Source organism: Leopardus geoffroyi, chromosome A1 (genome assembly GCF_018350155.1).
Source record: "Leopardus geoffroyi isolate Oge1 chromosome A1, O.geoffroyi_Oge1_pat1.0, whole genome shotgun sequence".
Taxonomy (NCBI): Eukaryota; Metazoa; Chordata; class Mammalia; order Carnivora; family Felidae; genus Leopardus; species Leopardus geoffroyi.
Genome location: NC_059326.1, coordinates 184,941,809 through 185,085,987, shown reverse-complemented (window position 1 = coordinate 185,085,987; position 144,179 = coordinate 184,941,809). Strand labels below are relative to the sequence as shown.

At 39.1% G+C, this 144,179-nt stretch overlaps 2 long non-coding RNA genes across 2 annotated transcripts; both read left to right on the top strand.

Annotated features, from left to right (window-relative positions):
• Nucleotides 1–45,820: 45,820 nt before the first annotated feature.
• On the top strand, nt 45,821–90,097 carry LOC123611062. The gene is made up of 5 exons (XR_006718403.1): nt 45,821–45,859; nt 47,389–47,473; nt 78,984–79,028; nt 79,867–79,919; nt 89,950–90,097. It is a non-coding gene; the product is annotated as an uncharacterized LOC123611062 (long non-coding RNA).
• A 15,432-nt stretch (nt 90,098–105,529) lies between these two features.
• On the top strand, nt 105,530–133,158 carry LOC123611065. The gene is made up of 2 exons (XR_006718405.1): nt 105,530–105,941; nt 131,760–133,158. It is a non-coding gene; the product is annotated as an uncharacterized LOC123611065 (long non-coding RNA).
• Nucleotides 133,159–144,179: the final 11,021 nt, after the last annotated feature.

Genomic DNA, 144,179 nt, shown 5'->3' with positions numbered 1-144,179 from the left:
TTATATCTCTGGAAATTGGATAAGTTAAAATTCCTGTATTTGCAGTTGATTTATTTTGAAGTTTTTTACTTAAAGTAGGCTCCATACCCAACGTGAGGCTTGCATACATGACCCTGAGATGAAGAGTTCATGTTCTACCAACTGAGCCAGCCAGGTGCTCCCCCTGTCCCACTTTTTAAAAATTGTTGTGGGGTGGGCTTTTTTTTTTTTTTTTTTTTTTTTTTTTTTGCAATTGGCTTAATATCAAAAGATGGCCATGACATTGCTCAGCTCATTGCCACAATTGTTTTGCTTTCCATGGATCCCATCTTCATTCTGATTTTTGACAAACATAACAACATATTGAATAATTTTAATTTTCCCCCAGTTAACTCAAAGAAAGCAGCCTTTGAAATGTAAATTTGGTATAGAGGTTTCAAAATGTTTTTTGTTTTTTTTTTTTAAGTAAGTTTGTTAAGTAATCTCTGTACCCAATATGGGACTTGAATTCACAACTCCAAGATTAAGAGTCATATGCTCTTGTGACTGAGCCAGCCAGGCGTCCTGGTTATAGAATGTTTTAATGTGAGATGCTAAAACTTACCCAGGATAAGTTAAACACTTGGGCATGTTGACGGTCTGGGAATAATTTTTTATTCTCTCCATCAGGCTTTATGTGCTTAGTACATACTAAGTTATTGGATAGTTGAAAGGGTGATGAGGGTTCTGGCCTTTGGAAGTATTCTAGAGGAACTGGAGGACAAGGATGGATGATGGAAAAAGTCTGAAATGGCACCGTTGTCTGTCTAGTTTGATTACATCTCTCAGCAGCATGAGGGATAATCATCTTTAAAAATGTCAAACTCAAAGCATTCTTCATTACTGTTAGTGATTCATTATAGATCCATCACACATGATCCACTTAAGTCAGCTAAACCAATTTAAGTTAAGATCATCTCCAGGTACAGATGGGCTTAGCAGGCCCAGGTTATTTATTTAAAAATTTGAAGGGTTAAGAAACCTAGATATGAACTTTGGTAAATAGATTGGTTTCATCCCAATCTTAGAATTTAAGTTAAATTGTTCTAAATTGTGATAAGACATACATACAAAAGTGCTTAAAATGTGTATGCAGTTTAAAGAATAATGATAAATACCATATACAACAACCCAGGTTAAGAAATAGAACATTACGGATCCCTTAGCAAGTCTCTTATACAGTAGTCCCCCCTTATCTGCGGTTTCGCTTTCTGTGGTTTCAGTTACCTGCAGTCAACCGCGATCCAGAAGCAGATGATCCTCCTTCTGACGTATGGTCAGAAGGACAGTAGTAGCTTAATGTTACGTCCCAATGCCTACGTCATTCACCTCACTTCATCTCATCACATAGGCATTTTCTCATCTATCATCACAAGAAGAAGGGTGAGTACCGTACAACATTTTGAGAGAGAAACCACATTCACATAACTGGTTTCACAGTATATTATAGTTCTGTTATTAGCTATTGTTAATCTTTTACGTTGCTTATTTATAAATGAAACTTTATCATAAGTATGTATGTATAGGAAAAACTATATAGGATTCAGTACTGTCCACTGTTTCAGACATCCACTGGAAGGTCTTGGAACATATCCCATGTGGATAAGGGATACTACTGTATGCCTTTCTCCTATTCTGCGTGTATTAGGTTTCTCCAGAGAAACAGAAACAATAAGGTGTGTACATATGTTGAGAGAATTTATGATAATGAATGGACTCTACGATTATGAAGGCTGGCAAATTCAAAATTGGTAGGGTGGACTGGCAGGCTGGAATCCAGAAGAGTCAATCTTTCAGTTTGAGTCCAAAGGCAGTCTGTTGTAGTACCAGGAAGAGCTGATATTGCAGATAGAGTGTGAAGGCTGTCTGCTGGTCACTTGAATTGAGGCCCACACACATGATGGAGGGCAGTCTGCTTTACTCACTGTCCACTGATTTAAATATTAATCTCTAAAACACCCTCATAGGCAGCTCTTTCTGCCCATGGGTCTTGTCCCCCTGCTTTAATAAAATCACCTTTTTGCACCAAATAAATAAATAAAATAAAACACCCTCCCAGAAACACCTAGAATAACGTTTGCTCTGGGCACTTTGTGGCCTAGACAAATTGTCACAGAATTAACCAGTACAGTGCCACCTCTCCCTCCAGAGTTAACCATTATACTCACTTAAAAAAACTTTTTTTTAATTGTGGTAAAAATACACATAACACAAAATTTGCCATCTTAACCATTCTGAAGTGTATAGTTCAGTAATGAAGTATATTCACCAACAAAGTTATAGAACTTTTCCATCTTGTAAAACTGAAATTATGTCCATTAAACAACTTCCTCTTTCCTTTTCCCCGTGGCCCTGGCAACCACCATTCTACTTTCTGTCTTTATGAACTAGACTATTCTAGGTACTTCATATAAGTGGAACCATGCAGTATTTGTCTTTTTGTGACCAACTTCTTTCACTTGGCCTAATGTCCTCAAGGTTCATCTGTCATAGACTCTAAGTCTAAGTTCTCTTTTGGCCAGCAGAAGAGTGGACTCAGGATTAAAGCGAGAGATGGCTAATGTCCAGGAAAAGACAAGAGCCCTGAATAAGGGTCCTTGCCCCATTTTTATTAGGATCAGAAGGCTTACAAACATGGCGATGGACGTGTACAAAGGGACAATGAATCTGTGAATATTAACTTGTGGATGTGAGGGAAAGGGGATCTTAAGGATATTTGTGGTTAGGGGTTTGGGTTAATACAAAACAAAATCTGGGCGCCGGGCAGTCGGGAGGAAGGTTGTTCACAGCGGACATGAGGTAGTACCTCTGTTTATCTTAGCTAGCTGGGGATGAGACAGATAGGGGATATAACCTCAGGGTTGACAAAGCACTTTTTCTTTTGTTAACCATCTCCACTCTGGGCTGCTTTGCCTGCAGCGCAGCGGTCCGGTCCGTAGTTTAATTCACCAATTTACCTAACCTGCCCCTATGCTACTGTGAAAGGAACTTTTCTGTTATAGTACTAAATTGGGGGTGCTTCCACCCTGAACATCTAATCTTGTTTATTTCCTATACCTGTGTAATGGGCACCTTTGTACCATTTCTATTTCAGGCCTTTGCCTCTCCCTCTGTCTTTTGGGGGCTCTGCACCCCCTCCCTATTTTGGGTGCTTTGTACCTCCCTAATCCTGGCACCTTTGCACCTCCCTATTCTTGGGATGCCAATCTGGTTTACCCAAACTCGGGTGTGAGCATTTTATGACTTTGTATTTCTTTATGCCTTGTCAACCCATTGGTGTAAGCCCAGGGGATTCCTAAGCTTATCCCCCACATTCAGCCATGTTGTAATGTGTCAGAATTTCTTTTATTTTTAAGGTTGAATAATACCCCAATGTAATGTATATGCCACATTTTGTTTATTTATCCATGGATGCTTCCAACTCTTGGCTGTTACGAATAATGCTGCAGTGAATGTGGATGTCCTGTGTTGTTTCAAGACCACGCTTTCACTTCTTTTGAGTACATACTGAGAAGTGGAATTGCTAGATCATATGGTAATTCTGTTTTTCAGTTTTTTGAGGAGCTGTCATACTGTTTTCCATGGTGGCTGTGTCATTTTACATTCCCATCAATAGTGCACAAGACTTCCAATTTCTGTCTTTTTTTTTTTTCCCAAAACTTATTTTCTGTTTTTTTTTTTGTTTTTGTTTTTTGTTTTTTTTAACGTTTATTTATTGAGAGAGCAAGAGCAAGAAAGAGAGTCCCAAGTAGGCTCTGCACTGCCAGTGCAGAGCCCCTTTCGGGGCTTGATCTCAACTGAGATCATGACCTGAGCCAAAATCAAGAATTAGGCACTTAACCAACTAAGCCACCCAGATGTCCCTAGAAGCCTTATTGATTACACAGCCGATTAATATGTATTTTGTATGTTACAAATAGAAACATGTATGTTACAAACATGTATGTTACATGTTTTGTATACTGGATTCTTAAAATGCAGTAAACTAGAGTGAACAAAATGTTTTGTAAATAATGAGGAAAATATATTTATAGCACTGTACTTTAAAAGCTATAAGGGAAGCTAGCCTTGGGGGCTGGTGTTGGCACTCGTAACTACCCAGGAGTTCACTCACACCATCCTGTTCTACGTTAATTAGATCTTAGAGATTCCATAATTAGTAATTGTTGAGGGCCTTTGATAGAACCAAGTTTACCTTACATATAACAGGCTTTCTTAAGATTGTGCAATTCATCCAGTAGAGATCTAGTCTCAAGATACAGGTTAAGCAGTTTTGGGTTCCTTGCTAGATGATGTGAGTTCCCTCACAGTTCAGAGTTCCTGTGATTAGCATTGAGCCTTCATAAATTCACTTAATCCTCCCCTTTTCAGTGCAGTTCCTCCATCCTCACCCTGCCCATCTCACACCCTTCCAGTCCAGTCTCTCTAGAATAGAAGTCCATTAATCTGGGGGTGTTGGGGAGGGGATCAGGGAATCTAATTTAACCCACTTCTCTTTACTCTTCCCCTTCCCTCTCACCTAGAATTCAGAGTTATCTATCTGGTCCTGAGACTTTGAGGATTTTTAGAGTAAATTATGTTGGTTCTTAGCTCTCCCAGCCATTGGCTATAATTCAGTTTTGGGGGGTTGGTTAAATTGTTAGCTATTAGTCCTCTTTGCCTTCTAGCTTCCAAAATTTTTTTACTGTTGTCTGCTTCCTTGTTCTCTCCGTCCTTGCTATCTTGACTTTTGTTCAAAAATGTCTTTCACTGGGATTTTGGGAGGAAACAAAATTTGATACGTGTCTTCCATCCACTATCTTAAAATGGAACACCTCACTTGTATTGATTTTTATAGGCTTGGATCATGAATCTCTTCCTGACCCACTTTATGAACTGAACACTCTGTTTTCTTTAGCTTAATGCCTCCATAACAGATTTTGTGATGTCCTGGCTCACTTGAATGGCTATTCTTTGCCATATGTATTTGGGAAAGTTGATTAGCTTCAACAGGAACAAAAGTATCTTAGATGAATTTATCCATCATTTAATATAAATGAAGCACCAAACTAACCATTTTATTTTTGGTTATTAATATTGCCTGCATTCACCTAGAAAGGGTGATGCTGTTGTTAGTCATGATTCCTATTGTATTTGGACTGTTTTTTAGTTGAAAAGACCTAGAATTCTTTGAAGTCCTGTGGACCTCTTATTACAGAATGCCAAGGCTAAGCTTTAAAATTGAGAAACAAAAGTTCTATTCCTTCCAAGAGCAGTTCTTAGGAGATGATTAAGAGTCAGCAGGGCATCTTAACAGTGTTGATCTAAAAACAAAGCCAATAATTTTCATCCTTTACCCAATGTCCCAATCAGTGTCCTTAAGTTAATAATGCCAGCTTCCTGAAAGGACACTAGATTCTTTGTTTTCCATTTGTGAGATTATAATTTTTTTTTTATTTTTTTTTAACGTTTATTTATTTTTGAGACAGAGAGACAGCATGAACGGGGGAGGGTCAGAGAGAGAGGGAGACACAGAATCTGAAACACGCTCCAGGCTCTGAGCAGTCAGCACAGAGCCCGACGCGGGGCTCGAACTCACGGACCGCAAGATCATGACCTGAGCCAAAGTCAGCCGCCTAACCGACTGAGCCACCCAGGCGCCCCTGTGAGATTATAATTTAATTTGATTTTACCAAATAGTATTTGAATTTCCATTGCACAGGGCTAAATGCTGTATGATAATACAATTAATATTAAATCTGTTGTTGGATACTTCAAGGATGATCTGGATATATAAAAAGGATGTTACAGGGGTACCTGTCTGGCTCAGTCAGTAGAGTATATGACTCTTGGTCTTGGAATCGTGAGTTTAGGCTCCACGTTGCACAAAGAGTTTACTTTAAAAAAAAAAGTAGGATCTTATACTATGTAGACTATGTGTTGATTTTTCTATGCAGCTTTAACAAATTACCACCTATCTAGTAGCTTAAACAACTCAAATGTATTATCTCACAGTTCTGTAGGTCAGAAGTCTGACAAAACTCTCCCTGGGCTAAAATCAAAGTGTTTTCAGGCCATATTCCCTTCTGAAGGCTCTAGGGAAGAATAAGTTTCCTGCCAATTTGGGTTGTTGATAGAATTTAGTCCCTTCTTAATAGTTGTAAACTGATGGCTGTTCCCAACTTCTAGTGGCCACCACACTCCTTGGCTTGTGGCCCCCTTCCTCCATCTTTAAAGCCTGTCACAGTGGATTGAGTCTTCATGTTGAATTTTTCCAACCCTCTGTCTCCTCTTTGACTGGGAAAGGTTCTCCAAATTTAAGGAGGCATATGATTAGATTGTATATCCCCTAATATCCAGTAATATCTCCCCATCTCAAGGTCAGTGGCCTTAATCACATCTACAAAGTCCATTTTGCCATATAAGTTTCTGGGGATTAGGGTGTAGACATCTGTGGGTGACCATAATCCTGCCTGTCATTAAACCACAGTTTTGTTCTGTAACTAAAAAATGAAATTATTTAGAATTGGCAAGTTGAAAATGCAAGTAAAAATGTTCCCGTAATGTAAATAAGTGTTCCATCATTTACTTACATATGTTAAAGGAGGGTAGCAGAAACAACCACCTTTTGGGACACCTGTATGGCTCATTCAGTTGAGCGTCTGACTTCGGCTCGGGTCATGATCTCTTGGTTCATGGGTTTGAGTCCTGTGTAGGGCTCTGAGCTGACAGCTAGGAGTCTGGAGCCTGCTTCAGACTCTGTGTCTCCCTCTCGCTCTGCCCCTCCCCTGCTCATACTCTGTCTCTTTCTCCTTCAAAAAAAAAAAAAAAAAAAAAAAAAAAAATTAACATAAAAAAAAAAAAAAGGAACCACCTTTTGACAGTATTTCTTCTCCTCCCCATATTTGGTTATTTTATTTTTGCTTTAATCTTTATTTAATCTTTGGTTAAGATTCTTGAGAATAACAAAGACTATCCTTTTGTCCTTTCATAAATATTGACTGCATCTACTCCCAAAGTGACAGCCATTGCAATGGGGCAGATAAAAATGGTGGGGACATTTTCTTTTTTCTATTCTTAGCCGCTGCATGTAAGGGAAGTTAGATTAAAATGGAGATACTGAATGGTTTAGGAGGCAAATGTTGCCTTTCTTTGCTCTTACCCAAAAACTTCAGCATGTGATCCTAAGACAGACTGGCAATATTGTCTACTGTCTTTTATCATGCTCCAAAAAGCAGTTGATTATCTTGGAAGGGCTTCAAAAGCAATTAAGAAAATCCCTTATGTCAAGTTACATTTCAGACAGGACAAATTAGATGTATGGGGAAATGTCCTGATAAAGTACTTGAGAAATAATGAATCCGTGTACAATTTGTAATTGCTCCTGAAAAAAATTTACAACATAAAAGAGGCTGTTAACCTGAGACTGGAAGCTCAGAGATGTATTTTTTTTTTTTTCATTACAAATGCAAATGCCTTATGAAACTGAGCCCAGAGCATTTTAAAATGTCCAAAATGTAATTCAAAACATTGTTTATTACATCTCTTTTTGGGCTCTTCACTGCATCACAAGCTCCTTTGTAAATGCTGATTTTTAAGCCAGCAGGTCTGCAATGAAAAAATGACCGATTTGACTTCCTAATGTGGAACAGGCCCTACAAAGCAGCTCGTGCCAGAATAAAGGGTCAGGGTCAACCGCAGTGCCACAAAAGGGTGGTGATGGATGGTGACTGAAAAGACATTCAGTTATGTGTTTGCAAGATTGTTGTCTTTGGTTTTTACATTATGTATTAAAGATAAATGATCTTCAATCTACATAACCCTATCCCCGTGACTACAGACCAGCTCCATGGATGGCCAGTAATGAATTAATAGGGTCAGAGGTTGGTGGATTGGGTGCTGGAGGCTAGGGATACTCAGTGAGAAATAGGTATCATCTAGATAGAGTGCTTTTATCACAGCGCTGAGAAATTCAAACGCAATTTCCTTCCCTTATGAACTGCTATTCCCTTGTGAATAAAATGATTTCAACTCTTCAAACTACTTGGATTTTATCCTCAATTTCCTAACTTTTGAAGTATGAGTGTGCCCATTGCTAATTTTCCCCCAGTGATAAACATTAGCAAGTGGGAAGTTATCTAGGGTTATTATACAATATTTATAGACCACTTTTTATTTGTGAAGTGTTTGAAGGTCTCTTAAATATGAACTGTTTCCAAATAACCTTGGGCTCATTTTTCATCTTGATCCAAATCCCTTGGAAGCAAACCAATCATGAAGCTCTGTAAAAAGTCATTGGGAGCCCCAGGCTCAGAACCCAGCTGTGGAGCACGAACTATTAGGTTCTGTGCTGCTGGAAGCTTTGAGTAACTGAGCCACAGGGACTGATGCTCATTTAGGAATCAAAGTTGGTGCTTTGTTTCTGGAAGCCTTTGCCTGAGCTGAGGAAGGTGGACTAAATCCCTCATAGGAGTTCACATTGTGTAGACTTTACTTTTTACACAATTGCTTTTGAGATCATTCAACAAAGTGATGTCTTTTCTGTTTAAAGAACAGGGAACAGGAACAACAAACCAATGGAAAACAAACTTCAGGGTATTCCTATCTGCAGGACGACTCTGATTTCTAAGTTTGTTTTCATTAATGTTCTCATCCACTTTCATCGGTTCATGTTTTCTCTTGGTAAGCTTTTCCCCGCTCCCATCCTCAAATCCCATCACAGGTACATACCTCATTATTTCTAACTCTGATGTGCCTTCTTCTGATTTATAGCTTGATCATGTTAATTTTCATCTGTCACCAAAGTATGATTGTCCTGACTCTCTCCAGAGTCAGCATTTGACATAATAATAGTAAAAATACTTGCTAAGTACATTTCTAACTGTTTTGCTTGTATAAGTCCATTTAGGCTCAAAATAACCCTCTCGGGTATTTACTGTTCTTGTGCTCATTTTACACATGGAGAAATGGGAGACACAGTGATGATAAGCATGTTGTTTAAGCCTTGCAGCCAGCAGTTGGTAGAGTCAGGGTTCCTGCCCAGGTGATCTGGCCCCAGAGCCCACACTGTTCACTTTTCTTTTCACTGGCTCTCATAGTGGGGAGAACATCAGCTTTAGGTAAGATAGACCTGCGCTTACAGGCAGATCCTGATACCTATATTGGTTGTTTTGCCTTGGGAAAATTAAGTAACATCTCCGTGCTTTAGTTTCCTCAGCAACGTATAACTATTTGTGTGTAGAAAACAGATAATCCTCATAAGCTTTCATGGCCATAGTAGGTGCTTGAGAATGTTAACATGCAGCTAACCCTTTCTCACCCTCAATGTTCTCTCCACTATGTAATTTGCAAGTGACATCGGTTGATTTCTGTATGTTACTGGGAAAAATGGTTCAATACGATTCCTCTCTCTGAGGTAACTTCAGGCATCATGAACTTTTCAGACTGGCACTTTTCACCCCTTCAGTCCATATAGGCAAGGACTACATCTCTGAAGTTGTACCAAGTTACATGTTCTTACATGTACGGGTTTTTGATCTGAAACTTTAATATTTCACTTTACGTGTGCTCTTTGATATGATCTTCAGAAAATATTTTGAATGAAGAAATGAAGTGGAGTAGCAACCACCTGCTTGTGGGTTTCTATCATATCACGAAGAGCTGGTGGGCTGGTCCAGCGCTCCAAGAATGGCAATGACCCATGGCAAATGCTCTGGCAGGAGTCAGCATATTCCCTGGCCATGGGGCCAGCTGTTTCTAACTGTACACTATGTGGTGGGAAGTTCCCTCTCCAAGCTGGCCCGTTCCTGGGAACCACACGGGCTATTAATTTTACGGTGGCGGATATAACTGCAGATGTCTGTGTGTGAGACTGGGTTGCAAAATAAACCTGATGAGTTATCCACATTCTGGGGACAAAATAAAGAGTTTTATCTTTTCTGTGACTTATCACAATAGCAAGTAGAATGCATAAACTCTTGCCAAATCAGTTATACTTTTTTATACGTGATAAGAATATGAGAAGAATATGGTTGAATTGTATTTAAGTACTTCCTCAAATAAGCCCTCACAATGCTTTTATTAATCGTTTGGACAAATTTCTCTCTCTGCACCCCTTTCTTTACATGGCTTTATTGTATGTAAATCTGATCCTGTTCATCCACAGATGGATGTGGGTACTATGTAATTTCCTGGGTATGTGGCAATATCACAAAAAAGGAAGCATAACTCTTGTCCTAAAGGATCTTGAAATCTAATAAGAGCCAAGAATCAAACATGTAAAGATGCTACACAGTAAACATTAATGTTTTTGGAATAACAGCTATTTGTAAACTACCAATTATTTATGTATCCTTCCAGAGATAGCTTGTGCTATGAGCATATGTTTATATACATTGTCCTTTTTAAAAAATATGGTTAAGAGCATGCCGTAATCCTTAGGTTCCTGGCTGTTTTGTCACTGGACAATATATTTTGTAGGTCATTTCATAGATGCACACATATATATGCTTCATTGTCTTTAATAGCTTTGTAGTATCCCATTATATGGAAACCAGTTCTTTTCTTTTATTATTACATAAGTGTTTTAACTCCAAACATGTACATCAAACTTAATCACTTACCTGAGCCTTGGAGTCTTAAGGGAAAAAAATTTAAACACAGAAATTTGGAACTTTATTGAAACAAGTTTATATCTTTTCTTTATTTTGAAGGTTATGACTTTTATTTGGATATATATTCTGGCTTATTTGTTTAAAAAAAGCAGCCTCATTAAACCGTAGTCATATCAACATACCACACAACTGTTAAGGGGTTCTGTGTGTGGAGAATTTGTTGGAGTAATTTTTTGTGTGTGTGCCCTCCCTGGAGTAAGTTTTAGTAAAGTGGTGCCCTCATGTATCATGGCCACCAGTAATAGTAGATGTAATTCCTACCCTACTGCTTTACCCACGTTTGAAAGGAAGGCTTTGGTTTCCTCACTCACTGTAGGTTTAAAAATTTATTCTATTGTGGTAGGAACACTTAGCCTGAAATCTACCTTCTTAATAAATTTTTAGTTGTACAGTATGTTATTGTTAATGTTGCACACTGTATAGCAGATCTCTAGAACGTATCGATTTTGCATAATTGAGACTTTATGTCTATTGATTAGCAGTTCCCCATTCTGCTGCACCCTCTCATCCCCAGACCCCGGCACCTACCATTTTACTCTGCTTCTGGGAGTTTGACTATTTTAGGTATCTCATACAAGTGGAATCATGCAGTATTTGTCCTGTAACTGGCTTATTTTACTCAGCATTATGTCTTCAAGGTTCATCTGCTTCATATTGCAGGATTTCCTTTCCTACTTATTTATTTATTTAGGAGATAGGCTGCTGAAGGGTCAAAAGAGAAAGGAGAAGGAAGGAAGGATCCCTCTGAAGGGCAAAAGTAGAAATTCCTCACCCTTCTGGGCAAGAGTAGTTCAGTGGGTTTGCCCTGGGGCTTTGGATCTGCATGGAGGAGTAAACTTGGCTGGAGGTTGTCAGTTTCCCAAGGAGTACTAGAGTTAGTCCACTGAGGGAAAGTCCCAAGAAATTCTCGGAGAATCTGGGGGACATCCCCGGGCTGGCAAAGGCTCCCTGTACAGGCCACTAAATGTGGGGCAACCAGTTGGGTGGAAGCCTGCAGTGTAAGAATTTACCCAAGGCAGAACAAAAGAGATAGAAGTTTATTGAATACACAGCAAGGAAGTGGGGGGCAGGACAGCAAAGGAGAGACTGTCTGTCCCTTCTTTTTTAAACCTAAATACAATTCTATTGCATATATATATGACATCTTCTTTATTCATCCATTGATGGAAGCTTAGGATGTTTCCATATGTTGCCTATTGTGAATGGTGCTTCATTGAACATAAGAGAGCAGATGTCTTTTTGAGATCCTCGTTTCAGTTCTTATAGATAAATACTCAGAAGTGTGATTGCTGGATCACAAAGTAGTTCTATTAATTTTTTGAGGAATCTCCATACTGTTTTTCATAGTGGCTGCCTCATTTTATGTTCCAACAACAATGTTCTAATTTCTCCACATCCTTGCCAACACTTACTTTTGTTAGTCTGATAGTCATTCTAACAGGTGGGAGGTGATCTCATTATGGTTTTGATTTGCATTTTCTGATTATATTTTTCATATATCTGTTAGCTATTTGTGTATCTTTGGAGAAATGACTATATAAGTCTTTAGCCTATTTTGAAGTTGGGTTATTCATTTTGTTGTTGTTGTTGAGTTGTATGAGCTCCCTATATATTTTGGAAATGAAACCCTTGTCTGGTATATGGTTTACAAGTATTTTCTCCCATTCTACAGGTTGCCTTTTCACTCTGTTGTTTCCTTTTCCTCACTCTAGTTTTTGCTGTTGTTATTTTTTGTTTGTTTGTTTGTTTTAGGGCAACATAAAAGAAGATATGCTTAGCAAACTTTAAGTAGTAATTTTCACATTTTTATTCAATAATAACTGATACTTATAATTATGTTTTAGGGGTGCCTCGGTGGCTCAGTCGGTTGAGCTTCCAACTTCGGCTCAGGTCATGACCTGATGGTCTGTGAGTTTGAGCCCCGCATCAGACTCTGTGCTGACAGCTCAGAGCCTGGAGCCTGCTTCAGATTCTGTGTCTCCCTCTTTCTCTGACACTCCCCCATCCATGCTCTGTCTCTCTCTGTTTCAAAAATAAAATAAAACATTAAAAAAAAATTTATAATTTTGTTTTAGAAATTCCAAGATGCCAGTATTACTGTTGAGGAAAGATGAAATTCATGCTAGTTTTTTTTCATATATATATTTTCTATATGTTTCCTTTATTTTTACCTATATATTTTTTAAAAATTTTTTAATGTTTATTTATTTTTTGAGAGAGAGAGAGAGAGACGGAGTGCAAGTGGTGGAGGGGCAGAGAGAGAGGGAGAAACAGAATCTGAAGCAAGCTCCAGGCTCCAAGCTGTCAGCACAGAGCCTGACGCAGGGCTTGAACTCATGAACTGTGAGATCATGACCTGAGCTGGAGTCGGACACTTAACTGACTGAGCCATCCTTGGGCCCCTACCTATATTTTATTCTAAATTTTTCTTATGCACTTAGTGTTGTACTAGGTGCTTTACATGCATTATGTCATTGAATTCTCACAACACATGAAGTACATACCATTTTACAGATGAAAAAAGCTCAGAGAGACTAAGTAACTCACCCAAGATTATAGAGCAAATGGCAGAGTTGGAACTGAGTTCTGTTTGTATCCAAAGTCCTGTTATTTCTGTCCTAATCTTTGAAAACTGTGGGTCTGAATAGCATACCCATGAATGCAATTGTTTATGTGCACACGAGAAGAGTGCTTATCCATTCTGGGTGGACTTTTCTTGTAGATAGAGGGTTTAGACCCCCACGGTGTAACATTCTGCTCATTTTTTCACCTTGAAAATCTTTGGCTGGCACTACCAACAGGTAATCAACTTGATTTATATGAATTTTATTTTATTTATTTATTTTTTTTTTAATTTTTTTTTTCAACGTTTATTTATTTTTGGGACAGAGAGAGACAGAGCATGAACGGGGGAGGGGCAGAGAGAGAGGGAGACACAGAATCGGAAACAGGCTCCAGGCTCTGAGCCATCAGCCCAGAGCCTGACGCGGGGCTCGAACTCACGGACCGCGAGATCGTGACCTGGCTGAAGCCGGACGCTTAACCGACTGCGCCACCCAGGCGCCCCTATATGAATTTTATCTCATCTCAGATTTGCCTGTTTGGGGATGGAAGTGATGAAATGATACAGAAGAGTGAGTTGATGGAAAAGTCACTGTATAATATTCACTATGTGCCACACTAAGCAAAGAACTTTGTAGATGTAGCATGTGGTAGAACCCTATCTGTATCATACTAAAGCCCACTTTTCTTGGGGAAAACCCATTCCATGTGGTTCTTAGAGACTGAACTCCTCCTCCCTGCCTGTCAAGGAGTGGTCATTTGATCAGTACTTGGGCAGAGTACCCCATTTCCGTGGCCGAAGGGATTGGATTAGAAATGGGCATATGATCCAGTCTGTGTTAAGTTAACCTCTTCATGGGATTTTTGCTGTGACTATCAAGAGTTTTCTCTTTTCTCTTAGGAAAAATAGTTGTAAGGGTAAGCATTAGTGGCCATCTTGGCCACCATGTGTAGGCTAGAATGTAGTCTAGGAATGAAAGCTGAGAAAAGCAGAGCCAAAAGTTTGAGAGAAATATTTGAATTCCAAATGACATCAGTTGAAACCTTTGATTCAGCTATGCCTGAAGCCAGTCTCATTGCCTGGAACTTGCCAATGACATGGGACTCCTTGGAGCAATGGCATATTCCAGGGCTGGAATTATGAGATGCACATAGGTGCCAGAAAATAAGAAAGTGATCAAAAAATAACAGGGGCATGTCAAAAAGACATAGGAACCAACGTGAAGACTATCCCAATAGCCACATCTAGGACAATTTTAGCATAATAATAATAATAATAATAATAAATTATATCCCATAGAATAAATATTTGTGAATATGGACTTACAAATATTTCAATAAACTATTTAAATTATTTAAGTAAATAATGGAATAAACAAATAAATCAGGGAAATCGGTCAACTCTTTCTTCATAGTAGAATTCCAGTTAATAAATATAGGATGCATAGTGGAAACAGAAGTTTACCATTTGCCAAACACCACGCTAATAATTGTTGCAGGCAATAATCATTGTGGAGACTAAAATGAGTGAAAGTGTGATGAGAAAAAAACATATTTATACTTTCCCAAGGTATCACCTTGCAAAATACTTACTTACGAAGGAAAAAACTCTACAATAGAAAAATTTTGTAGGCACTACCCTGACCAAATGATCAAAGTTAATATCACAGCAATGAGACATTGACATGTGGCTTCTGATATGATGCCCTAAGAAGGGCACAATGTCACTTCTATGGCATTCTTATAAAAAATGTGTAATCTGAATCTAAATCATGAGAAAATATCAAACTCAAGTTGAGGGACTTATTTAAAATACTAGCTAGTATGCTCGCTTCGGCAGCACATATACTAAAATAGCTAGCTAATATTCTTCAAACTTGAGGACACAGTGTCACTTCTGTGGTATTCTTATAAAAAATGCATAAGTGATTGCCTGGGCGGCTCGGTCGGTTGAGCATTCAACTCTTGATTTCAGCTCAGGTCATGATCTCATGGTAAAGCCCCTGAGTCCCTAGTCGGGTGCTGTGCTGACAGTGTGAAGCCTGCTTGGGATTCTCTCTCTCCCTCTCTCTGTCTGCCCCTCCCCCATTCATGCTCTCTTTCCCTCCCCCCTCCCAAATAAATAAATAAACATTTTTTTTAATGTATAATTTAAGGGGTGCTTGGGTGGCTCAGGTCATGATCTCAGGGTTCGTGGGTTCCAGCCCTGCATTGGGCTGTGCACTGACAGCTTGGAGCCTGGAGTCTGCTTTGGATTGTGTATCTTCCTCTTTTTCCCCAACCCCCCCTCTTCCCCCCCCACCCCCACCCAGCTTGTGCTGTCTCTTTCTTTTAAAAATAAATAAACTCCTCAAAAAACTAAAAATACAACTACCCTACGACCCAGCAATTGCACTACTAGGCATTTATCCAAGGGATACAGGTGTGCTGTTTCGAAGGGACACATGTACCCCCATGTGTATAGCAGCACTATCAACAATGGCCAAAGTATGGAAAGAGCCCAAATGTCCATCGAAGGATGAATGGATAAAGAACATGCGGTATATATACACAATGGGGTATTACTCAGCAATCAAAAAGAATGAAATCTTGCCATTTGCAACTACGTGGATGGAACTGGAGGGTATTATGCTAAGTGAAATTAGAGAAAGACAAAAAATATATGAGGACTTTAAGAGACAAAACAGATGAACATAAGGGAAGGGAAACAAAAATAATATAAAAACAGGGAGGCGGACAAAACAAAAGATTCGTAAATATGGAGAACAAACTAAGGGTTACTGGAGGGGTTGTGGGAGGGGGGGATGGGCTAAATGGGTAAGGGGTACTAAGGAATCTACTCCTGAAGTCATTGTTGCACTATATGCTAACTAATTTGGATGCAAATTTAAAAAATAAAAATAAAATCAAAAATAAATATGTAGGGGCGCCTGGGTGGCTCAGTCGGTTGAGTGGCCGACTTCAGCTCAGGTCATGATCTTGCGGTCCGTGAGTTCGAGCCCCACGTCGGGCTCTGTGCTGACAGCTCAGAGCCTGGAGCCTGTTTCAGATTCTGTGTCTCCCTCTCTCTGACCCTCCCCTGTTCACGCTCTGTCTCTCCCTGTCTCAAAAATAAATAAAAACGTTAAAAAAAATTAAAAAAAATAATAAATAAATATGTAAATAAATAAATAAACAAACATTTTTCTTAACGTGTAATTTGAATCTAACTCATGAGAAAATAATCAGACAAACTCAAGTTGAGGGACTTATTTAAAATAATTAGCTGGTATTCTTGAAACTTGTCAAAGTCAAGAAGGATAAAGACAGACTGAGGAACTTTCCCAGATGGGTGGAGACCAAGGAGATATGAAGCCTCAAAGCAACATAGGATCCTGGACCACAAAAAGACAATTGTCAAAATTTGAATTTGAAACTGGTTTTCATAGTTTATGACAGTAATTTGTTTATATTTGGGGAAGCTGGGTGAAGGGTGTATGGAAACTGAGTAACATTTCTGTAATTCTTTTGGAAATATAAAATTATTCTAAATAAAAGCTATTTCCCTCTTTTGTTATTTTATGTTAGGTTTCTCTCTGAAACTGAAAATTGCATAATTGAATAAAATATACTTATTTTGTTGAATTTTCACAACAGCCCTCTATAAAAAAGCTTTAGGTGGTTTAAATAATTTTCCGAAGATCACATAGTGAATGACAAAGCCAGGATTTGAATCTACATCTGCTTGACTTCAAAATTTTATACATGTTATAAAAATAACCAACTGAGTAAGCAATCCAGCTTATTTTAAAATTTACTGGCTTTTCAAAAATGCTGCCTTGTTCCAGAGAAGACTTGAGGCAGAAGACTTGTGATTTGAGTGCAGGTTAGGAGAAATATTGGCAAAATATTAGAAAATGTTTTGGTGTTTATGTTTTATAAGCATACAGCAGAACTCTGTAATTATGTGGTGCAGGAGGGCATACCAATTAGCCTCAATATGGACTTCCTCTGAAAATAATTAACATTTGACAGACAGTATGATCTAATAAACCAGATGACTGAGGCATTTTCCAATGGGATACATACTTAGTTTAAGCCTTCGATGAGTTGTTTTTTTATATGGGAGTCGTTTAAATTTAAGAAAAAGCAAACAGTAGGGCATGTTAAAATATCTATTAACTAAACACCCTGAAAGGGTATAAAATGCCTCCAGCTGCCAAAAAACAATTAGGCTGCAAATATGCCTTTGGTTACCTAACTACACATTCCCTAAACATTTAGTTCTAATTAATTTTCTTCATTACACAACAATGCCTCTCCTAATTACACTAGAGAAATTCTATAAACCTACCAGCTATTCGAAGTCTTTATTGCACAAATTATTCTGGTAGGCCCCTATTAGAAGCAAATCCTCACTCTCTAATTTATACATACCTCATCTCAGCGGACATGGGCTACTTAGTAAACCCTTGACAGCCAGGCAAGCTAATCCTGTATGTGACCATTTTCCAAATTAGTAATTTCAGCGTGATGGAACATCAAGGCTGAATAATTTAAAACATACCAAGGTAAAGGTGAAAAGCACAAGCACAAGAACCGTGTAGCATCTGAATTTGTACACATGGTGCCAAAGCTTGTGATCCCTGGATCAGCAGTAGAGGCTGACTCAGAGGAACAGAATGCCTGTGCTCTCAGTTGAGTACAAAGGGTAAGCTAAGTACAAAGGGAAGGCGGTGGCAGTCTGCAGGCACCAGAAACAATACAGCAAGTACAGTAAGAAAAAAGGACTGAAGGGGCCATAGAACCATAGATTTTTAAGGGTAGGCAAAGACCCCAGACCCATCACTCAATAAGTGAGGAAATTAAGGCCCATTGAAGTGATGTGGGCTGATAGCAGGACTCTTCGAGGTCCTGACAGAGCCAGCTACACAGCACACTGTCACTCTAGAGAGGGTTAGTACACTTTATTGGAACCTATTAGCTGTTTGAAAGTTGGGCAAAGGCAGAGTTTGATTCCTGCAAAGCCATTTTGGCTCCCTTTCCTGGAAGATGGCATGTAGACCAATCAGTACAAATGCATGCTTAGTATTCAAAACTCAAAACCAACTGATGGTGTTTTGGTAGCTTCACTTTCTACGCCTGGGGTATGCTGATTAGCCAACCATTTCAGCCCGGGCCTGGGGACCTGCTTCTGACTTCTTTTTTTTTGTACATATGAATTTTCTCTCATGACATTAGATAAAAAGTAACCTAGAGTTTTGCTACTCAAAATGTGGTCTGTGAATCAGCAGCATCAACGGCACTGGGGAGATTATTAGTTCCCAAACCTACTGAAACAGAATTTGCATTTTAACAAGATCCCCAGGTAATTCATATGCTTACTGAAGTTTGAGCAGCACGGGTCTACAGCAGTAATCCTCAAATTTTAGCACGCTTCCACTCATCCGGAGGGTACCCCATCCCCAGAGGTTCTTATTCACTAGGTCTTGGCCAAGGCCTAGCACTCTCATCTCCTAACAAGTGTCTCAGGAGACTTCTGAGACAAAACCTTGGATTCTGGCATAGACTCTGCTTTGTCAGATCTTTGCAGGGGTTGGATATTCAATTGCTGGAGGTTTTGGTAGACAAGTGCTCTTCATTGTTCACAAAGTGCCGATTTGTGCAGTCTTTTAGGTGATTCTGGAAATTCTACACATTTGAGGATAGCAATAAGTCAGGTAAATTGTCAACAATGCAGATTCCTGATCCCCACCACCAACCCTCCCACCTGTTTTAGTGGGTCCTGGATGAGATCCAGAAATCTGCATTTTCAATAAACATCCACATGATTCTGACAAGGGTAGTCAAACAACACACTCAGAGAAACGTTGATTTAAATGCGGAGCATCTTAGGGAAGAAGCAGGATTTGTGCCCTCTCAGCAGCAGGATTTCAACGTTCTCCCAGTGCGGCAGCAAGCCCTTCTCATAATTTAGCATTTGAAGCAGTTCCAGGAAATCAGTCCATTGAGCCTTTCCCTCACCGAAGCCCCAGTAGAACTTGCTCACTCCTCCTTTCTTAATTATGTCTGGCCAGCAGTGAGCACTCCAGCCGCTGTGTTCTTTAATCTACTTATCCATCTTACAACTGCAATTAATCAGGTGCATCCATCCATCTGGTTAATATGAGGACAAGCTGTTAATTTGTGAATGAAGATAAAGGTCTATAGACAACAAACAAACTAGCAAGAAGCTCTGGAAGGTGACATTTACCCCAATCCTTGCAAAGCAGGGTGAAGGAACAGGGGAATTCATTTGTTATAATAAAAGAAGGAAATGCTTTTTGGTGGAGGGAAGTGAATATAGAATTTTGGCACCCCTGGGTACCCATGTGGCTTGCCCTAGGCCATCTCTGAGTGGAGAATCTTTAGCTGTAAAATAGGAAAATAATAGGACTTAATCTTCATCTCAGGGAAGTGAGGAGACTCCACTGAGATTAGGTGAAACAAAACACTTTGTAAAATGCAGCAGAAATATTTTTGGTCATTTCTGTGTATTTCTTTTACTCATTTAATACATATACATAGGGGAATCTCTTTTCATGCACATCTAACACTGAGATTTCTAGCAAGTGGATTGTGCACTTTGATCACATGGTAGCTTTACTGTTTTATAGTCTTCCAAGTTTTTTTGCTTTGTTTTGTTTTCTTTTTTGGTTTCTAAAATCCACAGGACAGATTCCCCCATCCTTTCCAACCCCAGTATTAAACTTAAGTGCACATTTCAGTGTATTATGGACTGAATGTGTCTCCTTCAAATTCACTTGTTGAAACCCTTACCCCCCAATGTGATGCTATTTGGAGTTGGTGCCTTTGAGGGGTAATTAGATTAAAGGTGGGACCCTGGTAGTGGGGTTAGTGCCTTCATAAGAAGAGAAAGAGAGCACCTAGGAAAGGCCCTGTGAGCACACAGCAGGAAGGCACTCTTCATCAAACTTGGAAGAGAGCCCTCACCGAGAACTGAATCTGTCAGCACCTTGATGTTGGACATCACAGCCTCCAGAAGTATGAGAAATAAGTATTTGTTAAGCATCCTGCATGCCACCGCCCCCCCCCCCCCGACTTCAGCTTATGCTATTTTGTTATAGCAGCCTGAGCTGACTCAGATGGTCCGCTTGCTGCCATAGTTTCTGATTCAGTAGGTCTGGGAGGGGCCTGATAATTTGCATTTTTTGACAAGATAACTTTCTTTTTTAATTCTGCTAGTTGTGGACTTCATTTTGAGGACCACTGCATTAAAACAAAATTTCCCCTGGTTATGAAATGTAAGCTTTCTTTACTTTAAAAAGTTTATGTTCTCTACCTCATATTTCTGCTCCTCGTCTCCAATTTAAAAGGAAGCATACCCCAGATTTAGAGCTAAATGAGGTGTAGTAGAAAATATACACCTAATGACCTTGGATGCACTTTTGTCAACAACACTGCGCTAAGCACAATTTCTTTCTTTCCATGTCATTAAGAAATATTTTGAAAGCCTTTCAGCTACCCCAGGAGTTTATGATCAAGCTGGGGAGACTGAATATATCCTGTAAAACACTTGGCGAATAATTACTGAGCAAAATAAACTATAAATGCAAAACAGCCTTGCCTAAAGTCCCCAGGTGAGAACACTGTCACATTCCTAAAAGGAGAAATTGATATTTAAATCCCAAATGCTCAGAAAATCTACTTTATCACTTCAGCATTTTTTACAGCTAGCTAGAGGCAAACCTCTTGACTTCAGTTCAGTCACAGATGGGGTAAAACTTTGAGGCACTTCCATTGGCCTAACAGCCTGTCCTGTGTCATTAGATAAAGTCTGAAACCACTATTTCTCAGAATGTGATCCATGGACCATCTGCAGCAGAATTGCCTTAGAAACATATTCACTGTACACATTAAAAATGACCTACCCAAAAACAACAACAACAACCACCACCCTTGGAAGCCAGGTCATGGAAACTTGTCATTTACCTAGCTCCTCAGATTAATCTTATGTTTAGTTTGAGGGGACATCCTCCAGGAACTTCTCCGTATCCCCACCCAGTACATCTGACTTTGGGATGACCACTTTGTTCTTAAGACAACGCCATGCAGTAGGCATCAGTAAGCCTGCAGCTGTAAGGAGATGTTTAGTTTTCAGTTTGAGTCTTAGTTTTTGGGTAGATACAGATAGGATAGGAACCTTCTGTTTGCACCTGCAAGAAACACAAAGATCTGTGATGGACAAATGGGAGGCAAGACTCTGGTACATAGATAAGAAAAGGAATCCAAAGTAAGAGAAAGGATCAGAGGATACTTGGAAGAGCCATGTTGCTGTTGGGTGAGTCCCAGGGAGTTTAACAGATTAGGTTGAGATTATAGTGTAAGCCCTGACAGGTGTTGTATGTTTGTTTGTTTGTTTGTTTGTGATGCAAATACCTGATTTAAGCTTTGATGGCCCAGGCATCCATTTCAAAGAGGTATCCATTTCAAAGATGACTATTTCTCATAAACACATGCCAGCCAGTGAATAGGTATAGAGCCAGGCCACCTCCCCTTTATAGTCACCTTTTTTCCCCTTTAAAATATATTCTGTAATCTGATTTTTAAAATGGCTACATAGTTTCCCATCATATTGAAATTATGTTTTTTATAAATAGTCATTGATTATGGGGGGCAGTGTCCTTTGATAGTTCCCAACAAGATCTCTCTATTTTATACCAGATGGCTTTTCCTAGCTCTTGCTTAATGATCAAGGGGTAATGTTCTGATTACAGTAGTTGTTCCATTTCCCTCCCTCTAGATCACTTAAGTTCTCATATCATCCTTAGGGGCTTTCTAAAAGCAACTGCAGCATTCTCAACCCCTTGTATTTCATCCATTAATTTATTTATTCATCAAATACTGAGGAAATGGAGGTGACAGATACAAACCCTGCCTTTTGTGGGTTTGATTCTGGTTTGAGCTCAGGAGCAATATACAAGTAAAAATAAATATAATACCAGGTAGTGAGAAGAATAACTTAAATAGGTCTAGACTTAATTGCTCTTAATTGGAAGGACATCTGTTATACTACAAACATCACCTTGAGCAAAATCCGGGTAGCAGGCTTAGGTCATTATAGGTCAAGAGAAGGAGGTTAGAGACACTTCTCTGATATATATACACTTCTTGCTCTGTCACTGATGGTATCCCCTTTTATGGTACTGATGGAGCCATATAAAGAGATGATCCAATTAATAGCTCACTGGATGACAATATTCAAATTAGATGGAGAATACCAAGCCTCCTTGCTGAAGCAGATCATTTTATTTATAATGGTCTTGCCTTTGGCTTGCTGCCTGCTATTTGTGTGGTCTTTCTCTCTCCTTTTTTTCTTTCTTTCATCAGTGAAGGATTTAGACTGGATGGGTAATGTTGGGAGTCTGGTTGGTATTTTAAAGTTGGAGGGCTGCCTGGGTGGCTCAGTTGGTTGAGCATCCCAGTCTTGATTTCAGCTCAGGTCATGATCCTAGGATTGTGGGATTGTAGGTAAGCATGGAGGCTATCTGAGATTCTCTCTCTTTCTCCCTCTGCCCCTCTCCCACTTGCTTGCATGTGTTCTCTCTCTCTCTGTCTTTAAAACAAAATAAAATAAAATAAAATAATAAATAGTTGAACATAATGTTATTTATTGTGTATTTCTGGGGTCAAGCAAATCAATAAAGGAGGCCAACAAAAGTTTGTCCTTCAGAAGTCACCAGCTCACTGAATGTGTGTTGTGGCAAAAGCAGAACTATCATAAGAAAGAGGGATGGATCCCAATATTATCTGACTTCTCCGCCTAGACCACAAATGAAGAAAAACCTGTCTAAAAATTGTTATGGTTCCTCACTGAACTTTCAAACGCCTGTTCATAAATGAGCTTCTAATTAACCAAAATCTGGCTTCCATGAGGTCACTAAAAATCTGACACTTTTTCAGAAGTAAATTTTAGAGCGACTTTCTGGTCATTTTACAGAGTACTGAAGCATACAAGCATTTTGCTTTCCAACGGAAGTTCTTTTCTGTCAGTGTCAAACATAAAATCTCCATGATCCCTTCTGTTTTTCTAAACATCATAGCTAAACAATGAAAGGAACTTTTCCATCATTTTTCTATAATTTAAACCTAAGCAGGCTTGAAGGGAGCAGTAATGATATCTAGGATGGCTTTGTGTAGACCCCATGGCTTTTGCATATTTTCATTATGCATTTATTTGGTAATTAGTGGAAGTTATTTGCTTCTTATGTATCCAGTTCCTCAGACAAACAGAAGTTATTTGCTTCTTATGTATCCAATTCCTCAGACAAACAGAGTAACGTCAGAATAAAGTGAACCATCAAGTGTTATAAAATATCCATATTAGAGGAAATATCCTTTTAGTTTTATTTTTATGAAAAGGTAATTAGGGAGTGCAAGTTCAAAATCTGGTAAGTCTGACTATTGTAGAATCTATTTCCTTAGTATGGCATGAGTCAATTTTTGTGGGTTAAAAAGCAAGGGTGAGGGGCGCCTGGGTGGCGCAGTCGGTTAAGCGTCCGACTTCACCCAGGTCACGATCTCGCGGTCCGTGAGTTTGAGCCCCGCGTCAGGCTCTGGGCTGATAGCTCCGAGCCTGGAGCCTGTTTCCGATTCTGTGTCTCCCACTCTCTCTCTGTCCCTCCCCCGTTCATGCTCTGTCTCTCTCTGTCCCAAAAATAAATAAACGTTAAAAAAAAAAAAAAAAGCAAGGGTGATGTATTAATTGACTTGGGCTGCGATAATAAGATATCATTGGCTGAGTAGCTTAAACAATAGACATTCATTTTCTCACAGTTCTGGAGGCTGGAAATCCCAAATCAAGGTGCTGTTAGGGTGGGTTTCTGGTAAGAGCTCTCCTTTTGGCTAGCAAACAGAGAAGGCGCCTTCTCACCTTCTCACTGAGTGTTTACATGCCCTTTTCTCAGTACGTGCGCAGAGTGCTCTAGTTTCTTTCCCTCTTTTTGTAAGGACCAGTCCATTTGGATTAGGACTCCACCCTTGTGACCCTATTAACTTTAATTATCTTGAAAGCCTTATTTTCAAATATAGTCACATTATGGGTTAGGGTTTCACCATATGAATTTTGGGGGACACAATTCCGTCCATAACAGATGGATCAATTCTGAGGGACTTTTGTGTGAGATCTTTCTGAAAGAGTTCTTCTCAAGTGTGAAAACCCTGTAACCTCTATCATTGAAGTGGGTAGGGAGGGGAATGATAATTTGAAGTGGAACCTTTCCTACGTGCTGACAGAGCCTCAGACCCGAGCATTAATGTTGATCTGGGACCCATAGTCCCTGTTCAGGAGCTTTTTGAAACCTTTGAATCTACCTATGTGAGGGTCCCCTAATTCAAGCCTGGAGAATTTCCACAGGGTAGTGTGATACTTTAGTCTCCCAAAAGCTTTCTCAGCTTTCTTTCTTAAGTAAGAAATATATTTATTAATAACAAAGTCACCTTTTCCTTTACCTTTGGTGCCAATCTCCAGCCAAGCTAAACACATGTTTCTGAACTGGATTTAATGCATATCTAATGGCCACTTTTGTCAAGGATTTATGCAGTCTTCCTTGTACTCTTTGAAAAACTTCAAGTTCACATAATTTTTTTTAACCTGCCTCATTCTACTCTATACATGTCCAGCCTCTCAGTCTTTGTAAGGGAACAATTGTGCTCTCTTTGGAAATAAATGCTCTTGCTGCCAGTGAAATCAGGTCTGTTTGTTCAATTATAGGACTCTCTCTGGATGCCTATAATGGAACATTGTGTCTGGTCAGCTAGTGGTCCGTTTACTTCCAGGTAAAATCTGCATGGCCAGGAGAATAAAATTTATTTGTTTCTCCTGATTAAAAAAAAAAAGGTCATGAATGATCGTTATAGAAAACAGGAAGAAGAAGAAAAAGAGCAAACCACACATACAAGAAAGCAAGCTCACAATCTTACGATGCATAAATAGTCATTGTTAACATTTTGGCTTATTTTCACCCAGTGTTTGTTTTAATAGTATTGACAGAGTATTTGTCACCTGCTAAATACTTTGCATCCATTGAGAGATAGATCTTGTTAAGTTCTTAGAAACTGCTGTGCCACACACAGACTAAAGGGAAATGTACACACTCCCTTGGATGGAGTCCTCTGTATGTGTTTCTTGCTATCTTATTTTCCTCAATATGCTATTATAGACATTTAACCATGAAAATAAATAATCTTTAAAAATATCTCTTTCACCTTTGACCCAGCAATAGGTATTTATCCAAAGAATACAAAAATGCTGATTCAAAGGGGCACATGCACCCAAATGTTTATAGCAGCACTATCGACAATAGCCAAAGTGTAGAGAGCCCAAATGTCCATCAACTGATGAATGGATAAAGAAGATGTGATATATATATATATATATATATATATATATATATATATGTGTGTGTGTGTGTGTGTGTGTATTTATATATGTATATATATGTATATTGCTCCTGAGCTCAAACCATATATATATATATATATATACACACACACACAATGGAATATTACTCGGTGATCAAAAAGAATGAAATCTTGCCATTGACAAAAACCTGGATGGAACTAGAGTGTATTATGCTAAGCGAAATAACTCAGAGAAAGACAGATATCATGTGATTTCACTCATATGCGGAATTTAAGAAACAAAACAGATGAACATAGGGGAAGGGAAGCAAAAATAAGATTTAAAAAAAAGAGGGAAACTAACCATAAGAGACTCTTAAATACAGAGAACAAACTGAGGGTTGCTGGAGGAGAACTGGGTGGGGGGATGGGCTAAATGGGCGATGGGCATTAAGGAGGGCACTTATTGGGATGAACCCTAGGTGTATATATAAGTGATGAACCACTAAATTCTATTCCTGAAATCATTATTACACTATAAGTTAGCTAACTTGGATTTAAATTAAAAAAAAATCCATTTCATACTATTACAGGCTGTAGATGGAACACGATGTATTTAATCACTTACCTACTATTGGCTTTTGAAGTTGTTGTTCCTCTTTTTATGCTGTTGCTTTCAGCATACTTGTATATTCTGCCAAATCAGAACTGAATTGTCTATATTCTGAACCTTGGTTTTACAATAGGTATCAGGGCATTTTTTTTAACTACCTGGAAATTCTCTCTTATCCAGGGTTATAGACAAGCAGATTTTGAATATGAGCATTTCCAGAAAGGGGGAGGGGCATTAAAACTACTCTAAAGATTTGAAAGCAAGATCTCAAGTCCTCTTAGACCACAACTCTGTCTATCTCTTGACCCCTTCCATCAATTCTATACACATCTGTTTGGACACCACTGGATAGGTAACTTTTTATTTTGATAAAATTATAACATTTCAAAATATTTGTTAAGAGTAATAATACAAAGAAATCCCCTTTAAAAAGGCAATTTTTAAAGAGAAGTTTTAGGTTCACAGCAAAATTGAAGGGAAGGTATAGAGATTTCCCATATACTGCCTGCCCGACACATTCACAGCTTCCCACATTATCAACATCTCCCGCCAGAGAGGTCCATTTGTTGCAATGGATGAACCTACATTGGCACATCATAGTCACCCAAAGACGTTGGTTTAATTAGGGTTCACTCTTGGTGTTGTACATTCCACAGGTGTGGACAAATCTGTAATGACATGTATCCATCATTACAGTACCATACAGAGTAGTTTTACTGCCCTAAAAATCCCCTATGCACTGCCTGTTCATCCCTCCCTTTCTCAGACCCATAGCAACCACTGATCTTTTTACTGTCTCCATGGATTTTGCCTTTTCCAAAATTTCATATAATTGGAATCATACAAGTCTGATCATTTAAAAAAAATTTTTTTTTTTCAACATTTATTTATTTTTGGGACAGAGAGAGACAGAGCATGAACAGGGGAGGGGCAGAGAGAGAGGGAGACACAGAATCGGAAACAGGCTCCAGGCTCTGAGCCATCAGCCCAGAGCCTGACGCGGGGCTCGAACTCACGGACCGCGAGATCGTGACCTGGCTGAAGTCGGACGCTTAACCGACTGCACCACCCAGACGCCCCAGTCTGATCATTTTTAAGAATAAGGCACAAAAAGCTGCAGTGAGTGTGGGGGTTGTCAACTGTGAGCTTCACTGTAAGGTGACTTCACTGGCTATTTCATTAGGATAACCCAGTATCAGTATTGTTAGGTATTTCCTCTTTGGCTGGTCAGATTCCCTAGAGAAGTCTTTTATTATATCATGCCTAGAGGGTATAATTTGGGTGTCAACATTCTGGGCTCAAGTAGGGGAGGAAGGCTGGCTTCTCAGGTTCTGGTATGTAAATTTTCTCTTAATTCTCCGGCTTTTGGTAGACAGTCCCTACCTCGGCCTCTGTATTACCCTCACTGGCCCTCTGCCTGCAGAGTAGGGGAGGAAATCTGTGCTCCTAACTGCTTATGAAACAGATAACACCAGTTTTGAGGTTTTTAGTCCCATCCTTACTCCATAGTCCCAGAAGTATCTAATGTGACAAACTGCTGTGCCTTTTAGGTTCTGATGTCAACTGGGTTGCTTCTTGGATCTCTCTACTGTCAGCTGACGATTCTGTTTCCCAGGTCAGCTAGCTAAATCAATGAACACTTTGTCTGTTTTCCAAATCCCCAAATTTTATTTTCACGTTCACTTCTCTTCTTATTCTTTGGCCTTATGAGTTTATGCCTTTTTTCCTTTAAAATCCCTTTAGTATTGATATAGTGAGGTTTTGGGAGGCAGGGGAGATAATGTGTGTGTTCTGTTTCCTGAATTTTATTGAAAGCCTCCTAACACTTTCTTTAGATGATGATAAGACACTTTTGGTGTGTGTTATATTTTTATTCCTATGTACGTGAAGCATACTATTGATTACGAAGCCCTCCTAGTTTATCTTACTGCACCATTCTTAACAATCACAAGTGCTAGAGGAAGACAGAATTCTGTTCAAACAATGGCTCTGCCGTTTGTGACCCAGGGAAAGTCACTTCATCTCACCAAACCTCCATTTCCTTACTTGTAAAATGAAGATGAAAATGGTACTTGCCTCATCTGAGTGTTTTAGGGTATAATTGAGACAATAGATTTAATGTGTTATCACAGTGCCTGCCGCATAGTAGGTGCTCAGGAAATGGCTGCCTTTAGCCTTGTGCTCATCCTTAAGTCAGTGTAAGCTTCAGGAAAAGTTCGAAGGAGCTAAGACATTTTCAGGAATTGAGCCTGCTCCTGAAATGCTGGTTTCAGTAAAAAGTAATCTTTAGATCTCACTTGGATGGGCAACTCTTGGCATTTGAAGCAGTGAGACCTAATCCACAGGTGAATGTCATAGCAATCCTCATTCATTCATTCAACAAGGAGTGCTAGCTGTGTGGAACATTTTAAGGTAAATATTATATAGCTTGTGAGTGAATCACTGAATACTTCAGAATGCCTCTTATAAAGGGAGGTTGTTTCATATTAAGACTTAATGGAATTAACAAAGCATGCTTAATATTATCTAATATTCAGTACATTTTTTTTCGGTACATATGAAAACTACTTTGATTATCATAATTTTCATTTTCTAAATATTTACTGTTTGTCGATTTGGTTTCCAAATGTCTTTTTGTTGTTTTTTCCTTTTTTTTTTTTCTCAAGTTTATTTATTTATTTGGAGAAAGAGAGAGAGCATGAGCACGCATGAGCGGGAGAAGGGCAGAGAGAGAGGGAGAGAGAGAATCCCAAGGAGGCGCTGTGCTGTCAGCACAGAGCCCGCTGTGGGGCTCGATTTCATGAACTTATGAGACTGTGACATGAACTGAACCCAAGAGTTGGAGCCACCCACGGTCCCTGTTTTTTCATTCTTAAATCTCCATTTTCTTTCATCTCTATCTCTCCTGCCCCAGAACACTCCCCTTTCATTTTTTTCCCCATGTTTTTGTTTGTTGAAGAAACAAGGCAGTCGTTCCATAGAAAGTCCTATATTCTGGATTTGGCCAACACATCCTCCTGGTACAGTTTAACTTGTTTCTCTGTCTCTAGTACCCTGTATGTTGGGGGAGATAGGACAAAAGGCAAATTAATTTCCGCAACAATTTATTTTTTATTTGTTTTGGAAGAATATACTATAGTGGTGCCATGCAGTTTTTATTTTATCATTTCATGTGATACATAATGTTTTGTTATTTAGCTATTAGTGATACTAATAGATCCGTGGTTTCAGGTGGTGATATTCTCACTCTTTCAGTGTAAAATTTCCCACCAACATTTTATTTAATCTTTCTGTCATCTATTATTGACTGTTATACACTGAATTGTGTCCTCCCAAGAGATGTATTGAAATTCTAACCTCTGGTACCTATGAATGTAGTCTTGTTTGTGACAGGGTCTTTACAGATATAATCCAGTTAAGATGAGGTCCTTAGGGTGGACTTAAATCCAATATGACTGGTGTCTTCACAAGCAGAAGAAAATGTCATGTAAAATCAGAGACACACAAGGAGAATGCCATGCCTCAAAGAGTGGGGAGACCTTCCAGTTGCCCTCACTCAGATGAAACATGGGCTGATCTGGCCCCCAGTGATCCAGCTGGTGGGTGAGAATGCTCCAGGCCAGATTCTGGACAATGTACACAGGGAGCCAGCAAGGATGCTTTCTCCTCCCACTATGCTCTCCTGAGCATAATAGGCAAATCTTTTTATAACCCAGTTTCTTAGATATAAGGGGTATGTATTTTTATTTCATTTTCTGAGTCCTGGCACTCAACAGAAAAGCCTTTTAAATATTCTTTTCTATTAGTTTTTAAAATGTACTTTATTTTAAATGTATTTTAATGCACTTTACATGTATTTTAAATATACTTAAAAAAATGTGTATCTATTTTGGGAGAAAGTGAGAGAGCACACACGTGTGAGCAAGTAAGCCAGGGAGGGTCAGAGAGAGGGGGAGAGAGAGAATGCCAAGCAGGCCCAGCGCTTTCAGCACAGAGACGGATGTGGTGCTTGTGTGGGGCTTGATCTCACAAACTGTGAGCCAAATCAAGAGTTGGACATTTAACCAACTGAGCCATCCAGGCAAACCTAGTTTTATACTTTATATATATTTTAAATACAACCAACCAGTCTTTTTCCTAGCTGATCATCTCCAAAGCATTGCTGTTTTTTACTAATAATGAAAATGGTTTCAAGGCTCCAGTTAAAAAAAAAAAAGAAAAAGAAAAAGGCAAAGACTGAAATACTACAGCTGCAAGCCAAGGAGTGTGCAAGGATTGATGGAGCTGCCACCAGAAATGAGGACGAGGCAAAGTAGGATTCTGTCCAGAGTCTCAAAGGGAGCATTTCCCTGCTGTCATTTCAGACCACCAGCCTTCAGAACTGAGAGAGTAGATTTCTGTGGTTTTAAGCCACCAGTTCTGTGGTACTTGGTTACAACATCCCTAGGAAACTAACATAGTGACCATTTTCCAGATTTGGTTATTTCATTGAATGTTGTGAAGTGGTAATATTTGAATTCTATCATTTCTTCTGTATTTATTAGCTGGAATTATTTTAGTAGAAACTTTTTTTCCTTCACTAAGGCTATTTTCATTGTCTTGAAAAATATTTACTCTAGAAAGGTATAGTATATGCTGATGTTTGTTTGTTTGTTTGTTTGTTTAAACTAAGCTCCATGCCCAATGTGGGGCTTGAATTCAGAACACTGAGATCAAGAGTCACACACTCTACTGACTGAGCCAGCCAGGCAGACTTGTTCTCTCTGTTTTAATTATCAAATTTCAAAGTAATGACTTGGCAACACTTAGTGATGTCCAGTGAGCTTATTTTGTTCCCCATTTTTTGTTTTGAATATATTATGGACTTATGAAGAGAGCTTATTTAAAAAAGAATGTCATTAATAAATTATTCTGGGCCTCTGGGCTTCTCCCAGTTGTAAATGAAATGTAGGATTGATATCTTGCCCTTGAGTAAAATGTATACTAAGAAAAATGACCTTGTTAGGATGTGTAAGAAAATACCTTTTGGTGACCCAGGGGAGTCTATTTAAATTCGAGTAGGGTCAAAGTTGAGTTTGGTTCAGATAATTCTCTGAATACCAGTATAATATATTAAGTGTAATTATATTGCTATTTGTTTTCCAGCTAGATAAATCTTGTACCTCCTTAGAATGGCCACCGTTTTATCTGGGGAGGAATTAAATTAAATACTCTCAGAATTTCTTCCCTTCTTAAAACCATTACAAGCTATGAATAGAATCCTTCTTTTTATGGGGCGGATGGATAAAGAGTTGCATAGTAGCAACTGAATGGAGATTTGTGTTTGTTTTTGAAAATAAAAACTTGGGTTTGGGAGAATTAGTGTATTTGAGGGAAAAGCACAGATTAATTAAAATTAGAAATGTCCTGAAAAATTATATTTTATAGTGTTAGCTATAGTTCCTACCTCCCCACAAAATTCAAACTCCGTCAGTGCAACACCATGTCTAACTTATTAATATATCCTCAAATCCTCAGTATCAAGATTTCACAGAGTAGGTGCTTCATAAATAAATGAATATAATTAGAATTCAGTGTAGGTAAGCCTCTTTAAAAGATCAATATATGTCAGACAAATTTGGAGCATGATGTGAGGATAATGAATTGGATCCAATTACCATAAAATGATGTATTAATTGTATTCAAAGTGGTGTGGCAGTACACTGGTAAAGATGCCCACGACATAAAACAGGTTACAGCATAGCATACTAGTCCATCATGTAAAGAAAAATGGTAGGTAATATTTCAATATGAATTAAAAGAAACTTATGGGGCACCTGGGTAGCTCAGTCAGTTAAGCGTCCAACTTCGGCTCAGGTCATGATCTCATGGCTTGTGAGTTCAAGCCCTGCGTAGGGCTTTGTGCTGACAGCTCAGAGCCTGGAGACCACTTCAGATTCTGTGCCTCCCTCTCTCTCTGCCCCCCAGCCCCCTCCCCAGCTCATGCCCTGTCTCTCTCTCAAAAATAAATAAACATTAAAAAATTAAAAAAAAAACTTAGAGGAATATATTATATCTATAATGGGCTTAGTCGGCATGCAGGTAAGCAAAAAGAAACCACACAAAATATTTCAACATAAGAGATTTCATATAGGTTGGAGGTGCTCAAAGAGCAGGCAGGGTTATTGAGGTGTCACAAGGACAGTGCTGTGGGGAAACAGCTGCCATCTAGGAGTGAGAAACAGAGGTTGAGGTCATATGTGATTAGAATCTCAGAGGAGGGCTGTGATCTCTGGGAAGGGAGCAATGCTTCCCTTCTGCTGGGGCTTCTCTGCTGGGATGTTGTGGCAAAGGTGCTAGGTGAGCTGGAAGATGCTGGAGGCTGGGTCTGGAACTCAGTGCACTCCTGGGGATGAGTGGGGTTGCTGGAGTGACACTGATAGGGGCAGCAAGCAAATCAGAAGTGGAACTTTCCTTGCTCATCCTGCCTCCTGCTCTCCCTCTTGTGAGAAATGGGAAGTGCAGAGTCTCAAGCAAAGCATCACAAAGCAGATTATAGGAAAGTAGGTGTGGAGCCCAGAGACAAGAACTTAATAAATCATGTGGGGGTAAGGGAACGCAGACACTCACGTTTATGTACTTCAGCATTGTTGAATTGGGTTACAGCGATCAAACCTTTCTCTTTTTTTGTTTTATTTATTTATCTTGAGAGAGAGAAAATAAGAGGGCAGGGGCTAGAGAGAGAGAGGGAGAGAGAGAATCCCTAGTAGACTCTGTGCTGTCAGCACAGAGCCCAACACGGGGCTTAATCCCATGAACCGTGAGATCATGATCTGAGTGGAAATCAAGAATCAAATGCTGAACCAGCTGAGCCACCCAGGTGCCCCAAACCTTAATTTTCTTTAAGCTCATTTTTTTTATTTTTTATTTTTAAGTAATCTCTACACCCACTATGCAGCTCAAACTCACGACCCTGTGATGAAAACTCACATGCTCTTCTGACTGAACCAGCCAGGCCTTATTTTTCACTGAGATATATTTCACATACCCGTTTCAGTATACAGTTAAAATATACAACACAGTGTTTTTTAGTGTATTTACAACGTTATGCAGTTATCACCACTAACTGCACAATAGTTTAATGAGCCCAAAAAGAAACTTTGTGCCCTTTAACTATCACCTCCTATCCCACTACATCCCCCACCCTCCCCTTAACCCTAAGGCAACCATAAACCTGCTTTTCGTTACTACGGAATTGCCTATTCTGGACATTTAATATAAATGGAATCATACATTATGTGAGCTTCTTTCTTTTTGTTTGGCTTCTTTTACTTGGCAAAATGTTTTCAAGATTCATCCATGTTGGAGCATGTATCAGTACGTCATTAGTTTTTATAGCTAAACTATAGCTTTATATAGTTTTTATATAATATTCCATTATATAAGTATACAGCCTTTTATTTACCCACCCATCAGTTGATGGATATTTGGGTTGTTGCTGCTTTGGGACTATTATGAATATTGCTGTTTGTGAACATTTTTGCACAAGTTTTGTGTGGCTGTATTTTTTTCAGTTCTATTTGGTATAGTTCTATTTGCTGGGTCATATGGAAACTCTATGTCTAACATTTTGAGGAACCATTTAACTGTTTCCCATAGCAGCTGCACCGTTTTATATTCCGACCAGCAATGTATGAAGGTTCCAAGTCTATACATCCTTACTAAGACTTGTTATTGTCTGTCTTTTTGATCATAGCCATCCTAATGGGCATGAAGTGATATCTTACTGTGATTTTTTTTGTATAAAATGAAATTATATTTTATTAATCATCCTAGCATCTTTTCATGTGCTTATTACCATTTGTATATATTCTTTGGAGAAATGTCTATTCAAGTCCTTTACCTATCTTTAATTGGATTGTTTGTTTTTTGTTGTTGGGTTGTAAGAGTTCTTTATATAGGACATTTGACTCCTATCAGAAATATGATTTGCAAATATTCTCTCCCTTCTGTAGGTTGTCTTTTCAGTCTCTTAATAATGTCCTTTGATGCAGAAATTTTGCAATTCTGATGAAGTCTAATTTATTTCTTTTTACTCATATTTTTGGTGTCATATCTCAGAATCCATTGCATAATCCAAGGTCACAAAGATTTACATATGTTTTCCTGTAAGAATTTTATGCTTTTAACACTTATGTTTAGTTTTTTTTTTAATCTGAGTTAATTTTTGCACGTGGATATCCAGTTATTCCAGCGTCATTTGTTGAAAAGACTGTTCTTTCCCCCAATGCATTATTTCAGCGCGCATGTTGAAAATCACGTTTTTTTTTCCAGATTCTCAATTCTATTCTGATGATGTATATGTCTATTCTTATGCTAGTACCACACAGTCTTAATTACTGTAGCTTTGTAGTAAGTTTTGAAATTGGGACTAACATTGGTTTTCTTTTCTAAGATGGTTGGCTATTTGAGGTATTTTGCATTTCCATATGGATTCTAGGTTCAGCTTGTCAATTCATGCGAAAAAGGCAGCTGGGATTTTGATAGGGATTACATTGAATACCATGCTTACTTTTAGCAAAAACATTTCCACTGTGACCAGAAAGTCTGTTTTTCAAGATGCTAACTCTCTTGGTAATAGGCGGTAAGTGTAAACTGCATTAAGTTAGCTCAGATTAAAATCAAGATTTTTGTCACTCTTTTGTAGAACACATCACATTGATAACTTTAAATATATTTGGGTGAAATGCATATCTGTGTGGTTTGGTGAGGGCAAGGACTGTATCTAGTTTTGCTGACCACTGTATCCCCAGGCTAAGCCCAGAGCCTTATATGTAGAAAGTGCTCAGGCTTGTTAAGAAATGCAAGCATCTTCCCTAACAGGTGAGGGAACAAGAGCAGAAGGATATATGGACTTAGGCTGCCCAACGTGATGCCCAAGGGCACGGGGATGTGTAAAAAGAACCCAGCTCACCCAGACACAAAAGTGCACACATTGTCTTTTTTATATGAAATGTTCAAATGTCTAGGGGGTGGGAATATGGACTGACTGTAAAACAGGTTTCTTTTTAGGTTGATGGGCATATTCTAAAATTAGATTATGGTGATGACTGTACAACTCCGTAATTTTACTGTAATTTATTCAATTATATACCTAAAGGTGGTACATTTTATGATATGTAAATATCACAATAAAATTAAAAAAAAAGGAAGAAGAAGAAGAAGAAGAAAGAAAAAGAAAAAAAAAAAAAAAACCCTAACATAGAACTCCAGCTTGAGACTGGGGCTTCAGTCAGTTTCAATTTTTACTGGGGAAAGTGATACAGACGAGATAGGTCAAAGGGGGCTATATTTCACTGGCAAAGGAACAAAAAAGGAAAAGAAAAGAAAAAATGGAGGTGGAGTGATTGAAAGGAATAGTGGATCTGCAAAGAGCAGTTGGGACTGAGGCTCACAGAAAAGGTAATGAGGGATCAGGGGCCAAGATTCCTGTCGGGAGTTGGTCTATAAAAGGGCCTGGAATACAAAGTAGAGAACGGACACTAGGTTGAAGGGAGACAAGGGACTGGAAGGCTAACCCATCTGCCCAGTTTTTGACAGTGAGGAAACAAAGAAGGTCGTGGGCTTGCCTTTCAGCGGCACTAGGGGGACCACATTTGAAACACTCCGGGGCAGGGCTGGTCACCCTGGTGTGAAAAGACTGTAGCGGCAGCCGGAGAAATGTGGCGGTGGGAAAACCTTCTAGTTAGGAGCCATCACTTCGCCATTCACCCTTGTCAGCCCAGCTGCTGGGATGGCTCAGCAGGGAAGGGAAATGATCGATAGTGGCTCCTGACAGGTTACAAGGGAAGAAGTAAATGTTCTACAAATGGCTGTGGGTCATGTTGGCCAGGCTGTCTGACTCCCAATCCTGCCCTTGGTCTTGATGCTGGAGCGTCTGCATCCCTCACAGCCACTAAGTCTAAATCACATCCGGAGGCTTTCTGGCTTCTATACTTTTGCTCACCCCAAGCTAAAATTCACCTGGCCTTCAAAGCCTGCTTCATTTATTTACAGTGCTAGCTTTCTTATCATTCTTTAACATGTGTGATGTGCCAGGGACTATGCTAAGATCTTTCTAGGCATGCATACATTCTCACACAAACCCGAGAGTTAGAAACCGTTGTCCTCATTTTTTAGATTAGAATATAAACAAAGATGAGAATTAATTTGCTGAGATCACACAGCTGTTAAGTAGCAGAGGTGGGCCTTGATCTTGGGTGTGTCTGATGCCAAAGCCCATTTTTCTCATAGAGTACTGTCTTGTCTTTTCAAAGTGAATCTTCAATGGGCCACTCTAATTGCAGGTCTGATTAAACACTAATTTCTTACTTCTAAAGGTGGAGTAAATAAACAGCTAATTATTTCCCTTTAACTGAATTGGGCATTCACAGAGAGCAGCAGACATGCCTGATATAAATAAAACAAACACCAGCTATTTTGCCCCCTGGTCACTAGTCGGGGAGTAAGGTTCTCAATCTTGAGGCATGGTTTCCGGCATTGGGAGTTGGGACTGGGGATTCGTCACAGCCTGCAGCCCTCAGAAGTGCTCTGGTTTCAGTTTGTTAGGACCCAGCTGTTCAGTCAGCAACTCCCAACACTGACTCTGGGAGCATGGACGGGACAGCTATTGTTGGGCTCCCCTGGGGAGGAGCTTGAGGGCTCTTCCCTTTTTGCAGCAAATTGGCTTGATTTCAACCCTTACTGGGAAGAACCAGGCATGCATGTGTTACTAAGTCACAAAGCTCAAGTAACCTACTCAGTTTTCAGATTAATACCTAAAAAATCACATTCACAAAATTTAAATCTAATACTTGCACCCAAATTTAAACTAGAATATCATGGTAAAAGCCTGCAGCCTTCAACTAATCTTGAGGAAGAAAGCCTTATCTTATCCCTCCATAGAGTGATGGTAAGGATTAGATAGAAAGCATTATCCTCATTTTACAGGTAAGAAAGTTGGCTCAGAGAAGTTTCTATCCTGAGTGCGCCTGACACCTTGTTTTATGTCTATAGATACTCCATTTTAAATATCTGTTCATTAACTGACCCCACCTCCCTGTAGTCAGTGGAGGAGAGAAGAAAATACAGGTATTATTTATGTAGTTTCAGGTATAATGTTTTCTCCTTTCTGTCCAGTTCACCAAGCTGGAGAGTTTGCCTTTCTCCTCTTCGTCTGGGCACTGAATTCCTGCCATTCCCCCAGGAGATACTTACCCAGGAACAGCTTCTGGGATTATCTCGCCACGATGGATCTGCCATGCCAGAGTGTGGCGGCACAAAACTAATGGTGGAGCCAATAAATGAGTGGAAAGTAAAAGGTCTTTTTTCCACCTTCGCAGGATCCATGCAGCAAGGCGGTGAGGTGCGAAGCCAGGTATGGGCATGGTAGCAGGGAAATGACTGATGTCATCATTAGGTCTGAGAGTTGTGCGTCCTTGGTACTCAGCTGCTTCCTAATGACATTTCCCCCCTCTTGATTTCTTCTCCCTTTCATAAGAAAACTCAGTGCAGAATGAAACCCTGAGTCCAGGGTCTGATTTGAATGGAGGTTTTAATATAAGTGATATTTGTGTTCTTTAAAATGAAAGTTTTTTTCATATATTGTTCCATGTTATAAATGATTTATGTTTATGAGAAGTACAGTGTTTAGTCATAACCTTTCAAGCCTCCTTGGCATTATGTTTTTAAACCACACGAGGGCAGTGGTGTCACATGTAAAAGATGCCTGCCTTCTGCTTTCTGAACAGATGGCACATTTGTTAGACTTCATTGGATGTATTTTTCCTTTATCGAAGCACAGGGGAATTTCACATTTGCAGGTAGAATGGGGGAAGATAGTTAAAATTTTATGCCGTATTTTTATCTCTTTGTTTATGCTGATAAAGGCTGCAAAAGCAGTTGATTTATCCTCCTTTTTGCTGTTTTGAGAGATTGTTGTGCTAACAAGCTGGGGTGGGTGCTCATTACCACCGTGACCCTGGCAGAAGATGTTCTGTTGATTTTGCATTTAATTGGAAATGTCACAATGATAATACATAAGCCCATCCTTCTTCCAACCCTCCACACCCTTAGATATGACTTAAATTCCTGCTGTTGCTTTCAGGAAAATTTTGCATTTAGTCTTTCTCCATACCTATTAGGTAGGCAGAATCTAGCCAGCTTTCTCTGAAGTTGGGACCCTGTGACCTTCCTTACCCCACGATCACAGAAACTCTGAAGTAGCTCTTTCACAGATAGGTCTAGTCCTGCTGGGTTCCAAATGTCCCCTGGCCCTTGTGGATGCAGAGGGTCTTAAGTCAGAGCTAATCCGTTGCATCTTCTTAACGTGGGATAATGCAAAGGTTGCTGCAGAACTGTGGACAGTTCTAGCATGTGTCCTTTGAGCATAGTTGGTTTGTTATGCTGTATTGGCTCATGCAGTATTTAATTTTTAAAAATTGCTAACACTTAAATGCAAAGAGTTCTATTAAAGATCCAGTTTCTTGCTTTTCTTGAAACATTGGGCAATCGGAATGACTACCCTGCACAGTCTCTGGGTGACAATTGGCCCACAGCCACCTTCTTTGTGGCTATATGTAGTCATTACATACCCAGGTCTCCCCTTTTGTTTCCCTGGCACTAGAGAAGTGCTCATTAGAACCGTGTTTGCACTGTTTTTGTTACAATAAAAAGGAAAATGAGAATTTAATACCCATGTCAGTCTCAGAATAGAAAAATGGAAGGTATAGTCAGGGAGCCACATGTCTCAAGGAAAATGAGCCTGAATGTAGCCTTCCCTGCTGCAGCATTTAGGGAAACTACCTGCTCTGCTAGCACCTTGAATTTCCCACGTGGGAGAGCTGTGCCTTTGAAGGTGGGCTGACCTTGGGTAAAGTACCAGCAGCACTCGGTGATCTTTTTATCCCCTTGGTTGAATGGGGATAATCTCATTTAACTCCCACAGCAGCCCTGGAAGGTAATCACTGAGTTATCTGGGCACACCGCTTAGCGCGGTATGGTCGGCCAGCTCCTGGCTTTGTCTTACCTTCCTCTCGGGGGCGGTGGGTTTTCAGGCTGGTGTGCCACGGAGCCTCCTGAACGGGCACGCTTTGGTAAGTTGCAGATTCACTGCCTGACCCGGCTGGGGGAAGAAAAGGTTAAGGGAGAAGTGGGGTGGGCGAGGAAAGCCCTTTGGACGGGGTCTCAGACCCGGATGTGGCTAGATGCCAGTCCTGGCGCCTCGAGGTGGCAGCTGAGCTCCTCAGGGCTCCAGGAGGATTGGAGGAACAGACAGGAAATCCATTCTTGCTCTGCAGATTCATCGGCAAAACGCCCAAAGCAAACAGCAGAGGAAGTTTGCTTTAGTGGAGACAAACTCACAACTTTGCTCTTTCAAAGCCTCTGTTTACAAGTCAAAGCCGAGGCTCAGGCGGGCTTTCTATGCACACTCACCTGCAGGGGTGCTGTCTGCAGCGCGTTTTGCTAACTCTGGGCGCCTCCGCAGCAGGGCTCCGGATAACCAGGTGGGGCAGCTCGGGTGGAGCTCTACCCCTTGGAGATTCAGGGCTGTTCACCCCAGGCCTCCCAGGGTCAAATTTGGGAAGAGGGATGAGGAAGAAGAGGAAGAAGAAAAAAAAGCCCTTAGCACTGGTGAATTTTCCAATGGAGCATCACCTGTGGGTTATGGAATGAGGTGAGCAGCAGGAAAATAGGAAAATTGACAGATGCTGGCTTTAGGGAATTGCAGCTTGAACAAAGGTGCTAAATAAAGCATGCTGCTCACAGAATAGAAGCCACAGAAGATATCTTTAAGGAGGGGTGTTGGTTCTGTTACCTGAATGGTGTCTACTGTTGTAACTGGATTGGGTATGTCTGTTACCTTGAAATAAAATAAACTGTACTAGTGTCTGGAAGAAAAATATGTTGGCTAAAGGGGCACCTGGGTGGCTTTTCAGCTCAGGTCATTGATGAGGTTTTTTGGGGGTGATAGTGGAGTTTACGGGGTCTGGAGCTGACGGCCAGCAAAGAATTCTTGAAGATGTCTTTGATGCAAAAAGGTGATTTTATTAAAACACAGGAACAGGACCCGGGGACAGAAGGAGATGCCCCAGGACCAGGAGGAGAGACTGCATACACTGTGGAGTTGGAGGAGGTAAAGTCCAGGGGAAGTTTCCAGTGAGGTTTTCATATGCTAAAGAAGAGTCACAGGATCCTGGAGGCCTGGCTATTGTCAAGCTAAGGTTGTTTTTCCCCCAGCAAAGCATTAGCATTAAGACAGTAGAGAGTTCCTGGAGACACATTTTACTCTGCCCTCCTCAAGTCTTTGCCAATGGGCTGCAGGTTATAAGGAAATTTAACTTTATGTGTCATTTTCTTCTGCCTTTGTCTGCCACGTCAGTCATGATCTCACCGGTCATGGGATTGGGCTTCATGCTGAGAGTGCAGAGCCTTCTTGGGACTCTCTCTCTCTCTCCCTCCCTCTCTCACACTGCCCTTCCCCCACAGGTGCTCCCTCTCTCTGTCTCTCTCAAATTAAATAAATAAGGTTTAAAAATATATCTGCGAGAGGTGGAGTTTGGTAAATTTATAAAAAAACAGTATCACAGATCTTATGTAACTTTGTATTCCAGTGAAAGATTTCCTGTGAGAAGGGAGGCCAAGAGGGTGCTCTCTGCTTCCTAGTGGGAAAATGGAGACCTAAGGAACCAGGGGAGCTATGAGATTGGTGAATCACTGAATTTCTCGCCTTGAGGGGCTGCTGATGAAAATGTCTTAGAGATGGTCTGATATCATGGTTCAGCCCTAGGGTTCTGGAGGCAGCTACCTGTGTTTTGAATCCCGGCTGTGATGCTTTTTAGCTGTGGAATGTTGGGCAAGTCACATTCCTTCTTTAAACCTTCATTTCCCTGGCTAGAGAGGGGCGGAGAGAGACTGAGCATCTAAGTCACAGTGATGTAGGGCTGGAGGACAGTGCTGATATTCGCACTGAAGTGTCTGATTTCGAAGCCCTGGCCGTCTACTGTATGTACTGCCCCTCGAGTTAAAAACATGTCCCACCTCCCCACCCCACTCCATCCTCACCAACATTTCCTCCCAATTTAGATTTTGAACTCTTAGATTCAGTGCATTCGGTCTTTGCTGCTTTTGTGATTCCTCGGTGCAGGAACCTCCCACCTTCTGTCCCTCACTTTCTGGATCCTTTGTCATCTGTCCCTAATTTTTTTCAAACTGAATCTCTGACCCTTCCCGGCCATAATTTCTAGTTAATGTTTGCCCCTTTTCATGCCTTTTTTCTCAGGCCATCCTCACTTTGTGTAATACTCTTCCTTCTCCTGAGAAGGCCTGTGTGGGTGTGGTTCTCTGCCCCTGCATTTCTTTAAACTATTCCCTCCTAGAGTGCACCCTCTGAGGGTCAGTGGCTAAATAAGTTAAGAAAATGGTTGCTTGTTTAAATGGAGTTTTATATGCTAGTATGCGTTATAAATCCTTCAAAAGATGCTATTGCACGTAGGGTTTCTCACACTGTTTGGACCTAAGGAATTTAAAACACTTCCTCCTTTCTTTCTTCCCTCCCTCCCTCCCTCCCTCCCTCCTTTCTTTTCTTCTTCTTCCTTTTAATATTTCATGGGGCTAGAATGTCATGGTACATGTTTTGGAGGCTATAGCACTGACCATTATAGTTGAGGTTATTGAATTCCTACGTAGGGGAGCCCAAGGCCAAACCCTGGGACCAATTGTGTTTCCAAGTGGGGTATAACAAGGGCATCAATCAGCCCTGCTGTTGCTCTTCTGGGAAGTCATATTTTGCATCTAGTACTGTGCTCTTACCATCTTACCTGGTAACCAAGTCCCTATCTCATAAAGCATTCCAGTGAGTGCATCCCTGCTCTTGGTCTCCTGTCTGTTATCCCAATTCCTGTGGCTTTATTTGTGATTCCAAAGTCTGGCATCCTACTCTGTCCCCAAACTTGATTCTATGTTGCTTGTCTCCCCACACAATGCCAACCTCTATCTTTCAATTTGGCTTGCCCTCTGGGCCTCTTAGGATACCTTGGTCTTCATTCTTGGTCCCATGCCCCTGTAGTCTTACTTACTCTCTTCAGAGTTGATGTGATTTAGTTGCTGAGGGATTCAGGCTCTGGGATCTGATAAACTGAGTTCTAATAATAATTGTAAACTCTTGAGGGAGTTATTTAACTTTGGGCCTCAATATTTCTCATCAGTAAAGCAAGCATAACTCCCTTATACAGTCCTGATGAAGATTAAATGAGATAGTCCATATGAAGTGCTTCTTGTACCACCTGTTACAGAGTAAGAGATCAATAATTATTAGCTATTATATTATTCAAGTCCCAAGGGCTTCTTTGATCAATTTAGCCCATACTGAGCTCTCTCATCTCTAAATATTATAATTAGTGTCACAGACTTAACACTTGATTTTGTTTGTGACTTAGTTACAGCTCCCCACACTAGATTTGCACTTATTTTTTTTAAAAAATGGATGATTTCAGGAGAACTTGGGTGGCTCAGTTGGTTAAACATCTGACTCTTGATTTCAGCTCAGGTTATGATCTTACAATTCATGAGTTGGTGCCCTGCATCAGTCTCTGCGCTCGCAGTGTGGAGCCTGCTTGGAATTCTCTCTCTCCCTTTCTCTTTGCCCCTCCCCAACTCATGCTTGTGCTTGCGCTCTCTCAAAATAAGTAAAATCAACTTAATTTTAATTAAGTTTAATTTTATTAATTTTTACTTAAAAAGTTTAATTTTACTAATTTTTATTTAAAAAAATTAAAAATGGATAATTTCAAACGTACCATAAGTAGAGAGATGAATGGCATCCTTTTGTAGGATCCTATTTTTTTAATGTTTATTTTTCAGAGAGACATAGCACGAGCAGGGGAGGGGCAGAGAGAGAGAGGGACACAGAGAATCCAAAATAGGCCCTAGGCTCTGAGCTGTCAGCACAGAGCCCAATGTAGGGCTTGAACTAGTGAACTGTGAGATCATGACCTGAGCTGAAGTTGGACGCTTAACTGACTCAGTCACCCAGGTGGCTGTAGGGTCCCTTTGTACTTGTCACTGGATTGGGTCTTTTGTGATAGTCCTTTTTCATTCTGTTCTGACATTAAATCTAACGTTGCTCCATACACAGGAGATGTTGACATAGACTGTAACGGAGAACAAGCCACCCACTGTGTGTGAGGCTGTGCCTAGGAAGTCTCTCTGCTCAGACTTTCCTGGAGGATGAGATCACCAAAATGGCTCTCTTTTCTCTTTCTCTTAGATGTAGAGATGGAAAAATAGCAGCCTACTTCCTAGACGATATTTCATTCTCCAAAGCAAAAGCATTCCATCTCCCCTTTTCAGTTCTTTAGCTGAGTCTGGGGCAAAATAATTTTTGAATCTGTGATTTCCCATTTTCCCCTAAAGTTTTATCAGAACTGCTTTCTGGTATCAGGTTTGAATCCCAGTTCTCGACCTTTGTGGCTTAAAGCGGCAGACTTGAGAAGACAGATCTCAGAGCTAAATCTCCACCCTCCCCCCCCCCCTTTTTTTTTTGCACTGGGTGATTGACATCCAGGGACACACATATTGACTTCTCTCAAGATGTTGAACAAAATAAAAACTATGTGCAAGAGGAAACATGATCCTACATTTATTAATGCGGCATCAGTGTCTCTGGAAGCATGTTTTATGCCACAATTCCTCTTGATGGCACTGGAGCCTTAAATATCATAACCAGTCTGGTCTTTCTCATTCTAAATCCTATTATCTAGGTTAGCTCATCTGTATTCAAAAGATCAATGTTGCATTATTACAAAGATCCTTTCAAGTGTAAAAAGGATGGCACTTCATTACAGAAAGTAAAAGAAACTAATCAAACTTTCTTGGTGAAATCATTGACTTTTTTAAGTAAAGGGCAAATTTAAGAATTCGAAAGTCCGAGATGCGAGAGAACTCTGTGGTTTGGGCTCACTCCGGCATGAATGCGTCTGGTTGTAGCGTGTGGGTCTTGGATAACCTAAAGAAGTAAGAGGCTTTCTCGAAAGAGTCTCAGTGCTTGCAGCTATTCTCGTTTCTTCTGTCATTGCCTGGTTATGTGTCTTGGAAAAAATGAGCTGCTGGTGGGAAGACTCCGAGTTATAATCCATGGTGTGTCCTATACAGGCAACATGTCAAGTGACTTGGTTAATAGAAATTGTTAGGAAAACACTGGTAAATGTTATTTATTCATTGTCTTAGTTCTTCTGTTAACAGACAGCTCTTGTTTCTTATTATCACCACTTGTGTTCTGTGGCTTGTGTATTAACAGGGAGGATGTTTGTTAGGGATGCTTTGGGGGTCAACACCTGTGGAATGGAGGGGAAAGAAGTGGGATGGGGTAGGGGGAGATCCACAATGCATGCCCAAGGATACATACATAAGAAAGAGCGCCTCTGGAGCAAGAATGGCTTTTTGGTGCTGTCTTTCCTAAGGAGGAAGAAGCCTGCCCTGTCATATAAACAAACAACCTTGGAAAAGGTGCTTGCTTTTTAGCCAGCCTTTCGTTTTTAGTTTGAGCAGTCCCCAAAGGGAGATGATAGTTGAGGGCTATTTGCTGGCAGCACTCCCAGTAGCCTGGGCAAAATTCCTTTTATTTCTGAAAGTTGGATCTGGGCAGCACATCACACTCTTTTTATTATTATTTGTTAATGTTTATTTATTTTTGAGAGGGTGGGAAGGCAGAGAGAGAGGGAGACAGAGGATCTGAAGCATGCTCTGTCTGCGCTGACAGCAGAGAGCCCGATGCAGGGCTCGAACTCAAGAACTGTGAGCTCATGACCTGAGTCAAAGTCAGGTGCTTGACCCACTGAGCCACCCAGGTGCCCCCTACCACCCTTTACAACTTAAAGGAGAATGTTCATTGACCACCTTCCAGGTACCAGAACTATTCTAGGTCCTGGAACTTACAGTGATGAATAAGGAATAGTCCGTGCCTTAAGGTATTTCTAATCAGCCTCTTCTGACTTGTTGATTAGTATGACATGCCAGATGTAATTCCAAGTACTCTGTATTCACTAATTTTTTTTTTAATGTTTATTTATTTTTTAGAGAGAGAGACAGACAGAATGCAAGCAGGGGAGGAGCAGAGAGAGAGAGAGGGAGACACAGAATCTGAAGCAGGCTCCAGGCTCTGAGCTGTTAGCATAGAGCCCAATGTGGGGCTCGGACCCGCAAACGGTGAGATCATGACCTGAGCCTAAGTCAGATCCTTCACCGACTGAGCCACCCAGGTGAAAGGGCGGGCCTACGCCAGCCGACTCCATCTTGTTCTGTGTCCTCCACCTTGAGTGACTACGTCCCCGACATGACCCCTTTTCCGGGAAAATCGCAGAAACCTCAGACCTCGCCTCCTCCCCTTGAGTAACCTCCTGCTCACCCGTTCAAACTTCCCGATCAAAACACGCCCAGCGACCTGCGTAACAGTACTCCGACCCTTCCCCAGCAAATCGGCCGAGGCCACGACCCTTCCCCAGCCAATCGGATGAGGCCACAGCCATTACCTCACCAACTGCCCCTAGGCCCCAATAAAACCTTTGTGCTTTTGAAACTCGCTCTCTCTGTCCGGTATCTCACCGCTGCGTCGGTGCAGGTAGGGGATTGAGCTCGTGCAAGCTCGAATAAAGGCCCTTTTGCTTTTACATCGGACTCGGCTCCCTGGCGGTATTTGGGGATCACGAATTCTGGGCATAACACAGGCGCCCCTCACCTGTTCTTTTTTTTTTTTTTTTTTAATGTGACTAGTATAAATTTTAAAAATAACTTAGTAGCTTGAATTTGTGGCTTGCGTTTTGTTTTTACTGGACAGAGTTGCCTTGCAGTATCTGAGATTCTTCCTATGGGGAAGTATTTTGCTCTTAAATTCAAAGAAAATCCTATTTGGTCTGGTAGTAGGATCAGGTTCTTTTGATATGCTTCATTTAATTTTTATTTATTAATAGGGATTCTATCCACCAACAGCCACTACTTGCTGGTTGTTTCATGATTGTTGAAAACTAGTTAGAGGCAGCCTGAGTGAGATGAATTAAAGTTCTATTGTTGTAGGGGAACAAGGTCATCAACTTGGAATTAATCAACGGATTTCAAATCACCAGGAAGGGATATTTTACCCTCAGCTTTACAGTTTCAGCATGTAAATTGCTGTTTAGAGGAGAGTCTGTAAAATCAATCCAGCCTTTTTCCCTTCAGAAATTAAAAGCAATTTATTTCTATTTTTGGCGAATCCTGGGAAACACTTGTACATCCAACTCCTTCACCCTGATGCCACCTGTATTGCATGTTGTTTTGGACCTTTGAGTAGGGAGGTGGGAAATTCGGTTGTCTTGGTGTCCCACAGGATTTGGAGGAGACCCCTCTGATCCCTGTTGGGGAGCCCATCTGTCTCCACCTGATACGTTTTATTTCAAATGAGTCAGAAACTCTAAAGCTCAACTTGGCCAAAGTAGCGCATATCATGTGGACTCCAACCAAAGCCATATAAATCATCCCCAGATCATACCAAACTTGGCCCCCAAACTGGGCACAGATTTTCCAATCTGGTCCTGGAGTTTGCCAGAAGGCAGGAGGACCGCAGGGATATGTGGGTTGCAACTGGCTTTTGTCCCAAACTTCTGTGGTTAGTGAAGCTTGTCTGATCTGGGATTGGATATAAACACAGCTTGTGTACTCGAAAGACACCAAACCACCTTGAAGGGTCATTTGGTCCACGCCTCTGCAGAAATCATCCTCACAAATAACTGTGTATCCAACCACCCGCTACCCCTGCCCACTGTGCCCTCACAAATCAAGAAAGATCCAGAGATGGTTTGTAAATACATTAAGTATTCCAATTTATTGTTCTCTTAGTACTTTTTAATATCAGTACATTGCTGATAAACCTAAACTGGAGACCCAAGTGAATGAATTTTTATATCTTTCTGAACAGATATGCAGAGGCTGCCTTATTTGGTAAAGTGACTCTAGAATATAGCAGCAGTGTATTTTGTTTATCTGATTTCTAGGGCAGGTTCTTTCTTAAAGTTTTTACTGTTGTTATTGTTTGTTTGTTTAATGGAGAGGAACAATAATGATTAACTTTAATAATTCTTTGTTTTCCTTGGGCCAATACAATTTACTTTCTAGATTTCACTGAGGTGGCCCTGTGCTATATCGTATTTGTCTGATTTGTGAAGTAACCTGTTTTTGGGGAAAGAAGATGTGGGAAGTTGTATTTTTTGTCTTAAAGTTTACCCAGGAGTCCCCAGATAATTGCATCTCTCCATAGACAAGAGAGGTACTTTATCCTCAGTTTGTTTTCTTTTTTGTAACACAACAAATTGACATCCCCTTTGATAGTTAAATAAGGGCATTCCTGGAAACAAAGGAATAGGTCTGGTTGGAGCTTCCAAGGAACTTCTCAGTTAAAAGGAAGTCACTGCTTTCTGTGTGAAGGATTCCTCAGTCTACCTGAACAACTGGCCAGCTGGGTAAGAGTGTAGGATTTATTGGCTGTGTGTTTGGGCAATGTACTTAACCTTTCTGTGCCTCAGTTTCTTCATCAGTAAAACAATGATAAGACCTTTTAGAGTTTTATGTGGTACAAAAAATACTGTAAAATTAATGCAGAGTCTGGATTATCAAGTGTAGGAAAGAGATTATCAAATGCAGGTGGCAGACATGGCAGTGGAGGATGATCCTTTTCAGTCCGAAAGCGTTTCCACAAAGTTGTTTTTGTTTTTAAATACCGGAAGACGTTTCTAGTAGCGTTTGTGCAATGAACATCCTACAAATAGAATACGTGTAAAATTTCTAAGGAATTAGTTTTGTATAAGCATAGTGTAAATTGGAGTCAGGGCTATGATTTTGATTGCCTCCTGAGTTAGTACTTTAGGAATAGAAATGAGCATAGCTAGGCTACCTTTAGTTCAGACACATGCCTATGAAGTCAGTTGTTACCTTTCTGAATCACACAGTAGGATCGCAGCAACCTGGCCATACCTCTAGTTTTTTATCTTACTTTAGGCTCATTTTCAACACCCAGCCTGACCGGACATCACATGTGCCCATTTGAACATGTCCAGAGACATTGTTTTTGATATCACAATGATGCTGTTTTCATTCTTGTACCACAGTGATAACTGGCACATTCTTCTTTCTAGGAACTGTGATGTTTGCCACTTCCTGTAACATCTGGTCTTGGTCTTAGATCTGTCCTTTGGAGAATAAAGCTGTTCTTGAGCTCACATGCCAGAGTTTCAAATATTTGTGGATGGTTGTTATACTTTTCTGAACTATTCCATTGTCCAGGCGAAATTTAGTTTGTTCCTTTAATCATAACTCAAGTGTCAGGAAATGGCTGGTAAGAAAGGAACCTCATGTTTTAGTTCTTTATTGTGTAACACACTGAATGAATAAAACCACTTTCTATTACATTAATACTTATATACGATATAATAATATATAAAATGATGATTATATCATTATCATATCTCAATCAGCTGGTTCTTGCTTGAGTCTCTCAAGTGGTTGCAATCAAATTGTAAGTGGGGTTGGCTTGACTTGGGCTGGCTGTCCAAAATGGTTTCACCACCCACATGTCTGACTCTGGTCTCAGATGATTTGAATGTCTGGGGCCTGAAATGGCTTGAGATTGGTTGGGCTTCTTTTTCTCCAGAAAGCCATTCCCTTGTCTAGCTTGGGCTTCCTCACAGCATGGTGGCCTCAGGGCAAGATGGACACGTTACATGGTAGTTCAGTGCACAGAGACGGAAGAAGTAGAGGCTGCCAGGTGCCTTAAAGTCTGAGCCTAACAACTGTTAGAGTCAGTTATGTTCTATCGATCAAAGAAGTCTTAGAGCTCACTCAGATGCAAGGAAAAGGAACATAGATTTTGCCTCTCAATGGGAAATCAAAAAATTTATGGCTGTCTGCCCCTCCACTCCCAGCTCTCTTGGTACTAATGGCTAATGTCACCTCTTAAAACAGCTACAGTGTTCAAAACAGGACAAAATAATCTAGCATGCTGTCAGAGAGGCCACAAGATTTTCTTTTTTTCTTTCATCTGTTTTTTTTTTTCAATTTATAATCTCCTAATAGCTTTCTACTAGCTATCGCCCACTATGGGCTCCTAATAAATTCATCATTCACTAGATCCTTTAAATCCTTATTTCACAAACTGTTATCATGTTTCCTATTTGCATAACTTCCTTTTTTCACAAAAGGCAGAATATGATTTTTGCTAATTAAACTTGTTGATTTGCGCTTGTTATTGTTCTGGTAGTAGCTACCTTTAAGATGTTTGAAGAGTGTATTCACAGTTTGGACAGAGTTTGTGGCCTTGCTTACTCTTGCCAATCCTCGGCAGCCAGAGTGAACTTGCCACAACACAAATCTAGTTGTGGTTCCCCCTGCATAAAACTCTTCACAGCCCCAAGATGTCCTCAGGAAAAAGTCTGAATTTTATGTATGAAAACCTTGTAAGGTTTTTCATACCTGTCTCCTGACTATACTCTGATTCTCATTTCTTCTTTTCCTTCCACTTCCCCTTCCCCTCCTTCCCCTCCTCCTCCTCCTTCTCCTTCCCCTCCTCCTCCTCCTCTTCTTCCTCCTCTCCTTTCTCTTTCTACTTAGGAATATCCATGTGTAGATCTTTGTATGGATATATGTTTTTATTTTTCTTGAGTGAACACGTAGGAATAGAATGGCTGTGTCATATTATAGGTGAATGTGTAATTAAAGAAAAAACTGCCAAGCTGTTTTCTAAACTGGATGTCCTGTTTTCTGTTCCCATCTGCAATCCATGTGGAGTTGCATTTGCCCCACATCCTTGGCTCTACTTGGTATGATCATCTTTGAAATTTTAACCATTCTACTCTGTGTATAGTGATAACTCATTATGGTTTTAATTTGCATTTTCCTGATGACTAATGATGTGTTCCATCTTTCCTCTGCTTCTCAGCTATTTGTACTTCTTCATGAAGTGTATGCACAAAGTTTTGGCCTATTTTAAAAATTGGATTATTTTCTTATGCTTGAGTTGTGGTGTTCTTTATGTATATTCTGGCTACAAGTCCTTTATCTGGTATATGTTTGGGAAATATTCTCTCCCAGCCTGTGACTTGCTTTTTTGTTTTTAAAAATGTCTTCAAAAAGCAGAATTGTTTAATTCTGACATCCAATTTATTATGTTTTTTTCTTCTAACGACGGGTGTCTTATATGTTCTATCTATCTAAACACTTCTGTCCACCTTGAGGTTGTAAAGATTTTCTCCTGTTTTCTTCTAGAAGCTTGATAATTTTAAGATTTATATGTAGGTCTGTGATCTATTTTTGAATTACTATTTTTGTATGATGTGAAGTAGGGAACTGATGTTATTGGATTTAGTTTGCAAACCCTTTATTTTTATTTATTTTATTTTATTAAATTTTTTTTTTTTTAATTTTTGAGGCAGGGGCAGGGGCAGATAGAGAGGGGGACAAAGGATCTGAAGTGGACTCTATCCTGACAGCAGAGAGCCTGATGTGAGGCTTGAACTCACAAACTGTGAGATCATGTCCTGAGCCAAAGTTGGAAGCTTAACTGACTGAGCTACCCAGGCACCCCTATTTTTTTTAATTAAAAAAAATGTTTTTATTCTAGAGAGAGAGAGAGAGTGGATGAGTGGGGGAGAGGGGCAGAGGGAGAGAGAGAGAGAGAGAGAGAGAGAGAGAGAGAGAGAAAATCTTAAGCACTGGGATCATGACCTGAGCCAAAATCAAGAGTTGGATGCTCAACAAACTGAGCCATCCAGGCACCTCTTGATGCCTTTTTTAGTCATATTTAGTCATAAGTTATATATTTTCATAAGGAAATTATGTTTATCTTCTATTTTTTTAATTTTTTAATGTTATTTTTGAGAGAGAGAGAGAGAGAACAAGGGAGGGGCAGAGAGAGAGGGAGATACAGAATCTGAAGCAGGCTCCATACTCTAAGCTGTCAGCACAGAGCCCAACATGGGCCTTGAACTCACGAACTGTGAGATCATGACCTGAACTGAAGTCACACGCTTAACTGACTGAGCCACCCAAGCAAGGTGCCCCTATTGTTTTTATGTTTTAAAAATTACTAACCTAAAGGTATTATGTTTTTGTTTGTTTGTTTTTACTGCCTGTCTTATTGTTATCAGTTGAGAGCTCACTGAGAGCTGTGACCAAATGGTAATTCCTCTTCCTCCTTATGAAGTGTATTGAATGATACCGTAACATCCTAAAGCAAATGAATAGCATTCCCTTCTGGTGGCATTCCTTGATGACAGCTACTCAAATAAGTTCATGTGTAATCCAGACAAATGTTGCTTTCTGACGGTCCTGCTTAACTCCAAGGTATAATTCAGAACATGTAGCCTAAACATTGATTCTCAGAAGGATTACCAGGTTCTTTGCAAAAAACTGTGAATTCCTAAACACTGTCACACATCTAGTGCTTTTGAATCTCTAAGGATGGGACCCAGGAGTTGAATTTTCATTTTTTTTTTCATTTTAACCTACTTATTGAAGTGCAATTTATATACTACTCAATTAATGCAGTGAAAGTGTACATTTCAATGATTTTTCAGTTATTCATGCAGTTGTCCTATTATCACCACAATCCAAAGGATGCTGCATTTTTAACAAGGGACTTCCCATGAAATGGTTGGGGCTCTCAAGTTGAGAAACCCTGTTTGACAGGATCAAATGGATAAGCTTCACCCAATTTGCTTTGAGCTTTAGAGTTGTTACATAGGTCTCTGGGCAGAAGGGAGTTCACCATTGTTTCACAGAAATCTGGCAATGAGAGATTTAACAGTTTTGCTTTCAGTATCCTCAGGTGATTGTATGAGCCCATTAATGCACTAAAATTTACTTTGGCTAAAGTACAGATCTGAATTCTATTCACTGGGTCATCAGCTAGAAGACTGAGTCCCTCAGCTAATGTGTGATTCTAGTCAACTCTCCAGCATCCATATCTCAAAACAGTTTGTATGTGTTGTACTCGTAGGCACGATAGCTAGTTGTCTTGGAACTGGTAAATTGGGCTCCAAATCAAAGCTCTGATTGTCAATACTGGAAATGCAAGGCCTTAGATGTCTTTCATTCCCAGACAGAAAATAAAAATTTTGGATGCATTTAAAAAGTATGCATGTTGGGGAGGGATGGAATGAGTAATGAAATGTTAAGTTACCTGCATTAGCAATATAGGGATTCAGGAAGTTTGTGGCATTAGAAATGACAAGGTACCTTATGAAGGGTATTCTCCAGCATTTCTCAAAATGTAAATCAGCATGTTCCTTGATATAATGTAAAGAATGAGATTTGTGGTTTAAATAACTCACAATCCCCTGAAAGGTTAATCCAACTAATTTCTGCAAGCTGTTTCACGTCCACTGTATATTGTAAATCTCTACTGGGGTCATGTGTTTTATGGTGGAATTTAAATTTTTCCATAGAGCGTCTTTGCAGCAGTGTTGGCCAGTATTATTTTTCCAGTCTCAGTGTCTAATTTATCTTATTTTGATTGCACAATATTGAGAAAATTATAACTCACAAAGATAAGTAGTTGCAAACGGTAGCAGTTTTTGAAATAGATTGCTTTGCTGTGTCAAGATGCTTGTCAATTAAACTAGGCAAAAAGTGTAAAAGAGGAGCAATAGGACATTTTTGCCTCGATTGTCTATGTTTTATCTTCTGTGCATAAATTGTTTATGTTTTTTGTTTAAATACATCTATTTTGGGGGGCGCCTGGGTGGCTCAGTCAGTTAAGTGTCCAACTTGATTTCAGCTTAGGTCACAATCTCACGGTTCATGGGTTCAAGCCCCTCATTGGGCTCTGTGCTGACAGTGCGGGGTTCTCTCTCTCCTGCTCTCCCTGACCCTCCCCTGTTAGCTCTCTCTCTCTCTCAAATATAAATAAAAACATTAAACATTTTTGAAAAGTCTCTTTTTTGATCAGTGCCTGATTTGAAGCTGTTTTGTACTACTGACTGAGATAGGATCTATATCCTTTTTACTAGTGTTACTTAAGTTGTAGTATGTAGACCAGTACTGTTTGTTACTGGTCTAGGACAAGAAAAGAATAGAAATTGGGAATTAGCATTTAGAAATTTTTACAGCAATTTGTCACTGCCCTGACATCCAATCAGGTGGTCAGTGGATTCTTTTTGTTAATCAGGGTCTCATCTATCCAGGTGTTGTCACACTCACATGATGAATCATGTATAGTTCAAGCTACTTATCATCATCAACCTCTAATGGAATGGCAGTTAATAAACAAAGAAATAAAACCAGACTTGTCCTTTACCACAGACAGGTTGAGAAGTACTGCAGTAGAGGACAATTAAGCTGTTGGTCATGTGTAATTAGATACGATTTATATATACTTTTGAAAGGAAGGAATCAGGTTGTTGCTATATCCATGGCATTATAGATGTTATGCCACTAAAAATGCTTCCATACACATTTTGAAACCTTCTGAGGTTTCTAGAATTTTCTACCAGATAAAATCCAATTTTCTCTCTCAGAGCCAGACCCAGAGGTAGTTTCTTTTCCATTGGGAATTTTCCTATCACAGGACATCGGAAGCACCAAGGGGGTTGGTCTACCCCCATTCAATTAGTTATTCACCCTCTTACCATTTTTAAAATATGGTCCATTGGAATTTTCTCAATTTATAAATTCTCTGAAAGTAGAGCTCAAGCCCAACCTTCTTTCAGATTGCTTCCTTTAGTCTCTGCCTGTATAGAAATTCTGGAGCAGCTATGACCTATAGATATTGGACTTTAGTGCTCTTCTGTTTCTTTTCCTTTTTGGCTAACACTTTTACAACTACCACTGTGACTGGATCCTTGTAAGAGCTCAACACACGTTAACAATTATTAAAATTATTCTTTGATTTCCATATGTGAAAAAAGACAAAGGATTTTTACAAGGAGAAGTGTGGAATTGTCTCCTTATCTGATAATTTTAGAAGACAATCACAATGATAATCACGTAGGGAGTATTTGATGGCTTAGTTATAATTGTTAAAAATATTATGCCTGAATGCCTTCACATATTTCTTCTTCAGTAATGTATTCTTGAATTTTTTAAAAATGAGAGCTTCTTGCCTTCTTGATTTTCCTTTTCCTTTCTCAATATTGACCTTTTTCTAACATTTATATGGATGGGATGAAACCTTATGGCTTGTTTTCTAATTTAATTTTTCTCACTTAATGATATAACTTGAGCTTTCCATGTTGGTATAGTCAATATAAGTTCACCTAATTTTTTTAGATGGTACTTGAGTTTTCTGTTGAATAGATGTACACTTGTGGGTTCTCTTACCCTCTCACTAATAGATACTTAGGCTTACTGGCTAACCCAATTGTCTTCCTGACTATATAGACTAGTCATGTTCTAGAATTTTAATGCAGATAAAATATTTTCTCATCATGTAAATTACCATGTGCTGAAGGGACTAAAGGAAATCAACTTGGCCCTAAAGGGAAAAAGGCAGCAATTTCAAAGACATTTGAACAACAACTCTAAAATAAAATTAATTAACTTCCCTTTAAACAAATTCTTTTAAGTTTTCATGGCAATTTGTGCTTCTGAAAAAATTCTTGGCATGTCTTCTATAGGGATGACATTTATTCTCTGTAAGCCCTAAAGATAGGAGGAAAGGAGGATAACTCCAAGTAGAAAGGGAAGACTCTGTTAACACTGGACAGAGCCGAAAAATATTTTAGTTGGATGATTGTTTGCTTAAAAGGCCCTTTGAAGCAATTTTGAATTGCAGTGTTAATTCCATAGTAAAATTTCCCCATGGAATATTACAATACAGGCTGGCTATGAGACAGTCTCTAGTTTGTTTTCAGGCACATTGTAGGTGCTCAATTGTTTGTGGAATTAATGTGGTTGTGAGAGAAATGACCCAGAAACAGTGATATGACTGAGGTCTCCTTGTGAGCCCACAACTGCATGGACCACAAGCCCTGAAGAATGGTTGGCTGCCCACTGACTCTCAGATGGCCTGAAAATTGATCCTAATATTCAAATAATCCCTATGATCTGGAGTGTAGGGAATAGGATAAATATTTCAACCAGGGTCTTCAACTCCTCAGGAGGCAGTAAAAGATAGGAGAGGTTCCCGCTGCAGAAGAGCCCTTGTAGGGACCATGCATTGACCCAGCAACATAAGTTTCTTACAAAGTTGAAGGATGATTATTAAAATTAATGGGTGCTCTCCTTTTGGGATGAACACTGGGTGTTGTATGGAAACCAATTTGACAATAAATTTCATATATTGAAAAAAAAATTAATGGGTGCTCTTATAAGTAATGTAAATTTACTATAGAGATCATTTAAAAAGTAATTGCTAAGGGTGCCTGGGTGGCTCAGTCAGTTAAGCATCCAGCTTTAGCTCAGGTTATGATCTCACGGTTTGTGAATTCCAGCCCCGCGTTGGGCTCTCTGTTGTCAGTGCAGAGCCTGCTTCAGATCCTCTGCCCCCTGTCTCTCAGCCCCTCTCTCCCTCACTTGCTTGTGCATGCTCTCTCTCTCTCAAAAATAAGTAAACATTAAAAAAAGTTATTGCCATACATTTTATTTTTGTTTTTAATTTATTTTTAAAATTTATTCTTGGCATATAATTGACATACAATGTTATATTAGTTTCAGGTACCATATGTTTTTTAAAAGAAATTACATTTTTATTTTAAGTTTTTATTTTTATTTTATTTTATTTTTTAATGTTTATTTATTTTTGAGAGAGAGAGACACACAGAGTGTGAGCAGGAGAAGAGCAGAGAGAGAGGGGGACACAGAATCCAAACCAGGCTCCAGGCTCTGAGCTGTCAGCACAGAGCCCGACGCGGGGCACGAACCCACCAGCCGTGAGATCATGACCTGAGCCGAAGTGGGACACCCAACCAACTAAGCCACTCAGGCACCCCAAGTTTTTATTTTTAGTTTAGAGGGAGAGAGAGAGTGTGTGAGCAAGAAAGAGGGGCAGAGGAAGAGAGAGAGAGAATCTTAAGCAGGTTCCAGATTTAGTGTGGAGCCTAACGTGGGGTTCGAGTCCATGACCCTGGGATCATCACCTGAGCCAAAATCAAGAGTTGGATGCTCAACTGACTGAGCCACCCAGGAGCCCCTATTCCAGGTGCCATATGTTTTTAATTGGCGTCTGTTAACCATAGAGTAGATCTGCAGTGTTTGACATACACAGAGAAGGAAAACACAGACTGAGAGACTCCAAAGAATATTTGACCCTTCTGCCTTCTAATTGATGTGGAAAGATATTGTTTGCATCATGTGATAGATAATGATCTCTTTAAATTATCACCTTGGCAACAATGTAGCATGATGTAATAGGTCAAGTAGAATATCTGGGGTCTAGTCCTCATTTTTGCTCTTTAACTACTTTTATATCTTTGGGCAAGAAACTTAGCCTGATTAGGCTTTATCATCAGGAAGCTGAGAATAAAAATACCAGTCCCGCTTATTTTGCAAGGTTGTTGCAAGGATGAAATGAAATAAATAAATAAATATGAAAACATTTTATAAACTGCTGTTATACAACTATAAAGTCTCATTACTTGCTGAGATTACAATATCCTCAAATTTTAGTGTGTAGATAAGAGTCATTTGTGGTGCTTGCTAAGAATGCAGTTTCCAGAACTTCTATTTCCAGCAATACATAAGGCAACAGAGCCCGAAAAACCCTCCCGCTACACAACTCCTAGAAATGTTGGATAAAGTATATCCAACGTCATTATAAATGCATAACTGAGCTTGTGATCAAGAAATGAAAATTTCTAGGGCTAGAAACGGGAAGAGGAAGAAGTGACTCAGAGAGGTAATTGGGTGCTAAAGACACAGCTGCCTTGAGGGACAATAATATATAGTAGAATGTTTTAGGCTGGAAGCAGACAGAAGACAATGTCTGTGGCTCACCCAAGGTGTAGAATCAGACCCGCGACCTCCTGTATATCCACTTCTCATAAAGGGCATTTTTCCTCATTAAAAAGGCAGACTAAAAGACAAATCTACCATTGACCAAGGGAAGGGACAAGGAGCCTAACCCTCCTAGTGGTTTACAAAGACCCCAGCTGTGAAATTAACTCTAAGTTCCCGAGATTGTGGAACTGAAGCACCAAGGGCAGAAGCCAAAGGATTTTTTCTTGTAGTTATGTCCCCTCTGCCCAAGGGTCTGTGGATTCTAGAAATAAAGCCCCGTCTAACATTAACTCCAGTTCCCAAATCCATTTGTAATTAAGACCTAGCAGAAATACAGACTCGCAAGGACTTTAGACATTGGGTATAAGGTACAGAATGTAAGTATGTATAAAATGTTTGAAAAGGGCAGATACCTGGGTGCAAACGAATCAATAGTTGGGGTGGGCCCGAGAATCTGCACTTTAAGAAAGCATCCTAAAAGAGTTAAGATGCAGATGGCCTTCAGAAGACCCACTGGGAAATGTAGCTTTGCCAGTTTTCCAAAATGGATTACACCGGCCACTTTAAATACTAAAAGGTATTCATATTTGGCTCTACCTCCATGTTAGTGGGTTAAAAAGAGTACCTCTTAGTTTTTTTTTTTCTTCAAATATTTATTTATTTTGAGAGACAGAGACAGAGAGCACAGGGGAGGGGTAGAGATAGAGGGATCCCAGGCAGGCATGCTCCCAGCTGTTAGCATGGAGCCCAATCCCACGAAGCCATGAAATCAGGACCTGAGCTGAAATCGAGTCAGACACTTAACCGACTAAGCAACCTAGATGCCCCTAAAAGGAATACCTTTTAATGAGGAATTTTCTTTTCTGCTCTGTGGCTAATCAGGCTTTATCAGTTTTCTGACTTAAGTGGATAATTAGGTAGGCAGAATTTTTTTCCTTTGGCCCAAAAAACAAGCAAAGAACAACAACAACAACAAACAATGATACTCAATGAGTGTGCCTGGGTGGCTCAGTCCGTTAAGGATCTGATTCTTGATTTCAGCGCAGGTCTTGATCTCAGGGTCATAAGTTCAAGTCCCATGTTGGGCTCCATGCTAGATGTGGAGCCTACTTTAAAAAAAAAATAGCTAAATAAATAAAAATAATGATACTGAAACAACATGGAGAGTAAATGGAAGTGCCATTCTCTTCCCCTCTTTTGCCATCTGCTTCCCTAGTGGCCTCCCTTTATTGCTGCTGAGCCTACTCAGGCTGAAAATGCCCCTCATCTTGTTATAACTTATGGAGGTTAAAATGGTGCATAATGGACGATTGAGGCAGATGGTGACTTTCTTTACTGTTTATGTTCCTCCCATATTGAAAACTTGTAGCTGCTCCAGGTGCATTTTGGCCTTTGGTGAAGGGTTGGGGAAGGGATTGAGAAAGGGTTAGAGGAAGGTCTCAAGAGAACAGCCACCAGAAAAATTTTAGTCCTGGCTTCCCATCTTCCTATTCTCCATCACCTTTTTATCTATTGAACTCAACATGAGTCAGGTTTTGCTTTTGAAAGCCCTGTGCAGGGAAGAGTTGTTTTTCCTATCTTTGAGCTGTTCAGCCATCTGTCCCAGTTTCTTCCTGGTTTCCTGTTATTTTCATTCTGCCTTTATAAAGATTAACATGCGGTGCAACCACATATTCTATTAAGCTTGTCTCCTCACTACTTTATCTCATTAACTGCTTGATCACTATGAATAAAAATAATCTTCCATTAAGTCACAACTTCAAACGTCTCTGAGACTTTAGATCAAGCAAACCTTCAACAGCTTAAAAAAATCTCTTTAAATCCTAGAGGTTCACTTCAAAGGAAAACCTATGGGTGTTCTCAACCCAACTGACAGGTAAATAGTCATTTGTAACTAAAGATATGCAAGTAAGGAAACACAGCTTACTCTGGAGTTTATACCTTCTCTTAACTTTTTCTCTACTTAAAAGGGCAACTTAAGACCTGGCTGGAGATAGGATTGGCTTGGATAACACAACGTTGTACGCATGGAAATAGGGTAGTATTGGAAGCAACCATACAGCTTTCTGTCCTATTTCATACTTTTTTTTTCGTATTTACAAAATCAATACACAAAGAAATAAAAGAGAAAATGGGGACAAAAGGAGGCAGTGTTGGTAGGGACAAACATCACCCAACCAGAGATAACTACTATTAATAATTTGATAGTCCTTGTAGTTTGTGTGTGTGTGTGTGTGTGTGTGTGTGTGTGTGTGTAGATAAAGAAGGATAAAATGCATATTCTTTCGTAGATATTCTTTTTTTTTTTTTTCATCCATATACTTTCTTCATGTGAAGGATAACTTTGTGTGTGCTGTTTTCTTTGCCTGGACTGTCCTTCTTTTACCCAAAGAATGCCTTTCTTCTTCAGAACTCTACTCTGAATCTCCTTGCCTTTGGGAACCATTTTTGATCTGCTGACTTTTTTATTCCCCACTGGATGTTTCCTTTGCTTAGTGGTCTCCTTCTGGGCACTGGTCATAGTTGTAGTTTTTTATTCCTGTGTGCTTTTTTTATTGTTTTGTCTCTTCCACTAGACTTTAAGCCTCATAAGGGTACAGGTTGGGTATTCTCAGGGCCCAGCACAGTGCCTGACACAAAGTAGGTGCTTCAAGAACTTTGGTTTGGATGAAAGAATGGTAAGTTTTCATATATTCTATGCTTGTCCAGCTATCATTTAACTTTGAGGCTGCTTATTGGCTAATATAAACACGATAATGGGCATCACTGTATGAAACAGCCTTGCCCACAACCTTAGTTATTTCTTTAGAAAGATTCCTAGAAGTAGAATTACTAGACTAGAGAGTATGGGGCACTTTAGTGCCTTAGATACATACTTCCAGAAACATGTCAATTATTACAGTCTTTAATAGTAGAAAAGAATGCCTATTTCCCCATATTGTCATACTTAATTCTAATTTGTAATTTTTTTTTCCTGCAAATTGACTATTCCTAATCTTTGTCTTTTTTTTTCCTACTTGGATATCTATCTTTCTGTATTTATGACAATCCTGCGAATTAAGATTTTTGGCCATGTATCACAGTCTGTCTTTTGACTTAAACCTTTTCTTTTTTAAATCTATCATTTGATGTATGTGTATTTATTTGCACAGATGCAAAACTCTCCATCTTTTTTCCCTTGTTTTGTTTGTTTGTTTTTATCTTTATAAAGCTTTTCCCACATTAAGATTATAGAAATAATAGCTGGGGGAAAAAACAAACAAACTAAGGGTATATATATGAGTATATACAGGGAGAAGACTGGATTAATCTATAAATGAAGGTGGTGAATTGATCAATTATATGGAAGGGAAAAAGTTCGTCTCATCTAACATCTTACATGAAAGTATGCTTCAGATGGATTCAGATCAAATTTTTAAAAGTATGAAAGAATTGGAAGAAAGTATTGGTGAGTACCACTTATCTGTCTTAATTGAGTACTCAAATAAGAGTTAAGAATCTAAGAATTACTTTGGATGAAAAAATAATTTCCCATTGTTAAAAGTTTTGGTTAGAGATTTTGATCAGAGATTTCCCAAGTAGTTCAGTGTTGAGAGGGAGAGATTCTAACCTTGCTCTCTAAATACAACTACTTTTTTCTGAGCTCCACAACAACACTTCTGGTTAAAGTAAGCCAGGGAAGTAAATAGTGTGGTAGAGAAAGGCCCTGTACTTGCAATTAGAAGACACAGTGTCCGGTCCTGGCTGTATCTCATTGCTCATCACATAGTTAGATCATCTGGGGAGAACTTTTTCTTAGACATTTTTTTTTTTAATCTGTAAAATGTATAACAAAAATCTCTGTGCCATCCACTTCACAGAGTTGTTGGGAAGTTCAAATCAGGTACTACAAATGGGCAGTATTATTACTGAAGAGTGCTGTACATAATAATAGCTCAATGTGTTTTATATTGTTGCTCTTTATGTCCCAATCTATCTTTCCTGCAAAACTATTTCTTTAAGAGCAAGTTTGTTCCTCCCTGCATTCTGAAGCTGTCTGGCATGATGGCTTTCCTTAAAGATTATACTCTGCAGTAATGAAGAGCCCTGACTGGAGTCCTGCTGAGTTTGGTTTGAATCCAGGTTCTGTGGTTTGTATTATTGTGACCTTGGGCAAGTTATGTAATCTCTCTTATGTTTCAGTTTTCCCATCTTTGAAAAGAGGATAAAAATAGCACTTGTCTTGGTAAGTCAAGGCTCTGGTTATGTCAGTAATCCAAACTATGGTTGTTGAAGTAATAAAGGGAATGCAGTAGCTTATCAATCTCTATCTCTGTCTCTATCTCTATCTCTATCATCTCTATCTCTAGCTCTATCATCTATATCTATATCTCATGTGTTTCTGTCTCTGTCTCTGTATCTATCTAGCTGTACTTTCCAGGAGTGGTTAGTTGAGGTATGATCTTGTCACTCTCTTTTGATTTGCTTTTTCTTTTAGCCTCAACCTCTTTTGATTTGCTTTTTCTTTTAGCCTCAACCTTTTATTTTTCCCAAACAAGATTTATCTACACAGCAGAGAAAAAGGTGTTATAGTCCCTAATTTACGTCAAGTAAATGTATCAAGTTCTCCAACTTGATATTTTAACAATTCACACATTAAAAAAAAATCCTGGTAAAATGTCTTCATTGGTTCTACTTTGGTCATATTCTCACCCTGAATTAACCATGTGGTCTGGTGAAGGGGGTGCTTTGGTTGTTTAGACTTGGTTCCCCTGTCCTTTTATGACTGTGGTCATGTGGGGTTCTAGGAGTGTCAGTCCTCCCACTATCACATGATTAGAGAATGGGAGAAGTAGTTCTCCAGAGGAAAGGGTGTATTAACACACAAATATAACCAATGTCTGTGAGTTTCCTCATAGGACTGTTGTAAGAATTCAGTGATAGAACTTTTTGTACCATTGGTACATAGCAAGTGCTCAAGAAAAAAGAAAAAAAGTTAGCTTTTACTAGTATTATGATTCAGTGGAAGGATATTTGTTTCTAGGCATCTTGCAGATATCAGTCACCTTCTGAATTGTTGCAGTTAAAGAGCCTTTGACTAGGTTTAGTGTAAACATCTAGGAAAGAGTTGTAGGAGATCAGGTGATAAGAAGAGAAAGGAAAGGAAGCCATCATGACTCCTTACAGGAACCAGGACCCAGAAGGGCACTGGGGCTTAGAGCAGGGGAAGGAAGCCTGTCTTTTCTGATGAGTGGTTCCTCATAATAAATGCTTATTTTCAGTGGCAGCTGTAGGAGTATGCTAGCCTTGAGTCTCTACTGCCATTCCCAACCTCTCTTCAAGAGTCAAATAGTTAGGCTTAACCACGGTTACAGTGACATAAGACTCTGGCTCCTCTGTTTTTGTTTTTTGTTTTTTCCTTCCAACTGGTTAGTCTGTTGCCCCTACATTTTTGCCCTTTTGTCTCCTCAGACTTGGATTTATCTCAGTTTTGACTTTTTCCTTTAGCATGACTCTGGTCACATACAGAGAATGCCCAATAATAATACCTAATGAGAAAAATGGAATTTAGTTTAGCTTCCTTGTATGTGTTGCATTGTTGAGACTAAAAAAAAAAAAAAAAAAAAAAAAAGGTTGAATCTTTTGACTTAGAGCCATGGAAACACTCTTCTTACTTAAGAACCATCAACTTAAAGTTGAGGCTTCCAACTGGCATAGATCTTCACAGCAAGCAGGCAAATCTTTTGAAATAAAACCAATCTTTTCTTAAAGACAGACATCAGGAGCACATAAAAAATCACGTGCACCACAATGTATTTTGGGGGTAATTTTCCTTGATTATAAACAACATTTTGATGTACTTGTATCTAGAACATCGATGAGATAGAGTTCGAGTGAATAAATAGTTTCTGCATTTCATGATGTGATTTTAATTCCTCCACCTTGGCTGCTTAGGAATAACAGCTTAATCTGATATCACTGAAAATAAGAAATATCTGTATTTCCGTGATCACTGAAAGTTCATATTGGATTGTAAGCTCAGATAGAACTGACCTGAGGCTTATCAGAGCTGAGCAACGGAGCTGCATGAGAACAGAATAAGATTTAATCAGAAAGGAAATTCTGCTTCAGAAACAGTCTTTGCCCCACCAAACGACACTTGGGGAGGAAGGAGGACAGGAGATGAGAAACAGAAAAAAGGAACATTTCAAACACTTCTAAAAAATAGCACTTTTCCCCCTGGTAACTTCTCCACTCAGTTAGGTTCAGTATAAAGTAATCCTGCGTGTTCCTGAGGAAATCTTCTGGTTATGTTCTCGAAGCAGGTGAATAATGGAGATATCTACCACACTGGAAAATAGTGCCGATCAATAATATTGTGATTTTTGTTTGCCATGCCTTTTTTGCAGCTGACTCACCTTCCCTTCTCTCTGGAGCTTGGATGCTTTATTTAGAGATGGGGTTTTTATCTTCTCTTTTCCTAATGGCGATGTTTGGAGGACCAAGGAAGCAGCTATGAAAGTGACTCTGGAGGGCAAATACCCAAGCCTTTAGTACTGCAGTGATTTCCTGAACTCACAACCCGTTGCGGGGTTACTGTGTTACTGAGGCCGCAGCGCATATACCTCACCCTGTTCTGATACTATTCAGGGCAGACAGATGTGGCCATCAAAGCTCTTGCTATTGGAAGATTTTTTCTGCTCCTGCAGAATGATGTACTGTAGCTAAAACTTTAATTTTAGCAAGTAGGATGATTGTTACTTCTCTAATGCCTCTGATTAAGGTCAGCAGCAGACATTACTTGGGAACTAAGATTGCTCTCATGAGCAAATGACACAGGGGAAGAAATTAAAAAAAAAAAAGTTTCTGTCTTGAAAATGGAGGATACCAGAGGGAAATGTGTGGTGTACAGATTGTATCAGTTTTCTCATACCATGTGGTATCCAAGACATAATGGCTTCAACAACACCAATTTATTTACTTATACTTTTGCCATTTAGATAGGGCTCAGCTGGTCTGGCTCATCTCTGTTTCTTGTGGTGTCAACTGGACTCAGTATGTGTTTGTGGTCAACTGGGTAGCTTGCACAACCTCTCTTACATGGCTAGCAATTGGCTCGGTGGCTCTCCTTTGAGTGGCTGGGATAGCCTGGGCTTCTTCACTGCATTAACAGCTTTCCCAACTACGTACCATAAATCTCAACCTCCATAAAGAAATATTTCACCACCTTCCCTGGACCATTTCCTGTAGTCATAAATGTTGTTAAAAAAGACCCTTCCACTGAAGCTGTCCTGCTCTGCCAGCTACTTCAGCTTTTGCTTGTCCTTCCATGTGTATTCCAGTATGGCAGGGTTGTCATTGCAGCCATGTCTTACTATGTACCTTCATCCATGCACTGGATCCTCATATCCCTAAAACAGTGTGGCTCTCCTGGGCAAGGTGGCAACACTGCTCCTTCTCCCTCTGGACTATTATTTTACTTTATTTAATTTTTAAAGTTTATTTATTTATTTAGAGAATGAGCAGGGGAGGGGCAGAGAAAGAGGGAAAGAGAGAGAATCCCAAGCAGGCACCACATCAGCACAGAGCCCAATGTGGGGCTCGATCCCACAAACAGATCATGATCTGAGCCGAAATCAAGAGTCAGACGCTCAACCAAGTGAACCACCCAGGCAGCCCTTCTCTGGGCTACTGTTTTAAAGGGGCTCCAAGCAGGACTGTCGTATCCGCATTTTGTTCCCTTTTCTTCATCCTCTGTTGTTCTTCTTCTATTTTAGACATGAATCCAGCATGGGCTTGGCTGGGAATGAATGGATTTGACTAGGGCACACTACTGAATTAAACCAATGGGATTTTACTTGCTGAAGCCTATCGTGTCCCATTCTTTCTATCTTTAGGATGAATTCTCCCAAGGTCCTAATTTTCCAGATAGCAATCTAACTATCCAGCACGGACACCCCCTGTTTCACTCATCATCACTTTCTTCAACTAGCACCATTATCAAGTGAGGTTTGTCCCATTTTACAACGTTTATTTATTTTTGGGACAGAGAGAGACAGAGCATGAACGGGGGAGGGGCAGAGAGAGAGGGAGACACAGAATCGGAAACAGGCTCCAGGCTCTGAGCCATCAGCCCAGAGCCCGACGCGGGGCTCGAACTCACGGACTGCGAGATCGTGACCTGGCTGAAGTCGGACGCTTAACTGACTGCGCCACCCAGGCGCCCCGGTTTGTCCCATTTTAAAGGTGAAGAAACTAAGTAAAGGAAATGGGAAATTTAACTCCCTTGACTTATGCAGCCACTGTAGGTTAGGGGAAAAAAAAATAAAGGCGACATTCCAGAACTCTATTTAGTCCATTCCTCAGTTGGCAAATCCTCCTTATCCTAAGAAATCAAAGATATCCTGTGGGGGTAGCAACGAGATACTCCATATGGTGTTCTGCTCTTTCTCACCCTTTTAATTTGGCTCATTGTTCAATCTTAATTTGCAATTGTCACAGCTGCGATCGCATTCCCAATGTTCCACCAACTCCAAAAACCCTTGAATCCGAACCCTCGGTGGTTTTAATTTTATTTTTGTTGAGAAAGGTTATGTTGTCACAATGGGTAAAGGTAGCTCTTCAGTGAGGGAAAACATTTTTTTTTGGGGAAAAAGATACTTCTAATTTCGTATTAAGCTTCAGAATGGGCTGCCACTGTGGAACCTCAAGTGCAGGGGAGTTGACAATTCAGCCATAATCAAGCTAACTGAATTGGACAGAGCAATGTGAGACATAATTAGCAATTCCGTTCAGCGAGCTGTCTCCTGAAAAACTTAAAATACCTTCCCTGCCTCATGCATATTCAGTGCCTCATTTGCTATTGTTTTTATCCAACAGGTTGAAATTCAAAAGGAAAAAATTCTGAGTTGTCTGTCTCATTTTCATCCCCCGCATTCTCTCTCTCTTCAGCAGCCCCCCCACCCACTGCCTGCCCCGCCACCCAGCCAGTCCCATTTCAATACAGCAGGGTCACCCCAGTGCCAACTGCACACTGATGAATACAAAGTCCTCTGAGCACATTTTTTCTCTTGCTAGTACCTTTGTCAACCTTTCCTCTTAATTAGATAAACTGAGCATGTATGTTTGCACTGTGGAATTATGACCATTCGGTTGTTGTGGTCAGGCTTCTGTTGGGTATTCTGTCTGTCACATGGTTATTGGGTCAGGATAGGTTTGTGCAGAATTGGAGATTGATTGATGATCCCGTGCTTTTCCTCCTGATCTCTATCCACCTTGATGGGTTAAGCTTTCACTTGCCTTGATGTTTCAGGGGGTTAGACTTTTGCCTTGTAGATGTGCAGCAAGACGGAGACCGCAGAAATAATGAGAGGGAAGGGAAAAAAATCAAACACATTCCCTTCTGTTGCCTACAACCGTGGTTAGTTGAGCCTACAAATTCCCCTTTAGAAGACTGTCTATGGGGCGCCTGGGTGGCTCAGTCGGTTGAGCGTCTGACATTGGCTCAGGTCATGATCCCACGGTCTGTGAGTTTGAGCCCTGCATGGGGCTCTGTGCTGATAGCTCGGAGCGTGGAGCCTACTTTGGATTCTGTGACTCCCTCTCTCTCCGCCCCTCCGCTGCTCATGCTCTCTCTCGCTCTCTCTCTCTCTGTCAAAAATAAGTATAAACATAATAATTAAAAAAAAAAAAAAGACAGTCTATACAATGTGTTGGGTGTGAATACTCTGGAAAGACCCCCTGAAGGGGTTGTCTGCAGAGACAGAATGGTGTAGTACAAGCAAGAGTTGGAGTTAGATCTAGGGTCAAATCCTAGCTCTATACTTATTAGCTGTGTGGTCTTGACCAAGTTACTTAACTTCCCTAATCCCCACATGCTTCATTTGTACAACAAAGATCATACCAACCCTGTGTGTGAGTATCAGTATGAGGAATACATAAAATAAGCTATAGGGAAGACCTAATTGAGTGTCTGGCACACTCAATTGTGTTCAATAATTGTGTCCTTCCTTTTCTTTCCTCCCCTTCTTCATATTAGTCTTTCCTTTCCTTTTTCTTTCTGCTTTATTATATTTTGTAGTCTGAAATCAGAAAATGTAAAATATTCTAGAATTTCTGGAAAATTACTCAGCACTTTACATCTCATTCCCTACAAAGCTTCTTTATCTTAAAAAACACATTCTAGCAATTAGTACATGCTGATTTAAGTTTCATCTTCTTTCCCCTCCCCCATTAATATCTGCTAAAGGTGACAGGCCAAAGGTATAAATTGAGTTAAATGAGAAATTAAAAGTTTTTCTAATCCTAAATCCCCAGAAGCATCACTATATTTCATCACTTCAAAAAATAGCTTCTTTCAGATTTTAGCTTTTCCATTTGGGGAGCATTGGAATAAGAAAAGAGTATTGATAAAATTTCATGTTAAAAAATTTTAATTTGCTGACCTAACTTGGAAGGTTTAATTTTCACATCTTTTTTTTATGTGAGAAGTAGGAATTTCAGGCAAACTCAGGCTTGTAAATATTTTAGAAGAAGCTGAGATATACTCTAAATGGATTCTGTATCAAATACAACGGTAATGTTCAAAAGAGAGTTCTAACGGGAAATAAAAGGAGAACAAAGGTCGCCAGTGTTGTAAATCAGGGGAGGAGAGTTGGGAAGTTATTCTTTTTCAAAGTTAAATTTGTTGTAGCAGGTTGGCATCTGAATAAGTTGGTAGGATGAGAAATGAATGCAAAGACTAGGCCAAGTAGAGGTACTTCTTTTCCTCCCCTCCTTCCTGAAAGCATACGTGTCATACCAGTTGGCAGGTGATTTTAGCCTTCATTGATTACCATCACACACTGTGCCCTGTTTTCCAAGCAAAAGTCTTGTTTTGTTTTGTTTTTCAAAATAATGCAGAATACTTGAGGGGATGGGTCACCTCACTTATTTGATGTGGCCTCCCACAGCTTCTAGCCCACCCTATATATGTGTTAAGCAAGAAAGGAATCTTTGCACACTGGAACTAGAATGAGAGAAAATGAAGCCGTGAACCTATCGTCCATCTGCAGTAACCCTCACGAATGTGTTACGGCCAAATTTGTGAGCCACCAGCCTCGCCAACAGAAATGGATGTACAGGAGGGATGAAGAGATGAAGGCCAAATGGGAAGCCTTTGAAACAAATATGTTGAACTCCAACACTGGAAAGAGATAAAGAATGAAGTGAAAATGGAGAGAATGTGAAAGATGAAAGAAAAGAGGTGGTGGCTCACCTCCCACGGAGAGAATTTTGACTGTGACCAAGTTCCAACACAGTTTCCATGTCATACATGGGGAGGGTAGAGGAGGGACTAGGAATCATGACCCCTTGGACTGAGCACCTTTAGTTAGGTCTTCAACATAACCTCTTGTGTCTCTTAAGCAGGAACTTGATAAGCAATACTTTTGTTTTTAAATATGAAATTTATTGTCGAATTGGTTTCCATACAACACCCAGTGCTCATTCCAAAAGGTGCCCTCCTCAATACCCATCACCCACCTTCCCCGATAAGCAATACTTAAGGGAGACTTGAAGGAGCCCATACCCTGAAGAATGGGGACAGAATAGAAGCAGACATTTGAAGCGTAGGGAGAGATTTGCACATTGTTAGTAGTGGAAAATATCATCCTTTGCCTCTGCTTACTTGAGCAAAACTTCCCAGAGTTTTGAAAGAAATTAATCTGATGTTTCTACTTTAACCCCAATAGAAGCCTAAATCCTGAAAAGTCTCTGCAATAAGTATATTTTGTTGACAGGTTATTGTATAGGGTATAACCTCCCACAAAAAATCTTGTCTAAATCCACCAGAATGGTGAAAATGAATGATACTGCATCAAAGTCATGCCTGTATTTGTTACATAGCCTTCAATTTTTTGCTTCTTTCTCCCTTATACTTTTTAAAAGCAGGGAGTCTATTGAGAAATCTTATTAAAAATCACAAACTGAACAGCAGACCCCCCCTTTTTTTTGAGAACCAGAAACAGATTTTAAATGACAAAAAAAACCCTCCTTTAATCTTTTTGTAACATCTTGACAGTTGTGCCAGAAGATGTCTGCTTCTGCCTTCAAAGTATAATTGCTTTTGGTCTGAAATAATTCATTTCCCACTCTTTCCTCTACTAGAAATCTTTGCTCTTTAAGCTGGATATTTCCCCTTAATTTTGTGTCTACTTTTTTGGAAGGTAATGGAAAGGGGTAGGGAGCTGGTAGTCTAAGGAGTCCAGAGTGAATGTCACAACACAGTACCTTGTGAGGACGTAATGTGGGATATAGCATCCGTGAACCAAGGCGGGCGGGAGGGGGGGCGAACTAACAAATTTTGTCATAAAAATGAGGTTAACTGTAACACTGTTGGCTATCTAGTGTCATCAAAGGTATTTGACCTTTTTAAATCCATCAGAGCATGTTTCTATTTGTTCTGTTTTCAATAATTCAAGTGAAGTCATATCACAGTTGAAAAGCTTTTTAGCAGTATAGTGTCTTAAAGATGCCAGATCTTGTTTTCTCCAAAGAATCCTTTATAAACATTGGAGTAGGAGTGTCCTCAGATTTCTGTAAAATCTATATCTGTGGACTCTTTAGCAGGAAACATTTCTGATTTGGGAAATAAACCTAGTGGGCAATATTGGGGAAATAAACCTAGTGGGCAATGGGGAGGGTAGGCAGCAGTGAGAATCCATAACTGCAAAGTGGCATGGTATGTCCTTCGATTGCCTAAATTCAAGTCCTGAATCACAAACTACTGAGAAGAAAGATAATAAAGGGAAAAAGAGGATGTGAAAGAGAATCAGAGTGTTGACCATCACAGTAAACTTAAGAGTTTTGGGCTCCTTGTCTTGTAGAGTATCTTTTTTCCCATATATATCTGTCATTTCTTTTTTCCAAACCAGTTCTGTGAAGGTACGTGTAGTCCATCAGCTCTTTTATGACTTAGTTGTACAAATGCTTTTGGCTTCCTTGCATCTACCTTTCTCTATATTCACTAAAGCCCAGAAAAGGACTATGCCATGCACGTCGTGGGGCTTATGGGATTAAGCAACTCTCTGCTGCCAACTTCTGTCCAGATTTGATGTGCTGGATGAATGAAGATTTGTCTAATAGAGTATCTTCTCTGCTTTTATAATTGCTTGCGAAAATAGGAAATACGTGAATAAAACAGGGGCTGGGGGAAGGGAACTCCAAGCCTCTGTTGCAGTACTCTCAACTCCTTGGAAGCTATCAGGCACACTATTGCTTCCACTTGCCTTGACGTTACTTAGCTACTGAGAGGCAGGGTGGAGGTGGTGCATTTCATACATAGGCAGGAATTTAAGGTACTTTTGGAGAAGCAAATCTAGGCCCAAGTTTTCTTCTTTCTTTGGAAACACAAGGATGAGAATTAACATGCACTGAGCACTTACTATGAGCCAAGCACTGTGCTTGATGCTCCTTATAATATGTGGTTGGGCCTGTATCCCATTTCCCAGTAAGACACAATCACCAACATTCTGGGAAGGACCAGTTGCCTTAAAATTAAACCCATGGTTTATGCTATACATTATTATGGTCTCTTAGGAGATTCTCAATGGATGAAAACAAAGATTCAGTCTTGCTAGCTGGGTCCAAGACATAGAAGAAGAAACTGATTATTTTCCTTAGGTTTTCTTCCAATCCAGGACTTCATATGTCTTTTTCACTTCTCTTTATTATTTAATGCTATCTGTCCTTCCTGGGATATAAGATCTGTTTAATTCTGAGTCCCATTTCCAGGATTCCCACTATACTCTATTACTTGTAAGTCCACTTTCCTTCTGAGGAGCATGGCTCTTATCTATTTCAGTCTTTGGGGATCCCAAGAAGTTTTATGCAAAACTAATGATCTTTTATTATTATTAAGAGGTCTCGTTTTCCTGGAGGATTAGCACCTCCTAAATCTAGAGACCATCTCATTTTATCCTTATAACAGCTTGGCAAGGTAGGTTGGCACGACCTTATTTTACTCTGAGGAAAGTAAGTTCAGAGTTAGATAAGTTGCTTAAATCACGTAATTAGTAAATGGTAGAGCCAGAAGTTAAATATGGGTCTGTTTGGGGCTAAAGGAACTATGTATGTTCCTTTTACACAATCATCTCTTAAAATCTAACATTTATTGAATGCCTACTGATGGGTCAAGCACTGTGCCAAGGCTGCTATGCTGAGGAATTCTGAAATGGAGTTGGCATCAAATGGAGTTGGATTTCTGAAGTACTATGATGAGAGAGATTCTGTGATCTTGTCTACACTCAGTGGGAAAGGATGTTGGGATTCATCGTTAATGTCTGTCATGGGAGCATGATAAGGTGGCTTTGCCAATTATTCACCTTCTCTCACAGAGCCACCCAACATCAGGAGTAGGATAATATGATATTTAAGAGTTAGATTTGACCTGTTACAGACCAGATTCAAGTCCTGAATCCACAATGTAACTGCAATGTCTTGAGGAAATCACTTAAACTGAGTCTTCAGTATCTCATTTTTTTTTTTGAAAGAGAGAGCATGAGCATGAATGGAGGTTGGAGGGGGGCAGAAGGAGAGGGAGAGAGAGAATCCCAAGCAGCACCCCCATCCCATATGGAGCTTGAACCCACGAACCATGAGATCATGACCAGAGCAGAAACCAAGAGTCAGACACTCAACCAACTGAGCCACCCAAGAACCCCTCCATTATCTCATTCTTTATTATTTTGTTTATTTATTTATTTTGTGTGTGTGTGTGTGTGAGAGAGAGAGAGAGAGAGAGAGAGAGAGAGAGAGAGAGAGAGAAACACTTGCACAAGCTGGAAAGGGGCAGCTTTCCATGAGATCTCGACCTGAGCTGAAATCAAGAGTCAGATGAGCCACCCAGGTGCCCCTCTCATTCTTTAAATGAGGATTATCATGATATTCACTTTGGGTTACTATGAGCCTTAAATGTGAGAATACACTAGAAGCACATAATGCAATGCTTGGTACATTAGGTCTTTAGTAAATGTTACCTGTTATAAATGCAATGCAAATGGAAGGTTAACTTGATAGACCGCTTACTATCTTTTTCTTTTTCTTTTTCTAATCGTATAGAGGTTACTTCTCTAAGGATACCTAGTTGACATATTTTTCACGGTGAAATAAAAGAGTAATTATTTTTCCCATTTATTTCTCTGACAGACTCCTCTTCACTTCCTTAAGATTAGAAATCCTGATTCGGCTAACTGATCTGGTCAGTAATGAGCACCAAATACTGACTGGGAGACTCAGGTAAGAAGCCATCTACAAAACCACAGATGAAGGCCTGGTACATTTTGAAAAGTCAGGATGAGTGTAATAAATTTAAGGGGCTTATAGGGGATGCAGGGCAGAGAAAACTCTAATGTCTGTGTTTTGGGTGAAGACGATATTGGTTTTGCAGACCACAGTTTCTGTCTCTGCTGCCGTGTTGTGAGATAAGAGAAGTATGAAAGGGTTTGGCGAGGGGCTGAGACTGAGAAATGTAGCCACAAACCAGTTTCTTGTCCGAGTTCCATTAGCACCGTGCAGGCGTGTGCTCCAGTGCTGTGAGTGTACTTAGGGAGCTTGTAATTGCCCTGTGCTTCAGTCAAGAGATGGGTAATTGCTCCTATGGGCCATGGATTTCCTGCTAGCAGCAGCTGATTGAAACCAGCCATTTATTGTGGTTAAAAACCCCGGACTTACTGCAGTGTTTACAGATAAACCTTCTGTGCGACAGTCATTTACTCTACCCAGCCATCCATATATTAAAGATATTACATACTACCCCCTCCCTTTCTCTTGAAGACAGATCAACTGTTCTTTTCAGTTTGATTAAATTTCAGTATGTAGTGTTGACATGCCAACACTTGTATTTTGTAGCTTATGCTTTAAATAAATTTGCATTTCTTTGGACCAAAGTTCTATTTTGGGGGTGTTTGTTAATAGACACACTACTATAGTTTTAGTTAGATACTTTTGCAAAGTTGCTTTTCCTCTTTTCTGTTCCTCCTGTGAGCCAAACACAGATCTTAGCCTGTGTATCTGTTGATGCTCTCATGAGTTGGAATGTAGTAAAGGTAGGCCACTTACTCAGTAGTCATAAATTTTTAAGTTTTGGGAAAGCTGAGAGAGGATTGTGTGTTTTCTAATTTCAGTGGCACCTGCATCTACAGCAGGTACAATAGATGCTGCTACATGATATCACAAGGTGGAAGACTTTCTGTGTCCACTCTCACCTTACTGGTTTCCCATTCCGCTACCCTTGCAGTTCTATTGAATTTGTTTTTTGGGGGGCACCTGGGTGGCTCAGTCAGTTAAGCACCCGACTTCAGCTCAGGTCATGATCTTATGGTTCGTGGGTTCGAGCCCTGCATCGGGCTCTGTGCTGACAGCTCAGAGCCTGGAGCCTGCTTCTGATTCTGAGTCTCCCTTTCTCTCTGCCCCTCCCCTGCTCATGCTCTGTCTCTCTGTCTCTCAAAAATAAATAAACGTTAAAAAATAATTTAAAAACTTTCATTTTTTACTTAAATGTTTTTTTTAATGTTTATTTATGTTTGAGAGAGAGAGACAGAATGCAAGCGGGGGAGGGGCAGAGAGAGAGGGAGACACGGAATCGGAAACAGGTTCCAGGCTCTGAGCTGTCAGCACAGATCCTGACTCAGGGCTCGAACTCACAAACTGCGATGTCATGACTTGAGCTGAAGTTGGACACTTTACTGACTGAGCCACCCAGCTGCCCCTTAAATTTAGGTTTTAGGGGTTAAAAGAGCAGATTGATATCTGCATATGATTCAGGTCTGTCAAGTGGATCTCAAGGTTTTGGGTGGTTTTAAATCGGTTTCTCTGTTTATGAATAGGAACAGTGATATCCCCTTCTACTTGCTCCCTTCGTTCTTGGGCCAAGAATGAACAATGAGCACAGTTAGGGATAAACCAGGAATGCCCTGGACTTGTGAAACCAGAAATTCTGTGACTTCCAACCACGCCCCCCCCTTTTTTAAAACTTTCCTACCAAACCTTGGTAGAATTCATGAGTGATTTATGTTCTTTCTATAGCAGTGGATGGGATTATCTGTTAATCTTGCCATTTATGTGTAAATTCTCTAGTTGATCGGTGGGAAAATGGTTGATCCATTTTTTTTTTTAACGGAGCAACTGTGAAAAGTTTATATTATCGTGGTCAGACCTGGTCAATTAACAAAAGAGGTGAGATTTGTCTAGTGCACGTCTTCTCTTCTTGCAGCTGTATCTCCCCTAGACACATGGAGCTGATGGATTTGTTTGTAATGCAATGTTAAGGAATATATTAATTAGGACTCTCAGGTCTGTGTCTAAGCCTGTGTTCCTGGAACCTCAGATAACGACTACTAATTTACCTTCTAAATTCCGAGGTTGAAATTAATGGTTTGAGTAGAAGCCAAATGACTTAAAGCAAACACTTGCCCCTAGCATACGAATATGGGAATTTGGTTCCCTGGTAGATAGCAGATGGGGTATGTATGTCTGGGTGTTTAAGAACATGCTACAGGACAAGAAAACAAAAACTTGACTCCTATGATGGTATAGTTCTGTGACTCATTTCAGCAGATTCAAATTTAACACAAAGATTAACGGAGTAATAATTAAATTTATAAAAATAGTTCTTCGTAAAAGACCAAGGGAAATAGTTAATGAATGCTTGCTAGGCCCTGCTACTTTACTTAATGTCTTCTTATTTATTGTTTCCCTGATGAGGTAGATGTTCTCTTTTTTTTTTTTAATTTTATTTATTTATTCAAGTAATATATACACTCACCATGGGGCATGAACTCACGACCCCAAGATCAAGAGTCTCATGCTTTTCTGACTGAGCCAGCTAGGCGCCCCTAGATGTTATTTTCTTTTTCTTTTTTTTTTTTTTTAATTTTTTTTCAACGTTTATTTATTTTTTTGGGGACAGAGAGAGACAGAGCATGAACGGGGGAGAGGCAGAGAGAGAGGGAGACACAGAATCGGAAACAGGCTCCAGGCTCTGAGCCATCAGCCCAGAGCCTGACGCGGGGCTCGAACTCATGGACCGTGAGATCGTGACCTGGCTGAAGTCGGACGCTCAACCGACTGCGCCACCCAGGTGCCCCAGATGTTATTTTCTTAAAGATGAGGAAGCAGAGGGGCGCCTGGATGATTCAGTTGGATAAGCATCCGACTTCGGCTCAGGTCATGATCTTGCAGTTTGTGAGTTTGAGCCCCGCGTCAGGCTTTGTGCTGACAGCTCAGAGCCTAGAGCCTGCTTCGGATTATGTGTGTGTCTCTCTCTCTGCCGCCCCTCTCCTGCTCATGCTCTGTCTCTCTGTCTCTGTGCAAAATAAACATTAAAAAAATTAAAAAAAAAAAAAAAAAAGATGAGGAAGCAGAGGGTCCCAGGGGTTAAATAACTTGGCCTATGTCATAGAGCTTGTAGGAGGATGAGTTGGGATTCCAGTACAGGCAGGCCTGGCTCCTAAATCCATGTGGTTTCTATTATTCACCCAGTCCGTGAAGTTTTCTCATTTCTCTGAATATCCAATTTCCTAGCGCATTTATACATGATTTGATTGATCAGCATTTGGTGTCACTTGGCTTTTTAGGAACTCATTCAATTATTGATTCATTCGGCTAATATTTATTTTTGTATCTCCTGTATGTCAGGCTCTGCTAGGCACTGAGAATACAAGATTAATGAGATGTGGTTCCTGTTGTTGAGAAACTTTCAGGGAGAGAACAGATATGTAAAAAAAAAAAAAAAAAGCAAAAAAACTTTTGATCCAGTTTGAGAGCCACATTAGAAGTACAGTAGGACCCGTGTCCCCATCCATGGTTTTCCTTACAGGGTTTCAGTTCCCTGTGGTCAGCCATGGTCTGGAAGCAGATGATTCTCCTGGCGTGTCATGGCCTAACACTGTATCACAATGTTTGTATCATTCACCTCACTTCACCTCACTTCACCCAGGCATTTTATCATGTCCCATCATCACAAGAAGGGAGAATACAGTACAATGAGGTACTTTGAGAGACCCGTATTCACATAGGTCTTATTATAGTATATTGTTATAATTGTGCTACTTTATTATAGTTATTGTCGCTAACTAATTTTATTATTTGTTATTGTTGCCAACCTCTTACTGTGCCTAACTTAGAAATTAAACTTTATCATAGTTATGTATATATAGGGTAAAAATAGTATATATAAGTTTTGGTACTATCTATGGTTTCAGTCATCTGCTAGAGGCTTTGGAATGTAGTCCCCCCAGATAAGGGTAGACTACTGTATGTCAGGTTTCATGGGTGAAAAAACAAGTAATTGACATGTTTGTGAGAAGAGGTTGTGTTTGGCAAAGGGTTTTTGCCAAAAAAAAAAAAAAAAAAGAGCTTTAACTGGAGTATTCAAGGATAGTGATGATGATAATGATGATAACAGCGATAATAGCTAATAGTTTTGAACACTGAGTATGTTTTTGAAAGCTACCTGATTGAAGTATTCCTTTATTTAACCTCTCAATATCTCTAGGTGTTATTCCTTTTCACATCTTGGTGATGGGGAAACAAAGGCCCATGGAGTTTAAGTAACTACTAGTTGGTAGAAGTAGGATGCAAATCAAAGTTGGCTAGTTCCAAAGCCAGCCCCATTTTGTGGTTCTGTTTTACTGAAGCAGTGCTGAGCGAGGGTTTACCTAGAAGATGGTCAGGTTGGGGTAAAGGGAAGGTTGTGGAGTTTGGAAAGTTTTACCTGAGTAAATGAGCAGCATGTGCGAAGTCAAAGAGACGGGAAGCCACGTAGCACATAGTGGATGTTTGTAAGGAGCAGCATATGGCTGAATGCGCCTTGTGTATTGAGGGTTGTTGAAGAGGGTTGCCCAGATCAGGAAGAACCTATTTGAACATGGTAAGTTTAGATTTGGTGACATTGAAGGATTTTAAGTAAGGGAATGAGATGATCCCATCACTTTTCATCACTAAGGTATACACAGGAAATGAGGAAAAGTCGAGGTATCAGGGATTTGAGTTAAAGCCCTCAAAATACGTTAGTAGCAGGAATTTGACAACCTCAAGTTAAAATCATTTTAATAGCATACATTATTTATCTCAATATTTAAATATGTGATAACTTCCACTTTTAAAGCTGTGCATTCTTTCTAGTCAAAACACTTCTAACAAAGAGGTTAGACCAGTTCTTGGAACTGAAATCTGCAAATGCCATGATCATTTATGCAGGTTTCAGACAGGCCATGTCACCTGAGAAAGACACTCATTCTAGATCTGAGCTTTAGATCAAATTGCTTTCTCCTAAAAGAGGACCTCATGGAGAATTTGTAAATCATAGATTTAGCGTTTTTGTGTTTTTAGGAGCCCATTCTAATGTTTCACAGACCATTAACTAAATTCCAGGCTCCTGAGCCTACATACACGCACTGACAAACCAATTTGGGGAGGGAGAGCCATGGCTGAAAGGGCCACCAGGGTTACTGGTTTTGACTGCTGCCTTTCTAGGCACTGCAGTTATCAGAGGGAATGCACCACCTGAAGATTTAAAGCCAATAGCAGTCTTTGCCTCTCCTGATATTTTCCACCTTAGATTGGATCAAGCATTGCCTGACACTGGTGGTTGTTTTCCCTGACTTGCTTTGCTGTTATATGATGACCTTTTCTTTGTTTATTGTTTTATTTGAACTTGCTGGGAGTTTATATAATTGATGGGCTTGTATGCTGTAGTACGTCTGGGAATCTGCTGCTGATATACTACAATGTCTGAATGTGTAATTTTTTCTTTCATTCTTCCCACCCCCACTCTTACCCCTGATGTCAGATAGTCAACATCCCAACTGGTTGAGCTGATATGGTAATAGAGATTCTTCCTTATCTTGTAAGCAAAAGGTTTCAGTTAATCAGAGTCACCTAAGGGTCAGTGTATATTGGAAATTTCAACATTTTGTTGACAATCTCTCAAGCTCTGGTATACTACCTGAGTTTTAGGTTTTGATGTATTTCTGAACCGAGATCAGTCTCTGCCTATATTACCTCAGCTTTACTGGGGTATTGAAATGTACAAATCATGTGTTGTTCATTAAAATAAGTAGTATGTAGTTGTCAGTATATGTTTGCTAGCTAATCACTTAACATTTTAATCTGATTTTAAAAACTATAGGCATTAGAAAAATTGGGGCACCTGGATGGCTCAGTCAGTTAAAAATTTAACTCTTGATTTTGGCTCAGGTCATAATCTCTTGATTGTGCATCAAGTCCCATTTCAGGCTCCATGCTGGGTGTGGATCCTACTTAAGATTCTCTCTCTCTTGCCCTCTGCCCCTCTCCCCCATTCATGCTCTCTTTCTAAAACAACAACAACAACAACAATAACAACAACAACAAAAGTGTAGGCATTAAAGACAACAAAAATGAAAAAAAAAAAAACCCCACAAATTAAAAACAGTACAGTATATAGGTTCCCATTTTTGAACTAAGGTATACATGATCTTGAATGAAAAAGATATGGAAGAAAAAATATCAGAGAGCAGTAGGCATAATCTGGGTCATGAGGACTTTCTGTGTCATTTCTCCCTGTGCTAGTACATGTGTAATTTTTCTTTTGTATTTAAAAAAGCTTAAAAGCCCAGGAATTATTTATAATACTGGCATAACTCAAAAGTTTATAATATGCAAGAGGATTGAGTGACTAGCAAATAATTCAAACATGTTGTATGTTTCAAAAAAACAGTTAATTGTTGACATGGTTAAGTGTGAAGTTTCTTTGTTGTCTTTTCAACTGTGCTTGGGTTTTGCAGCAATGATTGCGATTCTTACATCTTGGCACTAAGGAATCAGGCTTGGTAAGTCACTACTTTCATATTCTTAGAGTCTTATTCGAGTTAAACATTAAAAACACTTCCACTAGTTTTGGGAATTGATATGCAAACAGATATACTTGTGATACTTCTTGCTCACCTGTGATGTTAGCCTTAGTCTTATCTCAGTACCTTCTCTGTCAGTCAGTCGTGTCCAACATCTGTTGGAAGCCAGTGGTGTGCCAAAACTCGTGACAGGTGTTCAGGATAAAAAATGCATGGTTCCTCAAGAAGCTCACAGTTGCTTTGAAAAAGAATCCAGGGTAAATATTGAATTTCATTGCTTACATGTGTTTTCCTATAGAGAAGAAGGTAGTTTCTAAAATGGGTTATGCTTTGCCATCCCTTCTGAGAGGTGCTCTAAAACAAGGCATAACTGCCAGGTGAGGCTGTGATTGGATATTTTATCAAGAGCATCTAGTTAATCATTAGACATCTAGTTTGGTGCTAATTTAGCAACAATTCTCCATGAATATTCAGAGGTGAGATTTTCTTTTTGTTCTTTGAGAGTGAATCTGGATTCTGCAGGCAAGAGCTAACGTGTCTGATTTGGTTGAAGGGCTCTCTATGGTGGGACTTTTTGTTTTAGGAGTTTCTGTGGGATCCTGTAAAGTTGGTTCTTCGTCCCTCTTCATGGAATAATACCCTAAATGAGGAGCTTTCAAGAGATAAAAACCAACAAATAGGCAGTGAAATGGGCAAGAGAAATGTCAAACTCCGAGAGCATTTGTCAAAGGTTTATCAGTGTTTTAGTTCATTTGGGCTGTTTTAGCGAGGTAACAGAGATTGGGTAGCTTATAAACAACAGAAATTTATTTTTCAGAGTTCTGGATGCTGGGAAGTTCAGGATCAAGGCACCAGCATGGTCATATTCTGGTGAGAGCCCTCTTCCTGGTTTATAGTCAGTGCCTTCTTGCTGTGTTATCATATGGTAGAAGGGGTCAGGGATCTCTCTGGAGCCTATTTTATAAGGCACTAATCCTATTCATGGGTTCTCCACCCTTCATGGCTTAAATACCTCCAAAATCCCGACCTCCTAATACCATCTTTGGGGGTTAAGACTTCAACATATGAATTTGGGGGGTGGGGGGCACAAACATTTATACCATAGCCATCAGGTACTCACCGGTCCAGAGTGGTCCCAAGTTATCAGGAAGGGTTGGATCTTTGTGATCAGAAAAACCAGCAGGGGGTGGGTTACATGTTGTCATAGTACTCAAGGTTGCTCCTTGAGTTCCATATCTCCTACAGCAAATATGTTTGTTGTGTTTATGTCTTGATATGCAAGATATCACAACACCAAACTTAAAAAAATAATAGAAAAACCTGTGCCAGAAACGTTTCAAAGGTAGAGAAGTATGCTATCCTTTAATGCCACCGTTTTGAGAGAAAGTATTCAGATTTTTGAAGGAAGTTAACATTTTCCTATAATATCTGCATTCATATATAGATTTATCTTTCTATCATTGACCTCTCCATCTATCTGGATTTGATCTACATGCATATATGAATTTGATGCAGCTGTTTGGTTTTAGCATAGTTATTTGCTGCACTCTCATGTGTTGAAGAGTAAAAGGTAGGGGATGATTTTAATTTAGCATTGTAATTCGCAGGATACAATTAATAAGTATTAAATAATTTAGAAGGGGAATGAGTCTTTCTGGGCCAGACTTTTCTTCTGAGAAATGACTGTATTCTAGATTTTACTTACATCTGCTCAGGGTCAGAGCTGTGTCATACTGTGGTTTATTTACAATGTATGGTTTATGTTATGGGAATTTATTGGGCAGATGACACCAATAAATTTACTGGGGAGCTGACACTTTGACCTCTCTCATTCTTTCTTGTGTTCTCTGAGTCCAGACTCCAGGAGAATACGTATATTGGATTCATATTTTGTATTTTTTGAAATCATATTACAAAATACAATAAAAAAGAAAGAGCCTTCACCATTTTCATCTTAATTTTCTTTTCTATTGTTTTTTATCTAAATTTTCTGAATTGAATTTCTTCTTTTAAAAGACGGGGATGTAGGGGCGCCTGGGCGGCGCAGTCGGTTAAGCGTCCGACTTCAGCCAGGTCACGATCTCGCGGTCCGGGAGTTCGAGCCCCGCGTCGGGCTCTGGGCTGATGGCTCAGAGCCTGGAGCCTGTTTCCGATTCTGTGTCTCCCTCTCTCTCTGCCCCTCCCCCGTTCATGCTCTGTCTCTCTCTGTCCCAAAAATAAATAAACGTTGAAAAAAAAAATTTAAAAAAAAAAATAAAAAAAATAAAAGACGGGGATGTTGATGTCCCTCTCTTCTGGTTTGAGGATGTGGCCTGGCACATTACAGGCACTCAGATCAGTTTGCAGAACTAAGTTTTAAGTGCTTAGCAAACAATAAGGTGTTCAACAAATGTTATGCACCTTCCACATCTTTTTGGGATCTGAAGGTGAATGAGACACAGTTTCTGCTTTCAAGGAGCTTGATACCTAGTGGGACAGAAAACCAGGTCAACAGAGCCAATAAAACCTCTTATTCAAAGTGCTTTTTGGGACTAAGGAGGCAGTGTACTAAGGATCTTTGTGTTCTCAGCCAGCCAGAATTGTCCAAGTCAGCCATATTATTTACAGTATACAACTGAGTGTTTTCCCAAAAGACCTAAAGTCATTGACAACCTATAAAAAAGGTTGTAGTGGTGAAAGCTGTTAATGTGTACACTGAGTGGAAAACAACTTTAGCCATGGGTCCGTACTAGTTTACTACGGTTGTTGTGACAAGGTACAACCAACTGGGCAGCTTAAATGACAAAAACTCATTATCTCACAGTTCTGGAGGCTAGAAGTTGGAGATCAAAGTCAGCAGTGTTGATTCCTCCAGAGGATTATGAGGAAGGCTCTGTTCCATGCCCTTCTCGTAGCTTCTGGTGGTTTGCTGGCAATCTTTGGTATTCCTTGGCTTCTGCTGCATCACTGAGATCACTGCTGCATCACTTCATCTTCACATGATGGTCTCCTTGGGGCCTTCCTGTCTCTTTAAATGGTGTTCTCTTTCAGATGTATTGAGTAGGGGCCTACCATACTCTAGTATGACCTTATATTAACTAATTACATTGACAATGACTCTACTTCCAAATAAGGTCACATCGTGAGGTAATGGAGTGGGGAATTTAACATACACATTTTATGGGGAACACAACTCAACCCATAACAGGGCCCTTTCTGATATTAAAAAAGTGCTTCTTTTTTGTATTTTCCAAGTGACAGCTGACTAGCATTTCTCCCAAATGCTACAGACACTGGAAAGGTATATATATTATCCTGATGAGAAAAATGGAAGAGCAGGTATTGGGAGAGAAGGGATGGAGCCATGCTTCATTGGGCACTTTTTATAGCTTAGCCACTATTAGGTTCTTAGTCTATGTAATTTCACTTGACATAATTTAATTCTGATTAAAACATGTTTATAAGATCATCTTCATGTTGCCGGTGCAGAAACCGAGGCTCAGAAACATGGGATAACAACTCAGAGTTGGGAGGCACAAAATGGGGTAGAACTGAGATTTAAAAGCTAATACATTGAGTGCCAGGAAACATATTCTTTCTCTTCTAGTCTGGTGTCCTCCCAAGAAAAGCTGTGATGATAATATAGGATTGTGGAAGCTAAAGATCCTAGAACACCTTTCACATAAAAAGTGTTTATCCCCAGGTGAAGTAACTTTACCAGTTACATTCTTGGTCATATTTTAAAACTATATAATGGGAGCAGATACCTCAATATTCTTTAATTCTTGCCAAGATTGTTTGATAGGCGGATATTAGAAGCTCTTCAATCTAAACTTCAATTAAAAAATTTACAATTGTCTACATTTTCCTATCCCACTCATCAGGTTGTTGACCATGATGGGAAAGAGCTGAATTCACAATGGAATCGCAAGGAGAGACACTTGGGATAGTTCACATGGAAACTTTAGGCACTTAAAATTTGACTTTCTTCTGTTTGGCATTCAACATGTTCTATTTCTCCCCCATTCCCCTTTCTTCTCTATTCTTGTCCTACCACATCCGTGTCATGAAAATGGCTACTGAAATAAATTAGTTTAATTTGCGAAATTACATTATGGTTCTCTCTGCTCATGCCAGTTTACCCAGATTAGCCCGGGCAGATGGCTGCGGAGTTTCATTGCTGGTGAGAAAAGGGGCCCTTTCCAGAGATGAAGTACAAATGTGGGAGAAATGTCGTGGATGCCAAAAAGCTGTATGCTTGAGTTTTTGGGCGAGCAAAAGCAGTGCCGTGCATCAGGGCGACTCTGCCTTCTCAACAGAGGGCTTACTGAGAGCTAGAAGCAGCTGGTTCTGGAGAAAAGATGGCTTGAAAAGAATCAGAGGCATTATGAGTCTTAAATTATTTAAGTTCCTCCTGTGGCAGCGAACTGTAATTGCTTCCTATTTCTGTAAATATTAGCAGCTGTGAGCCTTTCAAGTAAGAAGCTAAAACAGCGCTCAGTGTATCATACTTAAACTCTAGAATATTGTTAAATATCTGACCTTGGGCTGTCAAAGCACACTCATTACCCACACTAGTCCTTCTGCTGGGGAGCTGTTGACACACTCTGAACTGGTACATTATTTTCAGCCTGGTCTGTAATAGCCTCAATAGATGCAGAATCGGCAAAGGGAATTGCGAGTTACCAAGTAGCAATGTCATGATCCATTTCCTCGGGGGAGGTCGCCTTTGTGCTTGCTGCCTTTTAGTTGTTTTTACACCTGTGATTCCACCTATGACTGTCATGGCGAATCCTTTATCAAACTGGCAAAAAGTTGAAACAGGACTAATTCGAATACCAGCTCTTACCTCTTTAGTCTCAGTTGATCCCTCTGCCTTATGTTCAGTGGTTTAGTCATACAGAATTTTTTTTCCCAGCCTTCAGATTCATCATATTCTCACTTGTCTTTTGCACTTGGCTTATGCTGAAAACTTCTATCTGGAACACACTCTGCTTGTCCCATAACATCTCCATACTAGCTTCTACTTACGCTGTTGATGACACCTGCTCTTGGAAGCCTTCCCTGACCATCCGTATGTGGGCTAGTTATGTCTTCATTATCCCATTTGTGTGGGCACTTTACCCATAAGAGCACACATCATATTGGATTATAATAACATATTTAGTGGTCTTTATCTGCCTTCGTATAGTGGGCTCCCTGAGGGTAAGAAAAGTATCAGTTCTATCTGTTGTTAAAGTTGCAGGGTCTGTGGGGAGACTGGTAAATAGAAAGTGATTGACAAATGTTTGTTAAGTTGAATTCATACTCCTGTATCTAACATTTCTGGGATATAATACCTTTGGGCTTAGTCTTGAGTAGAGCTGCCAGAGCAATCTGTGTATGTGCCAGAATCTCATAGATGTCTTCAGATAGCCACTTAGTCTTCTTCCTTACGAATATATTTGTTTGGGATAGAATGTGCCCAGCTCGCATAGGTGAATCAAGATTGGCCTAAGCCAGTTACCACAATCTCATTTCTTTTTGTCAGTGGTTGGTGAAATATGCCAGAAATTGTTTCATTTCAGGTAGTGAAACATAAAGAGAAGTATGTTGAAGGTTTTGGGAATTATTTTTCTTTTTATTAGTAGAGTGATGTGAGAAGGAAGCCATTTTTACTCTCATCCCTCCTTTTTTAAAAAAAGATTTTAGTTTTAGGTAGTCTCTATACCCAATACAGTGCTCAAACTCACAACTCTGAGATCCTGTGCTCTACCGACTGAGCCAGCCAGATGCCCCTTGTCCCTTTTATTTTACTTGGAAGCTTTCATAGAAGATAAAAAGAAATGCTACAACTATTTGGCAACCATGAAAAAATAGAACCCCAAATGAAAGCAACACATGAGCATGGGAAATTGGAAGGATGGACAGTTCTTAGGTTCTCAATGATGTTGACCCATCAAAATCAACCCTGAGACAATTCATTTCTGGATTTCTATAAAGTAAAATACTCTTCTAACTGAAGCGACTTTTGCTAGGTTTTCTGTTACCTATAGCTAAAATCATCCTAACTGATACAGACACCAGGAAAAGGAAAGTGTGTGCTTGAAATTTGGGGCTCATTTAAAAAATGGAGACTATGCTATGTAGAAATGAGAGAAAGCAGTGTAGAAAATGTCTTGAGCTTGGGATTGACACATCTTAGCTCAACTGGGTATTTCTTGTGTAATTCATCTTGGATGAATCACTTATCTCTCTTAATTTCTAGTCAGGCAGTCATTTATTCAACAACTACAAAAATTATATTTAATTGCCAACTGAGTATTATATACTATGTTGAGTGTTTAGGAAAATGGAGTTGAACTAGGTGATCTCTAAGCTCCTCTATTTGTAAAACTCTGATTCACCTTTTACTTTTACATCCTTCCTTTCTTTATTTTTTTTAAGTTTACTTATTTATTTTGAGGTGGGGGGAGTGGCAGAGAAAGAGAGAGGGAGAGAGAGACTCCCTACCAGGCTCCACACTGTCAACACAGAGCCCCATGTGAGGCTTGAACTCATGAACTGTGAGAACATGACCTGAGCTGAGCTCAGATGCTCAACCAACTGAGCCATGCAGGTGCCCGCATTTTTATGTCCTTGAACATAGTTTTAGGAACTGTGAGTCTGTAAAAATCCTGTATATCTTACCCCCCTAAATCTGCCTTGATTTCAATCATGTTTATCATTGGCCTTTCTCTTCATCCAAATTTCTTATGGATCCCTGTATGAGAGAATTTAAAAAACAAAAACCAAAAAACAACAAAACCCACAAGCATCTGTCTCTAGCAAGCATGCTCATGAGTCACATCTCCTCCTCTGCAAAGCAAAGTCTCATGAAACCAGCTGATTAAAAGAAGCCCTTAAAGAGGAGGCAATCTGTTAAATTTATTTTAGGTCTGGCCCCCTAATTTCCATTCCACATGCACTCATTTATTTAGCCACCAAGTCTTGGCAGATGCAATCTATTCAGGTGACCCTGCTCAGGCTCACCTCTCAAATTTCCCAGCTGGAGAAAAAAGGCTATTGAGCTGTCATCAGAGGTTTTAAAGCCACTGCTGACTAGATTCTGTGGATGATTTGCAACTGGTTCATCATGGCCTTGCCTTGATTAGGACAGGGCTCTGGATTCAAACTACCATGACCCTACAAGTCATCTGTATGTGGTAACCTCACACTCTTGGTAGTAATGGTGGGGTGAGATCACCCTTGTGTCAGGCTGTTAAGTGGAGGATCATCCATGCTTAACGGGAGCCTGGGTAATCTCCAGAGCAGAAATAATCATCACTCCAATGGGACTGAGGATTATGAAGAACCGACCAACAGCAATTGGTGATTGTGAATTTTAGGATATTGGTTTTGGCTGCTGAGTGTAAGCCATCTAGGACTTATATAGTGGATCCATGGTGTGGGGACCCAGCAGCCTCTGAACACCTTCTGACGCTCTTCGTGCTTGGCATGTGCTTTCACTATGTCTGAATTCCAGCAAGTGGGAAGAAAGCCAGAAAGAATAATAGAATTTCATGTCTTATTTTTTTATGGATGTGACCAGAAAGTTGCACAAGTAACTTCTACTCATATTTCCCATTGGCTAGTACCTGGTCACATGCCACATCTAATTTTAGGGAAAGCTGGGAAGTGTAGTCTTTAACCTGGCAGCCATGTACAGAGAAAAGACTTGTATTATTATAGAAAAATGGATATGGGGTGGGAGACTAGAAATCTCAGGCACAGTAGTCCTCAAAGGATGGCTACATGAGTAGCATCTTGGTGAGCCTCAGCATCTATGCAGCCATAAATTCTTTATGGAATGATTCTGGATGCAGTAACAGCTCTAGTTCCCCTCTTCTTCTTCTTCCTTGTTTGTGTTCTTGTCTCTTCTCCCAACTTGTTTCCACCTTGTAGGAGTGGAAAAAGCCTATTTTATCACTGGACCTTTCTATACCGGGCTTAGGTCAGTGGCGTTTTTCATGGGTTAAATAGTATTTGCACAATAGCTTATGTTTTTACAATTTGGAGAAGCAGACTGACACCTTAACAAATGCCTTGAAAATATAATTCTGCCCCATCCTTTCCCTAGATATGTAGCAGAGCCCTTTGCCTTTAAAGGAGAGAACAAAACCCTGGTCCCAGCTGGGAAGGCATGAAAAGACATTTAGAGGCAGTTTTTTTGCCTGGTGAGGATGTGTTCTCTGGAGATGCATGTGCCTTATTAAGAAAAACCAACCAAACTGTTTTTGGTCTCTGTTTAAGATTTGTAAAAGACAGCAGCAGGTAACCTGCTCATTGCATACTCTCCAGACACTTCTACTCTCCCTGAGAGCTAAGGAGAAATGACATGTTATCTGTTTCCTGACAACATGATCCAGGAATATTCCTCCAAGAACAATTCTTGATTTGTACTTTATTTTGTCCTTTTAAGAGATTCACTACTAGAGAATTTAAAAGTTCACTACTAGTGAATTTAAAAGTTGTAATATTTCATACATGAGGGATGAAGATTTTTTCCCTGCCCATTATTTTGGTTGTGAATTAGTGACATTTGCTCATTCCCCAATGAATCGCCATTATATCCTTACAGAGATTCATGAGCAGAGATCTATGCTCTGGTTTCTTTAGTGAGTGAAGAGAAATTCTGAGCAGTCCTCCTATAGTGTTCTATATATAATTAATAGTTTAAAAAGTGAAAAGTTTATTTGGTTGACTTATGGTTGTTTAGGGAAAGGCAGACATTGGTGGAATTTTATTTTCTTATTGTGTGGATTTTTCTTGTGGAGACATGAGGAGAATCAGGACTAAGTTGGTGTTATGTGGGGATTAAGCACTGGGAGAATACCTGGCTCCCATTCCCTTACAATGTTCTCTTGATTTTTGGTTCTGAGTTTGCCGGAAAATGCCATCTTGGTACCAAATGTCAGCATCCTCTTTTCTAGAGATGCAGTAGGCTTTGGATTTCCTCTTCCATGTGCACAAACCTTGTGTCGTATGTCTTATGTCTTCAGAGGCCAGTTCTCTGTGAGGTGAAGGGCCGATCAATGAAAGAAGATGCTTTAATAATGGGAACATTGGGTACTTAGGTAGTTGCGCTGAGGACATATTTTTGGGTAGATTTTTTTTTTTTTACACTCCTGTGAGGCTCAGTCCTGTCTGATTTCAGAGCCATGGACTCTCTTGGGATAAGACAACTCAAAGATTAAATATTTACACGTGAATGAGGAGCTGAAAGAAACTTGAGGGATGGGTTTTTGACAGTGAGACAGTTCCCTATCTCTCCTTTTTATCTAGCTTTATTTTATTTTAGAGAATATCTATCTCTATATATGTATCTATCTACCTATCTAGAGGGAGGATTCTCTATGTAGGTATGCTGCCCCCAGATTTGCTTTTTACTATTTAGGTAAAGATTGAAGATTTACTATTTAAGTAAAGATTTGACTGCCAAAATGAGGTTGATATCAGTATAGATTTATTGATCCAGTTTGTCCTTGTGAGACTAATGATCTTTTGTAGAATCAAAGCATTTTTGCAATCTGCAGAAATCTGAAGACTATCTTGTCCAACTGCTTATTTTACACATGATGGAAACTTCGAGGTTCAGAGATAAGTGACTTGCCTAAGGCCACACAAATAAATTGCTCTGTTGCTTTACTTTTCGAAAGTAAACTTTTTATTAAAGGATACATACATTAAGAAAAGTGCAAAGATTTTCCCAAAGGGACTAGATTTTTGTAACTAGCTCGTAGATCAAGGATAGAAAGCTACTCCAAAATTCTCCCATCACTACCCTTTTCCCCTCTCCAAAAGGTAACTATTATTCTACTTAAAACATAGCTTAATGTTGCCTGTTTTTGAATTTTGTGTAAATTTAATCATACAGAATCTGCTATTTTTTTCGTTTCTTTCTTTCTTTTCTTTTTTTTCTTGGTCTGGCTTTCTCATTCAACATGATGTCTACAAAATTATCCATTTTCTATGTTGCTATATAGTCTGTCCATTTGCATTGCAATACTTTATTCCAGTATGTGAATATAATGCAATTTATTTTTTCTTCCCCATTGCTTTGTGTTTAAATGACTAGAGATTCCTAGTGCCGATTTTCATGTCTATTTTAATTATTTTGCGTCTGGATAGTAGTATTTCCTCAAAATCAACCTATAAGGCTGATTAAGTAGGAATCAACCTATACATCGAATCCTTAATTACAGCAACCAGGAAGCAAAAATATATCACTACTGATTATTTGCTAAAGCAATTCCTGTTTTTCTTTGGCCCGTCTTTCTCTGACTACTGAAAAGTTAGTTGAACAAGAGTCAGATGACATTCTTCCCCTTCTTTTTTATTCTTTATTATGGCCTTTTGCTATTAAGAATTGATTTACACTTGGGGTTTTGAACAACTCATGTGAAAGTGGTTTGTTTAGAGGAGTGACTTTCCTTGTTCATTTTCTCCAGATCCTCTGGGAGAATCCAGATGGTTCTTGCATTTTTAGTGAATGAACACTTGCCATCTTGCATAATCTAATTGTTTAAAACTGCCCACATGCTTACCATCTGAAGGAGTGCTGTCTGCCAAAGGTGTCAGGTTATCTTTCATATGGCTTTAAGAAGGAAGGCATTGTAGCCTGAAAGCGTGGCCTCAAAAATCATCTCTCCTGGGTGGCCAAAATTGACAGTTCTTCAACTCCTTTATTAAAAATACAATTCACCAGTCTGAAAAAGAAAATCTAATTATTTAACTGCTAGCAGTTTTCCCTATGGTAAAATAAACCTTAAGTGTTTACAATCAAGTTAGCTAGATTTCAACCAATTTACTTATTTAACCAAGTATTAAAAAACAATCCATACCATACCTTGTAAGTTCTCCTAAACCTTTTTTTTTTTTCTCATTGATTTTGATTAAATAGGTAATTGGCAGTTGATCAATTGGCACGATCCTGATGGGCTGTTTTGGCCCAACCTTCTGTGTGACAGAGCTCCAGGAAGAGGGAACCTAGAGGTTTGCTGACACTCCAATCTATCTTCAATGAATACAAGCTGGCTAATAAATATTTAATGGGCAGTTGTTTGCAGTTTAATAGAATTAGATAATTCTATTAGAATCCTGTTTGCAGGCCTACAGGTATCATATATCACAGCTGAAGACATGGTTAATAATTTAAGCTAAGTGACTAGTAATTAGACAGTCAGATTAAGAAGGAACTTTTGGTTTTAAGCCATTTGGGAATTGTGTGTGTGTGTGTGTGTGTGTGTGTGTGTGTGTGTGTGCGCGCGCGTATGAAAGAGAGGAAGAGAGAGAGAAAGAAAGAAATTATGTAGGATTTTAGATTGTAAACCATTACAAGGATTAGCTAATGCAGCAAGTCTGGGCCAAGCCTTAAACGTGATAACAAAGCATGAGGCCCCTGGGGTTTATTTAATATCTCATCCTCTTAGTTAATGAGATGGAAAATAGTTCACTGTTTATCTACAGTAGATTGAGCAGATGTTGCCAATTCTGTTTTATGGAATGTAATCTTGGTAAGATTGTCTTCTGCCCATTACCTTTTCATGGCCTCAGTCTCTCTTGTACTCTTCTTATTTGGGGGGATGCAGATACCCTCCTGGCCATGGACTAGATGAAAAAATCTCTGAGTTAGGACTTAGTGGCCTTTTCACATTCTGAACACTCAGTCACCTTTATTATGGCAAAGTTGGTTGGTTGACATAGAAAGGTTTGCTAACAACACAGGACTTATAAACTGCGCAAAAATTTACAAAACTTTATAAAATGTGAAGACTGTTAACTTTCCTAATTACTGTTTATGAAATTCCTCAGGTTTGTGACTTTATTTCATTTGCCTCTTTTACATGTCCCTATTTTACAAATGTATAATATATTAATTGGACATTGAGTCTAAGAAGCCTAGTATGATCCTTTTTTTTTTTTCCTGGTAAGCAATTTTAATTTTTCAGAACCATGGAGTAATTAGTATTTTCCTAAATTGTGATATCAGGATAAAGTGGCTAATATTGGAACATAAGGTAGTAGAGATTTAGTTAAAGGCATTAAAGTTACTTTAGGATGTGGCCTACAGATTTGTTAGGACTTGCCTTTGTCTGTAGCAGAAAGCTGAACTTGTAGTAGGCATAAAACATATAAAGTTTTCTTCTTTCTCATATAAATATGTCTGGAGGTGTATGATGTCTGGTATTAGATGAATGGTGCAAGGATATGTGCTTCAAAGGCCCTGGGATTCTCTTACTTTTTTTCCTTATGTTCCAAGATGTCTGCTTCGACTCAAACCATTGTTTGCATTCCAGACAGGAACTAGCAGATAGGAGGTTCCAAGAAATTCCCAGGAGACATTCACTTATTTCTCATTGGTCATAAATGTGTCACATGCATGCTCTTAGTTGCAGGGACATCTGGAAAGGTGGGTTTGTATCTCTCTAGTTCTTATAGGAGCAGAAGGGAAGGAAAGGGAATTTGAATAAGTATTGCATGAGCCAACCTACAATATTTGCCAGATTCTTTAAGGAAATTTCCTTATTTTGTAGTAAATACTGACATAAATCTCTTCTACCAGAGAACAAAGCCTTCAGGATGTCTTTAGGCCCAGTGTTCTAAATACTATTTATGAAGTCTTGCATATGGTATATTGGAAATTCTTAATAAGTTATGCTATATTCTTGGGGGAAGGAAGTAGAAAAGGGAAGAATTAGGGCAAGAGGTGGAAGGCAGGGAACAAAGGTGATGTTCATGTATGTGTAACTAAAAACAAAAAAAAAATATTATACTGAATTATTAGAATGTTCCAATCCTTAACTATCCCAATAATTCTGGTTAGTTAAAATTTTAAGTTCAACTTTTTTTTTAGGTTTATTTATTTATTTTTGAGAGAGAAAAAGAGAGACAGACATAAAGCACAAACTGGTAGGGGAAGAGACAAGGTGAGAGACAGAATCCCAAGCAGGCTCCACACTGTCAGTGCAGAATGTGACTCGAGACTCAATTTTATGAATCATGAAATTGTGACCTGAGCTGAAATCAAGAGTCAGATGCCCAAATGACTGAGCCACTCAGGAGCCCCTAGGTTCTATTTTATTTATATTTACTAAGAAGTTGTTATTATTGAGTTGTTATCAAGTAATATTTCCACTTGAGTTTTTATTAACCTTTTTTTGTCTTACTGTATTAAAAATATTTACTTTTACCTCAAAGTAATGTATAGCTGTTGCAAAATTTTTGAAAACATAGATAAAAAGAGGAAATATTCAAAACCTCACTAACTGCAAATATTTTATTGTAGAATAAGACCTTCTATGGTGCAAACTGAAGCAAGTGGTGAAATGATATGGTGCAAATATCAATGATAAATTTCATGTATGGATTTGAAGTAAGAATTCTCAGGGTGCTTGGGTGGCTCAGTAGGTTAAGCGTCCGTCTTTGGCTCAGGTCATGATCTCACGGTTTGTGATTTGAGCCCCACGTGTCAGGCTCTGCGCTAACAGCTCATAGCCTGGATCCTGCTTCAGATTCTGTGTCTACTCCTCTCTCTGCCCCTCCCATGCTCATGTTCTGTCTCTCTCTGTCTCTCAATAATAAACAAACGTTAAAAAAAATTTGAAGAATTTCTCAAATTAAAAATTAGAGCATACAAGGGTATACTTTCAAAGCTAGGGTCCAATAGGAATTACAAAGGGGTGTTTAGGGCTGAGGGTTGAAGTCATTATGGTTGGTAATCCAAAATCTCCAGTCAGAATTAGGCTTTGGTGGCTCATTTGCACTGAAGTGACCACCCTAGATATCTTCTTTTGTGTGAGTTGTGTTTACTTGATAAAAATATAAGATTGTGCTCTACATGCTTTTTTTTTTTTTTTTTTTTGGCAATATCTTATTTTAAATATTTGCCTAGGTTGTTATCTTATCTTGTCCTGAACAGATTTGCATAGCCCAGTGAAAGAAATGTTCAGAAATGCTTGTTATCATTAACAGTAATGATAAAGGACCTGCCATACAATTTATTCTCCTTAGTTTTTTTTTGAAGTAATACAAACAAGGTTCAGATTTAACTAATGTTTATTGATCTCCAGTTATGTTCCATGCATCATGCTAGGCAGAATTACAAGCATTCATTCAGGAAGTGCTCAGAAATAATCCTGTGTGGTCATGTTATCTACTTAGCATTATCCTCAACTTCATTTTCTTTTTCTTTCTTTCTTTCTTTCTTTCTTTCTTTCTTTCTTTCTTTCTTTCTTTCTTTCTTTCTTTCTTTCAGATTTTATTTTTAAGTAATCTCTCCATCTAGCATGGGACTCAAACTCACAACCCAGAGATCAGGAGTCACATGCTCCACTGACTGAGCCTTCCAGGTATCCCTCCACTTCATTTTCTTATCTCTCGTATCTAAGTGGCAAATCGTACTGGCTCTACTATCAAAATAAGTCTGACTCCGATCATTTACTATCTCTACCACTATTACCTTAGTCTAAATCGCTGCCATCCTTTGCATAGGTGGCTTCAAGAGCCCCTAAGCTGCTCTTTCTGCTTCCACTCCGCACCTCTTCTCCCCTCCCCCTGGTCCGTAATCATTTTCCTGCAGGGAAGACGCAGTGGGAAAGTGTGCCCTGGTTAGTACAGGAACTACTGTACTGCTGCTAGCACCCAGTGTATGTGGGGAGAAAAGGAGAAGACAGATTTAAAAGAACTTTGTACATTTATTGTTATTTTTAGAAGAGTTTTGTACATTTAAATAATCAGAAATATAAAGTTATTGAGTTTAGAGTGGAAGAGAGCCGAAGCCTAAGAGACTCTTAAAAACTGAGAACAAACTGAGGGTTGATGGGGGGTGGGTGATGGGTATTGAGGAGGGCACCTTTTGGGATGAGCACTGGGTGTTGTATGGAAACCAATGTGACAATAAATTTCATATATTGAAAAAACAAATAAAGTTATAGAAGGAGGATTCAGTTTTTACTGACGTCTAGTCAAAATGGAAGTGTGGAGGAATATGTTTCATTATGTAATTCAGGCAGCTTAAATGCATCATGTTTTTTCTTTTGTGAATCATGAAAACTGATTTGTCAGAGTTTCTGTCTTAAAAGAGGACAGATCTCAGTACTACAAACAGGGAGTACACCTGTGTGTGATGTTTCACGTCATCCCACCTTCCATGATGAATTTTGATCACTCTGCTAGAAGAAAGACTTGAACTAGCTTATTATTCCCTTGAAAATTAGAGTAAAAACCTATTGTCATATGGACAGGTGATCAAAGAGCAAGCAGATAAAAGGAATAGAACAAAGTTATTACAGAAGCGTTATCAGTCAGTTAATTAACAAGAACATTAGGATATTTTTCTGGGTTTTGTGGTATTTGTGACACTTGTCAACATTTAAAGATTTGCAGTTTGCTGTGATTTCTCTTTTTTGATACTCACTTTCATACTTAATTTTGCATTTGAAATTAAAGAGATACCCTCACTTTATTGTTTAAGCTTTGGGCCCTACAAAACCTGGATCTTGCTTTATTTTTGTGAGCTATCCAGAGGCTCCTTCTCAGTTTGAAGTGAGTTTCTGTTTCCTACAACACAGAGCTTTGGCTAACATAAACACCTTTAAAGAATTAGTGGCAGAGTGGGACCCAGGGGAAAGAAGAGGACATGTGTGGCAGGTGGGCAAAGAAAAGTCCCAATTATAGGACAGTTCTCAGGGAGAACATGGCTATAGAGGGATGGGTGGTGATGGCGATAGGGTTGATGGTATTCCTAAAGATCCCAAAGCAACCTCATAGTCACAGGACAAAGAAAACTCCCTAGCTCCCAGCCCCACAGAGAAAAAAAGCATGGAGGGAAACTGGAGCAGACTGGAGAATTCAGCCGGCAGCCAGTCTGCTCCTTTGCAAGTTGTACACACTCCTCAATACAGTGTGTTGACTTTGTACAAGGAGGCTGAGGTGCTGCTAGCCATTCAGACAACGCTGGTGCGTAATGAAAGCAGAACAGCAGGAGCTGTACATTGGAGAGGGCGCTTTTGATTTGTGGCTCCTTTTGTTGCTTTCCTTTTGAGTTTCCTTGGTTCTGTGGTTTGGACCTCCACAGACCTAGAGGAGTTCAGAAACTTGAAAGGGAAAAAGCCCTTCCTCCCCAGGGCCGGCTCCTCCACTTTCATCCTGTGTCAGGTGTTCACGCCTCACAAAGATGGTGCTAAATGGAACTCTCTACAACCTCTGGGTAGCTGGGAGTCCCTTTGAGATGTTATGTTCCTGCAATAATGGAGTCTTGTCACTACAGGCTGTTAACATACACCCTTCCATTGTTGAAGAAAGACATCCAGGCAGCCACAAAGCACATGGCTCCCAGTAGCATCTCAGGCTCGAGGATCTCTCAGGGAGTTTGCTTCTTGAAAGGAACATAGAAATCTCAGGCTGTTACTTTTCACAGCTCTTTCCCTCTCTTTCTCTGAGTAAGCTGTTTAATTTTATTTCTATGTTTTGAAACACAAGGGGTTTATAGTAGATGGTTGTAGGAAACAACCAACAAGTATAAGCAATTTTGGGGAAGGTGCTTTGAAGTGTAGTTGTATTATCTTCCTTGAAGGATTCAGATTCTAAATATCTATATATTGATTCCTGTATCTATATATGTTACCTATATCTATATCTACACAGTAGGCTAGATACCTTGCTTTCTGGAAATTTTCTATGTATTCTTCTTTAACTAAGAAGGACTATATTTTAATATGCCACCATACTCTGTCTTTGTAGACATTGCTATTTGATCATGGCATTTATTCCTATAAAGCTCTGATGTAGTTTCCCAACTATTTTCAAAGACGATTCTAGATAGTCACCTTCAATCGACAGAAATTTGCGCCTTATGAAAAAGCTTGTCTAGGGGATGAAGTTCTCTTTATGTGATTCTAAGATCCTATTACCAAAGGCATTTTTAAAGGCCAGACACTTATTTGCCTACTTCCAAGATAAAAAAGGAGAATGTGAAAGCTCATAGAAAGTTTAAAATAAACATGGGATAGTAAGGCTGGTGAAATGTGAAAGAGAGAGAGAGAGAGAGAGAGAGAGAGATGTGTTTAATTTATATTAGGTATTTTTGTCTGCTAGGCTGTTTATATAAAAAAAAAAAGCTACCTTAGCAAATCAATTATAGTTAGAATGACAGGGTACAATAGTAATAGTTGAGACAAGCTTCATTAGGCATTTGTGAGTGTGTCTTTTTTTCTTCTCAAAGGTCTGCCTGGGTCACTGGAATAACTGTGAATTTGGGTCAAGGACCCGCGTAAGCAGGGGAAGGCTCATTTATCATCAAAGAAGGGTGAGACAACTGTCATCACTCCATTTGACTCCAGCTGTGAAGTGAACAGCTTATTTTTGTTTTAGTGATGATTTGAGAGACCCATCAATAAAATCACCAATACTCTTTGCAGTGCGGCCATCTATCTGCATGTCAGTGTATGCATGCGTGTGTGGACGTGCACATGCGCTTGCTGAAAGCAGAAAGGGAAAAAGTAGGGAAAAAAACTTTACCTTGGCACACGTATTTATATAGGATTCCCTTCTTTGTGTTCACTCATGTTAGGGACTCATCTCAGAGTCTCCAGCTGGTTCATCATTGTCCCTGATGGTTAGCACATCAAGCTGGTTTCACAGCTTTATTTGCTCAGATGTGCTGTGGCTGCCTACTGTGTTGCTCCTAAAACCAAGCCCAGAGGATTCTTTGAGGAAAGAGTGATTAACTGGAAGAAATGGACTGACTAGACTGTCATCAATCACTTTCCTTTATTTTTAAGAGCTCATCTCTTGAAACTTAATCATTCTGAGGCCTCTAAAGTCCTTGTCATAATTTCCTGGGTGCTTACTAAGCTAACACACACTCAGCACTTAAGATGTATGAGGCCCTGTGCTTTCTTTTTTCATGATTTCATTGACCCTCCACTACCACACAGTGGGGTAGGTACTATTATTTTCCCCAGCGTTAATTAGTGTAGCCTAACTATTCTAACAAATAGGCCCAAAATGAATGATGGCTCAGATACTGTAGAAGTTCTTCCTTGCTCACAAAGGAGTACCGTGTAGGTGGAAAGTTAGAGAGGGTCACCTGCATATCCATACAGTCATTTGGGGACTGTATGAGAGACAGAGAGAGAGAGAGAGAGAGAGAGAGAGAGAGAGAGAAAGGAACAGAGGAAGAGGGATAGAGTATCTTAAACAGGCTCCATGCCCAGTGCAGAACCTGACCCAGGGTTTGACCCCACAACCGTGAGATCATGGCTTGAGCCAAAATCATCAGTCAGATGCTTAACTGATTGAGCCACCCAAGCACCCCTAAACAAGTAGTTTTTAGGGTCACCCTGGGGGATCATGTCCATTCTAGCCAGCTGAAAAGTGACAATATGGATAGAGTACTGGGTGGGGGTCTTTATGTGTCAGGTCTGGAAGTCATGGTCATCAATTCTGTTTACATTTAATTGGCTAGAATTTAGTCACATGACTACCACTCAGGGTAAGAGGAACTAGGAAATGTAGTCCCTAGCTGACCAGCCACTTCTCTGAGACAACTCTACACTATGTGGGGCAGTGTAACACAGATTTTTGGTGATCTGTTAGCCATCTTTACCCTACTTCGTTCCTCTGGCTTCTAAATATTTCAGAACACCTTTCTTCACATACTGTTCCATAAGAAAGACAATCCAGAATCCCATTCACTTACCTCATCCAGGTCAAAGTCCAGGCTTTCAGGATAATGCACTGTCCTATGTCCAGTGTGGATGGATATGATTCCTGGTGCCTTGAAATCTATGAATGAAAAGCTAAATTATCTTCCCAACCCCTACCGTACACTCAATAAATAATGACAGTATAGCAACACACACATAAACTTCATCTTGGAAACTGAAAGCATGGGAAACTCACAGCCACTATGGATCTGCTGCAAAGATGAAATCATCTCTGGTCAAGTATATGATGGACTTTTGAAAAAAATGTTTTATAGGCATTTGAATGCAATGTGTCTTCTCTGTTTGGTACACACAGACACATGTATACATATATAAAATGTATATTATAGGGGTGCCTGGGTGGCTCAGTTGGTTAAGTATCCGATTCTTGGTCATGATCTCATGGTTTGTGAAATCTCTCTCCCCTGCTCTCTCTTTCTCTTTCTCTCAAAATAAAGTTTAAAAAATGTATATTACATATTTAATTCATATGAATTTATAACAGTCTCTATGAATATATTATTCATACTTATATATGAAGAAAGAACATATATGTAATGGTGATGAACCTTGTTATTCAAATCCTCTGTATCTTTTCTTCATTTTAAACCTTTTGGTTATGTGAAATAAAGCATGCATTAAAAGAAGTGCTTACACAAATGTACAGTTTAACACAGTAATGACATGAGCATCAGTGTACTCATCATGTAGATCAAGAAATAACATTACCAGCATGCCAAGAAGCCCCTCTCTTCCATCACTTCCTTATCACAGGGAAGTTCTATTTTATTATTGCCTAAGGTAATTACTTTCCTGACTTAATGAGACTCGCTTTCCTGTTTTCCTATGGCTTTACCACCTAAGCATGCATTCCGAATGTACACACTTTAAATCTGTTTGTTCTTGACTGTTATTATGCATGGACTCATACTGTGTGCATTTTTGGTGTCTTATTCTTTTCACTAAACATTGTAATATTTGTTGAATATTGCTGTCATTGACTTATTTTTTATTCATGATTTAGTAGGCTTATCTCTGGGGTGCCTGGGTGGCTCAGGCAGTCAAGCATCAGACTCTTGATTTCAGCTCAGGTCATGATCCCAGGGTCATGGGATCTCACCCCTCCTTGGGCTTTGCACTGAATATGGAGTCTGCTTGGGATTCTCCCTCTCTGTCAAACTCTCTCTTTTCTCTGCCCCTCTCCCCCGCCCATGAGTGCTCTCTCTCTCTCTCTCTCTCTCTCTCTAAAATAAAATAAAATAAAATTCTCTAGAAACTGAATGCTTCAATTTATTTATTTGAAAATATTTTAGTGTTAGAAGTTGCTTTCTTACTAAGGAGCACGTAGTCTTATCTCTTAAGCAAGTGAATAAGCTCTTATTCTAGCTGTTACCTTTTTCTTTTCTTTTTTTTTTTTTTTTTTTGAGAAAGAGCACATGAGAGCCTGACATGAAGAGGGGAACGGTAGAGGGAGAGGGAGGGAGATAATCTTAAGCGTGAGATAGGGATCTGAGCCAAAATCAAGAGTAGCCTGCTTCACTGAATTAGCCACCCAGGTGCCCCTAGCTTGTTACATTTTTAAGTCCTACATTTTCAGGAAATATATTTAATCTGCTGCTTTGCACTGTTTCTTTGACAAAAAATAATCAACAGTAACTATCTTGTACATTGATTCTTTTTTGTTTGTTTACTTCAGCTTTTTTCTTTTTTTTTTTAATTCATTTATAACATGTATACAATAAAGTACACACACTTTAAGTGCCTAGCTTGCTGAATTTTTACAAATGTAGGTACATGTAACCACCACCAGGATCAGGTTCTAGAACTTTCTAGCACCCCAAAAGACTTCCTCATGCCCTTTCCAGTGAGTACACACCTTCCACAGACACTGACCATTTTGATTTCTATCCTCATAAACTAATTTTTCCTTTTATTGAACTTCATATAAGTGAAATCATATAGTAAATTCTATTGGTATCTGTCCTGTACTTATCAGCATATTTGGGGGTTTAATTTGTGTCATTAGGTCTAACAGTAATTTGTTCCTTTTTATTGCTGTGTAGCTCTTCACCACATGAATATATCACAATTTGTTTATCCACTCTTGATTATAATGAATAAAACTGCTCTGAGCAGTCTTGAACATGTGTTTTGTGGATATATACTCACTTATCTTGGAAATATACATAGATGTGGAATTGCTGTGTAACAAGACAGCTGTGGATTTAACTTTATTAACACTGTGTTCTAAACAGTATCGGAAAGTGCCTCTAATACTTTACACTCTAACTGGCAAAGCTGCACATTCTGGTTGCTTCTTATCCTTACCAACACATATGTTGTCAATCTTTGAAATTTTAACCAGGAGTTGGAAAATTTTTTCTGCAACTGGACAGATAGTATTTTATTTTGTTTATTATTTATTATTATTTTTATTTTTAGTGTTTATTTATTTTTGAGAGAGAGTGCAAGCAGGGGAGGGGCAGAGAGAAAGGGAGAGACAGAATCTGAAGCAGGCTCTAGGCTCAGAGCCAACAGCACAGAGCCCCATGCAGGGCTTGAACCCATGAACCATGAGACCATGCCCTGAGCCAAAGTCAGACACTTAACTGACTGAGCCACCCAGGTCCCCTGATAGTAAGTATTTTAGACTTTATTGTCCATAAGGCCTCTATTACACCTCTTCAACTCTACCATTGTACTGCAAAAGCAGCCTGTTGACAGTAAGTAAACAAATGGGCATGACTATTTTAGATGATCTTTGGTCTAAAATATCCATTTCCATAACATTTGCATTTCAATTAATAGGAAGAGGAGTGGGAAAGTGGAAGTCATTCTTTTCAGAAAATGAGTTACAATTGCACATATCACTTTCATCCACATTTTACTGGTGAGAATTTTGTCACAAGACCGGTTTGCAAGAGAGGATGACAGATCATTTGGCCTGGTCCTCTGTGATTAGCTAAAATTCTCAGGGTTCTATTAAAAGAAGTCAGGGAGAAAGGCTATTGGTGTGCAACTAGCTATTTTTTCCACAGTGGGCCATGTCCTGTGGAACATTTCCTTAGGTCAAGGAAAATTGATATTTATTTCTTTCATTATATTCTCTCTACATGTTTGTCATTCTTCTAGAATTCATGGTAGACAGATACTGGCTTTCTGAGATCTATCTTGAAAGATCTAAGTTCTTAGTTCTATCATGATTCTTGTTTTTAGTCTTATAATTTCTCTCTTTGATAGGTTTTCATGTGGTTAATTCAGTTTTAATTGATCTCCATTTTGGTATTTCACTGATTTATTTAGTGTAAAAAAATCTGAGCAATTATGGTTTTAATTTGCAGACTGACGATTGATTTTCAAAGAGCCCTTTTATAGCTATAAATCCTATCAAATCTCTTGAAGATAATTATTACATATTTAAATTTCTATTCCATATTGTTTATAAGCTCTGTTTATAGGGATTGGTTATTTTTCTTTTCAGCTTTTATTACTTTGGCATTCTTGCTTATATATAGAATTTGGAGTTTGGAATGGGTTTCTCCAGCACAAGTAAAAATAGGCATTCTTTTGGTAGATAATTCAGTCGTGATTATGGATGGGATAAACGGCTCTATAGCTATGCAGGGCAGGAGAACAGAGGAACATTTGGCTATGGAGCCTTTTCTTTAACTGCATGAGTAACTTTAGTTTGGGATGGGTGGTTTCATGCAACACTACCATTATTACAATGACATTGTTCCAAAGCTCATCTGGGGGCATTTGGAGGCATATCCTCCACTTTATTTAGAGTAATAGATTTGAGGCTTGTCGTTCAAAATATAGTGAAGTCACCTTGAAAGCAGGGACCAATGCAGTTGTTTTCCAGCACTTTAATTTTTTCATGGGCAATCACAGTATATGTTGTCTCTGCCAGGGCTTGCCCACTATGCCCGATTCTCTTATTTGAGGATTATTCTGTAATTCTGTTCGTCTCCTCTTTTGTATGCATGGGATTGTAGATTTCTCATTTCTTTGGGAGTCTGCTGTCAATCTTATGACGTGTGTTTTTTCCTTGATGAAGTTCCTTGATGATCAGGTTGTCTTGTGCTCCATCAACTATCATGAAGTTAGACTGCCTCTATCAGTTGGATTTTGTTAGAGCTATTGGAGAATGAGCCAAGAATCTCAACAGGGTTCTTGGAATAGGCTAAACTTTGAAAGCAATGTCCTTTCTGTGTTTCAATAACTTGTTTAAAAACCTTCCAATAGAGTGTTTCATTTTGCTGGAATCTTTTGGAAGGACAGTTTTGTGGTAAGCCTGGGAGGTATATATCTGGAAAATAGCGCAGAGTCTGGTATATGAAGCACCATGGGACTGTCAAGGGAGCTAGTTTCCATGCCAGTTAAGGCCTGGAGGAATGGAACCAAGTGACCAAGTGGGAGATGGGGGAGGCCTCATATTTTAGTTTGCTACATTGGTGCTGTGGTTTTGTTTGCCTTTATTTAAAATTAAGCCCATTGACTAATTTTCAAATTGATTTTTGGCATTTTTATAACATTTAGAGGAACAAAGTTAAAATCTAACTATTGTTTGCATTCATTAAAGAATTATTCTATGAAAACAATTATTTCACTTAAGCTCTCATTTCCTTAGTTAAGTTTATTATATTACATGTTTGCTTTCCTTATTACAAAAATAAAGTATGCTCAATTATAAATATTTTTAGAAAATGCAGATAAAATAAATAAAAGTAATTTAAAGCCTAATCCCTCCATCCAGAGGTGACTACTATTTACTTTAGAAGATCTATCTATCTATCTATCTATCTATCTATCTATCTATCTATAGCTCTTTTTCCTTCATGTGTGAATTAAGCTTAATAGAAATTAAGTTACTTACTGATGATCATATAGTAGGTAGTGAAGCCATGATATAGAACAAGGCAGACTTATTCCAAAGCCTTTGCTCTTAAACACTACAATTTGTACTTTACCTAATGGATTAAATCCTGGCTTTAGGAAGTCTTGGAAGATGTAGGATTATGGCAGTTTGTAGCCAGCAGCCAGGGGCTGAGGAGAGGAGGTTGAGGACTGTGAAACATTCTGTCGGGTCCCAAAGGGAGTGTTGCTCTTTAAGGAGTATGCTTCTCTTAGTTTTCCAAGGGTCCTACTCTTGTTGATGACTCCAATCTTGTTGGCTCTGAAATTCTACTCTCTTCCAAGCATCTTACAGAGTGGATTCATTATGTTTAGGCTTTTTTTTTTTTTTAATAGAAACTATGCACTGTTGAACTCTATAGAAAAACAAAACTCACATGGATTCTAATCTTGTAATTATCGACTTGGGTGCAGTCTTCTCCGTGAGGTTGAGCAAAGATAGAGGAGGTGCTGTGCATACCACAACCGTCTTCATTATCCTTCGATTTGCTCATCTTCTTGGCAGGCTCATAGATGTTCACAAGGACTCAGAGAACTGGGTTGCCATAACATCTCTCTAAGATCTGCCTCAGGCAGTGCATTTCAGCAAAGAGCAAGCCATGTAAGATCACAGGTATCAAAAATAGCAGGTGATGGTCCAAATTCTTGGCTCCAACTATAAAATACTGATTTCTAACTCCTATTCTCTGGGCTTTCTTGCTCTGAGGCCAGGCTGGCACTGTTTGCATAAAGTGCTGTTCCATTTAAAAACAGCTGTGCCTAGAAGCAGATGAGAGTCGGCAAAGTAGGGATCATAAGTCAGCAGAACTGTGCTACAGAGGCATTTTCTGTTGCTGCTTTTGGTGGATGCTGACTAGAAAATCAGATTCTCTATAATCAACAGAACTTTACAGCATGCATTTTAGAAGTTAAAAATCTAAGCCCAGAGATCCTTAATGATTTACTACCCTGGACAAAAGTTGCAGCTCATAGAGTCTGTGCTTTATGGCACAAATATTATGATCTCATTGAAACAAATGTTATTGGAATACCCCTTTTAAACAGGTTTTTTGACGTTTGCTAAGTTATGATTACAAGGTCTGTCTTTTCCTGCTCTCCTGAAAGTCTCGTGGTCTCATTTTCCCTACTTGAGTGACATAAGCTACTCCTACCGGCTGTCCATAAGACACATCTTGGTGGGGCTCTTAGCTATACACAGGGACAAAAGAGACACTGCCATTACGATTTTATAAAGTGGGGATTGGTGGTTCTTGTCACCTGGACTGTGAACACTCTCCTGCTTCCTTCAGTGTAGCTCCTGTGAATGACAATTTTTGGGGTTTGTTCTGTTTTTACATTGATCAGTCTGTTGTCTTTTTCCCACGAAGTCCAGCCATCCCTGGATTCTCCATCACTTGTAAAGGTGATGTACAAGATACAATTCAAATAAGAAATGTAAGCCAAGCTGGAGTTTGAGACTTCAACTGATATGCTGAGTAAGGCATTCTTAACACATCTCTTCCTTCTCTTGCATGCCATCTATCATCTTGGACCACAACTTCTAACCATCATCTAAACTCCCCTCCCACAGTTAGCACAGCCATGAGTTGTAACCCTGATTTTGGCACGAGTGTGGACAACCTCTTGATGTTGATGGCAAAGCTAGTTTGGACTCACATCATGATCCAGGTTCCTGAGGCAAAGTTAGACATTATAACCAGGCTGTCACCATAATGGATGTGAAGCCTGGAATCAGAGTAGCCAAAAAAGTGAAGACAAATCAGTAGTTTCTCTTTCCTCACAAGAAAGGCAATGGTACCATATTCCTGCTTCTATTATTACATCTGGACCTAATAGTGTACCTGTGGGTATCTTTATTGTCTGGTTGGATATCCTCCAATATCTTGAAAAACAAATTCAGCACGATACTATATAAAAGTACTAATGATGAGGAGGTAGGAATATGTGATGTAACACTTCTAGTCAATGATAAGGTACAAGTTAAAATAATTGGGATCTAAAAACAGCTCCTAAGTAGAAATATTTATATAAGAGAGTATGTGATTGTAGAAGAGAATAGCTCTCCAAAAAAATTTAGTGCTGTGTTTTCCATGGTACAGGATCAACCTTGGGAGGAAATTGCCCACCTAGGGGACTACATTTCCTGGTCCTCCTTGCATGCAGATGTGGCCTTGTGACCATTTTGGCAAAGGAGCAGAAGTATTATTTCCTGGGCCAGTTTTAAAATGCCAGTGTCTCTCTTACTCTCCTTTCCCCTGTCTCTCATCTGGATACAGGAGATTCCAGAGGCCTAGGAATTGACTGAGTCACAAGATGGAAGGACGACCCTTGTTCTCTAAATCTCCATGTGGAGGAGAGTGGCCTACTCACCAGGAACACTTAGATGGGATGTAAAAGTTTTATTTTTAAGAGCAGCTGGCAGTACCCTAAGGAATACAGTTGGAGAGGCAAGTTGGGACAATGTCCTTGCCTGTATTTGTGTTTTGCATTTCCATAGTCCAGATGATGTTGTATCCAGATGCTAATGTCCAGATGCCCCAGCAATTGATATACTTATATAAGTTAAGCTACAGGATCCTATTCCTTTGCCACTTTATTTACTAGCAAACGTTTAAAATGGAATGCTCTTCTTTGTCTGAACACGTACTATCAAAGTTTTTCATCTACCAAGAGTGGTAGAAAACATAACTAACAAGTCTTATTTCTTTTAGAACTATTTTGGTATGTCTCAAAATATGGGATATTATGGTGTATTCTCAATGTCATTGGTACTAGCCTCTCACACCTAAGTGATCATCTGGCTTTCCCTAACATAGTTCTTTGATTTCATTGAGAACAGCCCTTTGTCAGATTTAGGTGGCATATGTACTAATCATAGTTTAATTGGTCTCTCCTGGTCTGTGTTGGTACAGGTGTGATGCAAATAAAACATATATGTGCAATGGAAGTGATTGGAATTATGGTCAACTGACAGGAGCCATCAACCTTTCAGTGCTCGAATAGCTGGTTTATTGGATAAGACAGGACAATTACCACAACTGGCCTGTCAAGATGGTTAGAGCTCCCTACAGGCATTGAGGCAGGTGTTTGTGCCTTCAGTTTAATCTCTTCCTTTCTGGTTCCAGGCTGGATGCAGCTCTTGGCGCCAGCAGAAGTGTTTATACAGAAATGAGGGTCACCTGGATGCCCAGCCCAGTGGATCTGTGTGCTCATTGCCAAACAAGGCATGAGCTCCCTGTAATGCAAGCTCGATTTCTCTGGGGTAAAGGTAATCTGACTTGCAATCTTTTTTGGATCATCTGTGTGTTTGATTTAGTAGAGTTGTAGAAATTGAGAATGCTTTTCATTAGCTCCAATGGACCTTCTAGAACCTATGTTGTTCAATCTCTCATTTTACAACTGAGGATTCAGGGTCTCAGAGAGGTTAAGTGGGTGCCCCAAGCATGGCCAATCAGCAGGGAGCCAGGACGAGGTTTTAGGGCTTCTCAGCCAGTGCTGATTACGTCACCCACAGCTGCTGTTTTGAGCCTGTTTTCATTACCTGTCAGCTCCTGTTTATAGGAGTTGAAGCTTCAACAGCCTCTAGAGATTGGAGAAGCAAAACAGCTCCAGAAGGAGAAGTTGTGAAGAACTGTTTACTTCTTTAATGCCTCTTTGTCTTTCTGCAAGGATTTGTGTATCTCATCTCAAAGCATGTTATTACATGCGTTTCTTGCTTAAAGTTGTTTGAGACCTTTGACAATTCTGCCATTCTAGTTCATATATTATGATTGATCATTACAGTTTTATTTCATGGACAACATGTTTGGTAGTATTATTATTCATATTTTTAGAGATACTAAAACTAGGTTTGAGGACTATCTTAATAACTTTCCTAAGGTCACTTAGGCATGGCAGAGCTGAGCTTTGAACATGAGACTGGCCTCCACCAAACCTGTGCTGTTGACCTCATCATACATGATCCTGCAGAGCACCGAGTATTTGTTTTTAAAAAATTTTTTTTAATGTTTTTATTTATTTTTGACAGGGAGAGAGAGAGAGAGAGAGAGAGAGAGAGAGAGAATGAGTAGGGGAGGGGCAGAGAGAGAGGGAGCCAGAATCTGAAGCAGGCTCCAGGCTCTGAGCTGTCAGCACAGAGCCTGATGCGGGGCTAGAACTCATGAACCATGAGATCACAACCTGAGCTGAAGTCTGACGGTTTACCGACTAAGCCACCTAGGCACGCCCTGAGTATTTCTATAATAGTTTAACTTACTCCCAGAAAAAAGGCTCAGCCTTGGGAGAATCTGTTTCTTAAGGATAAGAGATTTTTCTCAAAACTCCTCTTTCATGATGAAGATTCAGATGAAAATTTTCTTATTCGAATGTGTAGCCTGAGCATTGTTTCAGTGATCGATATAGGCTCAAACTTGGGGTTACAGAAATGGGTCAGGGTAGCGGAAAGATCTAGAAGTCTGGGTGATGGTACAGCCTTCTTGAGAATCTCTGTCAAGAAAATCACTCTTAAGTTGTGTTAGATGTCATTTCATCCTCATCTGGAAGTAACTTAGTTCCTCTGATTTTTTGGCAAAAATTGGTCCTGGCTATATTTTCCGTATTTGTCACTTTCCTTATAGAAATAAAGTCCTTGCTACTTGGGTCATTTCTGTCAAAACTAAACAATTTCTAGGCTAGTAAAAAAAATGGAGCATTACTGTTTTATGGACCAATTTGTAAAACTGTCAACTTTCTAGATGGTATTTTTTTATTTGTGGATTTTTCTCAGAAAACCCCATGACTTGAAACAATATTTATTAATTTATTTTTTTACAGTTCATTTCATACCTTTAACCCCCTCCCCCCACCCCATGATATCCTTGTGACTATAAACAATTCATCCAGTTTCTCTTATTCTTATTTCAAAGAGCAAAGGGGACAAAGGTGGTAGAATGGCTTAAGAAGAGTCAAGTTCTGGGTGGCTCAGTTGGTTGAGCATCTGACTTTGGCTCAGGTCATGATCTCACGGTTCATGAGTTTGAGCCCCACATCAGACTTTGTACTGCCAGCGCAGAGCCTGCTTTGGATTCTCTGTCTCTTCTCTCTGCTCCTCCCCTGCTCTTGTTTTCTTCTCTCTCTTTCAAAATAAACAAATAAACATTAAAAAAAAAAAAAGAAAGAAAAGTTAAGTTCTGGAATAAATGGGAAATTGGAAGACACCACTCAATTATTGGTTTAGGAAAAATGCTTCCAAATCCTTGTTTGAATGGCAGAACTGAATGTGAAATTTGGGAGGTGTTCTAATCCAGATAGTTTTCTTATTCCTTGCAAGTCTACGTTTTCTTCTTTTCTGGAGGATGGAGACAGAAAATGAGAGATAAAAACTTAGTCTTCAGTTAGCTTCATATTGTACAATAACTCTATTCCACCTATGTTTCACATATATTGCTTCTCATAATCACAAGGTAGCATATTTGAATATACAAATGAACATCACCATCTAGATAAAAACATTACAGTTTCAAAGCTTGGGGTACATATGCAAAAAACTGTTGCCCTGTATAGGGGTGTCATTGACATTGTTGTCCTTTCTGCGAGGAACTTGTTCAATGCCTAGGTGCACACTTTCCATGTACCTATAAAGTCTGAACCATTTCTTTTTGCCTTTTTTCCCCCTTTCTGTTTTCTTCTACAATATTATCCAACATGTGTTCTGTTTTCCTTTTCTTAATTTTTTTTCTTTTTTTTTAAGTAGGCCCTACACCCAACATGGGGCTTAAACTCACAACCCTCAGATCAAGAGTCTCACGTTTTACTGGTTGAGCCAGCCAGGCAGCCTCCTTTTCTTTGGTGTAATTCTCTGTTCCTTGGTTGGCAGATAATTTTATAAACTAAAAGGGTTTGTAATAAAACTTTTAATAGGATGAATGGAGGGTTTAGATACTTGCCCAGAATTTATCTTTACCTTTTGATATAAGAAAATTGGATTATTAGTTTGATTGAAGGGAGGAGTTTTGTTATAATAAAGGTTACATGAAGGAGGAGAGGCAAAAATGATGAGGGTCTTGTTTTGTCTTTCTGCTTCATATAATGGAATGGGTTTGAGTTCACTTATTAATGGGTCCCTGGTCAAAAGTTGCTATAATTTCTTTAAATGTTTGTTTATTTATGTTGAGAGAGAGAGAGAGATCACGAGCAGGGAAGGGGCAGGGAGAGAGGGAGAGAGAGAGAATCCCAAGCAGACTCTGTATTGTCAGTGTAGAGCCCAATAGGGAGCTCAAACTCACGAACTGTGAGATCATGATCTGAGCCAAAATCAAGACTTGGACTCTGAACCGACTGAGCCCCATTTTTTTTTTTTCTTATAAGAGGCTTCAGGGATTCTGTGCCCAAGCAGTGGTATTTCAGGCCTACATGTCAGAGTATGGCACAGAATAGAAGAGAGGGAAGTCTCTAAGCACTGTTTTGGCATCTTTGGAATTGACATCTTGGAAAATTCTCTGCTCTTCCATGGATACTGCCACTCACAGGGTGGGTGTGGTCGGCAGTTGCTGACGAGAAGCCCAGAACACCTATGGAGGCAATTGGCACAGAGAGGGAGAACATGACAATTTTGTGTAAGGGCTACAGTTGACATGTTGGTTCATGAGTACATGTGAGGCATTCCATTGGCAGTAACAGGGACTGGGGAATGTATTTAAAATTTTTTTTAATGTTTATTTTTAAGAGAGAGTGGGGAGGAGAGGGGTGGAAGGGCCCAGAGAGAGAGACACACAGAATCTGAAGCAGGATCCAGGCTCTGAGCTGTCAGCACAGGACCTGAGGCGGACCTCCAACTCACAAACCATGCGATCATGACCTGAGCCAAAATAGGACGTTTAACCCACTGAGCCACCCAGGCACCCCATGACTGGGGAATATTTTAAGCACACCTGAGAACCATTAAAATTCAGGAGTCAAGTAATTTGTTATTTTTGTGAGGGAAGAGTTGGTCATACTCAAGTTACATGTTAATTCATAAAGTCTGGTGAGTGTCCAGAACTGCGATGGTCTGAAATTTTACCCTACTTGCAAACTAACAAGTCAGCCCATGACAGTTTCATAGATACTGGCTGAAGATATGAGACTCCTGGGTGGAGACAAAAGACTTTACCATTTATAGCTGAGCAGGCAGAGCTCCACAATCTCATTGGTTCCCCTAGACCCCATGTCCCATAGGATGATGCAGAGGAGGCCCTAGGGGAATATTATGCATGCATTGGGCTTATGTCACAGTTGAGGAATGTCATGCTTAGGAAACCCCAATTTTTAAAAAAGGGCTATTGGCAAACCTGACCAATCTTTGCCTTGGAAGGAGATGTTATCTTTCTTAAAGTGGTCAGAAAACAAATCTGTCCTCTGTTTCAGAGGAAAACTGACTCTATCTTCCAAGGCTATTTGCTATTCAAACATCCTTGACAAGACGGTCTAGGGAAAAAACTGTCAGTGCCTGTGTTCTGAAAACTTGCATGAAAGTAAGAGACCCATGAAGAATTCTCCCCAAATATGTTCCAAAGACCCACATTTTTATAATTTTTGGAAGTAGATGATGCCTGAAGTCAAAGGAATAAAGCCAATTATGATAAAACAAGAGGAATGTTTTGGGGACATGCCAGTTTTTTGTTCACCAAGTCATACCCACTGAGGCTTTTCCTCCTGTGACCTGTAACTTGGATACATTTTCCAGGGGAGATACCTCTTTTATTGTTACCTAAATTCATCTGGCATGGATGTTTAGGATCTGTCCACAATGCTGATAGATTTCAGCATTAGGATGCAAAGGAAAGGCTTCAGATGAAATGTTCCAGTGTCCATTAAAGAGTAGTGACAGGGACCAGAAGATATCTTACCATATCCTGTCACTGTATAATATGCTAGATTGCTTCAGCCGATTAACTAGGGAGTAATGAAAAGTCTGTGTGTGAGTGAGTGACTGTATGTGTGCTGTGTGTGCGTGTGTGTGTGTGAGAGGGAGAAGGAAGAAGGGAGAGGGAAAGAGGGGAAGAGGGGAAAAGAGATGGAGAAGAAGAGGGAGAGGGTTACCAATCACAGCTTATATTGAGAAAGAGCATGTGCACTTATATGTTTTGACACTATTGGGCTAGTGTCGTTCACGTGAAAGGCATTTTTAAAGCTTTAAACTTATTCTGTTATACTTTCAAGACCTCTGAATGATCACCCATGCTTTTTGTATGGTGATTTTATTTGGTAAACATGGAATTAGCCTCAGAAACAAACCCCCTTAATTCAGACATCATTTAAGTCGAGGGCTCAGTAATAAAGAGTCTGAAAGATTTTGTAGGTAGGTAGGAGAAAAGAAGTCAGTCTTTTAATTACATATTTGAAAACAAAGTGAAAGAGGGAAAATGATAAATAGTTTATAGGAAGAGGCTTTTAGGCTTTTTCAAAGCTAATTTATTGGGAATTCTTTGGCTAAATTGGAATAAATGTATTATCAGAGAAGCTCTATCGAGCACAGTGTGATGGTAGCTTAATCTGACTGTGACTGTATCTCACAGATCACTGTACCCAGTCAATACTCTATTATTGCAAGTTAAGTGGTTTGCTACAGTATTCCACACACAGGGTATTAGGAGCTCTGTTCCCTAATTTCCTAAGCAATAATGGTATAAGCAGTATGCATTTTTTATTATAAAAACTAACAATTGCCTCCACAGAGTTAATGGTTTTTTATATACTGTTGGTACCCAGGAGATTCAGTCATAAATCAGAGCAAAATTAAATGTAAAATGTACTAAATTTTGGCAGAATTAGATTTTCTTTGCAGAGGCTGAAGTCTTCAGTTTTCCTTGGAATCAAACTTTGGTTTTCTTCCTGGTGCTTTTATTTTCATTTTATTTAAATGAGTGTGTTGTTTCCTGATTAAAATTGATTCTGAATAATTATACCAACAGTAATTCACAGCATGAGCCTGGGCAGCATTCTTTATAGCTCCTGGAGGCTGTCTTCATCCAGCTTTTCTGAGCTTGCCAGTTTTTCAGTGTTAACTATATTCTCTGTGCAACAGGGTTATGAACCACCCAACAAAGACTGTAGAGTGCAGGATCACTCCTCCTTTCAAATGGCTGCTGTTTTTACAGGTTGGGGACTCTGCGCAAGTCAGAATTTACTTGGTGAATTGCTTATTTACTCATTTCACAGTAAATAGTAGGGAAGAAAGGACAGTGGTTTGGGGTGCCTGGGTAGCTCAGTCCGTTAAGCATCTGACTTCCGCTCAGGTCATGATCTCATGGTTTGTGAGTTCGAGTCCCACGTCGGGCTGTGTGCTGACAGCTCAGAGCCTGGACCCTGCTTCACATTCTGTGTCTCCTTCTCTCTCTGCCCCTCCCCCACTTGTACTCTGTCTCTCTCTCTCTCTCTCTCTCTCTCTCTCTCTCAAAAATAAATAAATGTAAAAAAAATTAAAAAATAAAAGGACAGTGGTTTCTCTTCATTAAGATACTTGGTTAGGATTGTTAGTTTCCATGTATCGGGAGCTGGTGGCCCAGGAAGGAGGGGGGGGAGAAGTGGGTTACTCAGAAGGCACGTGAGTGTTTGGTTCAGACTAGAGGTAGAATTAGAGCTGCTGGTGGGTGATAGGAACAGGACGTTAAAAGTCAACACAGTCAAGCTTACACTCTAATCTCTCTTAGAGGTCTCTCTTTTGCTCTTGCTTCGTTTTTCTTTATGCCATTGGACACTTTCCTGCCTCTTTCCACTTGTGCAGAATATGGTGGCATCACAGGGTCCCAGACTGCACATTCTCATTCTCAGTGACCATTCATTCCCACTCACTAGGCCAGAGTCAGGCCCAAAGGCCTTCAGGAGCTGGGCCACATTTCGGTTAATAGTGAGTGATGGGACAGTGGCAATATGCAGAATGCAGTTCTTGCTTAAAAGCATTCAAATTAAACAATATTAATGGCAAAACTAAACATAGCCACAGTCTGCAGACCAAATGTAGTGTTGAGGCTACATTTAAGATCCCTTGACCAGTCTTTATTAGACCATTTCCCAAATTCATGGGACACCTAGCTTTGTCGGCAGAGATGAAACTAAGATGAGGCAGTAAGGCCTCGGGTGTAAAATTTAAGGTGATGCCCAAAAATATCAATAATACAGATAAATAATATTTCAATGTAATGTTTTTGTTTTTTATTTATTTTTGTTTTTTAGAGAGAGAACATGTGAGAGGAGGGAGGGGGCAGAGAGAGAGAGAGAGAGAGAGAGAGAGAGAGAATCCCAAGCAAGCTCCATGCTCAGCATGGAGCCTGACATGTGGCCTTATCCCACCACCCTGGGATCATGACCTGAGCCAAAATCAAGAGCCAGATGCTCAACTGACTGAGCCACCCAGGCACCCCTCAATGCAATGTTTAAAAAAATACAAATTGGGGCGCCTGGGTGGCGCAGTCGGTTAAGCGTCCGACTTCAGCCAGGTCACGATCTCGCGGTCCGTGAGTTCGAGCCCCGCGTCGGGCTCTGGGCTGATGGCTCAGAGCCTGGAGCCTGTTTCCGATTCTGTGTCTCCCTCTCTCTCTGCCCCTCCCCCGTTCATGCTCTGTCTCTCTCTGTCCCAAAAATAAAAAAAATAAACGTTGAAAAAAAAATAAAAATAAAAAAATACAAATTAATACAAAAAACTCCATGATGAACAAAATACAAAATTATAAATATAGACAGGATCACTATTGCTGATTTTTCCTTTTGCCTCAAGCTCCAGTATGGCTCACAACAGCATGGTTCACTAGGTGTCTACTCATAAGCCAGTCAGTTATGGACAGGAGAGGAGTCCCATCAATACCTTGTGGGTGGAGGAGTCAGTTGTCAGCAGTAGGGATATGCGCCAGGCAAGCAGATCCCAAAAGATGTCTCTAAAGGATGTTAGAGAATAATACTTTGTTCTGGGATACAGACTTTATTAGTCAGCTGGCCATAACACAATACCATAGGCTGGGTGGGAATCTAAGATCAGGGTGCCAACGTGTTTGGCATGATTCTGGTGAGGACTCTCTGGCTTACAGATGACTGCCTTCTCACTGTGTCCTCGCATGGCCTTTCTTCTGTGTAAGAATGTGGAGGCAGAGAGAGAAGCCTAGCTTTCCTTTCCCTATCTCTCCCTATAATCCTATCATAAGGGCCCCACCCTCATGACCTCATCCAACGTTGATTACCTCCCATCTTCACATACCATTACATTGGGGTTGGGGGTTCAACATGTGAATTTTGAAGGACATGAACATTCAGTCCATAACAGCTCTACATATTAGGGATGTGCTCCAAATATTCTTAATTCCTCTTTGTAGTCTTCCTTGGACTTCCTATGTATTAATCACTCCTTACTTTTAAAAAATCTAGTTATCATTTGACAATTGTGCCAAAATATAAACCCAGTAAAGTAAGTTAACATTTTGTCATTGACTTCTTATTCCAAGTTAGTTGCCACAGGAGTATCGTTTTACAAAGCTGAATTAATCATTAGAAGAATGACTCAGATTTAACTAGAAGATGAAGTTTGGGTGCTTAACCATTTCTGAAACTCCTGGGACCTGACCAATAATTACACTTCCCATCCGTAAGAAGACAGAAACATTTAGCATATGGTTTTTCTTTTCCATATAAAATCAATCAGAATATGTCACTTTATGGCTTAGTGTAGTTAGTCAAAATGTTGTGCCTAGTTCTTCTAAATGTAAATCTCCTAAAGACATTTTTCAGAAAGTTCTGTCAAATTATTAAATGACAAGAATGTTGGTAGAGAAAATAAGTTCCTTTAGACGTCTTATAGGAATTAAAGAATTAAGAAATTCTTTTTTTCTTTTTATCTTCCCCCCCCATCTCCTTAGGGTTTTTTTTTTTTCCTGGTTTTGATGTTCAAACACCATATTGGAAAACATTTAAACTGTGAATATAATTCTGCAAACACTTTGAGCCATGACAATATCTGTCCTGGGCAACCTCGTATCAAGCTGGCAAAACAGATCTTGGAAAAATGGGGAAGTATTTTTGTTTTCAGAATGCTTTATATGCAATTCCCCAGAAACAGTTCAAAAAGATAGATACTCTTTTCTAAAAGGTTGCTGTTTTAGTACTTCCCAACTTATAAAGGTTGGAATTTCCCACTGGCTCAGCGGAGAGATTTGTATCAGTTATTTTAGATTCACTTAATAGCACATTTGTGTTTGAGATGAAGTGTGAGTCCCATCAGACAAGTTAAGATTGTTCTTAAAAATTGGCCTCCTTCTCCCTCCCCCCATGTATACTCAGATCTAAAGTAGAGTCTTCCAAATGTTTTTCCACAGCTAGGTATGACATCCTATCTTAAAACAGCAGCAATAGCTGCTGTTTCTTTTTGTAGAGAACATGGCTGGGTATATAGCAAGTGAGTCTGTCAAGACCGGTGATTTTTCAGTTCTTTAAGTGAAGCCTTGATTATTCCCCCCTCCCCTGCACCGTACTGGTATAGATGGAAGTGAGGAAGGTGGTAACACATAGAAAAGTACCTCCAATGTTTGTATAAAATGCAGTAACGCTTGCCTAATCACCTGTGACTTCAGTATAGTTATTGCATTTTGTTTTTACTTCTGCATTCATCATGTTCTATCCTTTTATTTTCCCTCCTGCTTGTCACCTTATTATGTTTTTTTTTTTAATTTACTTTTTTAGAGCAGTTTAAGGTTCATTGTAAGATAGAGGGGAAGATAAAGAGTTTTCCCATATACTCTCTGCCCCCAAACCTGCATAGCCTTGCCATTAATTGATGAACCTACATTGACAGATCATAGCTACCCAAAGCCCATAGTTCACTCTTGTGTCACTCTATGGGTTTCGATAAATGTATAGAGACATGTTCATTATAGTATCATACAGAGTATTTTCACTGCCCTAAAAATCTGTGCTCTACCTGTTCACCCCTCCCTGCCTACCTTAAACCTGGCAACTGCTGATCTTTTTACATGTATTATAGTATAGCTTTTTCCAGAATGTTATATAGTTAGAATCATAGCATATGTAGCATTTTCAGATTGGTTTCTTTCACTTAGTAATATGCATTTAAAGTTCCTCCATATATTTTCATGGCTTGATAGTTCATTTTGTTTTGCCACTGCATAATATTCCATTGTCTCAGTATACCACATTTTATCCTTTTACCCAGTGAGGAACATCTCGGTTGCTTGCAAGTTTTGGCAATTATGAATAAAGCTTCTATAAACTTCATGCGCAGGTGTTTGTGTGGACAAAAGTTTCAAGTCCTTTGGATAAATACCAAGGTGAGCGATTGCTGGACTGTATGGTAAAAATATGTTTAGTTTTGTAAAAAACCATCAAACTATCTTCCAAACTGGCTGTACCACTTTACATTTGCATCAGCAATGAATGAGTGTTCCTGTTCATCCACATCCTTATCAGCATTTGGTTTGGTTTTGGAATTTGACCTTTCTAAATAGGTGTGTTGTGGTATCAGGTTCTACCTTGTTTGGCTCTTAGGTTTTACCTTCTCTGCTAGTTTACATGCTTCTTAAAGGCAAGGGTTATGCACATCTTTTTATCTTCAATCACTCCTTGTGTAATCACTTGCATGTAAAGTTCACTCAGAAGTGTGCCAAAAGACTGAAGATGCTGAATGTGTTTGAATTGGTTACAAGTTCAGTTACAAGGAAAGGAATCATTTCTTGAATAAATATGCCAAGCATTTGAAATACTTGCACTTTTCCTGTTAATCCTCACAATAGTCCTATGAGAAAGACAAAATTATTCCTACTTTGCTAAAAATGGACAAACTGAGGCTTAAAATAGTAAGTAAATTACCTACCATCAGTAGAGTCAGCTAGACCCATGGTTCTAAACCAGGTCCATTTGCCTAAAGCTTCATTAGGCCATTAGGATGGGCTGCACCTGCAATTAGAGCCAAGATCCCAATGTTAGATGCCCATGGGGCCAGGTAGACAGGGTAGGATGCTGGTCAGGGGGGAGGGGTTGGGGTAAAGAAGTGGGCAGTCTCTACTTAGCTCTAACCAACTATTAAACATTTTTAGAAACAGGAATCCATAAATCTGGATTTTGCAAAATCTTCCAAGTTTTATATTTTGGCACCTAATTTAATAATAATACTTGTAAAAGTTAATATAGGTCTGTGGGCCAGATTTAGGCCACAAAAGAAAAGTTTCTAGCTGTTGTATTAAAGAGTAGTTTTTAAAAAAAATTTTAATGTGTATTTATTTTTAAGAGAGAGAGGGAGAGAGAGAGATAGAAGAGAGATGGGGGGTGAGTGGGGGAGAGGCAGAGAGAGAGGGAGACACAGAATCTGAAGCTAGCTCCAGGCTCCAAGTTGTCAGCACAGAGCCGGAGGCAGGGCTCAAACTCCTGAACCTTGAGATCATGACTTGAGCCAAAGTCGGACACTTAACTTATTGGGCTACCTGGCACCCCTTGAAGAGTAGTTTTAAAGGGTTGCAACTCCTTTTCCCCAAGTATGTATTGTGATCCCAAATGATGTAAAGTATTGCCTGTCAAGAAAAATTTAGAGAGCTGTCATTAATAGTTTACTCTTTTTTGGTAGGTAAAATGTTCACAGATAATACTTGTTAAGAAGTAGTTACCTATCTACTACTCAGTGTGGAGCCCAGAGTGTGAATGACGATGGTTACTATTTTACTTACTGTAGTTGATATGAAGTTCCGATCTAGAACTTCATGAAAATAATAAAAGCATTTATTGAGTTGTGAACTGATGCTGCATACTAAACTATACATAATTTTCTAAGTATTTTATGTAAATATATGCACTCTCCCACAAGAAATTACAAATGACATGCATATGTAACCATATGTAGCTTTGGTGTTAATTACTAGTTGCCCATTATGAGTATGTAGATGAATCCCTTTGTTAGAAGCAGCTAGAGTGATCTCTTGTTCTTCCTCTTGGAGTTTTCTATCTATTGTTTTCCTGATCCAGGTCACCAGCCTGTTTTATCTTTGTCACTGGCCCAGAGTATTTGAGTCTCTCTTTTGACATAGTGTTGATAGGATAATCACAGAAAAATTCTGTCTTTCTGTTACATCTCTTGCAGTTTGCATCTGCACAGAGTTTAGTTGAATTTTTATGCTTTAACAATGTTTATTCCTAGCAGCTCTTTCAGGACATGCTGCAGGGAGGTGAAGTCCCCTCACTGTCATTGTTGGCCTCTAAATGTCCCCATTGGGCACTCCTTCAGACAGAGACATTTCATGAGACTCCATGATTTCTATGTAGAAAAATAGAATGTCTTCTAGGATGCTGCTAAGGCTCAGATTTGTCAATATGTTCTTTAATGATCATGCCCCACCTTTCATTGTAAATATGTCTACTTTCCTATTGCAAGGATATTTCTTGTCCCTGTATTTTTCAAGTTTTCCTGCTCTTTATTTTTTTCATTTTTTAATTTCTTTAATGTTTATTTGTTTTTAAGAGAGAGAGAGAGAGCATGAACAGGGGAGGGGCAAAGAGAGGGAGACACAGAACTCGAAGTGGGTTCCAGGTTTTGCATGGTCAGCACAGAGCCCAACGCAGGGCTCAAACTCACAACCAGTGAGATCATGACCTGAGCTGAAGTCGGACGCTCAATGACTGAGCCACCCAGGCGCCCCTCAAATCTTCCTGCTCTTTTAAAATGGTGCGTGTTCTTTTACTTTAGTCCTGCTTCCCTTTCTTCTGCTCTTCTTGTTTTGCTCTTCCAGAGAAACCACTTTAGTTATTTTAACTTATTTTGGAATTTAACATCATGCTTCTAAATAACATGCTTTTATTGCTATTTGTTGATTTAAAAATTTTAAGTGTTATCTATGCAGTTTCAAATAAGAAAGCTCAAGGAAGATTTAGCTCTATTTCATGCTTGATCCCTACCACAAAATGAAATCTTATTTTTCCAATAAATTTAGTTGAAATTTGTTAGATTGGCATTCCAATATGCAATGTATATATTATTATGGGTTTATAGGCACTGTTCACAATCAAGCCATTTAGTATGCTCTGATGTATTTTTCCTAATGTTCTGAAATTTTCACATTGATGTGTTTTGATGTACATTTATTTTCATCCATTTTTCTGGTAACTTAATATACCTTTTTAAATTTGGAAGCTTATATCCTTCCATTATGGGAACTTTCTTGAATAATAATACTAATAGTTCTTGTTTGGATGGTTCACTTATCTCTATTTCTTTTATTTTCTTATTCATTTAATGATGTTGGACCTCCTGGACTATATCTCTAATGTTATTATCTTTTCTTCCCTATTTTCTTATTTTCAGTTTCTATATCTTTCTGTTATGATTTACTCTTTCCTCCTTTGTCTCCTCTTATGTTTTCATTGGGTTTAGTTTGCTCTCTCTCTCTCTCTTTTTTTTTTTTTTTTTCTAGTTGCCTGAAGTGGAAAGTTAGGTTGCTGACTTAAGGTCTTTCTTCTGTTTTAATATAGATTTTTATAGTTATAAATTTCCTTTCTTGTATTACTTCAGCTACATCCCATAAATTTTGGTATGTTGTATTTTGTTTTCATTCATTTTAATGTATTTTTCTAATTTTCCTTGTGATTTCTCTTGACCCATTAGTCATTTAGAACTCTATTGTGTGATTTCCACATATTAGTCAATTTCTCTAATGTCCTTTTGTTATTGATTTTTAATTTCATTTCATTGTGGTTGGAGAACACGTTTTGTAAGATATAAATCCTTATACATGTACTGAAAGCTGTTTTATGGTCTAGCATATGGTATATCCTGGGGAATGTTCCATGAGCCCTTAAATAATTATATTTTTCTCTTGTTGGGTGGAAAGTTCTATAGATCTCTACGTGGTCTAGCTGGTTAATAGTGTTGTTCATTTCTTCTGTTTTCTTGTTGATATTTTGTCTAGTTATTCTATCCATTGCTGAAGGTGGGGTTTTGAATCCTCCAACTATCTTTGTTGAATTGTGTATTTCTTACTTCAATTATGTTAGTTTTGACTACATTTATTTTGGGGTTTTATTAGTTGAATATATTTATAATCATGTCTTCCTGATAGATCGACTTTTTTATCATTATAAATTGTATTTGTGTTTAGTGACAATTTTATCTTAAGGTTTATTTTGCTTGATATGAGTATCACTCTAATTTTTTAATTTAAATTTCTATTTAAATTTTAGTTAACATACAGTGCAATATTGGTTTCAGGAGTATAATTCAGTAATTCATCACTTACATACAACATCCAGTGCTCATCACAACAAATGCCAATTTAGGACCTGTCATCCATCTAGTCTGTCTCCCATTCACCTCCCTCCATTAACCCTCAGTTTATTCTCGATTGTTAAAAATGTCTTGTGGTTTGTTTCCCTCTCTCATCTTTTACACCTTCCCGTATGTTCATCTGTTTTGTTTTTTAAATTCCATATATGAGTGAAATCATATGGTATTTGTCTTTCTCTAACAGACTTATTTCACTTAGCGTAATACACTCTTAGCTCTATTAGTGTCATTGCAAATGGCAAGATTTCATTCTTTTTGATGCCTGAGTAATATTACATTATATGTATATGTGTGTGTGTGTGTGTGTGTGTGTGTGTGAGTGCACAGTCGATGGACATTTGAGCTGTCTCCATAGTTTGGCTATTGTTGATAATGCTGCTGTAACATCAGCGTGCATGTACCCTTTCAGATCTGTATTTTTGTAACCTTTGGGTAAATACCTAGTAATGCAGTTGCTGGATAGTAGGTGTATTTTTAGTTTTTTGAGGAACCTCCATACTGCAGACCTGCACTGTTGCTCTGGGGGAGGATCTTGCTGTGTTTTGTCATTTGCCGGCTCCTGTGAGGAAAGCAGTTACATGACCATGCAGTGGTTCAGAGTTTATGGCAAAACAGAGCAGAAAGCCAGCATCCAGCTTGCTGCCCTCCACCTGAATCTCTGCTGCTATGCCTGGGAAAAGTGCAGCACATTGTCACCACCCTTCCTTCTTGTGATGCAGGAGTCCTCAGACCATGCTGTCACTCCTGGGGTTAGGCCTGCTTTGCCACCTTTAGGCCAGGCATGTCCCCCATGGTAGAGGACTTCTAGAAATTCAGATTTTGTGCTCTGCTGCTTATAATACTTTGCAGTAGCTTCTGTGAGCAGACTCCCTCCTCACTGCCTTATCCATAGCTATATCGCTCCCGAGTCAGCTCTTTGCACCTCCTACCTTCCCAGAGGAAGTTGCTTTTCTACTTGTAGACTTGCAATTTTTGTTCTCTCCAACATCCAGTTGCTTTCTTGGGTGTTTAGAATGATAACTATCTAGCTGTTTTAAGGATGTTTGAGGGATGTGTTTTGGGATGTTTTGAGGGATGAGACAAGCTTAGAGTCTTCCTACTCCTCTGCCATCTTAACTCCTTCTCATCACTCTAACTTCTTTTGGTTACTCTTTGCATTGTATATCTTTTACTGTCCTTTTACTTTCCAGCTATTTGTGTCTTTGGCTCTAAATTATATTTCTTGTATCTCTTGATCTGTCAATCTCTGACTTTTGATTGGAGTGTTTACGCCATTTACATTTAATGCGATCACTGGTAAGGTAAGATTTATATGTGCAAGTTTGCTATTTATATCTTTATGTCTTTTGTCTTTTTGTTTCTCTGTTTCTCCATTGCCGTTTTGCTTAGTGTTAATTAGGTTTCTGAGTATACCATTTGAACTCTCTAAGGCTGCTTGTTTCCACTGCTCCTGTTTTTGTTAGACTCTTATTTTCAGAGCTATTGCAGAATTAGGTAGAGGGTGATGGGAATAGGCTAAGTTAGAATACCACAAACCTCATTGTCCTTATTGAGACTCAGATGTTTTCATTGAATAAAGAATCCTTGAATTGTTTTATATCATTGGTTAATTTCTGAGTTCAGAATAAGTTTGTCAGTTTTTGCCAGTGTTCCATTGCTTTTATGGGTGAGAAAATTTTCAGATATCCTTTTCCACCATTACAGAAGTGCTTTCAGAGATTCCTTAAAATCTATTTTCAATTCCTTCTTTTGGCCATACTTATTCTCTATTATTATTATTATTTTTAAATGAATATCTGCTCTTGTTTCTTGTACACAATGGCCAGGATATTTTATCTCTCTGAGGATATTCACATAAGTTAAAAAATTTTCCCCTACATTATCTCTATTTCTTCCAAAATGCTTTAGCTTCTTCATTTTGTCTTCTCTTCTATGTTACAACTCTCTTCAGACAACAATGGCAACTGTAGTAGCAGACATTTATTGAATACCTACTATATGGTCATCACTCTTCTAGTGCATTATACATATTAACTTACTCAATACATGTTAACTTATTTCATTCTCACATTAAATATTAGAGGTGAGTATTATCAATTCCTCAATTTTACACATGAAGAAGCTGAACTATAAAGAAGGCAAATAACTTGCCTAAAGTTACACAGTAAGAATTGCAGAGTTGGAATTCAGGTCTAGTCTAACTTCTACATCCTCTTTCTCAGATGGCTCATCCTTAGGTTATCTGTTTATGTGTCCAGTGGAGCTATGAACATTCTGGTCATATGGGTGGGACTTATTGACTATGTAGGTGTCATCTGTGAAGTAAATTGGGTTTTTCTTGGCTTTTCTTATTTCTACTTTATATTGCTAGCTTTTCCTTGTCTCCTAGTTAATTATCACTAGTCCATTAGCTTTTTATCCTCTAAATTTTTTTTTTCTGTTTTTATTCTCATTTTTTTTTTCTTTCTACATGTATGAGTTTATGCCTTATGGAGGAAAAAGGTTTACTATCATTTTAGTAGGGCTTTGGGAAAAGCCAGAACTAAATGCATGCTTTCACTACACTGCCCTTTTAATCATTTTAAGCATATTTTTTTGAAAAAAAATCTGTTATCTGAAGTTCTTGGAAGTCTAGTCCTTCTGTTTATATGCTGATTTAACATGAATACTAGATTTTTCCTCTTCAGCTCTATAATTTTGTTTTGCATGTGCATCCTCAGTGGGAGCTTTATCTATGGGATTTCTGTGTGATTTAGGCTGAGTTTTTCTTCATCTAAATAAGTTTCTCATTTTCTCCTGCTGGGTGCTCCAGGATGTCTTTTTATGTTAATGTCATGCCTTAGGAATATAGGACTCTGCAAGGAGAGTGTAAAATAAAACCAAACTCATGGGATTCTGGTTAAAAAATTTTAGGGGGGTTCCTCCCCTCCTCATGCCTGAAATGTAGAATTGCACCAACCTCCTCATTACATTTCTTTTCCAGTGAGAACACCATTTCACTGAAAATGCAGTCCTCTAAAGTTCCTGGATTAAGGACGAGGGTCTCATTTCCAGCTTTCTGCTTCTCATAGGTTCCAGGTCTTATGTAGTATGTGGTCAGCTATTAAAATCAAAGCCCCTAGGCTGAGACCAGACCCATCCCTTCCCCAATCACCAAACCAGGATAACATGATACTATCTCACTGAGTTTTATCTTCATTTTTGACCTCTGGGTATTTCCTGTACTTTTATTTGAGTTCAGACATGTATTTAAAAGGATATTTGTGATATTTTAACCAGAATAGCTATATGTTTTATAGCAGAAGATTTCATGTTAGCTGATCTGATATTGTTGCCTGAAGTCCTAAAATTAACTTTTCTTGTTGAATTACTTCGTGTATACCCCATGAATGTTATCCTCACTCTGAAAGTGTGTGTCCATTATATCACTGCTAAGACAAAGAATGTATTTTCCCCAGCTTCGTTGAGATATAATTAATATGTAACATTGTATAAATTTAAGGTATATAACATGCTGACTTAACACATTTGTAAGTGGCAAAATAATCACCAGCCACTATAGTGTTAGCCAACACACCCATTATATCACATCATTACCATGTCTTTTTGTGGTGAGAACATGTAAGATCTACTCCCTTGGCAACTTTCAAGTATATAATACAGCATTATTAACTGTAATCACCATGCTGGACATTAGATCCCCAGAACTTATTCATCTTATAACTGGAAGTTTGTTCTCTTTGACCAATATCTCCCCATTGCCCCTATGACCTAGCCTCTGGTAACCACCATTATAGTTTCTGTTTCTGTAAGTTTGCCTCTTTTAGAGTCCACATATAAGTAGTATATAACATTTACCTTTTCTCTGTGTGGGTTATTACACTTAGGATAATAAGGTCCGTCTGTATTGTTGCAAAAGGTGGGGTTTCCTTCTTTCTCATGGGTGAATAAAACTCCATAGTATATATACCACATCTTCTTTATCCATTCATCCATTGACAGACACTTAGGTTGTTTCCATATCTTGCCTATTGTGAATAATGCTACATTGAACATAGGAGGGCAGATATCTCTTCCATTCTTTTAGATAAATACTCAGAAGTGACATTACTGGATCATGTGGTAGCTACATTTTCAATTTGTTTGAGGAATCTTCACACTGTTTTCTACAGTGGCTGTGCCAATTTACATTTCCACCATCAGTGTTCAGAGGTTCCCTTATTTCCACAAACTTGCCAACACTTGTTCTGTCTTGTTTTGAGGATAGCCATTCTAACAGGTGTGAAATGATATTTCATTGTGATTTTGATTTGTATTTCTGTGCTTAGTACTATTGAGTGCCTTTTCATGTTAAAGACTATATTTTTAAAGTAGCCTAATGGAATTTATGACCAGGACAGTAGAGGTAATAGTTTCTTTATATTTTGTGCTGGCAAGACCTAACTAGAACATGACATTGTGTTCTGGATACTGCACTTTACAGAATATTAATAGACTTGTGATATGTCATGACAGGGACAGTTAGCATAGTGAAACATTGGGATACTATGTCATTTGAGGATGAGTTTATTATTTTATTTTATTTTATTTTATTTTATTTTATTTTATTTTATTTATTTTTAATGTTTATTTATTTGTGAGACAGAGAGAGACAGAGCATGAGTGGGGGAGGGGCAGAGTGAGAGAGGGAGACACAGAATCTGAAGCAGGCTCCAGGCTCAGAGCTGTCAGCACAGAGCCTGACGGGGCTTGAACTCCCAAACCGTGAGATCATGACCTGAGCTGAAGTTGGTCACTCAACCAACTGAGCCACCCAGGCGCCCCAAGGATGAATTTAAAACTCAGGGAGATTTAGCTTGGAGAAGGGAAAATTTGAGGGGGTATGATGAGTTGTGTTGTGGAACACCAATTAGATTTATTCTTTGTATCTCCAGAGGGCTTTATAATAGGCAGAAGTTATAGAAGGAGATAAATTTTTTTAACATAATTTATTGTCAAATTGGCTAACATACAGTGTGTACAGTGTGCTCTTGGTTTTGGGGATAGATTGCTGTGGTTTATTGCTTACATACAACAACCAGTGCTCACTCCAGCAAGTCCCCTCCTCAATGCCCATAACCCATTTCCCCCTCTCCCCACCCCGATCAACCCTCATTTTGTTCTCTGTATTTGTTCTCTGAGTCTCTTATGGTTTGCTTCCCTCCCTCTCTGTAACTATTTTTCCCCCCTTCTCTTCCCGCATGGACTTCTGTTAAGTTTCTCAAGTTCCACATATGAGTGAAAACATATGATATCTGTCTTTCTCTGATAACTCATTTCACTTAGCATAATATCTTCCAGTTGCATCCACGTTGCTGCAAATGGCATGATTTCATTCTTTCTCATTGCCAAGTAGTATTCCATTGTATATACAAACAACATCTTCTTTATCCATTCATCAGTTGATGGACATTTAGGCTCTTTCCATAATTTGGCTATTGTTGAAAGTGCTGCTATAAACATTGGAGTACATGTGCCCCTATGAATCAGCACTTCTGTATCTTTTGGATAAATTCATAGTAGTGCTATTGCTGGGTCATAGGGTAGATGTATTTTTAATTTTTTGAGGAACCTCCACACTGTTTTCCAGAGCGGCTGGACCAGTTTGCATTCCCACCAATAGTGCAAGAGGGTTCCCATTTAGAAGGAGATAAATTTGGGCTTGATATGAGGGAAACTTCTTGCTGAATTGAAGCATCTGTGCAAGAAAAGATAGCCCACCTTCCAGATGGGTGATGACTTTCTCATCATTGAGAGGGATAAAACATAAGTAGGCATTATCTTATCTATAATAGTTAAGATCTCAGACTCTGAAATCAGATTATTTGAATTCAAATTCTGGCTTTATAATTTATTAGCTTTGTTGCCATGGCAAGCTATTTAACCTCCGTGAGTTTCTCTTTGCCTATCTGCAAAATGCCATCATAATGGTAACTGTGTCATAAGGTCACTGAGAAATTTAAATGGGGTAATACATATAAAGTTGTTGTGATGGTGCATGGCACAGAGTAAGCCCTAAAGAAATGTTTATCAATATCATTATCATCTGCCAATGATATAAAGGGGTGTCTAAAATAAAAAGAAATCACAGGACACTGGAGTTGTGAATGCTTTATTAGTTTCCCATGGCTGCTGTAACAAGTTACCACAAACTTGGTAGTTGAAAACAATAGAAATTTATTATTTCATATTTCCAGAGGCCAGAAGTCTGACATCAGTTGTAGTGGGCCAAAATCAAGCTATCTGCAGGGCTGCATTGTCTTTGGAGGCTCTAGGAGAGAATCAGTTCCTTGCCTCTTACAGCTTTTGGTGGCTGCTAACATTTGCTGGCTTGTGGCCACATCATGCTTTTCTCTGCTTCCATGGTCACATTGCCTTCTCTTCTGTGTGTAGTCAAATCTCCCTCTGTCTCCCTCTTGGAAGGATACTTGTGATTGTATTTAGGGTCCACCTGGGTAATCCAGGACAATCTCATTGTTTCAAGGTCCTTAATTTAATCATATCTGCAAAGTTCTTTTTTTGCCATATAAGACAATATTCACAGATTCCAGAGATTAGGACATGAATGTCTTTGGGGGTCTATTATTCAGCTTACCACAACAATCTTTGTGGACGCCAAACTATCTTCTTTGCTCTGAGAACACTCTCTACTACATCCTGTGCAAATGTCCTCCAGTTTCCCCTTGAGTAATATCAGTGTTAGGGAACCAATATCATTGGCTGTTAGACTGTACTATAATAACTTTTAACCCCTTCCAATTCTCAAGAATCCATGCTTTTGGAGTCATTGTTTTTAAGTTCTTTTTGCGATCTGGTTTTATATTTGTTTATGGTCTCTTTGTACAATGTATATAAAAAAAATGTGCTAAATTGAGGTCAATTTACCCAATCCATGCCTGAACAATTATTGAGGCTTCATAGTGACCTGTAACACTTAAAATGAGGAAAGTATATCAATCAAAATTTTATGTTTGCAAATGTTCAAAACTAACTGAGTGAGGTGCCTGGGTGGCTCAGTTGGTTGAGCATCTGACTCTTGATTTTGGCTCTGGTCTTGATCCTAGGGTTGTAGGATCAAGCCCCACATTGGGCTCTGCACTGAATGTGGAGCCTGCTTGGGATTCTCTGTTTCTTCCCCCCTGCCCCTCTTTCCTGCTCTCTCTCTTTCTCTCTCTCTCTCTCAAATTAAAAAAAAAAATAACTAAGTGACTAAAGCAGTGATAGGAATTTATTGGTTTATATACCAGAAAAACCCTGGAATACATATAGCTTCAGCTGGATCCAGGTACTGAAATGGTGACTTGGTTGCTCAGGAGTTGGTCTCTCCATCTCTTAGTTCTGTATGAATTTATTTAGCGAGCTAATGCTAAGATGACAAGATGATCACCAATGACCCAAGCAACTGCTATCTTCTTAGACATCAGTGGAAAAAGCTTCATTTAAAACAAATATTTCCAGGGGCACCTGGGTGGCTCAGTTGGTTAAGCGTCCGACTTTGGCTCAGGTCACAATCTCACATTCTGTGAGTTCGAACCCCATGTTGGGCTCTGTGCTGACAGCTCAGAGCTTGGAGCCTGCTTCCAATTCTGTGTCTCCCTCTCTCTCTGCCCCTCCCCTGCTCACGCTCTGTCTCTCTCGCTCTTAAAAATAAATAAACATAAACAGAATTAAAAAAAAATATTTCTAGAATTTGCATTCATTGGGCTAGGCCAACCTTGAATTGAGCCAGCCTCAATAAACTCCAGGGACATTGAGTAAAGAATGATGGTCTCCCATAAAATATTAAAAAGGCACTATCAGCAAAAGGGAAATATTTGTTGGTCAGGCTACAAAAACAGATGTACTATGCAAAGCATCACATGTAATATGCAAAACATTACATATGCTATATGTAATCATAGTTTCAGTGGTACGTTTTGCTGGAGGCTTATGGAATCAATCCCAGCACTCTATAGTTGTATGTCAGGCTCTGTGTACATTTGTTTGTTTATATTTTAGATAAAATTTACCAGATGGGAGAAATCCATTGGTGATGCCTAGCTGGCTTGGTGGAAGTGATCAGAGGATGTGGGTAAATTCATCTTTGAACAAATGAATTAAATATGCACAGTAAATGGTTTAATGCACAGCAGGAAAGTGGCGCCTAAGCGTTGGGGAAGAAAGCAAAGCCAGCAGAGCAGCAAGCCTCGCGCAGTTACTCCTGTGGTCAGGTCTGAGAGGTGGCGATAGCCAGGAGGCTAGCAGAGTGCTTTGTAGCACAGAGCTTGTCTGAGTGTGCAATATGTTACCTACAGCTGGGTCTGGCATAATCATCCCTGACTAATGGGAGGTGAGAGGAGGGGGTTCAAGTGCTGAATAAATAAATTACTTAATTACATATTATCAGAGAGAAGAACAGATGGTCAGCTTAGCCCATCTCCTGATGCCTTTGGCTTCAGAATGGAGAGTAGATCTCATGAGACTGGAGCAGGTTGGTCTCTTGATTATCTTTATCTGCTGGTCCTACCAGAGGTTCATGGTGTTCAGGAATAAACAGGCCTCATATCCCCAAGGCTGGAGGGCACTGGGTGCTCCAGTGCCCATTCTGAACTAAAGCTGGGCAGGTCTAAACTACTCGGCATTTTCTACTTTGTTAATTTTGGCACCAGATGGAGGTAAAAATGCATTTCATTTCCTGTAAAATGGTTGAAAAGTGATTTTCAATTGAGAATCTAATAAAACGTGAAGGGGGTAGTTGAGCATTTATTTTATGTGCTCAGGAGTATCTCCTATCATGTCAGACCATACACTTGTTTTCCTTGGCTTTCGATGTCCCCGTGGAGAACCCACTTTTTCTGTGTACCGGTTGCTCTGGTGTCAGAGGGAAGGGTGGCTGAGGTTGGATTCTGGAAGCACCATGTTTGTTTTCAGATGCCTCAGTTTGGCATGGGAAGGTCTTCAGAGAGGGTGGCTGGTTCCCAAATGCTGGTATTGGGATGGTTGCCAGATTGGCTGCGTTGGAATCACCTATGTTGTTTATTGAAGCTATTTGTTCTTTAGCTCCAAGCATAGAGATTCTGATTCATTAGGTCTTGGATAGGCTCTGGGAATCTGTGTTTCTAAAAAGCTCTACAAATGATTATGAATTAAGTTTGGAGATCACTGTATCAGTTGGGTGGCAGGAAATGGAAAGTCTCTTTGAGAGGTTATTAAAGACACTTTAATAACCGCTTATTTACAAAGGTGTGAGCAAGTTTAGGGGGAACTGTTAAGGGATGATGAGCCATCCTAGCAGTAGTAGGAAATAGGTGCAAGGGGAGGAAGTAGTTACCAGAACTTGGTGGGACTTATAGCTGTAAGAGAAGACCCCTGCACAGGCACCATGGACAGCCATTGTCACCCCATCCTCTGGCAGGGAGGAAAACTTCTCTCTCCTTTGGCCCTTTGATCTCTTTCTAGTGCTTTTCATTGGCCAGATCCATAGGGCCAGGAGTCCAGGAGATGCAGTCTATAAAAGTCAGACTTCTGAGACACCAGACAAGATGGAGAAGGCTGGAGAGTGGAACTGAAGGAGCAGATAAAGAATATCTAGCACATGTTGGTATAGATATTTTCTAGTTACACATTTGTATCAATATGGGAATGGCAAATATGTGGATGTGTTTTTGTTTACAGACACATTTTTTTTGGGGGGGGTATGAAATTGCCTTCTCAACGATTTCATCATAGAGACCAGAAACTCTTAAGGAACATGGCTGATATCTTTAGAATTATCTTCCTGTGCCCTGCCCATGGTTTAGCCAGTTAATATTCTTTCTCTGGAAAGGGCTGTAAGGAGAATATTTTGGAATATTACACATTTAGACAATGTTTTGGAAGTTGTGTACCTGGTTGGCAACTTTACATTTAGCAATATATTTTTGGGATGCTCTGTTCTCTCTTATTAAGTTATTGTGGCTCTATCGTTCCATATTCTGTGAATTTATTTATACTTTATAGGAAGCTGTTTATATTTGTAACCAATACGATCTTCATGCTGAATATGTCTCCTTAAAGAAACCACCTTTCTATACTTCCTAAAAGATTGAATTTAGTTGTATTGCTCTTTTTTTTTTTTTTGGTTTTATGTCAGAAATTTATTTCACTGTATTCGAAGCTTGCATAAATGCTTATTTGTGAGTATAATGCCATATCAGAAAGATTGGATTAATTTTGATTACAGTGTGTTGCCTGTGAAGATTTGAGCATATCTTAATATAGCAGTAAAAAAAAAAAAAAACAAACTTTATAGGAACTGTCCATGGAATCCCTGGAGATTTATCTACAGCTTCTGTTTTAAGACTCCAGCTCCTTCCCCCCGCCCCAGTGAAGAAGTGTTTGGCATGTAGAGTCTCCCTTCATGATGCAAACTAACAGCTCAAAGACAAAGTCTTCCACTACAGCTATTCATTAGGTCTCCTGTGTCTGGTAAAGAGGACAGTTCTGGTCTCACACCAATAATATGCATACTGATTGCCAGCATCTTTTAGTACCTAATGTGTCCTGGGCACCTGACATACAATTTAGTTCTTCCAGTTGCTCAGGAAGAAAGCTTTGGAGTAAACTTTGAATCCCCCTTTTTTTTTTTCTTCACATACCTATATAAATCTACTCCAGATTGTCTATAAAACAACTCCAGAAGTCTCTACTTTCAAAATATATACAGAATCTGGTCACTTCTCACCACGTGCAATGCAGGGTGCTAGTTCAAGTCACCATCATCTCTCCCCTGGATTCGAGTAGTGACCTCCTAAATGCATTGCCTGTGTCTCTCCCTTCTCCCTTCCATCTTTTTTTTCTATAGAGCAAGCAGAGAAAGGGCTGTTAAAGATCAGATCATGTAGCTCTTCTATTTATAGCCCTCCAGTGGCACCCACCTCACAAAGTCATTACCATAGCTTCTAAGGTGGAACCCTATCTTTTCTTAACTCTCTCTCTGACCTCATCTCCTTTTGCTCTCCTCTCATTATATCTACCTACAGCATACTTCTGCCTTTGTAGAGGCCATTCCTTCTGCCTAGAATCCTCTTCCTCCATTTTTTTACTCTTATTTCATTCAGGTCTCTTGAAATATGACCCTCTGAGAGAAGCCTTCTCTGAATACTGTATATATAGCAACCACCATTACTCTCCTTTCACCGCATTGTGTTCTTTTTCCTTGTATTACATATCAGCACCTGACATATTTACCTGTTTGTTTCTTCTGCACGCAAATTAAAGCTTCTTAAAGGCTGAGACCTTTGAGGTCCCTGGTCTATCTCTGGCACCTGCTTTAGTAAATGGCACATGGATGGTGTTCATCAAATATGGGTTAAGTAAATGAGTGGATTTAGGAGTAAATCAATTATTCTTAAGAAATATATTATCTAGCGTTTAGCAAAAATAACTCAGAAAATTTTCATTTTAAATAATATTGTATTGAGTACTTACCTGATACTTTGCTAAGCATTTTATCAGCCTTATTGCCAATGAAGGATGTTTTGGTTTATTGTGAAGGAGGGGAATATGCGTATCACATACACACACATGTGCATGTGTACATGCAAATATACACATACATATATGTTATGTATGAGTGTGCATGTTCATGTATGTATGCATGTGTGTGAGTGTGTGGAAGAATGTTCATGCGCTTTGCATGTGTGTGCATGAGTATGAGTGTGTTTGTGTTTAAAACTTTTCTTGGCCCAGGAAGGAGATACCTTCCTACTCAATACTTCATTGGAAAATCTCCATCTTCTGTCCTAGGAGCCGGTGCCAAAGGTGGACATGGAAGAAGGAGACAGTGGGGATCTGCACATGAATGAAGAGACCTGAATGTGGAGTATTAGAGAATTTATTAAAGGATTGGACAGTTTTCCTTTATGGCCTTTGTGAAGCCTCGGAGTTACTAACTGCCAGTGCAATATGGTATCACAAAGATAACAGCCATTACTAGAAGTTCAGTTTTCTATTCCTACCTTGGAAAGCAGCAGCTTAACAAACCCAAGTGGTCAACGTTTATGGTACTCCTGTCTTTCTTCTAGGACCCTTTGAAATATATGTCTTTTGAATTTAGTTTTGCTGGAAAAATCTGCATCCAATTTGAATGAAATTGAATATGTTTCAGGGCTCAAGCAGCATGCCTTCCATCTGAAGCAAAATGGAGATGAATTTCAATTAGATGTTCCCATTATAATCTGTCTCCACCTGTAGTTTTCCATAAAAATTGCTAGGAAGTGTGGTATAATGTATGATCAGGATTTGCCCACTGGCAGCAGTGTCCCATTATCTTAGCAAAAAGCACAAAATAATTAGTCTGATGCATATAGATAGCAGCTTCTTACAGCGAGTGACTTTAATTGTGGTGAGTAATATATACGGAGTTTGAAGTATTATATATTTCCCTCCCAAGAAGATACCAATTACTAATTCAGTTGACAAAGTAACAATATTTCAGAAGATTTAATGCAAACTGAACATTGTAGTCAATAGCCACTGTAAAATGTCCATTTTATGGTCTTATTTTTGCCTGAGCTTAATTTATGGTAATTTGGTAGTTGCATATAGCCTGGAAGTATGCTGTTGGCTTGAATTAGTACTTGGGTATTGCATAAATCATACTGAATGTGTTGGCATCATCTAATGCCCTTCTTTCTCCTACATTTGGAATCCTTCTTATCTTGTCATTTCTCTCTCCTCAATCCTACCTGTAAATTCATGGGGCTCTAAGAGCTCAGTATTTAGGAGATCACTTCCTCATAGAGTAGCATCTTCCAAATGCCAGATAGAGTTCTGTGCTTCAGACGGAGGGAATTTAGCAAAAATTTTTTTTGTGGGATAGAGTATTTGTATTATCCCACCTTAAGTGCTTTAAAGGAAAATACAATTCCCTCTCCCTGTCCTATTTGCCTCTAAAATCCATGCTAATATAAAAGGCAAGGTTTAAAAGTATTATATTATTTGAACTAATTTTTCCAGTGCTGGTTTATATTAGTTTTTTCAATTTTGTTTTTTAATCTGAAACATAGGACAAATATGCCAGCATGCTCTAAGCTCACAGGTAATCTACCTGGGGACCTAAATAATATGAATCATCCAACTGTATGGTAAGATTTAGTTTAGGTGACTGGGCTTCAAAGAAATACATTGGATGTTTCAGAACTAATGAGATAATTGCCTATGTTCTGTTCTTTTATACTTGTTGATAAAGATTTTGAATTTTTAGTTGTGGTTAGTCGTTTTTAAAAATGATTAAAAATTTTAAGTCAATAAATGTCACATAGACATCTAATTGTGAGCAACCTCATTTTAAATGTTGTAGGAAACCATGTTTTAAAATGTAGGTTCTTCTCTTGAACCCATAAAATCATAATACAATATTGACATCTCTTCCTAAGTTGGATAACAATATTCTTCTAATTTAGTTACACAACTCTCTTCCTTTACTTATAATCATAATAGTTAACATCTGTACATAAATTATACTGAACTTTTATTTATTTATTTTTTATTTATTTATTTATTTATTTATTTATTTATTTATTTTTTCAACGTTTATTTATTTTTGGGACAGAGAGAGACAGAGCATGAACGGGGGAGGGGCAGAGAGAGAGGGAGACACAGAATCGCAAACAGGCTCCAGGCTCCGAGCCATCAGCCCAGAGCCTGACGCGGGGCTCGAACTCACAGACCATGAGATCGTGACCTGGCTGAAGTCGGACGCTTAACTGACTGCGCCACCCAGGCGCCCCTATACCGAACTTTTATAGGCATTACCAGTTTTAACCCACATATCACCCCCCCATGTTGTAAGCATTGTTATCTACAATTTAAATGAAGAAACAAGCAAATTTAAAATGGTATATTTTCTAATTATAAAATGACAAATGTTTATTGTAGGAAATCTCAAAAGTGTCAAAAGTACACAGGTGTTGTTGGGAAGACTGACCAAACAACAATATAGAAAAGACACAAATTACCAATAGCATGAATAAAATAAGTCGATATCACTACAGAGCCCACAGATATTAAAAGGACACTAAAGATATGCTACAAACAACTCTATGCACATGAATTCAATATTCAATAATAAGAAAAATGTACTAATTCCTTAAAAAATACTATTACCAAACTCACTGAAGATGAAATAGGTAGCCTGAATAGTCCTATCACTTTATTAAAAAGCTGAATACATAGTTTAAAACCTGTAAAAGAAATCTATGGCCCAGGTGGTCTGACTGGTGAATTCTAGCAAATATTTCAAGAAGAATGAACATAAATTTTATACTGTTTCTTTTTCCTTTGTCAAAAGTATAAATACACAGATCATTGGAGAATCCAGAAATAGATCAACACAAATATGACCATTTGATTTTATTTGCATTTGAGTATCTTATCTATTTTAATGAAAAACTATCTTTAAACAATTTTATATTTACAGAAAAATTAAACAATTTTATATTTACAGAAAAACTGAGAAGATAATAGAGTTCCTATATACCCCCTACCCACAGTTTCTTCTATTATTAACATCTCACATTAATATGGTACATTGGTGGGGCGCCTGGGTGGCTCAGTCAGTTAAGCGTCTGACTTCCACTCAGGTCACGATCTCGCGGTCCGTGAGTTCGAGCCCCGCGTGGGGCTCTGGGCTGATGGCTCAGAGCCTGGAGCCTGCTTCCGATTCTGTGCCTCCCTCTCTCTCTGCCCCTCCCCCGTTCATGCTCTGTCTCTGTCTGTCTCAAAAATAAATAAACGTTAAAAAAAATATATGGTACATTGGTTATAATTAATGAACCAATATTGATACATTATTATTAACTAAAGTTCGTACTTTTTTTATTTAAAGATTTCTTTAGCTTTTACTTAAACTCTTTTTTCTGTTCCAGAGTTCGATGGAGGATACACATTACATTTAGTTGTCACGTGTACTTAGGTTCTCTCTTAGCTGTGGCAGTTTCTCAGACTTACCTTGTTTTTGTTCACCTCGATAGTCTTGAAGAGTATGGTTGGGTCTTTTGTAGATTGCCCCTCAATTGGGATTTTCCTGATTTTTTTTTCTAAGTGTTTATTTATTTATTTTTTAGTTTTTGAGAGAGAGGGGGAGAGAGAGGGGGAGAGAGAGGGGGAGAGAGAGGGGGAGACCGTGAGTGTGAGCAGGGAAGGAGCAGAGAAAGAGGGGGACAGAGGATGTGATGTGGGCTCTGTGCTGATAGCAGAAAGCTTGACATGGGGCTCAAACCCATGAACTGTGAGATCATGACCTGAGCTGAAGTTGGACGCTTAACCGACTAAGCCACCCAGGCGACTCCCTGAAGTTTTCTCATAGACTGTGGCTTTATTTTGGGGGAGGAAGATCATAGAGGTAAAATACCTTTTTCATCACATTATATCAAGAGCACATACTACCAATGTGACTTACCACTGTTGATGTTGCCTTTGATCATCTGGCTGAAATAGTGTTTGTCATTTTTCAACTGAAAACTTTTCATTTCCCCTGTTTTCCATACTTAACTATTTGGAGGCAAGTTGCTATGCCTAGCCCATACTTAAGGAGTGGGGGGTTATGTTCCCTCCTCCTTGAGGAAAGACTATGTAACTAAACTACCTGACATTCTTCTGCATGGAAGATTTAGCTCTTTTCCCTATTTATATCTATCTATCTATCTATCTATCTATCTGGGAGTATGGGTCCATGAATATTTATTTTATGGCTTATAATCCAATATGACTTTGTTTTGTTGCTCAAATTGTTCCAAGTCAGAACATTGGGAACTCTTTCAATTGGCTCCTGTTTCACTTTCATATGCCCTGATGGTGTTTTTTGTTTTTTGTTTTTGAAAGTACTTCCTTAATTCCTGGCACTACAAGTTGCTCCTGGCACATCTTGTACATTTCCTACTAGGAACCTCTTCTATATTTTCTGTTTCAGCCCTAGAATCCCCCCATTCCTTCATTCTCCAAGAAGACCTGGTTCTTTTTCTTGGATAGTGGTATTAGAAACCAAGACCTGGACACTAAGTTTGTCCACTGCTACTGAGATGTTACTGACTCTAGGCCCTTTGGTTGATGGATCAGGGAAATTTATATTTGTATACTGTGTCTATACATGTGTTTATAACTATTTCTGCATGTAATCATTTTAATTGATATTAAGCTAAACATGAGTTAATGATGTCTCCAACTCTAATATCATATGGATCTTTCTAGCTCCTTCTCTTGTTTATCCGTAGACCCCACTCCAACAATAAGAACTTGGGTTTCCATCATTCACCATTTATACTCTTAATTGTTTAATTCCAGTATACATGTATAGCTGAGTTAGATTTGTTAACCTTTTCTTGCATGGGAAAAATTTTATCAACTAAAGCATAGTGTTTACACTTGATCTTAGCCAAAACGATAAGAAGTGACTGAGCATAGCATTTAAATAGAGTTTCTTTTACCTTTAATTTTATAAATTCCATTAATTTCCAAAGTTACTTAGGTCAGCATCACCTCTTCCAGTGAGGTAGTTTTATACATTTGTAATACTGTTAGATTGCTTTGTCACATTCTATATTCCATTCTGGGATCATATGTCATCCTAAGTAATTTTTAAAATTTTGCATACATTAAGGTCCATTGTAAAGTTTTATAAGTTGAATGGCTTTGACAGGTGCATAATGTCATATGTCAGGAATCATACAGCATAGTTACACCACTCTAAAAATTCCCCATGCTTCAATTCTCCCTTCTAAACCCCTGGCAATCCCTGATCTTTTTACTGTCTCTATAGTTTTGCCTTTTCTACAATGCCATATAATTGTCATCAGACAGTATATAGCCTTTTCAGACTGGCTTCTTTTACTTAAAGATATGAATTTATGATTCTTCTATGTATTCTCATGACTTGATAACTCATTTATTTTTGCTCATAAATAATATTCCATTGTATAATTGCCATTTGACTTTTTCAAAGGTGCCTAAGTGATTCAATGGAAAAAGTATAGTCCTTTTGACAATGTTGGAACTATTTGGGTCCATTTACAAACCATGGCACTCAATCTTGTATAAAATCCTTGTATAAAATCAACTAAAAATGAATTGCAAATCTAATTTTAAAATTATAAAACTTTTAGAGGAAAATATTCAAGACCTGGAGTTGAGCAAAGTGTTCTTAGATGGAACTCCAAAAGCAAGATCCATAGAAGAAGTTGATAAATTGGAATTTATCAAATATAATACCTTTGCCCTGCAAAAGACACTATTTAGAGAATAAAAAGACAAACTACAGACTGGGAGAGAATATTTGCCAACCACATGTCCAACAAAGGACTTGCATCCAAAAAACATAAAAACTCTTAAAACTTGGCACACTGGGGTGGCTTAGTAGGTTAAGTGTCTGACTCTTGATTTTGGCTCAGGTCATGATCTCATGGTTTGTGAGACTGAGACCCAATCTGGGCTCTGTGTTGACCGCAAAGAGCCTGCTTGGGATTCTCTCTCTCTCTCTCTCTCTCTCTCTCTCTCTCTCTCTTTCAAAATAAATAAATAAACATTAAAAAAATTCTCAAAACTCTATAGTAAAGAAACAAGCAAACTAATTTCAAACTTGGGAAATACTTGACTTTACCAAAGAATATATACAAATGGCACATGAAAAGATGTTCAACACCATTAACCAACAGGGAAGTGAAAATGTGTGGTCTGTCCTCTTGGTACGTCTCTGAATTCCTCTCCTGTGTTTTCCTACCTCACTTGCTCCACAATCAGCCACAAGCATATCTTTGCTGTTCTTAGAACATCCCAGATACAGTCTTGACTTCTACTTGAAATGTACTTCATTCAAATATTCCCAAAGCTAGCTCTCTCACCTTTTTCAAACTTTGCTAAATGTCACCACCCTAATGAGGCTTACTCTCTCCATCACGTTTAAATTGCAATCCCCTGTCCCTGTGCTCTCAGCTCCTCCCTGTTTTACTTTTTCATAGCGTTTATTACCTTCCAACAAATTGTATAAAGTACTGATGGTATTTATTGTTTGTTGATTACCTTTACCTACTAATATCTAAATTCACGGAGACAGAAATTTTGGGTTTTATTTACAGATGGACTCCAGTGGTTTGCTTACAGTAGATTAATAGTAAATATTTATTGCTAATATTAAAGAAATAAAGTTATTGCCCACCATTTTATAGAATGTTTATATTATGCTCTAAATATCAAACATCATTTTTATGTACTTTAAATCCTTATTAATTTAGTGGTTAGTTATAGGGGGTAGTTGTGTACCATTACATTCTTCTGTATGTGCATTAGAGTGACATGATGATTTCACACAGAATCACTAATTCTAAGACTTATGACTGAGTATTCTGCTTTCTCAATGTTACTTTATCTTTCTATATCTTTCTGTCTTCCTTCTTTCTTGTTTTTTTTCACAGGAATTTATAATTAGGATAGATTAGTGGTATTCTTTTTTAAAAATTTTTAATGTTTATTCATTTTTGAGAGAGAGAGAGAGAGAGAGAGAGAGAGAAATCAGGAGCACGAGAGGGGCAGAGAGAGAGGGAGACACAGAATCCGAAGCAGGCTCCAGGCTCTGAGCTGTCATCACAGAGCCCAATGCAGGCCTGAACTTATGAACCCTGAGATCATGACTTGAGCCAAAGCCAGACGTTTAACCGACTGAGCCACCCAGGTGCCACCCAGGTGCCACCCAGGTGCCACCCAGGTGCCCCAATTAGTGGTATTCTTTTATTCTTTTTCTGCAAGTATGAAATAATGCTTTTTTAAGAACTCAGGAGTTTACGATAGTGTTATTAAATGCTATTTATGAAAATAGTCTGTTTTTCACAGTAAGGGATGATGTTGCAACAGAACAAGGCTTTGCCTTTTTATTCACCTAAAATATGGAATTGGTACCAAAGCACCCAAGTAGAACCTATCAGAAATAAACAAGTAGATGTTCATTTTCCCTGAACAAATTAGGTAAGTTCATGGAAGCAGAAGTTTGGCTAGTTCCATTTTTACCTTATTGCTTGTCCACAGTCAAGCTTTTTGGATATACCTTCAATGAGAAGAAAATAACAAGATTTTTGGTTTTGCAAAGTGTTACTCAAAACACATATTATGGGTGTCTCAGCTCTTAGTTCAGTTCTTAGCTCAAGCTCATGGTTGAAAGTACTGATGTTGTTACGTCTGTATAAAATAAAGCAAATGGCACAGGTTTAGAAAAGCTACACAGGCAATCTTTACATTGAGAGCTGTCTAGGTTTAAATGGCTCTTTGTTCTTTGACAAATCTCTCCAGAAAGCAGTAGAATGAGGACTACCTTTGGAGCCAGAAAATGCTGGGATTCAAGAGGAGAAAAGCAAATTCCTTGGTTTCCCCATGAGTACAGCCAAGTGGCGGGAGATGGGTATTTAATAAAATAATCACAATGACATGTAACCACAAACTAGAAGAGCTTCCCAAGTAGAGTAAAGGGAGCTATAGAGAGGATTAGAGAGTGGTGGATCTGTCTGGGAAGCACAAGGCAGGTATCCTTGGGTGTTTTAGTTGTATGTAAAAAGTGAGAAAGTGTAGAAGGTGATGTGAGATGAATGGGAAGAGTTTCCAGCCCGAGGCAACAGTATTAAAAAATCCTGAAGGCAGAAAGGACCATAGCATGTTGGCAGAGCAGGATAAAGGCCAATAGGACTAAAGTATAGAGAAGGGGGCAGGGCGGGTCATGTTCTTAGATAAGAAGTAGGTAAAGGCTAGATCAGGCATTGCCTTACGGGTGCCAGTTGGAATCTTTATATTAAATAATTCCTAACAGTTTTGGGAATTCATAAAAAGGTTTTATACAAAACTCAGATGTTTAGAACTTGGTTTCAAAATATCACTTGACATTACCAAATGTGGAAAATCAACTTAAGGGAGCTGGACTGGAAATAGGCTAGTTAGGAGGCTATGTAGTGTTAATAATAATCAGGCGAGTGATGGTTTGGAGTAGATGGTTTGGACGAGATCAGTCAGGAGGCTTCTATATTTAAAAAAAAGTTTTTTTTATGTGTATTTATTTTTGACAGAGAGAGAGAGAGAGACAGAGCATGAGCAGGGGAGGGGCAGATAGAGAGGGAGACACAGAATCCGAAGCAGGCTCCAGGCTCCAAGCTGTCAGCATAGAGCCTGACATGGGGCTTGAAGTCACGGACCATGACATCATGACCTGAGTTGAAGTCAGACGCTCAACCGACTGAGCCACCCAGGCGCCACAGGAGGCTTCTATATTAATCTAGGCAGGAGATGAGGGTGATTTGGACTAGAATGGTTGTATAGGAGTTGGAGAGGGACAAATGTGTTCTCCATAGCTTTCTTGTTTCTTCAGTGTTGTATGGACCAGTATAGGCCGTCCATGTAATTAACTGATGCAATGAATTAACTGCCTAATGTCAGTTGATAGGAAATTTTCAGGTGTGGCTATGGTTTAATTGATCCATTTTGGAGATCAAATAGTGCAGTTTTTTTAAAGGACTGAGATTTCTATCAAGATTTTCCTACAGTTTTAAGAAGATGGCATGATGTTGTTAGGAATAACAGTGCAGATAATCTGTCAAAGCTCTAAGAAAACACCAGAAGAGGAGGGCCCTTGATTCAGGAATTGATGCAATGGCTGGCAGCTAACACAGCAGCAGAAGGTAGGGAGGTGACAGACACGCAAGGCAGATGTTCTACTGAGCTCCTCCATCTGGATGGGGCCTTTTGGTTCTACTGCTCTTTCCCAGCCATGCAGGAAGCAAGTGCCAATGATGCATCTTCATTAGGATGAACAGGACTTTGGATAGATGAAAAGCAATTGCCACTTACCGAAAGCCCTGGGTCAATGAGCACCCAAATATGGTATTGATAGCACTGGGGGAAAGTGACAGGACCAGAATCTATTCAGCAAGTGTCTTCTTTTGAAAGAGGACTTATCGGCATCTAATCCCAACCTGCATCAAAAATACAGGAATGAAATGTGTTAACAATAGCTATATTTTGATCACTCATTCTGCCAGACTCTCTATGATCTGCTCCATTCCTTTCCCCTTATTTCTCATTTCCCCCTACTCCCCCCATTGACCACTGTACACAAGCCACCACAACTTCCTCATTATTCCTTGAAGATCCCAAGCATGTTGCCATCTCATGGAATTTGCACTTGCTGTTTTCTGTTTAGAATTCTCTTCTTCCGTGTCTGTGCATGACTTGTTCTATCACTTTAATAGGTCTCCTCTCAAATTCATCTCCAAAGAGAGGCCTTGCTTGATCATCCTATCCCCAATTAGTACCTTTGGTTACACTCTAGCCTTTCGCACTGCTTTTGTTTCTCTACATAGTTCTCTGCACTGCCCAACTGTAAAATGGACATATTTGTTTATCACACTGATTAGAATGGAGGTTCAGTAATGTGGAGATTTTGACAGTTGTCTTCATTGTGCGATCCTGAGTATGTAGAACAGTATTTACACAGAGTAGGCACCCAAGAAGTACTGGGGTGAATCACCAAATGGATCTTATTTAATATCCACAGTGCAATCTGAGAAATAGGTGTTATTGTTATCCAATATAACAGAAGAGGGAACAAGATTAAGTATTTTATACAAAATCAAAAAGATACTGATTTTAGAATCTGCTCTTTTTACTTAAACCGTTTTGTTCCATTTTAATCTTTGATTTTCTCTGAATCATATAAAGTGAAGAGGAACATCAGATAATACTACTTACTTTTGTTATCAAAACTGTCCTTTTGCTAGGCCAGAGGGTATAATACAGAGGATGATGGTATGGCTAGTGTTTAGGTATAAGAAAACCCTTTTGATACTGGAAGTAGAAACAGAAAATTGTTATGGACTAAATATTAGTGCTCATCAAAAGTCCTATGTCGAAACCCTAACCCTAATATGACAGTAGTAGGAGGTAGAGTCTTTGGGAGGTTTAGATGAGGTCAGGAGGCGAGTCCTTATATGAGATCAAGAGCTCTTTTAAGAAGAGATAAGAGAGTGACATTTCTTTCTCCCTTTCTCCCTCTCTCTCTGTTTCTCTACCATGTGAAGACACAGCAAAAAGGTAGCAGTCTGCAAGGGGGCTTTCACTGGCAACCAAATCTGCCTGTACCTTGATCTTGGACTTTCCAGTCTCCAGAACTGTGAGAAATAATGTTTGTTGTTGAAGCCACCTAGTCTATTATATTCTGTTGTAGCAACCCAACCTAAAACAAGAATATTCTCTGAGCATTTATGCTCAAGGTTGCCTCTTTTGCAAGTTATACAAGAGACTTTATATGTATATGTCTCAAAGAAGAGGCTTGGCATGATGCTTCTGAAGAGCAGACAATGACCTTTCTGGACAAAGGACAAATGAAAGAAACTGAAAATAAATGTCCAGGAGATTCTCAGCCTCCAGCTAGAGTTCCCCAGGAAAGAAAATTGTAACCTCTCAGTCTCCTGAAGATGAAGTCCAGAAACACCATTTTTTAATTTAACAATCTGTGTGGCCAGAGGCAGAGAGTGGCATCACTGATGAGGATTTAATGATGTGAGGCTCTATTTGTGTAAATAACTGTAGGAAATCCCAGAGTTTACAAGTGGTAATGACCATAGACTCCAGCTTCCTAAAACCAGGTGTGCAGTGTAACCTTTTCATGCATGTCCTGATCTACCTCAGGTTGAATGCTTTTGGTGAGAGCCATTATATTAATTTTCCTTCCCTATTTCTCAATTCCAGGTTAGCTTGTATGGAAAACCAGACACTCTCCTCACAGAAAGATCTAAGCTGCTGAACTTCTTTGTGAACTATTATGAGTATGTCCTTGAGTGGCTATTTTTTGTGTCACCAGGTGTAGAAATATGTCTTTGTTAACAAGCACATTACTGTAGTATGTGCATTTTAAATGCATTTTAAAAACTTGAATGCTGGGTTATTCTGGATAATTCTTATTTTTTTAAAAAAATTTTTGATTAGCTGAGAGTTAGGCACCGTCTTCTTTTTTCCCTGACACTGGAAATCAGGAATAATGCTTGAGTTCACTCCTCTGTCATTAAAAACAGTATATTAAACCTAATGAGAGCCCCTTTTAATTAAAAATCTAGGAGTGTACCAGGTAAATCCTTTCAATTTATCAATTTTCAGTGATTATTGTAGATATAAGATTGGCCTAAGTGTTGGCTGGTTATAAACCATATCTAGAATTTAAAAAATAATCACCCTTTATAAATACCCTGTTTCATTCAAATGGGAAAACCCTAGTGAGTAGAATGTTATGGTAGTTTGTATTTCAAAACTCCATTATATTTTTAGATTTTCTCTATGAAATATTGATGTTTCTGTTTCCTTCTTTTCTTTTTAAATATCAGTTTAATATCTCCACAATCTTATAATACCTTCATTTCAATGCTATTCCTAAACTTCTAAAAATGTACTGAAATCTTAACTTTAATTGTAGTTGTTACATGGACTCATTTGATTTAAGCAATTTTAAAATGCAATTGAGATTTCTTCCACCATTTTTTGAATGTGAGAAAGAAAATAAAAATGATTGGTTTAGTAAGAACAAAAATAAATGAAATATCAAAGTAAGACAAAATACACAATTTACACAATTTATTATTACAATCGTAATATGTATTCCCATTTTAGTTTTATTTAACAATTCTTTATGTAGACCTCACCATATTCCAGGCATGGTTCTAAGGCCTGGGTGGATATTAAGTCTCTTTGTTAATCCTTAATATCACTCCTATGAAGTTTTTACTGTTATTCCCATTTTACACATCAGAAAATGAGACACAGAGAAGTTATATAACTTTCCCAAGGTCGCGGTACTATTAAATGAAAGAGTTGTGATTTGAAACACCCAGATTATGTGCTTTCAACTATTATACTATGCTGTCAGTCTTGGCTGCTTAAAAGACAGAAATGTTCAAAATGTCAACTTCCAGTACCCATCACTGTTTAGGGCTATTAATATCTGGAAATAAATGAATTTTATGACCTATCTCTCATACCTCAGGAATATATAATGAATATTTTATAAGTATGCATTTATGCATGTCACACACACACACACACACACACACACACACACTACAATAAAAATACAGTCTTAACTACATTATAGTTCTGGCATTTCCTTACGATTTGTCCTCTCCAAAGATTCAGGCATTTCCAGATAATCCC